The sequence below is a fragment of the Onychomys torridus genome, chromosome 17, assembly GCF_903995425.1.
Source record: "Onychomys torridus chromosome 17, mOncTor1.1, whole genome shotgun sequence".
NCBI classification, from domain to species: Eukaryota; Metazoa; Chordata; class Mammalia; order Rodentia; family Cricetidae; genus Onychomys; species Onychomys torridus.
The window spans coordinates 62,849,253-62,956,072 of NC_050459.1; the positions used below are offsets into that span (position 1 = coordinate 62,849,253).

The 106,820-nt window shown below is 59.2% G+C and overlaps 9 protein-coding genes across 25 annotated transcripts in view; 4 read left to right on the forward strand and 5 right to left on the reverse strand.

The window, feature by feature from the left end:
• Mast3 (microtubule associated serine/threonine kinase 3) overlaps positions 1-16,221 on the forward strand; it is a 26,266-nt gene extending 10,045 nt beyond the window's left edge. For 2 of the 11 annotated variants that reach the window (XM_036209312.1, XM_036209306.1), the window contains exons 3-28: positions 4,665-4,753; positions 4,816-4,888; positions 5,039-5,059; positions 5,416-5,494; positions 5,626-5,783; positions 5,856-5,931; positions 6,042-6,251; positions 6,395-6,496; positions 6,571-6,703; positions 7,026-7,084; positions 7,376-7,461; positions 7,546-7,754; positions 8,051-8,189; positions 9,690-9,822; positions 9,902-10,067; positions 10,181-10,282; positions 10,519-10,641; positions 11,167-11,276; positions 11,442-11,578; positions 12,056-12,282; positions 12,456-12,674; positions 12,830-13,056; positions 13,279-13,401; positions 13,524-13,660; positions 13,749-13,930; positions 14,465-16,221. In XM_036209312.1, coding sequence (XP_036065205.1) covers positions 4,665-4,753; positions 4,816-4,888; positions 5,039-5,059; positions 5,416-5,494; positions 5,626-5,783; positions 5,856-5,931; positions 6,042-6,251; positions 6,395-6,496; positions 6,571-6,703; positions 7,026-7,084; positions 7,376-7,461; positions 7,546-7,754; positions 8,051-8,189; positions 9,690-9,822; positions 9,902-10,067; positions 10,181-10,282; positions 10,519-10,641; positions 11,167-11,276; positions 11,442-11,578; positions 12,056-12,282; positions 12,456-12,674; positions 12,830-13,056; positions 13,279-13,401; positions 13,524-13,660; positions 13,749-13,930; positions 14,465-14,988 — 3,844 coding nt within the window. In that variant the 3' untranslated portion in view covers positions 14,989-16,221. Of the gene's footprint in view, positions 1-2,174; positions 2,457-4,664; positions 4,754-4,815; positions 4,889-5,038; positions 5,060-5,415; positions 5,518-5,625; positions 5,784-5,855; positions 5,932-6,041; positions 6,252-6,394; positions 6,497-6,570; positions 6,704-7,025; positions 7,085-7,375; positions 7,462-7,545; positions 7,755-8,050; positions 8,190-9,689; positions 9,823-9,901; positions 10,068-10,180; positions 10,283-10,518; positions 10,642-11,166; positions 11,277-11,441; positions 11,579-12,055; positions 12,283-12,455; positions 12,675-12,829; positions 13,057-13,278; positions 13,402-13,523; positions 13,661-13,748; positions 13,931-14,464 lie in introns of those variants that run through there. The other 9 variants (XM_036209315.1, XM_036209308.1, XM_036209310.1 and 6 more) reach the window with 8 other exon arrangements.
• Positions 16,222-17,869: 1,648 nt separating this feature from the next.
• Positions 17,870-26,030, forward strand: Pik3r2 (phosphoinositide-3-kinase regulatory subunit 2). The gene is made up of 16 exons (XM_036166409.1): positions 17,870-17,950; positions 19,276-19,985; positions 22,028-22,120; positions 22,264-22,314; positions 22,402-22,533; positions 22,630-22,828; positions 23,323-23,408; positions 23,540-23,648; positions 23,728-23,826; positions 23,915-24,095; positions 24,180-24,305; positions 24,571-24,713; positions 24,797-24,973; positions 25,161-25,232; positions 25,319-25,489; positions 25,761-26,030. The coding sequence occupies exons 2-16, from the start codon at positions 19,664-19,666 to the stop codon at positions 25,963-25,965; spliced, it is 2,166 nt and encodes a 721-aa protein (XP_036022302.1). The 5' UTR covers positions 17,870-17,950; positions 19,276-19,663; the 3' UTR covers positions 25,966-26,030.
• Positions 26,031-27,310: 1,280 nt separating this feature from the next.
• On the forward strand, positions 27,311-31,559 carry Ifi30 (IFI30 lysosomal thiol reductase). Its single transcript, XM_036166489.1, has 7 exons — positions 27,311-28,232; positions 29,360-29,542; positions 29,639-29,713; positions 29,793-29,885; positions 30,376-30,528; positions 31,166-31,219; positions 31,309-31,559. Exons 1-7 carry the CDS (start codon positions 28,107-28,109, stop codon positions 31,372-31,374), a joined length of 750 nt encoding a protein of 249 aa, XP_036022382.1. The 5' UTR covers positions 27,311-28,106; the 3' UTR covers positions 31,375-31,559.
• A 1,260-nt stretch (positions 31,560-32,819) lies between these two features.
• Positions 32,820-35,070, forward strand: Mpv17l2 (MPV17 mitochondrial inner membrane protein like 2). Its single transcript, XM_036166558.1, has 5 exons — positions 32,820-33,082; positions 33,450-33,620; positions 34,144-34,220; positions 34,438-34,566; positions 34,646-35,070. Exons 1-5 carry the CDS (start codon positions 32,896-32,898, stop codon positions 34,682-34,684), a joined length of 603 nt encoding a protein of 200 aa, XP_036022451.1. The 5' UTR covers positions 32,820-32,895; the 3' UTR covers positions 34,685-35,070.
• A 46-nt stretch (positions 35,071-35,116) lies between these two features.
• On the reverse strand, positions 35,117-39,389 carry Rab3a (RAB3A, member RAS oncogene family). 2 transcript variants are annotated; one of them, XM_036166560.1, is made up of 5 exons: positions 39,237-39,389; positions 37,997-38,283; positions 37,169-37,287; positions 36,398-36,522; positions 35,117-35,810 (listed from the first exon to the last, which is right to left on the reverse strand). In XM_036166560.1, exons 2-5 carry the CDS (start codon positions 38,222-38,224, stop codon positions 35,620-35,622), a joined length of 663 nt encoding a protein of 220 aa, XP_036022453.1. In that variant the 5' UTR covers positions 38,225-38,283; positions 39,237-39,389; the 3' UTR covers positions 35,117-35,619. The 2 variants fall into 2 exon arrangements, with proteins under 2 accessions (XP_036022453.1, XP_036022454.1); XM_036166561.1 differs by having other exon boundaries at positions 37,997-38,224; positions 39,237-39,329.
• Positions 39,390-43,484: 4,095 nt separating this feature from the next.
• Positions 43,485-51,558, reverse strand: Pde4c (phosphodiesterase 4C). Of its 6 annotated transcripts, XM_036166625.1 has the most exons (15): positions 51,415-51,558; positions 49,718-49,864; positions 49,286-49,322; positions 49,139-49,203; positions 48,965-49,008; positions 48,714-48,826; positions 47,903-47,996; positions 47,551-47,693; positions 47,380-47,478; positions 46,671-46,835; positions 46,491-46,590; positions 46,125-46,279; positions 45,531-45,653; positions 45,096-45,278; positions 43,485-44,617 (listed from the first exon to the last, which is right to left on the reverse strand). In XM_036166625.1, the coding sequence occupies exons 1-15, from the start codon at positions 51,540-51,542 to the stop codon at positions 44,393-44,395; spliced, it is 1,821 nt and encodes a 606-aa protein (XP_036022518.1). In that variant the 5' UTR covers positions 51,543-51,558; the 3' UTR covers positions 43,485-44,392. The 6 variants fall into 6 exon arrangements, with proteins under 6 accessions (XP_036022518.1, XP_036022516.1, XP_036022515.1 ...); XM_036166623.1 differs by having other exon boundaries at positions 47,380-47,693; XM_036166622.1 differs by having other exon boundaries at positions 48,714-49,008.
• A 12,446-nt stretch (positions 51,559-64,004) lies between these two features.
• Positions 64,005-68,028, reverse strand: LOC118597630 (proline-rich receptor-like protein kinase PERK2). Its single transcript, XM_036209232.1, has 5 exons — positions 67,941-68,028; positions 65,850-65,916; positions 65,434-65,681; positions 64,376-64,536; positions 64,005-64,273 (listed from the first exon to the last, which is right to left on the reverse strand). The coding sequence occupies exons 1-5, from the start codon at positions 68,026-68,028 to the stop codon at positions 64,226-64,228; spliced, it is 612 nt and encodes a 203-aa protein (XP_036065125.1). The 3' UTR covers positions 64,005-64,225.
• A 901-nt stretch (positions 68,029-68,929) lies between these two features.
• On the reverse strand, positions 68,930-78,787 carry Iqcn (IQ motif containing N). The gene is made up of 3 exons (XM_036209347.1): positions 76,367-78,787; positions 75,383-76,327; positions 68,930-69,895 (listed from the first exon to the last, which is right to left on the reverse strand). Exons 1-3 carry the CDS (start codon positions 78,785-78,787, stop codon positions 68,930-68,932), a joined length of 4,332 nt encoding a protein of 1,443 aa, XP_036065240.1.
• An 8,352-nt stretch (positions 78,788-87,139) lies between these two features.
• On the reverse strand, positions 87,140-89,510 carry Jund (JunD proto-oncogene, AP-1 transcription factor subunit). Its single transcript, XM_036166775.1, has one exon. It carries the CDS (start codon positions 88,934-88,936, stop codon positions 87,722-87,724), a length of 1,215 nt encoding a protein of 404 aa, XP_036022668.1. The 5' UTR covers positions 88,937-89,510; the 3' UTR covers positions 87,140-87,721.
• Positions 89,511-106,820: the final 17,310 nt, after the last annotated feature.

Genomic DNA, 106,820 nt, shown 5'->3' on the forward strand with positions numbered 1-106,820 from the left:
AAGCACTGATGGAAAGTAGATTTACCTGTGGATCCAGGATATGGGGCTGGGGACAGTGGCTGCACCCTGTACCATGTGGAAAGAGGTGACCGATGGGTTGGTCAGAGTAAGCCACACCTAGGCTTTTACCATTTAAGCTGCAGCCTCAGGAGAGGCAGTGCCAAAGATCCAGAGCTGGCCACAGGTGGTATTAGACCCTGCCCCAAGAATGTTTCCTACAGGACTGGGGCTTCGCTGGAAAAGTAGTAGGGAGCTGTGGAACAAGTGTGAGCAGGATGTGTACTCAGCCACTCACTCTAGGCAGTCACTCTGGGTTACCATAGCCACGTTCTCCAGAGCTGGAAACTGAGGCCAGGGGGCTGGAAGATGGGGCTGCCAGGGCAGTGGGGGCGTGAAGTGGGCAGGGCTTTGGGACTAAGGTCAGGGGTGAGGAGATAGCTGTGTATGGGGTGTGTGGGGAGGTGAGCTCCCAGGCACAAGGGTGGGTGGATAGCTCTTCCTGGAGGGGAGGCCTATGAGGGCCATCCCCATTTGGGTTCCCAGAGTCAGGAGGCTCTGAGCCTGACACCCAGAGTCACAGCAGACGTTGTGACCCTCTTTGTCACATCTGGCCCCTGCAGGCCCCGTCCTTGGGACTCAAAACATGTGCTCAACCCACCCACTTCTCTCCAAGGCCTACCATGATGTGGTCCTCAGCTTCTGTTCCTGGAAGCCACCCAGCTTCTCACTGGAGTCTCCATCCTCCATCCCAACTTCTAAAGGTCTTTGCTTTCCAGGACAGACATGGGGATCTCAAGCACCATCCGCAGCACCCTATTGCTCTTTCAATAAAACTGAATCCTTAATGCAGCCTGTGTGGAGAGCTGTGAGCAGCACCCCAGTCTGTGATATACCCATGTCCTCATTCTCTCAGGGCCGAAGCCATCATGTGCCTGTCTGCCTGTCTGTCTGCCTTCTTTTCTATTTCTTGAGAAATATAGTCCAGGCAGGCCTTGAGTCTTCCCTCTTATGTCCTGTGATGACAGGTGTATGCCACCAATCCTGAGTGCGATAAGGTGCTGGGGATGGAACCCAGGGCTTCCTCCATGCTAGGCAAGCACTCTCCCAGCTGGGCCTCATCTCCTTTTTCTTTGAAAATTACTTTTCTTTGAAATTACTCTTTGAATTTCTTCATTGTTTCCTGTTTATTCTCTCTCCTATCTGAGACCAAGGACCACAGACCCCTCCCTCAGGTCACCCCTAGGTGTCCCAGAGGCAGGTAAACTGTAGGTGTTCAATAAATGGTTATCGAGTGGATGGATGAATGGATATGGGTTTGTGCTCCAGCCAGCAAGGGTGGAGGACACCAGATGTGGCAGTGTCTGGGTGTAACTTGAGAAGAGGGATGGATTGGGGACACCCTGGGCTTCTGTGCCCCCGGCTCCCTTGGTTATCTTCTTGTCCCAGATATGGGGCCTTGGCTTCAAATCCCAGCAAGGCAGGGATACGAAATGTCTAATGGTCAGAATGACCCCCACTGGCTACCTCGGACCTTTGGTAACTAAGTGTTTGCGGCTTGTCGCCTTTGGTGGCTTTTGTGGCGGCGCACGCAGGGCCTGTTTATTGCCACCACGCCGCCACGTTACAGATGGGAAGGAAAGGGGCAGGGCTGATACCCCAGGGACAGCGACAGACGCGCAGCAGCAGTGCCGCCAACTCCCCAACCCGCCGCCCATGCCCTAGCGACGCCCCGCCCTCACTGCACAGAGCCCTAGCGACGGCCAGATAACCCCGCCTATTTCGCTCGGAACCCTAGCAACGCCCTGGCCATGCTGCTGAGGTCCATAGCAACGTCCCACCCTCATCCTAGAGCCCCTCTCCCGGTGCCTATAGCCCTAGCAACAGCCTGCCTGTGTTGCTGGGGTCCATGGCAACGCCCCGCCCTCGCTATGCAGAGCCCTAGCAACGGCCAGGTAACCACGCCCCCTCGGCTCAGCCGCCTAGCAAAGTCCTGCCCGTGCTGCTGGGGTCCATAGCGACGTCCACGTTCGCTCTAGAGTCCTAGCAACGCCCGCGCCATCCGTCAGGGCCCTCGCGACGCTGGGCGCCAGGCCGGTTCTGACTGCGCTCTATCTCAGCGCTTCCGGCAGAGCCATAGTAACGAAGGCTCCCTAGCGGCAGGCCCTGGCAACGCCCCGCCCCGCCGCCCTCCTCCACAGCGACGCCACGCCCCTCTTGCTCCGCCCCTCGACTGGGCGGGGCTCCCGCAGCGCTTCCTCCTTGCGGCCCGGCGCGCTCCTGGCAGCCCGCGGCCGCCGGGCCGCTCCACGGGGCTCAGGCTGAAACCGGCCGATCGGGCCGGGGCCCCGGCGCGCGGGGGGAGGCAGCATGTCGGACCCCAGCTACTGGACGGCAGTGGCGGCTCCCGGACACCGCAGCCGCTTGGCCAAGGGTGCGCTGCTACAGCGTTCCAAAAGGTAGGGGCGGCTTGGAATGCAGGGTCGAGCTGGGGACGCCTGGGATTCGAACCTGGGACTCGGCTGCGCAAAGCGAGGAATTTGGGAAGAATGAAGCGGTCTGTGCTGGGCGCTCAGCGGAAACGTTGGCGCAGACGCAAATACTCATGGCCCAGGCTGACGACGAGTGGGTGGCAGGTCTGCAGCCAAGGCATGTCTGGCTTCTCCTCGGCTCAGGTCCTTCTCTGCAAGGTACAAGGCCGAGTGAGAGATGGTGCCTCAACTAGACCCAGGTTCAAATTGCAGCGTAGTATTAACATGCTGTGTGACCCCAGGCAGTTCCCCAACCTCTCTGTGCTTGGGCTTCTCTGTTTGGGTTTGTCTAGATAGGCAAAGTCTGAGTTGCAAGGTCCATGAGTGCTGAATCCAAAGCTTCGTTTGTGCCCGAAGACACTATGGTGCCCTGCATGGCCTACAGGCCGATTAGAGCTTGCATACAAGGAGCTGTGTAAGCAGTCAGCATTTACTGTGCGCTCAGGTGGGATGGTTCCAGGTTCTCTGAGGTGTCCAATATGGTTGTTTTCAAGGCCTTGCCTGTAAGCGTGAGGGAGAGGAATCAGCCAATTTCATTGGCCACCGTCGCAGGACGTGGGGGCAGCCGGGGGCAGGGAGAGGGTGTGGCTGCCTGTGTGTGTCGTGTGCAGAGGGGGGGGGGCGCAGGAAGTCCTGCAGGGACCTTTGGGTTCCGCTTCTGCACCCACACCTCAGCCTAGGGGGCAATTCCTCCACTCTTGATATCTGCAGCCCCGACTTGCCTGTCTGGGGAGCAGGCACAGTCCCTGAATCAGGGCTGGTTACTACTGCTGTGTCCCACACCTGTGGCTTAGCGACTCTGGGGGTGTGGCCTCCCGCAGCCCGGCTCTGAGAGCGTATGTCCCCTAAGTCCATTTTCACAGGGCGTGTTGGTTTTGTGGACCCTCTGGGAAACCAAGGCTCCCGCATCAGCACCCGAGCTGGGCCTAGCTCCCGGCCACCCTCTTGCCTATGCCCTTTGTGGCTCTGATGCCTCCCTTCTTGGCCTGCAAGCTGAGCTCCTCATCACCCAAACCCTCCCTCTCTGACACTCTTCTGCAGAGCTGCGTTGGCGGAGGGCTGTGTGGGCCGCTCTCCTTGTCGCCTGTCAGAACCACTGTTGCTGGGTGACTGTCGGGGCTGGGAGGAGGGCAGGAACCTAATGGTAATGGCTTCAGCTCTGCCAAGGTGGAGGCGAGACTCAGGGCCCAGTGGGCAGAAGGGGCCAGAGGCCTGGGCTGGGGCTCAGGGCAAGTGGCCAAAAGGGACATGGGACCAGAGGAGGAAGGGGTGGGAAGTTAGAGCACGGACAGTCTTACCTGAGAGTCACCATGCTGACTTTGGGTATTTTCATTGGGTCAGATTAGCTTTTTGTTGTCTGTATGTATGTAGCCCAGGCTGGCCTCCAATGCACAGAGAATTTGTTATTAAAGGAGTGTGCCACCACACCAGGAACTATTAGCTCTTTGGGATCTTGGGAAGGTGGGGACAGTAGCTTCAGGGACAGGAGAACCTGATCCCCACAGCCATGGGATCAGGGCCATCACCTGTCTCCCCAGCCTGACTTTCAGTGTGCCTGGCAGGGGTCATGGTGTAAGGTCAAGGGCCAGAGGCTGGAAAGGAAGAAGGCTGGAAAGTCTGTCAGTGTGTCCTGGTCATGTACCAGTGTCCCCAGGAGGCTGGATGGGCTTCCTCCAACTGTTTTCTCAGTGGATCAAGGCTGGGAAGGTTGAAACAGGTCATCTCAGGAGACCAGGCAGTGAGAACCACCCTCTAGAATCCCAAGGCCAGCCTGTGCTATATGATATTCATGAGACTCTGGCTCAAAAATAGGAAGAGATGTTTGAGCTGGGTGTGGTGGCACACGCCTTTAATCCCAGCACTCGGGAGGCAGAGCCAGGTGGATCTCTGAGTTCAAGGCCAGCCTGGTCTACAGAGTGAGATCCAGGACAGGCTCCAAAGCTACACAGAGAAACCCTGTCTCAAAAAACTGAAAAGAAAGAAAGAAAGAAAAACAAAAACCGAAAGCGATGTTTGGTTAAACTGAGGGGAGGCAGTGGCCGGTCTGACCAGCTTGCAGCCCGAGTGCTGGGTGCACTGCCCCGTGGTCCCCTGGCCCCTCGGGCTCGCCATCTAACCCTGTCCTTCCCTCCACAGCTGCCGCAGTGGCAACCGAAAGAGCTTAGTTGTGGGGACGCCCTCGCCCACCATCTCCAGGCCGCTGTCACCACTATCTGTCCCAACCGGTGAGTGGGGAGATCCAGGCGGGTGGCTGGGTCCTGGCTCCACCCTGACTCACCCCCCTCAGCAGGTAACAGCCCCTTGGACAGTCCTCGGAACTTCTCCGCTGCTGCAGCCCTCAACTTCCCCTTTGCCCGGAGGTGAGTGTCCTGGCCTCCTTACAGGGGTAGTGCCCTCACAGGGCCAGGCCTGCGCCCTCACTGACCTTCCCCTCCCTTGTCCCCTTCCTGCCTGGCTCTGGTGGTCTCTCCTTGTGGCTTCTGCCCTGGCAAACACGTCACCCTCCACAGCCACCTCTCTCATGGTGACAGGTAATTCGGAGTCCTGTGAAGGAAAGGGGGGCTGCCCCTGTACTCAGAAATCACTGACTCACTCACTAATGGCCTCACTCCCTCACTAACCAAGAACTGACATGGTGTGCCCAGGGCCTTCAATTTCCTTGGGTTGTTGGGCTGTGATCCCCCTGAAACAGCTGACAGGTCAAAGCTTGTGTGGCACACGCATCAGGGAGGGCTTCCTGGAGGCAGTGTCTGAAGAACACGTGCACTGGACCTGGCTGCCTGCGGGTCCTTGATCCAGAAAACGGGAATCTGCCGGCACAGCCTGCTGCAGTCTGCCAGTGCCGGCCAGGCTGCCTTTCCATCTGTCTGTCCCTGTCCCTCCCCAGGGCTGACGGCAGAAGATGGTCGCTCGCCTCTCTCCCGTCCTCCGGCTATGGGACCAACACTCCCAGCTCCACCGTGTCGGTACTGACAGCTGCCCCGGGCAGGTGGATGGGGTGGACTGGGGTGGCGTCTGGGGCTCCGGGGAGGGCTCTCAGCGGGGTGCGGAGCCCTGCGGTGACCCCGGCCTTCTCCCTGCCCATCTCCCTGCCCAGTCGAGCTCCTCTTCCCGGGAACGTCTACACCAGCTTCCCTTCCAGCCCACTGCGGACGAGCTGCGCTTCCTGTCCAAGCACTTCCGCAGCTCAGAGAGCGTGGTGGACGAGGACGGAGGCCGCTCCCCGCGGCTGCGCCCACGCTCACGCAGCCTCAGGTAGGCCCGGGCTGGGACCTCGCCGCCCGTCCGGGCCCTTCGGTGTCCCTCACCCGCCTGTCACGTTTTCAGCCCTGGACGCACATCGGGAACCTTCGACAACGAGATTGTGATGATGAACCACGTGTACCGGGAGCGCTTCCCCAAGGTGCGCTGCACCACTCCCTGCCAGCGGGTCCCCTGCCAGCCCCACATCCCACACTGCTTCCCCCGCCGGCCGCCCCACCCGGCCCGCCTCTCACCCCCGCCCTCCCGCAGGCCACGGCGCAGATGGAGGGCCGGCTGCAGGACTTCCTGGCAGCATTCGCCCCTGGCGACCGCCTGGCCCTGGCTGACGGTGTCCTGGGCTTCATCCACCACCAGATAGTGGAGCTGGCACGGGACTGCCTGGCCAAGTCGGGCGAGGCCCTGGTCACCTCCCGCTATTTCCTGGAGATGCAGGACAAGCTGGAGCGGCTGCTGCAGGACGTGCGTGGGGGCGGGGCCCGGCGGGGTCACGCCCACAAGGGCGGGGCGTGTTGGGTGACGCCTTCGCGGGCGGGGTTTGCAGCGCTCCCTCTCGGCGTGGGGGCGGGGCTGGGGGCGGGCCTCACCGGCGCACCCGCCCGCAGGCGCACGAGCGGTCGGACAGCGCGGAGGTGGGCTTCATCGTGCAGCTGGTCCGCAAGCTGCTCATCATCATCTCCAGGCCCGCGCGGCTGCTCGAGTGCCTGGTGAGCCGCCCCCGGGGGTGCTGGGGCTCGGGGACCCGGCGGCGGTGCAGGGGCTCACGGCCTCTCCTGCGCAGGAGTTCGACCCCGAGGAGTTCTACCGTCTGCTGGAGGCTGCGGAGGGCCAGGCCCGTGAGGACCGGGGTGTGAAGACTGACCTGCCGCGCTACATCATCCGCCAGCTGGGCCTGGCCAAGGACCCGCTGGAAGGTGAGGGGCGCCCAGAGCAGACAGGATCTGGATTCGAACCCAGGGCTCCCTGTGCCTCCGGGTCTCGCTCAGCCTCATTCTGCTTCCCCAAGACACTGACCCTGCCACCAAGGGGTGACGCTCACTGACCACTAGAGCCTGCTGTCTGCCAGTCCCTGGGGCAGGGAAGGAAGTTCGGGGCCTACTCTAGTTGAGGGACGCCTGGAGCGCTCAGGTCCCGAGTCGTGGCTTTGCTAGAAGACTCTAACTCTTGCTATTGGACTGTATAGTGAAATCCCATTTAAAACGAAAAAGGGAAAAAGAAATATTACCTGTTTGACAGAGATCCCGCCTCTGAACGACCTACATGAAGACCAGTCCCCAGCTCCTGGACACCCTGAGGTGAGCTAAAAGCTGGGGTAGGCATGTTTTACCCTTTCCTGAGTGGCTGGAAGAGGGGTAAGTACTGAAGCAGATGCTGAAACAGGTGTGATTTGGGGGGTGTAGCTGCACTGTGACTGCCCCTTCATAGAGGTCTCCCACGCATGGGCTCAGCTGGAAAGGGCACTGAAAATGTGGGTCTTGAAGGATGTATAGGAGTTTACCAGGAAGCAGGCTTTGTTAAAAACAACAACAGCTTAACTTGGGAGCGGCTTTGCAGTGGGGGACCCTGAGCTCCCCTCCTGTGTGTAGAGCCAAGGCCTGGGCGGTCCGTCCCGAAGGAAGCCGTGTGAGAGCGACTTTGAGACCATCAAGCTCATCAGCAATGGAGCCTATGGGTGAGTCCCGGGTCCCCCGGTGCGGCCTGGGCTCGGTACGGGTATCGGCACCGGTACCGCTCAGCTTTCCACTCCTGTGCACAGGGCCGTCTACCTGGTGCGCCACCGGGACACGCGGCAGCGCTTCGCCATCAAGAAGATCAACAAACAAAACCTGATCCTGCGCAACCAGATCCAGCAGGTGTTCGTGGAGCGCGACATCCTCACCTTCGCCGAGAACCCCTTCGTGGTCGGCATGTTCTGCTCCTTCGAGACCCGCCGCCACCTCTGCATGGTCATGGAGTATGTGGAAGGTGCGGCCCAGGCTGCCACGTCCCCCACACACGTCCCCACCCCCGGGCACAACTGTGGAGGTTCAGAGTGAGGCGTGTGGTCCCTGGAGAGCGCAGGATGGTGGCCAGGCAGGGAGGGGAGCTTCAGCAGGTAAGGAGGCCGCTGGGCAAGGGAAAGCTTGCAAGTAGTTGGCACCTACTGTGTGCCGAGGGCCTCACTAGAGCTCAGCCTTGCTGGGCGGAGCCTGGGGAGCCTGCCCCATCCTGACCTCAGCAGCCTGGGCGGAGCCCAAGCCTGACCCAGGTCCCCGGTGCAGGAGGCGACTGCGCGACACTGCTGAAGAACATGGGCCCGCTGCCTGTGGACATGGCGCGCATGTACTTCGCAGAGACGGTGCTGGCGCTGGAATATCTGCACAACTACGGTATCGTGCACCGCGACCTCAAGCCTGACAAGTGAGCGGCCAGAGCGGGGCGGGGCTGCTGGGGCGGGGCTCTGAGCGGCCTGGGGCGGGGCTCTGAGCGGCCTGGGGCGGGGCTCTGAGCGGCTAGAGCAGGGCGGGGCTGCTGGGGCGGGGCTCTGAGCGGCCTGGGGCGGGGCTCTGAGCGGCCTGGGGCGGGGCTCTGAGCGCTCTGGGGCGGAGCTCTGAGCGGCCTGGGGCGGGGCTGCTGGGGCGGGGCTCTGAGCGATCTGGGGCGGAGCTCTGAGCGGCCTGGGGCGGGGCTGCTGGGGCGGGGCTCTGAGCGGCCTGGGGCGGGGCTCTGAGCGGCCAGAGCAGGGCGGGGCTGCTGGGGCGGGGCTCTGAGCGCTCTGGGGCGGGGCTGCTGGGGCGGGGCTCTGAGCGCTCTGGGGCGGGGCTCTGAGCGGCCAGAGCAGGGCGGGGCTGCTGGGGCGGGGCTCTGAGCGGCCTGGGGCGGGGCTCTGAGCGGCCAGAGCAGGGCGGGGCTGCTGGGGCGGGGCTCTGAGCGGCCTGGGGCGGGGCTCTGAGCCCTCTGGGGCGGAGCTCTGAGCGCTCTGGGGCGGGGCTCTGAGCGCTCTGGGGCGGGGCTGCTGGGGCGGGGCTCTGAGCGATCTGGGGCGGGGCTGCTGGGGCGGGGCTCTGAGCGATCTGGGGCGGAGCTCTGTGCGGCCTGGGGCGGGGCTCTGAGCGGACCGGGGCGGGGCGTAGCTCTGAGCTGGGTTGGGGCGGGGCCGAGGGGCTCTGGTGGGGCCTCAAGGGCTGCCTGAATATCCCAGTGTAACTACTTCAGCATCACAGAGACCCTGCAGACAGAAAGGCAGGGCAGATGCACACATTGAGCACTACTCTGTGCGGAGGTAAGGGTCGTTCATTTGTTTAGTACCATCTGTATGTGAAGCAGGAATTGCTGGTGTCTCAGCTGTTTACCATGTGGAGGTGTGAGCAGGAGAGCTCAGAACCTTGTGCTGTTTGCACTCGGCTCAGCTGATATATTTGGCACCTGCTGTTTATCTCGGTGCTTGGTGTTCTGTACAGCTGAAATTGCACATACACAGTAGTCACACATACGTGCTTCTTCACGTAGCCCAGACATACAGGAGGAGCCACATGAATGAAAAGCAATGTATACAGGAAGTGAACTTCGGGGGGGGGGTATTTTTAAGCAGTAGATGTATTTACAAGGTGCATAAAAATATAAGGTCATAGTAGGACATGGCACACGTCTGTTATCCTAGTACTCAGAAGACCGAGGCGGGGGTTCAGGAGTCTAAGGCTAGCCTGAACTACCTGGTGAGTTTGAGGCCACCCTGGGCCACATGGGGGGAAAAATTTTTTTAAAAAAGGCCGTGCATGCCGACATGGGCTACCTACCTAGTGAGAACTGGTCTCAAAACAAAACAAGAACAATTCATCCAGTGGGGGCTTCAGCCAGTCTTGGCACCATGCTGGGCTCTGGCCTCCCCATCCCGCCTGAGTGTCCTGGCCCTGCCCACAGCCTGCTCATCACCTCCCTTGGCCACATCAAACTGACGGACTTCGGCCTGTCCAAGATTGGCCTCATGAGCATGGCCACCAACCTGTACGAGGGTCACATCGAGAAGGATGCCCGAGAGTTTGTGGACAAGCAGGTGCGACCCATCCCAGGGGCAAGGCTGAAAAGCCTCCCTCCCAGTTTCCCCCAGGCCGACCTCATTCCCTGTTCAACAGGTGTGTGGGACGCCCGAGTACATTGCACCCGAGGTGATCTTCCGCCAGGGCTACGGGAAGCCGGTGGACTGGTGGGCCATGGGTGTCATCCTGTATGAGTTCCTGGTGGGCTGTGTGCCGTTTTTCGGGGACACGCCTGAGGAGCTGTTTGGACAGGTGGTCAGTGGTATGTCTTATGCAAAGGCTGTGATAACTCGAGGAGGGCGGGCCGCAGTGCTAAAAGGAGGGACTTTGTTGGAAGGTGCTAGAAAGGGCATCTTGTTCCTCCTCCTCCCACAGATGAGATCATGTGGCCAGAGGGAGATGAAGCACTTCCCGCTGATGCCCAGGATCTCATCACTAGGCTTCTGCGCCAGAGCCCAATGGACAGGCTGGGAACTGGTAAGTCAGTGGGCGGCTTCACTCATGGCCCTGTTAACCAGGCTGTGTGGAGGAGGGAGTTTGGAGTAGGGTTCTGAAGAGTATGTAGGAGTTAACTGTCTAAGACTCTGAAGACAGTAGCTGGGTCTGGTGCTCACCATTTTCTTGACCACATTCCTGGGTCTGTTCTGGCCCCATCCAGTAGAGAGGGAGGCAGCCAGTGGGGGTCACACAGGGCTCAGCCTGCATGTCTACAGGGGGCACTCACGAGGTAAAGCAGCACCCCTTCTTCCTGGCCTTGGACTGGGCGGGGCTTCTGAGACACAAGGCGGAGTTTGTCCCCCAGCTCGAAGCTGAAGATGACACCAGTTACTTTGATAGTAAGTGGGGCCTCGGGATGCGACCAGCCCCACCCCACCCCAGTGGGCCACACCCACCCCAGTGGGCCCTCATACCCCAGTGGGCCCCCACACCCACCCCAGTGGGCCCCCACACCCACCCCAGTGGGCCCCCACACCCACCCCAGTGGGCCCCACACCCACCCCAGTGGGCCCCCACACCCACCCCAGTGGGCCCCCACACCCCACCCCAGTGGGGCCCCACCCCAGGACTCACTGCTTGTGGGGGGGGGGGTCCTCCTGTTTCTCTCCTCTTATGTAAAACGGGAATGTAGCTCAGCATTGAGACACCTCATTTTAGATACACAAAGCCTTAGCTGTGGCCACACAGCTTTTGGGGACAGAGAGGGATCTGCTCTGAGGCTGGAAATGCCTGGCAGGTTCCAGCTCAGGTTCCTGTGCTGGCTGGGCCATCCTCCTCCTGTCCCCGCCTCACAGCACAGGCCTGGGCCCCTCAGGGTGGCCCCAGCTGCCCCAGCTGCTCCAGCTGCTCCCTCATTCCTACAGCTCGCTCTGAACGTTACCGCCACTTGGGCTCTGAGGACGACGAGACCAATGACGAGGAATCTTCTACGGAGATTCCCCAGTTTTCCTCCTGTTCCCACCGCTTCAGCAAGGTGGGCTGGCCGGCAGCCTAGGCTCCGGAGTCCGTTGACGTGTGTTTGGCTTGTGTTCTGAGACAGGGTCTTGTTCCGCGGTCTGCCCTCCTGCTGCGGCCTGCCCGGTGCTGGGATGACGGCGTGTGTCACAGTTCCCCCGTACTGACACTAAAAACCTCACAGGTTTACAGCAGTTCCGAGTTCCTAGCCGTTCAGCCCACCCCCACCTTTGCTGAGAGGAGCTTCAGTGAGGACCGAGAGGAAGTGTGGGAGCGAGGCACGGAAGGGGACGGTGGCCGCCGGCTGAGCACCGACCTCCGGTAGGTGGGCTGAGGAGTTAGGGAGAGTCAGATTACAAAATCTGAGGCCGGGCGGTGGTGGTGTACGCCTTTAATCCCAGCACTCGGGAGGCAGAGGCAGGAGGATCTCTGTGAGTTCGAGGCCAGCCTGGTCTACAGAGCGAGTTCCAGGAAAGGCGCAAAGCTACACAGAGAAACCCTGTCTCGAAAAACCAAAAAATAAAACAAAACAAAACAAAACCAAAAAAAACCAAAATCCAATGCTGAAGGAGCTTCCCATTGGCCAAGTAGAAAAGAATGAAATGTCAGAGGTCTCTGACAGAATGTCTCCCACAGCCCCTTCTATCCAGAATGGACTTTGCTAGCCAAGTCCATTCACCCTTCAAGTTCAGACTCAATAGAAACAGTGTTGGCTAGAGAGTCGGGATTGGAAGCTGGGATGTTCGGGTTCAGTGGTTCTCCAGTGTGGCTGAGTGGCAGGGCTCTTCCCGTCCTCAGGCTGCGGTCCTGGACAGGTGCCTCCTCCTCTCTACCTGACCGGGGTCCCAGCCCGTCCCTCCTAAGCACCATCAGCTTGGACACGATGCCCAAATTTGCCTTCTCTTCTGAAGATGAGGGAGCAGGTCCAGGGCCTGCTGACCCCAAGAAGCCTGTCTTCATCCTGGGGGAGCCTGACCCCGCACCCCCAACCACCCCAGTGACGCCCAAGCCTTGCAACCTTTCTGGTAGGTGGGCCTAAGGGAAAGTTTTCCAGAGTTGGCTATCTGAGATGGGTTTTGAAACAGGAATCATAGACTTTTAGTAAGATAGGTCCTGCACTCCCAGGACCTGCAGCCTAGCCTCATACAGTTGGGGGGTGAGATGGAGAGGTGCCAAGCTCACCCCACTGTGCCCTCAGCTGACACAGCTGTCCTCAGCCACGCTCGCCTTCGAAGTAACAGTACGGGCGCCCGGCACTCGACTCCGCGGCCCCTGGATGCTGGCAGAGGTCGCCGCCTGGGAGGCCCAAGAGACCCTGGGGGGCCTGAGAAGCCCCGGGCCTCCCCTGGCGGCGGCGGCGGGGGCCGAGTGCCCAAGTCGGCCTCCGTATCCGCCCTGTCGCTCATCATCACAGCAGGTAATGGTCTGTCCAACACCGGGGGGTGGGGGGGGGTGGGGGGGTGGGGGGGGTGGGGGGGGGGGAGATGCTTCCGGAACTGGTCTTGTGCACTGAGCTCCTAGGTGGAGGAGGACAGAGACCACTTGCAGTGTGCCTGCTGCCCTCCCCCACAGACGATGGCAGCGGGGGTCCCCTCATGAGCCCCCTGTCCCCGCGGTCGCTGCCCTCCAACCCCTCCTCCCGAGACTCCTCGCCCAGCCGGGACCCATCACCTGTGTGTGGCAGCCTGCGGCCCCCCATCGTCATCCACAGCTCAGGCAAGAAGTACGGCTTCAGCCTGCGCGCCATTCGCGTCTACATGGGCGACAGCGACGTGTACACGGTGCACCACGTGGTCTGGGTGAGTCCGCATCCCGCCGACTTGGCTTGATCCCTGACAAACCCCTCCGGAACCCCACGGTTGGCCCGAGCCGTGGGAACCAGCATGCTCTCCATCCCCGAGTGGACCCCGCTGCTCCACACTAGGGGAAACTGAGGCTGTGGCTTAGCAGCACTGGGCTCAGGTTCCACACGGGCCTGCGGGTGCGGCCCGGGCCTCTGACCAGCTGTACCGTGCCCGCAGAGCGTGGAGGAGGGGAGCCCTGCGCAGGAGGCGGGACTGCGCGCCGGGGACCTCATCACGCACATCAACGGGGAGTCGGTCCTGGGCCTGGTACACATGGACGTGGTGGAGCTGCTGCTAAAGGTGTGACCCGCGGCCCCCGGCCGGCCGGCCGCAGCGTGTGCCCACTGTGCACCTGGGCAGCAGCCCCGACCCACGGTGCGGGTCTCAGGGAGGCCCTGAGTGACTGGTGTCCCCTCCCGCAGAGCGGCAACAAGGTCTCCTTGCGCACCACGGCCCTGGAGAACACCTCCATCAAGGTGGGGCCCGCGCGGAAGAACGTGGCCAAGGGCCGCATGGCCCGCAGAAGCAAGCGCAGCCGCCGGCGCGAGACCCAGGATCGGTGAGCAAGGCGGGCGGCGGGGCGGGCGGCGGGGCCCGGCTCCCCCAGCCGGCTCAGCCTCCCTCACGGTCACCGTGCATGTCCCCAGGCGGAAGTCTCTGTTTAAGAGGGTCTCCAAGCCGTCTTCTGTGCTCCACACCAGCCGCAGCTTCTCCTCAGGCCTCCACCAGCCCCTGTCCTCCAGCGAGAGCCTCCCTGGGTCACCCACGCACAGCCTGTCCCCCAGCCCCACCACGCCCTGCCGCAGCCCTGCGCCCGACGCCCCCACAGGTGGGTGTGCTCACAGCCAGGGTGGCAGTTCGCACAGCAGATGGTAACGGTGGCCTGGTAGCTGGTGCCCTCCATCTCGGCACGTAGGGAGACAGGCAGGCAAATGAAGAGTTCCAGGCCAGCCTGGTCTACAGAGCAGATCTCAGCCTAGCCTCGGCTTCATGAGTCTGCATCGGAATATGAACATGTGTGCCTATATGTGATAGGAATCAGTAGGGAGCCCACGTGTGTGCTTGAGCCGAGGGATGGCAAATGACCTCATGTTGATGGTCCACCGTGTCTAAGGGTCAGACCCAGCTTTGAGGAAGGGACAGGGTTAGGGTTAAGAGGAGGCAGAGAAGGCTTCTGGAAGGAGGGGGTAAATGCTATCTGGTTTTGATGGATGAGGAGGAGTTCACTACATCTAGGCCAAGGGCACGTCCCTGTGGGGATGCAGGGTAGGTGGTAATAGTGGAGGGCATGGGCTGTCAGCAGTTTGGTCAGTCCAGGCCCCACCACCAGGGGGAGACACTAACCAGTTCCTGTTGTCCACAGACACCTCGTCCCCACCCAGTGTATCCCCAAGCTCCAGCAGTCCCGCCTCCCCTGCTACTGGCCACACCCGTCCCAGCTCACTGCACGGCCTGGCGGCCAAGCTCGGGCCGCCTCGGCACAAGAGCGGCCGCCGCAAGTCCACCAGCAGTATCCCACCATCCCCGCTGGCCTGCCCGCCAGTGCCCACGCCCCCGCCACGCTCGCCATCGCCCCTACCGGGGCACATCCCTATACCTGCGCGGTCCCCTAGGCTACGCAGGGGCCAGTCGGCCGACAAGCTGGGCCTGGGCACCAGTGAGCGGCTGGACGGCGAAGGAGGCCGGCGTGGCCGGGGAACAGAGGCCGAGCTGGTTGTCATGAGGAGGCTGCACCTGTCTGAGCGCCGGGACTCCTTCAAAAAGCAGGAGGCGGTGCAGGAGGTGAGCTTCGATGAGGAGCCTGGACCGTCTCGGGCAGTGCCCAAGATCGCTGTGCAGGGTGCAGAGGCCACTCCTGGAACCCCCGGGCCAGCCACAAAGGACTGACCGCCATCCCTGACCACATCTCCTCACGGAGCTGTCATTCCCACAAGGCCACACCTGGATGGGCTTCAGCGTCAGTCTGGGACACTTGGCTAGAGGGTGCTCCCCCACCCGGGAAGAACTGGGGCAGGGGTGCCTGTGACTTGTAAATAGCAAGCACTCACGACTAATTTATTACTTTTTATAAGCAATAGCCAGACTGGCGCCCTGGTGGAGGCAGCTGTCTGTCTGTCCAGGCCTTGGGCCCTGCCGTGCAGCCTGCAGACCCTGTTCTCTGGGCCAAGGCAGAGCACTCTGGGCAACTTGTGTTTTCTAGTTTGTTCCGTCCTTTCCATGTATGTGTGTGGATTGTGTGTGTCCCCTTCCCAGTTCCAACCCAAGACCCACCAGGGCACACAAACTCTGTTTGGACAGAGTTTGGAAGCTGGGTGTGTTAGCGCATGCTTGTGATCCCAGAACTAGAGGCTGGAAGAGGGGACAACCAGTTCAACGGTGGGATGCACACCGTGTGAACAGCCTTCTCAGGCTGACCCTACATTTTGCCTCTGATCCTGCGTGCTTCAGCTTAGAGGAGGTGTGGGAACCAGGGGTTCTCCAGATTGAGGTGGAACAGCCCATGACCCAGTACAGGAAGTAGCTAACAACCCCGAGGGCGCTATTACAGTGGGAGAGCAGTCCCCTGCAGGGCTGGAACTGACACCCCACACCCCAAAACCATGTCCATGTGGGCAGAGTCCCACCAGGGCCAGCCAGGACCATGTGATCTCCCTGACTTCAGCTTTGCTGTGTGGTTCTGGGGGAATGTCTTGCTTGTCCACTCTGTGCCTGGGCTGCTGTGTTTACCAGACTAACCCCAGTGACTTGAGAGCCTCCCAAGCACTGAGCACTCCCGGACAACCCCCCCCCCCCCACCCCGCTTTGTGTGATCCAAGCAAATGAGGCTCCAGAGGCTGGTCCCACAACGGCCCAGTGAGATTCCAGCCTCAAGACAGGTCATGAGGGAGCCCAGGTTATCCCCCATGATGCTGTGTGATCCAGCATTCATCTAGCAGGGTTGCCGGTGATGCAGCACTGCCCACTCCGTCAGGGGTGAGGGGGATTTCCAGGCACTGAAACCCGCTCTGCACCCTCCCTGACTCCCAGCCAGCATTGCCTGCTGGAGGGAGACCAAGGCTGTGCATGACTAGCCCTCCGCCCATCCTGGAGCTGGCATTGAATAAAAGCTCATGACATCAAGTCCTGGTGTGTGCATTTGTGAGTGGCTGGGGAGCTGGTAGGGGATAGGGAACAACTGTTGGCTCAGTGTCTGAGGTGGGTTTTGCAGGCTGTATTGGAGCTTGCCTAAGCACTTCAATCAGGCTGCATTCCAGCTACCTAAAAGGCTGGATTCCATACTAGGCAGAGCAATGGGGCAAAAATCCCACCTCTAACCTGGCATGACAGCATGCACCCATAATCCTGACATGGTGGACGAAGCAGGAGGATCATGAGCCCAAATGCAGCCTGGGCTCGTAACAACACTGCCTCTCAAAGAGAGCTGGAGAGATGGCCGAGTGGTTAAAGACGCGGCTGCTCTTCCAGAGGACCTGGTTGGATTCCCATCACCCACAAGGTAGCTCACAGCTAGCCATCTGTAACTCCAGTTCCTGGGGGTCTGATGCCCTCCTGACTTCCACTGGCACCAGGTACTCACATTGTGCAGACATACATGCAACACACCCAGGCACAAAACAAAACTAGAAACAAAAAAAAAAAAACAAAGCCAGGCGGCGCTGGCACACACCTTTAACTCGGGAGGCAGAGGCAGGCGGATGTCCGTGAGTTCGAGGCCAGCCTGGGCTACAGATCAAGTTGGTCTACAGGTCAGGCGGGGCTACAACAGAGAAACCCTGTCTCGAAAAACAAAACAATAACAAACTAAAAGGCAGAGTGTGTGGTAGCACTTGCCTCTAATTCCAGCACAGTCCACACAGCGAGAGACCTGTCTCAAAAGTCATTTAGGTCTTGGACTAGCCAGTGCGTGTGCCTCCCTGTTCCCTCGTGAGCACGTTTCATGCGCAGGCAGGCCCCAGGAGAGGGCGCTGGCTGCGCCTAGAGGCGGCTGCAACCTCTCGTTCTCTGTTTTCTACCCAGGTCTCCGCGCTGAGCTAGGAAATAGTAACGCCCTCCGAAATGAGCCGAACAACCTCGGCTATTTCCGGTGCTCCCCACACCGACTGCCAGCGCCTGTCGCTATTTCCGGAAACAATCGTGCTTCCGGGCTTCGGTTCTCCTCGTTCTCGAGCGTGTTGGGCCGGGGACGCTTCGGCTGTTTCCGGACGCCGAGGGTTGCCATGGCAGCGCCTTCTCCTCCTTCACCCGCGGCCTCACTACCGAGCTTGCGGCCGCCTAAGCGGACGTGCTTCGGCAAGTTCCGGAAGCTGTCGGCGGCCGCCGATGTCAACTCCCAAGAGCTGTAATTGAGACCGTTCGGTTCTTCCCGGACACGCTCCTCGGTGGTGCGGGTTCACAGCTTCGTAAAAACAAACCCGCTGTGCTGTTCGGCTCTTCGGGACGGCTCGGGTGTTCTCCGAGTCTAGTTCCGGAGCGAAGGCGTTCCCCACCCTGTTCTTCCGACTGTTTCCGTATCCTCTCCACCGCCTCCTCGCTGGCGCAGTAGCCCCTCGAGCGCTCTCCCGACTCGGTTACCCTCGGCTGTTTCCGGCCACCCTCGGCTGTCTCGTGGCAAACGGCAGCCGACCATTCCCGCGGGAGTACGTTCGGCTGTTTCCGGAAGCACACCCGCGTGCTTCGGTCTTCGAGCTCCATCTCGGTATGGGGCGGGAGAAGGACCGCCCTCCAGGCCCGAATGCGTTCGGCTATTTCCGCCCGGGGGCGGGCCCGGCGGCTTGGAACCGCGGCGGCGGCGGCTGACGCAGGGATCCCGCGGCGGCGGCGGCGGCGGGGCGACGGCGCCCGCGACTGGGTGAGTCGGTGGCGGCGGTGGGGGCGTGGGGGGCGTGGGGGGCGCGGAGCCCGTCTCCGAGGCGAGCGTGGAGCGGTGTAGCCTGCGGAGCGCAGACGGGGTCTCCAAGGCCGGGAGGTCCCCGCCCGCACCGGGGCGGGGAGCGGGGAGCTTGGGGCACGACCCGGGTCCGGCCACTTCCGGTGTCCGGGGGGACTTCGGGTGCACGAGGGTCTAGCAGTCCTTGTGCGTGAGCACAGAGACTATGCGTGCCTCCTGGGCCCCACCTTCTGCACTGGGGGTTCCGCCGTGCACCCCTCCTCCCGCGTGTGCAGACGTGCACGGCGCGGGGGCGGACCGGAGGCTCCCTTAGGGGAGCGGCCTCTCCGATCCTCAGTTTCCCTACCTACAGCATGCAGGCCACAAGACGGTGAATCACGCCAGGTACCCGAGACCATGAAGCCCCAAACCCCAGTAGGACACCTGCCCCTGGTCCCAAGATTTGGGGATGAAGCCTAGACCCTCCCCTTGGCACGATAAGCACCTATTGGATGGCGCTTTTCTGAAAGCCACTGTGCATCCTAGGCGGGCAGTTCCACCATCAGGCCTTTGCCAGGGCCAGTCTGCCTGTCCATGTACCGCTCTGTCCCCAAACAAGGACCTGTCACTCTCAGTCCCCCAGGAGGATGCACAGAGGACCGAACTGCAGGCTGGAATGGGGACCCAGGCTAGGACAGCTGGAGAGCGTCACCACCTTGCACCTGCCCTGGTGGTGTCCAACTCCTGTCCCCATCCTTCTGTGGCACTAAGGTGCCCACGGTTCTTCCTGACACCTCCCCTCTCTCTCACATCACCAGAGGGCCCCAGACAAGGCAAGCTGAGACACCCCTGCACCCTGCAATCCCTCCCCTGCAGCGAGCCGAGGCTTCTGCTTCTGTGGATTCCCACCCAGGCCTCAGCTCCTGCTAGGCCATGTCCACTGCTCAGCGGGCTCAACCCCTCCTCGGTGTCCCCCGAATTTCCCCGTTAGTCCCAGGGCACCATTCCTACACCGAGTCTAATAGGTCTTATGATCGCTGCCTTTGTCCCTACCTTGATCTTGAGCTTGGGTGTGTCTGTGGTGGAACCTTAGCTTCCTTGTGGTCAGTGGGGTCCTGCAGAGAGCTCCAGACCTGTTCCCTGTCCCTAGTGCAGACGGTGAAGCATTTAGCTCCAGGCAACCCTGAAGGAAGCCTACTAGTGTGCCCTCTGCATATGGGTAACTGGTACTCAGATGGGACAGGGACCAGCCCCAAGGTTACTGGGGGTTCTGGCAGGGCTCACTCTGCCTTGTCCATGTCCTCTAGGCTGGTGTCCCTGGCTGAGCATGGTAGCAGCCTGTGGTCTGGGTTTCCTCATCTGGTGTCAGGCACACCCTGAAGAGCCAGCAAGCTTGGGCACCCACGGCCCAGCTCATGACAGCGTGATCTACCTGCCCCAGCCTGGCCATCTGATGGGGACACAAGCTGAGTGATTTGAGAAAACACCAGAGACATCCTCGCACAGGTGACTAAATGGTGGACTCTGTGACAAGTGGCTTTTAGTAATGGCCAGCTAGGCATGAGCGGCCCCCGAGGTCGCCTGTGACTTCTGGAAGTAGAGGTCTGCAAGTCTGTCACACCGGCTGCCCCTGCTCATGGGGCCTCAGGAGCCCCCGGGAGCCACGTGACTGTCCAGACCCCACCAGACCCAGCCATGGCTGGCGCTGAGGGATTCCAGTACAGGGCTGTGTATCCATTCCGCCGGGAGCGGCCTGAGGACCTGGAGCTGCTGCCTGGAGACCTACTGGTGGTGAGCCGGGTGGCCCTGCAGGCCCTGGGCGTGGCAGATGGAGGGGAGCGTTGTCCACACAACGTGGGCTGGATGCCCGGCTTCAATGAGCGCACTCGGCAGCGAGGGGACTTCCCTGGAACGTATGTGGAGTTCCTGGGGCCCGTGGCTCTGGCTCGACCAGGACCTCGCCCACGAGGCCCCCGTCCATTGCCTGCCAGGCCCTTGGATGGGCCTTCCGAGTCAGGTGAGCAGACACCTTGGAAAAGGAACCTGTCCCTTCAGACCTTCAGTCAGGTCTCCAGGTCTCTTCTCTCTGGTGAATTGGTGGGAAGGCTGTGTGGTTATTTATGGAGTGCCTCTGTTAGGACACTGCCGTCAGTCAGTTCAGCCCTGGAGACAGGTCCTGGTCAGGCTTCTTGTTCAGGAAGTGAGAATGTGTCACCCTGGTGACAAGTGTGGTGGGCTGCTAAGTGTGCACAGCTTGTGCAAAGGCCCTGAGGCAGGCTCAGGAGGCAGCTAGCAGGGCGTGAAGAAGGGTGTGTGTGTTCTGTAGGACACAGAGGTCTCCTGCAAGCTGCAGACAGTGTTCCCCATGGGGCCTCTGACCCTGCTTTCTCGCAGCCTCAAAGGCAGCCATAATCGCAGAGAAGGCGGGAAGTCTGGTGATGGTGTGCAGCATGTTGGGAAGCAGGGACCCAGCAAGCCTGTTGCCAGACAAGGTGGCACATGCCAGTAATCCCAGCCTTTGGGAGGCTGAGACAGGAGGGTTACAGAGAAGTCTGGGGCTACCTGTCAAGAACTTGTGTCCAGTGCAAACCGCGTGGCTGGAGCCCCTCACATGGGTGGATCGGCGGTGCAGCTGAGGCCTGGGAGGTTGGCTCAGGCCACGCAGCATCTGGTGTCCCCAGAGCCCAGGCCTGGCCCTGTGAGCCGCAGGGCCCCAGCCCATCCGGGCTCTCAGCCAGAGCCTGTGGCTGCCCCAGTAACAGCCGCCTGCCTCCCCAGGCTGGCCGGGGTCCAGCCACCTCACATGCCCCGCCTCACGCTCCAACCTTCAGGTCGGCTCTCTGCAGCCTCAGTTTCCCTGCCGGCAAAGGTCCCACCTCCAAATGCTCAGCCAGCTCCCTCAGCACTTCCCTGCATCTCCCAAATGGGGGTGAGGCCTTTACCCCTTTGGCATTGGGGTCCTGAGCCGTCGTACCCCTCCTCCCCCACGGGCAGGGTGCTGTCCACCTACTCTCGCCTCCTGCCTGCTGGTTTTGGGGGGGGTTGTTCTTTCTTCATTTTCCATGCAGCTGGGCCAGCTCCACTCAGAGAGGCCCCACAGGCCCTGGCTTGCCTCTGCTGCGTGCCAGGGCGTCCCTGCCGAGGGCCAGAGCCAACCCAGATGGGCGGGGCATGCAGAGCCTTGCTGAGGCGGGACACCTGTGCACAAAAGGCCCTGCCCGGGAACCAGGCGCTGCCGGGAGGGGGCTGGGCTGGGGACCAGCTTAGTTGGGGTGGAGGAGAGTAGGAAGCCAGGTTGGGGAGCTTGCTGTACCAGCACTGGGGAAACCAGGCGAGAGAATTGCTGTGGGTTTGAGACCCGTGTGGGCTGCATAGTAGGACCCTCCTTTAAAACGGGGAAAAAAGAAAGTCAGAGGAGGTGGCCCAGGCCTTTATGTCCAGCACTGTAGGAGGCACGGTGGGCATATCTCTGAGTTCCAGGCCAACCTGGTCTATATATTGAGACCCTGTCTCGAAAACAAACCCTAAAACAAAAAAGATACTACCGTCTGGCTATCTTCCTGGAAGTTGAACCCAGAGAGGGTTAGCCCTGGGCTCAGGGTTGCAGAGCAGGCCACAGTGGAGTTTCGGTGGCTGTCAAGATCACTGTGAACCGCACACGTCCAGCCGTAGAAGTTCTTAGAGAGCAGGCATTGAAGGTTGGCAAAGGCTGGCTTTAGTCCTCCGCCTGCTCCAGCCTAGTACAGAAACTGCACTGCCACCTTCTTGGTTTGGGAGAAAGGTTGTGTGTAGCCCAGGCTGGTTTAGAACTGGCCGTCCTGCCTCCTACCTGAGTGCTAGAGTGTTACATGTCTACTCCCACGCCTTGCTCTCATCTTTTTGTGGGCCACTGTTGCTGGTCTTCTGTTTTCCTTGTGGTAACTTGAGAAATCATTCCCCTCTAATTCAGCCTCCTTGTGGCCCCAGGTTCCCCAGCCAGGCCTCCACCAGCTGCAGCCAGCACGCTCAGTCCAGCAGGCATAGAGGGTGGGGGCTCATGTGCTGTCTGCGTCCTTACAGGCTTCACGCTGGCAGAGCTGGCAGAGCTGTTCTCTCCACCTGACCCTGCTCCACCCGTCCTGGTGAAGCTGGTGGAGGCCATTGAGCAAGCAGGTGAGGTCCAGGTTGACTGGGGTGGGAGCTCATGCCCACCCAGGGCCATCCTGGTCTCTGCACGGGAAGGGGTGACACCCAGTGGGTAGGTGGCCTGGGCCCCATGTGACTTGGGTAATCAGTCTCGTGAGTCTTTCCCCCAGGACTGGACAGTGAATGCTACAGTAGGCCGGAGCTGCCCGCACCTCGGACAGGTCAGGGGTTCTGCTTGCTCTCCTGTGGTGATGGGAAGGGTGGGCACATGCACCAAGCTGGACCACGACGCCTGTCCTTGCCTGCAGACTGGTCCCTGAGTGACGTGGAGCAGTGGGACCACACCGCCTTGTGTGATGCTGTTAAGGGCTTCCTGCTGGCGTTACCTACAGCCGTGGTGACTCCTGGGGCTGCAGCAGAGGCACACCGGGCACTGCGGGGTAAACCCTGGGAGGGATGAGCAGGGAAACCAGGTGGTGGGTCAGTAGGTGGTCACTGGCCTGGCTGACCGGCCCTGGCCCGCTCTCTCCCTGCAGAGGCTGCAGGACCCGTGGGACCCGTGCTGGAACCCCCAACACTGCCACTGCACCAGGCGCTCACACTGCGGTTTCTGCTGCAGCACCTGGGCCGTGTGGCCCGCAGGGCGCCTGCACAGGCTGCAGCTGTCCACTCGCTGGCCAGCACCTTTGGGCCACTGCTGCTTCGCACGCCTCCTCCAGGGGGTGACACTGATGGGTGAGTAGGCAGCACCCTTGACAGCAAGGGGCTTGGTGGGTGTGGCTCCAGTTGGGTGGGCAGGGCTGGGAAAAGCCCCTTTGTAGGGACAGAAGGCTGGGGCTGAGCCAAAGGGGGGCTGGGGCCTCTGTGTAGGCAGAGTAGTCCCAGCAAAGGGGTGCGGTTCTCTAGCTGGGTGGTACTTTCTCTGTGGGTGGGACCCTGCTGGTTGGGGAGGAGGCTGGGACCAGAGCTCCAGTATCTGGGGGCTAGAGTGAGGGGCCGCGAGCAGAGAGCATCAAGTCCAGCCTGCGCCTTCCGCTGCGATGTTGCTTCCTCGTTGTTTCTCATGGTGAGCATGTATAGACCACCTATTGCACATGCCTCACGACACCTGTCTTTCCACTGCCAACTGTTACCCTCCGCACCTGCTGCCCCGAGTCTGTGCACACATGGGATGGAGTACATGGCACACAGCTGTCACTCCCAGACCTGACGCCCCCACTTGCCCCTAGGAGTGAGCCTGGGCCCGACTTCCCAGTGCTGCTGTTGGAGAGGCTGCTGCAGGAACACGTGGATGAGCAGGACGCCGCCCCCCCAGGTGACAGCCCTCTCACCTGACCTCTGTTCCTGGGGGTGGGCAGTCTGTCCTGTTCAGTTAGTACTTGCATGCTTTCTGCAGGTTCAGTATGCACTTGGTGCATAATGCATGCATGTTTTCCCGTCTCCCAGCACTACCACCCAAACCCGCTAAGGCAAAGCCAGCCCCCACAGCCCTGGCCAACGGAGGGACCCCGCCCTCACTTCAGGATGCGGAGTGGTACTGGGGAGACATCTCCAGGTAGTGTCTGCGGTGAAAGGTGGGCGGGGCTGGGCTGGGGTGGACAGGCCGGTCAGTGGCTCCTTGCCTGTGTTCTCAGGGAAGAGGTGAATGAGAGGCTCCGAGACACGCCTGATGGCACCTTCCTGGTCCGAGATGCATCCAGCAAGATCCAAGGAGAGTACACGCTCACCCTCAGGTGGGGCTGATGCCCAGGCGGGGGGGGGGGGGGGGGGGGGGGGAGGGTGTTGGGGCCTTCTGTGATGCTGACCCCGCCCCCAATACAGGAAAGGTGGGAACAACAAGCTGATCAAGGTTTTCCACCGGGATGGCCACTATGGCTTCTCAGAACCTCTCACCTTCTGCTCCGTGGTAGAGCTCATCTCCCACTACCGCCATGAGTCGCTGGCCCAGTATAATGCCAAGCTGGACACGCGCCTGCTCTACCCCGTGTCCAAGTACCAGCAGGTGCCTTCCGCTCTGGGGGCAGCATGAGCGCTGGGCTGGGCCTGGGTTTGGAGTGAAATCACTGATGTGTGGGGTGGGTCCCAGGACCAGGTGGTGAAGGAGGACAGCGTGGAGGCTGTGGGCGCCCAGCTCAAAGTTTACCACCAGCAGTACCAGGACAAGAGCCGAGAGTATGACCAGCTATATGAGGAGTACACGCGGACCTCCCAGGTACGGGCTCTGCACATGGGGACTGAGGTGCAGAGGGGTGACCCAGACCGGTTCTCCTGTGCACACTGCTAGACGCTGTTCCCACACAGCGGTGCTCAGGGTTCGCAGCAGAGGACTTGAAGTTAGGACGGGTTTGCAGAGTGGAGCTTTGAAGCCAGGTAGCCAGCACTGGAAGGAGACAGGCAGTTGGAGTAAAATCATCCTTCAAGACTGCTGAGGGCCTTCCAGGGAGTGCGGGGAGTTACTGAGGTCACCCCATCCCCAGGAGCTCCAGATGAAGCGCACAGCCATAGAGGCCTTCAATGAGACCATCAAGATCTTCGAGGAGCAGGGGCAGACGCAGGAGAAGTGCAGCAAGGAGTATTTGGAGCGCTTCCGGCGGGAGGGCAACGAGAAGGAGATGCAGAGGTGCGTGGGTCCTGAAGGAGCTCGGTGGAAAGCGGGCCTGGGCTTTGGCGAGGGAGTAGGCCTTTACCACGCCCCTCCCTCAGGATCTTGCTGAACTCTGAGCGGCTGAAGTCTCGCATCGCGGAGATCCACGAGAGCCGCACGAAGCTGGAGCAGGACCTGAGGGCGCAGGCCTCGGACAACCGCGAGATCGACAAGCGCATGAACAGCCTCAAACCCGACCTCATGCAGCTGCGCAAGATCCGGGACCAGTACCTCGTGTGAGTGGCGCCGCGCTTCCGCTCCTGCGCACCAGGGGGCGCCCGCGCGCGTCGCTGGTCTCCCTCCTGCGTGGGGAACCGCGGGTTCCTGCTGCCCCCTGCGGCCGCCGGAGGTAGTGCGCTCAGAACGCGCGCGAGCTGTCCTCAGTTTCCCTGCGCACGAGCTCACCTGCTTCCCTCCTGTCAGGTGGCTGACCCAGAAAGGTGCCCGACAGAGGAAGATCAACGAGTGGCTGGGAATCAAGAACGAGACAGAGGAGTGAGTGGCGCCCCGCGGGCCGGGGAGGGGGTGCCGGTGCGGGCCAGCCGAGGGCGGGCGGGAGAGTGACCGGGCCGCGCCCGCAGCCAGTATTCCCTGATGGAGGACGAGGACGCCCTGCCCCACCACGAGGAGCGCACGTGGTACGTGGGCAAGATCAACCGCACGCAGGCCGAGGAGATGCTGAGCGGCAAACGGGACGGGACCTTCCTCATCCGGGAGAGCAGCCAGCGCGGCTGCTACGCCTGCTCCGTGGTGTGAGTCGGCGGCGGGGGCGGGGGTGGGCGGGGCCGGCCGCGGGGTGGGCGGGGCGGGGGCGGGGCCGGCCGCGGGGTGGGCGGGGCGGGGCCGGGCCGCGGGGGTGGGCGGGGCGGGGCCGGCCGCAGGGGTGGGCGGGACAGGGCGGGGCGGCCCGCGGCGGGGGCGGCCCGCGGCGGGGGCGGGGCGGGGGTGGGCGGGGCCGGCCCGCGGGGTGGGCGGGGCGGCGAGCCCGCGCCGCCCCTAGAGCCCGGTCTGCGCCCTCCGCAGGGTGGACGGCGACACCAAGCACTGCGTCATCTACCGCACGGCCACGGGCTTCGGCTTCGCGGAGCCCTACAACCTGTACGCCTCCCTGAAGGAGCTGGTGCTGCACTACCAGCACGCCTCGCTGGTGCAGCACAACGACTCGCTCACCGTCACGCTGGCGCACCCCGTGCGCGCCCCCGGGCCCGGCCCGCCCGCCGCCCGCTGAGCCCGGCCCTGCCCGCTGAGCCCGGCCCTGCCCGGGCGCTCCGAGATTTTCAAGCCATAGCCCGGCCGGGGCAGGAAGGAACTGCGCCGGGCTGTTTCCAGGAACTTAGCCTGGACACTCGGGGCCGGGCGGGACCCGCCCCGCAGACCCCAACTTCCCCTCTAAAGGCCGAAGTGAAACCAGGCTTGCGCAGCTGCCCAGCCCTCCAGAAGGCAGACTGGAACTCCAGCCGCCGCCGGGCCCGCCCAGGCCCCGCGGTTCCTCGACTGTGCAGTCGCCTCTGGACACGACCTGGGCCAGGTCACTGCCCTTGGACCCAGGCCTGCCTAGGGCTGATGGGCAGCGGGTTTTGTACGGTACGTCTGTTGATACGAATATGAAACACTGTACCTGGCGGCTGAGTGTCTTTGGGGACGGGGACTCTCGGCCCCTGGAGAGCTGCAGCCTCTGGCCTGCCTGGGGTCGGCGCTGCGCACAACGCTGCGCCCTTGTCTCCATTCCAACCCTCGGCACCAGAGAGGTCAAGACCTCCTCCGGGGTCACACAGCACAGCACTCAGAGCCCCCGCCCCTCGCCCCGTCTGGGGATCCCAGGCCCAAGAACAGCCCCTCCCCGAGTGCCCTGTTGCGGGCTGCTGGCCTCAGAGGTCTGACTGCCCAGGCAGGCACCCGCTGTGTCTGGTCGCACCCACCCACACGACCCAATCCACAACTTGCTGGTCAGCCGCCTCTCAGGCCATGACCCTCTGCACACCTGTTGAACAAGTCCCCAGGGCTGGCCTGTGCTCATTAGCAAAACACACCCTCAGAGCCCACCCTGGGGCGGAACACATCAGCACTCCCGCCCAGGAGTGCTTTGCGAGTGCTCCCCCATCCCAGCCTGCCCCAGCCCGGGGCCTGTTACCCCGTTGACAAGAGCGCCTTGGGGGCATCGCGGACCAGGGAGCAGATAGGTCCACCTCTGGCCTATCACAGTGCCTGTGGGTTCCTTTGACTCAGCGTCCCGGAGACGTCCAGGCCGCATCCTGGGGCGCCTTAAAGGGACACTCCACCTTGTGATGCCGGAGCCAGGGAAGCTGAGGCAGGAGAATCACAAGCTTGCTTAAGACCAAACAAATGTCAGTCACCTGTGCTTCCAGTGTGGCTCCGGTGCAGCCCCGCCTAGAATCCCAGTGAGGGGCTGGGGGCGTGGTCAGGGTGGAGCCCCGCCTAGAATCCCAGTGAGGGGCTGGGGGCGTGGTCAGGGTGGAGTCCCGCCTAGAATCCCAGTGAGGGGCTGGGGGCGTGGTCAGGGCGGAGCCCCGCCTAGAATCCCAGTGAGGGGCTGGGGGCGTGGCTGGGGCGGGGCCTCTCCCAGACTTTGGGAGGTCCGGAAGGCCCAGGCCTGGTTAGAGCAGACCGCTCAGTATATAGCGATTCTTGAGCTGTGGAACTGGGACTCCCATGCAGTCAGCAGCCTGCTGCTTGGGCACAGAAACCGGAGTCACCCAGCAGTCCCCAGCAGTCCCCTGCCTCAGCCTAGAGCTTCAGTGACCAGCCGGGCTGGAATAGTTCCTGCTTGACCTGGTGCAGAGGGTCCATCTCAACCTAGTTGGCTCTGAGCCCTTCCTGGTGGCTCCGTGGCCAGCCATGCGCCGCTCGTGACCATTTTACAGGTGGGGAACTGCAGAGTCGAGGCGCATTCCCGCCTCTCCTTTCCCGTGAGGCTCTGCAGTGCCAGGGGTCTTGGCCACAGTTGCTGGAAGAGTGCTCCGGCTGTGTCTCCCACCCCAAGCCCAGGCCTAGGGCCTTAGAGATGGGAAGTTGCGCTGCCCGGGTTGGCTTCTGTGCTGCGGTCTAGCCTGAGTCAGCGGAGGCGGGGGCTGTGCGGCGGCTGGTTTGCCTGGCCTGGGGTGCTGGGCTCTGTCCGTCACTCCCTGGAGCCCTCCTGCCCCGGACCCAGAGCCTCGCGGAGCGGGACGCTGGACAGCACCGAGTGGCCTCGTGACTGGGGCGCAACACCTGGCGGGGTGGAGCTACAGGAAAGGAGGCCCCGGGGAAGAAGGGCCTGGGGGCGGCGTCTCGGGGGCGGGGCCTGCGCCCGCTTAAAGCCTCCCGCCCCGAGGCCCCGCCAGCAGTCCCGCCGGCCTGTGCTCCGCCGTCATGCCCCGGTCTCTGCTCCTGCCACTGCTGTCATTGCCGCTGCTGCTGCTGCTCCCACTCGAGGCCCCCGGGGCAGCCAGGGCGTCTCCACTGCAAGCGTCCTCCAGGGCTGCGGCCACATGCAAGGTAGGTACCGACGGACGGCCCGGAGGCCGGGCGTCGGCTGGCGCAGCGGCTCCCCGCGAACTCATCGGGGAACTCCGAGGTCCCGGGGAACTCGCGCCCGGAGAAGTCCCCCGCCCCCGTCCGGGACTGGCCGAGGCCAGGTCGTTTCGCTTCCCCATGGCAGGCGTGCGACACGCAGCTGTGCCCTTCCCGCCTTGCCTGAGCATTTATCAGCCACCTACGGTGTACGTCTGAGCCAAGCGCTGGGGTAGGCGGGAGTGGGCTGGTTCTGCTGCAGACCTGTTGAGCCACTGGCCCGTCTCCACCCTCACGCAATTCTCGTCGCTGAGTGTGTGCGTTCCAACCGAGGAAGGGAGGCCCGGCGTGCTTCTGACACGGAGCAAACACATGCCCCGCACGCCAAGCGCCTTGCTCAGACTCAGGCTCGCTCCTGCCCGCCCGGGAACCGGAAGTCTGCATGCATTAGGCGCCTCCTGTGTCTAGTCGAGCGTCGGACCGGGTGAAGTTTCCCTGGGTCACTGGAGAGGAAGAATAGAGTCTGCGTGGGCTCAGCTCTGGTGCGCAAAATTACAAAAGAAAAAAAATGAGCGTGCATTTGGCTTCAGGTGTGCGCCGCCAAACAGGACTGAGCAGTAACTAGAAATATGCATGTCTTTATTTTCTTTTTTGTTTTCTTCTCCTCCTCCTCCTCCTCCTCCTCCTCCTCCTCCTCCTCCTCCTTTTTGAGGGCCACGGTTTCACTGTGTAGCCCTGGCTGTCCTGCAACTCACTTTGTAGACCAGGCTGGCCTCGAACTCCTGCCTCTGCCTCCCTAGTGCTGTGATTAAGGGCATGCATGCACCACCGTGCACAGCTAGAAATACGCATGACTTAGCGTTTGCCGATGTTGTGCACCTACTGAACGCTTACTGTTTGCGAGCCTGCCAGTTTCCGTTTTGCAGATAAACTGTGATTGCGGAACGCGAGGTAGACTCCAGCAAGCCTCAGGGGCCCTGGGCGTGGCCCAGCGGGAGACCGCACGCCGACAAAGACAGCCCTGGGTCCAGTCCAGAGCCACCAGACTGAACAAACCATGAGCGGGCCGACGGGGCCCGGGGCTGCACCTCACCAGGGGCTTCTCCCCCCAGGCCCACGGTCTGTGCCTGCTCGGGCCACGCCCGTCGCCCCCTGCACCTCAAGTCAACGTCAGCCTCTATTATGAGTCCTTGTGCGGAGCTTGTCGATACTTCCTGGTCCGAGATCTGTTCCCGACCTGGTTAATGGTTATGGAAATCATCAACGTCACCCTGGTGCCCTATGGGAACGCACAGGTGCGCGGGAAGCGGGGAAACTGAGGCAGGAGGGGGTGCCGCGGGACGGAGACGCCTAGTCACCTGAGCTCACCAAGATCCATCGGTGCCTTGCAGGAAAAAAATGTCAGCGGCACGTGGGAGTTCACGTGTCAGCACGGGGAGCTGGAGTGCAGACTGAACAAGGTGGAGGTGAGCTGCGGTTCCTGGTGGAGGGGACGGGTGGGGGGAGTGGCCACACTGCCCCGACCACCCCCGCCTACCTCTCCAGGCCTGCCTGCTGGATAAGCTGGAAATGCCAGCGGCCTTGCTAACCATCGTCTGTGTGGAGGAGATGGAGGACATGGAGAAGAAACTCGGGCCGGTGAGCCGCAGTGGGGAAGGAGGCGAGCAGGGGTAGGGGGTAGGGAGTGGAAGCCAGTCGCAGGGCCTCTACCCCAGCTACACCTCCCGCCCTGGGACCTCCCCTATGCATAGATAACATGACCGGAGAAAAGCCAGAGGCGCTCCTGCTTCCCAGGGCATTGTGGGAAACAACTCTCAAAGAGGTGATCAGGCCAAACAGCCCCCAGGCTTCCCGGCCTCCTGGAGCTTCAAGCAGCGGGGTTGGTGGGCCTGGGGGGTGAGACACTGGGAAGGAATAGGGTGTCTCCAGCAGAGGAACAGCGAGTACCAAGGCTCCCAGGTAATGGGATACCAGGGCAGAGCCGGTGTCACCCTGGGCATCAGCTTGAGGAACCCCAGGCGGACGTCAGTGCCTGTGCAACTGGGCAGTGAGGAAGCTGCTTGTCTGGGGCCACTAGGGCCGTTGGCCAGATAACAGGGAGGGAACTGAGCAAAGCCCCTCCGCACAGTGCCTGCAGGTGTATGCTCCCGAGGTGCCACCAGACAGCATCATGGAGTGTGCCACCGGGGAGCGTGGCACGCAGCTCATGCATGCCAACGCCCAGCTCACCGAGGCCCTGCAGCCACCCCATGAGTATGTGCCCTGGGTCCTGGTCAATGAGGTAAGTAAGAGCCTCCGCTGTGTAGTCAGTAAAGTGTCCCCCAAGCTCAAGGCTCTGAGTTCAAATCCCCAGGCTGCAGGTGGTGTAATCCCAGCACAGGGGACCGGTGCCGTGCAGCTGTGACATGAGCTGTTCTTCCTGGCACTCACACATACAGACTTCCTCCATTAAAAACAAATGCTTCTTTAAAATCCAGATGAAAAGGGACTGGAAGATACCACATGAGGGACTGGAGAGACAGCTCAGTGGTTAAAAGCACAGGCTGCTCTTGGAGAGGATCCTGGTTTTATTCCCAGCACCATAAAGTGGCTCGCATCTATAACTCTAGTTCTGGGGGATCTAGCGCCCTTTTGTGGCCTCTATGAGTAACTGCCCAAACATGGCGCACAGACACCACCAGGCAAAACACCCCACCCTCCCTACACATGAAATAAAATGATAAATAAGCTGGTGGTGGCGCACACCTTTAATCCCGGCACTCGGGAGGCAGAGGCAGAGGCAGGCGGATCTCTGTGAGTTCGAGGCCAGCCTGGGCTACAGAGTGAGATCCAGGAAAGGCGCGAAGCTACACAGAGAAACCCTGTCTTAGAAAACAAACAAACAAAAAGATGATAACCATATCTTCTCTGGCTTACAGAAACCTCTGAAGGACCCCAGCCAGCTCCTGAGCACTGTCTGTCAGTTGTACCAGGTGAGCTTAGTATAAATCAGTGGGGTTCAGCTGTGGGGGTTGCAGTCTCCCTGAAGGGTCCCAACTCCTAGCCTTTTATCCCCCTCCAGGGAGTGGAGAAGCCAGACATCTGCTCCTCCATGGCCGACCCTCCCAGGGAGGTTTGCTACAAGTGAAGGTCATTGTCACAAGAAAAACAAGAGCCAGCTGCTCAGCTTTTTCAGAGCCAGAGCCCTCGAGATACAACGAGAAAACCCATACATGTTTCACAAAACACAGACTCAAAACTTCAAGAATCTTGCCTTGTTTTCAAATGGTGCTAAATTTAAATTCATTGAATAAATAATTTAGATTGCTGTGATTCATTTTTCCTGGAGTTATAGTTCATTTTTTTGTTGTTTTGAGACATGGTTTCTCTGTGTAACCCTGGCTGTCCTGGAACTCGATTTGTAGACCAGGATGGCCTTGAACTCACAGAGATCCACCTGCCTCTGCCTCTCCAGTGCTGGGATTAAAGGTGTGTGCCACACCACCGATACTTTGTGTTTTTGTTTTTAATGTGGGTGTGTAACTCAAGGCTCCACAGGTGCTCAGCACACACTCTGACCCTGAGCTGTGCCCTGGAACCTGGAGTTCATGCTTCATCTGAAAGGCCTGAAAATACCAGTCTGTATGAGTTGCTTTTTCACTGTGTGAGAAAATACAAGCTACTTAAGGAAGGGCCTGTGCTGGCTCACCTCGTGTAGAACTCCATGGGGGTAAGTTGAGGCCGGAGCTTGATGTCACACCGCACCCAAAGTTGGGAAGCAGGTGAATGCTGGGGCTCCGTCCATGATCCCTTTCTAATCTTACAGAACTCCAGCGCACAGGATGATGCTACCCACACTCGGTTATCATTTCACCTCGAATATCCGTCCAGCCGAGTGGTTCTCAACCCACGGGGTATGGGGTGGGGGTATCCACTGTTCCAGGAAAGGCGACAGTGAACAGGCGGGCGGGATAATCAGGAGCTGGAATCCCAGCCTGAGCATCTGAGAACAGTATGACTGTGGAGCAGTTGAGAGCAAAGAATAAAAGAGGTTTGTTTCTGAAGCGACACAGCCGCGCTGCTGCCTAGAGAATACACGAACCGCCTAATGAACTAGTCAGTCTTCAAACCCAGGCATGTGGCTCGGCGATCGAGGCAGGGGTAGTTCATGGCCAGCCTGGGCTACATGCAAAGCGGTGTCCATGTTCTGTGCCCCGGCCCCTTCTTCAGGACGACCACACCGGCACCCGGGAGGGTCACGCCAAGGTCAAGCTCCGCACAGCTGAGCAAACGCGCAGCCCGCCCAGTCCCAGGAGGCTTTGTGGATCAGCAGCAAGCTGCGTTGCCGGAGACCTCCGTCCGCCCCCGCCCCGCCGGAGACGCAAGACACACGATTGGCCAGTTCGGCTCAGGGGGCGGGGCACTGCGGGCTATTGGTCCGCTGAGAGCCGGTAAAGCCGAGGACTTCCGTGTTCGTGGTGACGTAGCGCAACGCTTTCTGTCGATTGGTGGATGCCCCCGAGAGGCGGGGCTTGTGGTTTCTGATTGGTCCGTGCCGCGCAGGGCCGGCGCCGAGGCGTATGATTGGCCCGCGCCGAGGGCGTGGCCGGAACGCCGGCGCCGGAGGCTCCCGCGGGTGGGCGGCCGAGGCTCGGGGGTGTGCGCGGCCATGGCTTCGGGCGGCTGGCGCTGGGCTCGGAAGGCGCTGGCTGCCGGGCGTCCGCTGTTCCAGGGCCGCGCGCTGCTCGTCACCAACACGCTGGGCTGCGGCACGCTCATGGCCGCGGGCGACGGCGCGCGGCAGGCCTGGGAGGTGCGCGCGCGGCCCGGACAGAGCTTCAGCGCGCGGCGCTCAGGTGAGCGGGGGCGGTCGGCCGCGGGGGCGCGGGGCTCCGGGGGCGCGGGGCTCCGGGGGCGCGGGGCTGCGGGGGCGCGGGGCTCCGGGGGCGCGGGGCTCCGGGGGCGCGGGGCTCCGGGGGCGCGGGGGCGCGGGGCTGCGGGGGCGCGGGGCTCCGGGGGCGGTCGGCCGCGGGGGCGCGGGGCGCGGGGCTCCGGGGGCGCGGGGCTCCGGGGGCGCGGGGCTCCGGGGGCGCGGGGCTCCGGGGGCGCGGGGCTCCGGGGGCGCGGGGCTCCGGGGGCGCGGGGCTCCGGGGGCGCGGGGCGCGGGGCTCCGGGGGCGCGGCGCCCGGCGCGGAGGGCGTGCCCTGATCCCCCTGCCCCCAGCCAGCATGTTCGCGGTGGGCTGCAGCATGGGCCCCTTCCTGCACTTCTGGTACCTGTGGCTGGACCGCCTCGTGCCCGCCGCGGGCCTCCGAAGCCTCCCGAGCGTGCTGAAGAAGGTCCTGGTGGACCAGGTGGTGGCATCTCCCGTACTGGGCGTCTGGTACTTCCTGGGTAAGAGGCGCGGGGACTGTGGCCCCAGAGCCTAGACACGTGTGTACAGGCGCAGCACAGGCCCGTAGGTGTCCCGGGGGCGCTCGGCTGACCCTCGGCTGAGTGAGGTTGACAGGTAGAGAGGCCACAGACTTGACCATCCTTCCTCCGCCTCCCAAGGGCTGAGATCACAAACCGTATTGCATTTTTTGTGTACCTCTTGGGAGAGTGTCCCTGGAACAGGGACAGCCCCCCGGGAGGTAAGGAGGCCAGGGAACCACTGCGCAGAGTTGGCGTGGCAAGGGCAGTGTGGGGGGCTGTGGGGTAGCTGGGTGTAAAGCTGCGGTCAGACAAGGTGTGGAGGGGACCTGAGGGGTGGGCGAGGACCAGGCTGGCTGGCTGTGTGGGAGGGCCCCGGGGAGAGTGGGAACGCAGGCCACTCTTCCCGACGCGCCCTGGAGCTCGCCCGGTCCCGGAGCCATGCAGTCCACCCCCGCACCCCACCGCCTCAGCCCTTCACTCATTCACCTCCTGGTCTTTCCAGGCCTTGGCAGCCTGGAGGGCCAGACGCTGGAGGAGAGCTGCCAGGAGCTGCGGGCCAAGTTCTGGGACTTCTACAAGGCGAGCTGCCCGCCCCCCCCCCCGCCCTACCCCCCAGCCCAGCCCCCCCCGCCCTACCCCCCCAGCCCTGCCTCCCCAGTCCTGCCCCTTGTCCTACCCCCCCAGCCCTGACCCCCCCGTCCTGACCCCCCCAGCCCTGCCTCCCCAGTCCTGCCCCTTGTCCTACCCCCCCAGCCCTGCCCCCTCCGGGCTCTCTCACTGACTCTGCCTTCCGCAGGCGGACTGGTGTGTCTGGCCAGCTGCTCAGCTGGTGAACTTCCTCTTCATCCCGTCACAGTTCCGAGTCACCTACATCAACGGGCTGACCCTGGGCTGGGACACCTATCTCTCCTACCTGAAGTACTGGGTGAGCTCAGCCCCTGGGTGGGAGGCCCCGCGGTCAGCTCCGCCCTGTGCCCAGCGTGACCGCCCTCTGCCGCACACAGGCCCCTGAACCCCTTGCAACTCCAGGCTGTGCAGACTGAGCATGGATGAGCAGGTGGATGGACGCACTCCCATAGGAGGTTCCGGAGCAGGTCCGAGCTCTGGGCCTGTCCGAAACCCAGGCTGATTGAGCCTGGCAAGCCGCCCCTTCAGAGTCCACATGGAGAGTTTCCCCTCGTGGAACACCTCTAGCAGCAACTGGGGCCGCCAGGCTTTCCAGTCGGACCAAGAAGTCCTCTGTCAGCCTGCAGTTATGACTCTGGCTCAATTGCGGCCCAAGCAGTCCCCCTGAGGTTCCCTGGACCCCAGGTGACAGAGTCAGAGACCTGCCCCACAGCCTTGGAATGGGGTATGGTTTGGCCCCAAAAAATTTCATGCGAGGCTGGGCAGCCGTGTGAAAATGTCATTAAATTCTCTTTAATCACAAGGCTGGCTGCCGGTGGTTGGGGTGGGGTGGAGCGGGGCCGGCAGAGACTCAGCAAGGTCCATTCGCTTTATTGAACGGTGTGTAGTGCTCATAACTTGTAGGTAATTGGGGGACACGTTTGACACTCATGACGTCAGAACTAGTTTGGGGCATCCCAGAGCAGTGAGAGTGAGTATATTCCCCGCATACTATCTATCCCAAAGATAAAGTAGCACGGGGCAGAGGCCCAGGCAAGCTGGATGCCACATGGCAGTCCCCCAGCCTCAGCTGGCAGGCCCCGACATCTCCCATCAGCCTACCAGCCTGTTTTGCAGTGACATCTGGTCCCCTGTTCACGACCAACAGCTGTGGATGGGCGGCTTACAAAACCAAAAGGGGGGTGTCTCAAAGGGTGGGAGCAGGGACTACAGCACACCACAGCAGAGCGGGGTGGGGATATGTACAGGGGGATGGGGGACGCGCCCAGGGAGCATCCTCAATAAATAAATAAATAGCTACGATAATAAATAGGGTGATGGGATGGGGGACTGGCCCCTGGTGTGGGGGTGCTCAGCAGGCACAATCCTGATGAGGAGGTGCCTGCTGGTCGGTGAGCTGCGGGCCCTGCTTGGCGCCTGTGACTGCGGGGTCAGCAGTATCCAGCGACTCCGACATCTTCTCACAGATCACATCCACCAGACGTTCAAAGGTCTGCTTGACATTGATGTTGTCCTTGGCGCTAGCCTCGAAAAACTCAAACCCTGCATTGGGAGAATGCAGACGTGTCAGCAGGGCGGGAGGGCGGCCACGGCAGGTGAGTCTGCGTGACCCTTCCCTCTGGAGAAGATGGACCACCCTGCACACACCCCTGCCTGCCACCCTGCCAGACTCCTCAGCCCCATTCCAAGGCTCCAACACCGGACCTGTTCCCCTCGGCATCCGTGGCCCTGTTCTTTGGTAGCTCAGGACGTAGTGGGACACGTTTCCTCTAGGGGGCAGTCGGGCGCCAGTCACAGTGCATAGGTTTGGCTGTCCTTTAATCTGCACCTTGAGCAGTTTGCCTGCACCAATCCTTCCACACTCGGCAGGCTGTGCCTGCTCTGTAGCGTGGCTTGGCTCCCAGCATGCACTCCTCTGCCCAGGTTTTGCTTTCCAGACCAAAAACTTAGACTCTTCCGAGGCCATGTCCATCAGAACCATTGCCAAAGCCTCCTGGGTAGTGGCTAGTTTTCACAAGTGTGAACCACCTGGGTTCACGCTCATGCCCCGATCTCAAGGGTGTGTGGGTGTCGGAGGTCAGGGTCCCTGGTCCAGCCTGATGAGGGCTGCAGTCCTGTTGGGTACTCACCCAGGTGGTCAGCAAGCTGCCGACCACGTTCCGACGACACCACTCGCTCATCCTCCATGTCACACTTGTTGCCCACCAGCAGCACCTGGGCATTGTCCCATGAGTAAGTTTTAATCTGAGTTGACCTGCGGGAGGAGGCCAGAGGCTGAGGAGAAGCCCGAGGAGCCGGTCCTGCCCTAAGTCCCTTGCCCCTTGGTAACTGAGATAGGCTTTCCTCATGAGCTCAGGTTGTCCTGGACCTCTCCATCCCCCTGCCTCGGCCTCCCACATGCTGGGATGATGTCTGGTGCTCTGCTACTTGGAATGAAGAGACTTGACAACTGGTTTATATGGAATCCGGGTTCTCACATGTGCTAGCCAAGTGCTCAGCCAGTGGCAAGTGAGCTCAGGTGATGCTCCTGCCTCTGCCTCCCAAGTAACTGGTACCACAGAGCCGCCCTACCAGTCCCTGGTGCACAGAACATTTAAATACTGCAGATCTAGCTTATTGGTCGGCTGTGTTCCACAACCCCAAGCCTTGTGAGCAGCCCACATGGTTGTCCCACCCGACTCCTGTTCAGTTGTTTTGCAGGAACTCAAGGCTTCACCCAAGCCAGGCAGGCACTCCACCAACTGAGCCACACACACTCCACCCTCTGAGCCATAAGCACTCCACCAACTGAGCTATAAGCACTCCATCAACTGAGCTATAAGCACTCCACCCTCTGAGCTACTAGCTACCTCCAATCCCACTGTTCTGAGATCCTTTTATTTTCTGAGTGAGCTGCTCACCAGTCCTGCACTGCATTGAAGGATTCCTCGTTGGTGATGTCATACATTAAGATGAAACCCATGGCGCCCCGGTAATAGGCTGTGGTGATGGTGCGGTACCGCTCTTGCCCTGCCGTGTCCTGAGGAAAGAGGAGGTGGTCAAAAGGGACCTAGAGCAGCCCCTCTGAGGGGGTGTGCCGGAGTAATCCAGGCAGCCCCTCAGGTCCAGGGACAGTGGATCAGGAAGAGTGGGCTGGGTGGCCTTTGTGCCCAGATGGGGCATGTAAAATCTCATTCATTCAGCAAATGTGCCAGGTGCTGCCCAATGCCCTGTGCCACACCCTATGCCAGAAATGGGGACTCATGGCACTGTTAAGAAAACACTCTTGCCAGGCTGTGGTGGTGCACGCCTTTAATCCCAGCACTCGGGAGGCAGAGCCAGGTGGGTCTCTGTGAGTATGAGGCCAGCCTGGTCTACAGAGCGAGATCCATGAAAGCCAGAGCTACACAGAGGAACCCTGTCTCCAAACCCTCTTCCCCCCAAAAGAAAGAAAACGAGGAGCTCCATGTTCTTGTGGACAAGGCTAGCCTGTCTACATAGTGAGTTCCAGGAATACATACAGAGACCCTGTCTCAAAGAAACAAAAACGTCAAAAAATTAAACCTTGATGTGAAGCCCGGTCCTCCTGGCACTGGGGAGGTGGAAGCAGGAGGATCTGGAGTCCACCGGCATCCTCGACTACCCAGCTGCCTGCTCACACTGGACCACAAAGCAGGACTTGAGAACACTCAGGTGTGTGACCCGCCAGCTGCGTGCAGGCAGGAAGACTTCCCCCTCAGCCCACGCACCCAGATCTGCAGTTTGATCCTCTTGTCGTTGCGGTAGATAGTTTTGACCTTGAAGTCGATGCCCACGGTGCTGACAAAGGCCGGGGTGAAGGTGTCGTCAGCATAGCGGAAGAGGAAGGAGGTCTTACCAACGCTGCTGTTGCCAATGATCAGGATCTTGAACATATAGTCGAAGTTCTGGTCGGAGGACTCTTTCTGCCCATAGCGCGAGTCTGTGGCCGATGCCATCTGCAGGGCGGGGCGCAGAGGGCCTGAGGCGTGCAGCAGGACACAGCACGGGGTGGGCACTGCACAAGGGTGCCAGACAGGGCACACTCATTCCACCAGGACCCCCAATGTCACATGGGCCCCACAGCACAGGCCGGCTGCGACCTTGGCAGGCCCAACATTCCAAGGAGGCTGTGAAGGGAACACCTCTGCAGATCCCTGGCACCCCAAATCTCCCTGCGCCCTGAGAGGAGACTGAGGCGGGCCCCACCTTCCCATCAGTCTTTCATTACCCTAAAGAGACCCACGCGGGAATACCTGAGGACCCCAGTTCTCCCTCATCCTTACTCCTGGAAGAACTGGGACCCTGAGATAGCCGTATCACGTGATAGAAACGGGGCGAACACAGGGGCTGACATGCACAAATCGCTCGCACGCATGCACACACAATGAAGCATCCAAGGCAGTCTGACCCAAACTCCTGCTCTGCGTGCAAAAGAGCGGGGCTAGCAGCAGGAAAAAGCACGTGATGTTTGCAAGGCCATGCATGTGCACAGCTCACTGCACCCATGCACGATTGCACACGCAGATTCCTCTACATCAGCCAGTGTATGCGTGTGCACCTGGCCACTGACGAAGACACCGCACGCGCTCATGGCTCCACACGCGTGTCAGCGCATTCTTGAACTCGGACCCACGCACACCGCGCACGCGCACCATGCACGCACAAGGTTCCACAACCGTGCATGGTGCGCGTCCTGAGGTCACGCGAGCCTATCCATGACCAGCGGGCGCGCACACGCGTGTTCACCTCACGAGCACGCGCACGCATCAGCCTCCCGCAAGGCCTGGCCTTCCCCTCCCCCTCTGTCGCAGAGCCCGGGACCCAGTGCCGGGAAAGGGCGAAGATTGCGGGGTGCGGGATGCCGACCGCGAGACCCATAGCCACCACGCCCGAGTCGCGCACCCCGCTTCTTCCCCAGCTGTCAATCAAAGGCGGGCTCCGCGGTGTGTGGCCCCGGGCCGCGCTCACCTTGCCCGCTCCGAGCTGAGACGACGCTGACGGCGGCGACCCTGGCGACTGCACTGGCGACCGGGCCCCAGGAGCGGCTGCGGGGCTGCAGGCGGCGGCGGAGGCTCAGGCCCCTGCAGTCTTCGCTGACGTCCTGCAAAGCCAGGGGCGGCACTGCCTATGCAAACGAGACCGTGACGTCAGAGGGCGGGGCCAGCAGGCAGCCGCGGGGCCCCACTGGCCAGCGCGGCCCGGGAGGGGCGGGGCACGGTGACGCGCTGGGGGCGGGACTCTGAGGAGACGTGAAGGTCTTATTGACTGCCGCTCCCGAGCGACGGACTCCACATCCAATCAGCATTCTCTGACGTCTTGGGCGGCCCAATGGCGGCTGCCAGGTGTTTGAAGGGCGGAGAGGCTGAGGCCGGGATCCAGCCCCCGTCGCGAACTTGTCCCTAGCCCCCGCCCCAACTCTTTAGAAACGTGCGGGACCCCTTCGAGGCGGCACCAGGAGCTCGGTTTTGGCTTGAGCAAGGGTCTCATGTAGCAGGCTGGCAGCGAAATTGCCAAGTAGCAGAGGCTGACCTTGAACTTCTGCACCTCGCTTACCACATTTTAGGGCTCCAAAGACCCAGTGGAGGCCGGGCGGTGGTGGCGCACGCCTGTAATCCCAGCACTCAGGCGGATCTCCGTGAGTTCGAGGCCAGCTGGGCTACAGAGCGAGTTCCAGGCGCAAAGCTACACAGAGAAACTCTGTCTCGAAAAACCAAAAAGAAAACAAAAGGAAAAAAAAAAGACCCATTGGAGAAGAAAAGACAGTTTTTAATCCCAGTTCTCATAAGGCAGAGGCAGGCGAACCTTTGGAGTCCCAGCCAGGGATTCACAGTCAGACCTTGTCTCCAAAACAAAACAGAGCAGGGGAGTGGAGGGCAGGGGTGAGAAACGTCTGTCCATTTTCGGTGTGCGGGAGCTCCCTGCATTCTCCCAGCAGGGCCAAGCTTGGAGCCCCGCCCCGTCCTCGGGTGTCCGTAGTTGTAATAAAAAATAGTGGTCAAGAGGGACACCACCAAATTCCTGTCACACGCATATTGGCATGTCCAGAGGGAGAATTAGGAATTTACAGTCCTCCTTGCTTATAAAGTGAGTTCCAGGCCAACCCGAGCTACACAAGATCCTCTCTAGATATAAATAAACAAACAAACAAATAAATAAGTAAATAAATAAATAAATAAAATAAAAAATTTTTAAATGGGCTGGGGGCTGGAGAGATGGTTTCAGGTGAGCATGTGTGCACACACATGCATGCAAGGCGAACACCCATACGCATAAAAATCAATCTCTCTCTCTCTCTCTCTCTCTCTCTCTCTCTCTCTCTCTCTCTCTCTCTCTCTCTCTCGATTTTCAACACAGGGTTTCTCTGTGTAGCTCTGGCTGTCCTGGATCTCTCTCTGTAGACCAGGCTGGCCTCCTCTGCCTCCGGCTTGCTGGGATTAAAGGTGTGTGCTTACCACTGCCCGGCGTAGCTCTTTTTAATGGGCCTAGGGTATTTCTCAGTTTGGTGAGGAGACGGCATAACTGCATAAAGCCCTGGGTTCCATCCCAAGCGCAGCAAGACAGAGTGGTGTCCGCCTGTTGTCTCACACTGGGAAGAGAGAGGCAGGAAGACCAGATTTCCAAGGTCATCCCCAGCTAAATAGTGTCTTGAGGCCAGCCTGGGCTACATAAAAGCCTGTCTCAAAGAAATAAGAGAGTCCAGTTCTGCGCAAAGAAAAGGGGACTGATGGGTGCCCTGGCTGCCCTGTGCATTTAGGGCTCAGAAGTGTCCTGACCACTGAGTCCCAGAATTGCAGTAAAGACCCAGGAAGCACAGGCAGTCCGGAGAGGCCACCCCACGCGCTTCACGGTGTGGACACTGGGGCCCAGGCGATCCTGTGTCCCCGGAAACTGCGCAGAAATGCAGACTTCCGGGCTCTGGTGTAACAACGCATTCCTGCAAATCTTCCCGCCAAGGTGGGAACCTGGGGCGGAGAAGCAGCGGACCCAGCCTGGCTGACTTGTCCCTCCGCGTTGGTCCTGGGAGGGTCCCCATCGCCTCCATCCCGCAAGGAAGCAGAACCGGCCCCGTTTATAGACCACACCGCCGGTTGCGGAGGCGCCGAGGGACCAGAATAGCTTGTCGCCTGGATGCTCAGCCGCCCCCGCGAGGAGCCTGCGAAGCTCCGCCCTGCGGGGCCGCGGGGGAAGCTTGTTTGTCTGCTCCCCCACCCGCACCAGGGAGCAGGGGAATGCAGAGCCAGACACAAAATGACCATCAATCCTTGTGTCGCGAGCGCCCCGCCCACGCGGAGGCTAGGCTGGGGACCAGGAACCGGTTTGAGGACAGGAGGGTGCAGGAAGGAGCTCGAGGCGCCCCTAGCCGGGCTTGGATTTATTCCCAAAGGATAAACTCTGGGGAGGAGCCGTGGGCCGCCTCCGGGGCCTTTTTATTTCAAAATAAAAATAGGGGCTGAGGCCCCGTGAGCAGAGCGCGTGTAGCTCAGTCGGTGGCAAGGTGACACCATTTGCCATCTGAGCACTTGGTAGGCTGAGGATCGTGAGTTCGTCATCACCCTGGGCCGCTAAGCGAGACTCTGTCTCATAATATAAATATATTCAAAACAGCCAGGCATGGTGGCAGAAACCTTAAACCCCAGCAGCGCTTGGGAGGCAGAGGTGGCAGATCTCTGAGTGCAGGTCACCTTGTGAGCTCCAGGACAGCAGGGATACACAGAGACCGTCTCAGAAACTAGCTGTGTGTGCGCGCGTGTGTGCGTGTGCGCGTGTGTGTGCGCATGTGTGTGTGTGCACGTGTTTGTGTGTGTGTGTGTGTGTGTGCGCATGTGTGTGTGTGCGCGTGTTTGTGTGTGTGTGCGCGCGTGTGTGTGCGCGCGCGCGTGTGTGTGTGTGCGCATGTGTGTGCGCGTGTTTGTGTGTGTGCGCGCGCGCGTGTGTGTGTGTGCGCATGTGTGTGTGCGCATGTGTGTGTGTGCGCGTGTTTGTGTGTGTGTGCGCGTGTGTGTGTGTGTGTGCGCGCGCGCGTGTGTGCATGTGTGAAAGCCTCGGAGAATAAAGGACAGGCAGAGGGACAGCGTGAGTATTTGTCACATCTCTTTTGTTTCGAGACAGGGTTTCTCTATGTAGTTTTGCACCTTTCCTGGATCTCATTCTGTAGCCCAGGCTGGCCCCCAACTCACAGAGATCCGCCTGCCTCTGCCTCCTGAGTGCTGGGATTAAAGGCGTTCGCCACCACCGCCCGGCCACATTTTTTAAGTTATATTCATTTATTTATGTGAGAGACGGGGGTCAGAGGACAGCCCGTGGGAGTTGGTTCTCTCCTTCCACAAGAGTCCTAGGGAGTGAACTCATGTCATCAAGCTAAGAGGCAAGCGCGTTGGCTTGCTGAGCCATCTTGCTGGCCCGGTAGTTTATTTTCTTTATCCTTTTGTGTGACTTCCAAATTCTCCCACAGTGAGCACACATTACTTTGTTTAACAGGAAATCTCTAAGGTTGTCCTTAAAACATCTGGAAGGAAGAAGGAAACATTCCATGCGTGACCCTAAGATGGCTTTTGTGCCTCCCGGGAATGAATATCTGGAACCATAATATTTACAGAGGAAGTCGCCTGCCATCCTGCGCTGCTCTGGCTCCCTGGCTCTTGGACACCCTGTCAGATGCTGAGTTACAGACCCAGAGGGAAGAGGGAAGGGAGGAGAAGGCCTTATGAGACGCATGCCTGTCACCCCAGCCAAGCACTGGGGGTGGGGGGGCAAGAAAATCAGTTCGGTGTGATCCTCCGCTACACAGTGAGTTGGACTCAGAACAGGCAACAAGAGATCCTGTCTCAACCAGCCAGAAAATAATGATAAACAGGGAATCAGTCATCTGGTACGCAGAGGTCACCAGAACCCAGTGCCCACTGTCTGTGTGGAAGTTTTGAGAAGGCATGAGGGATGGCTGATGCCGCAGTTTCCCCACAAGTGAATGATGGGCCTGACAAGGTCTATTCTATTTTTGCAGTGCTGGAAAAGGAATTAAAGACTTCCCACAAGCTAAAGCTCCACTAAGCCAGAGCCACGCCCCCAGCCCCTCACTGGGACTCCGGGCGGGGCTCCACCCTGACCACGCTCCCAGCCCCCCACTGGGATTCTAGGCGGGGCTCCACCCCTGACCCACGCCCCCAGCCCCTCACTGGGATTCTAGGCGGGGCTCCACCCTGACCACGCCCCCAGCCCCTCACTGGGGATTCTAGGCGGGGCTCCACCCTGACCACGCCCCCAACCTCTCTTTTACCTGCATAGCACCTCACCCCGGCCCTCCGGAATCCCACAGCTGAGTATGCTGAGGCCCCACACACTGGTTTGATCTTATCCATGAAGCTTGTACCGCAGGACTGCCTGGCACCCCTCATCTCCAGGTTACTACAGGGAGAATCTGCATGGGTCCCTGCCAGCAGTGTTTAGTGAATGTGTGAGCAGATCGTAGGGAGACAGAGGCCTGTGGGGGCCTTCTAAGAGGGCCATCTGCATCTCGGTATCTGTGAGGGGTCTGTGCAGTCTCGGGTCAGGAGACACTAGACCTCAGCAGGGGTGGTCCCTGTCACTATTTACAAAAGGGATTCTCCCTGGGGACGCAGTAAAGGTCTGTGGCTGGATGGCCGAAGGCAGGACATCTAGTGACGTCAAAGACATAGTGACTTGGGGGCTGGCGTCACTCTGCTCACAGGGCATGTGGGAATCCGGGCTTCCCTCTTCTGCATCAAAAAGAAACAAAAGAAGGAACGAAAGGCAGAGAGCACAGGCCTAGCCCGTGTGCAGGCTGAAGCAGAGTCAGGAGGAGGCACCGCCAGACCCCTGCGCCTTCCCAGCAAGCCTGTGGTCAGAGCGGACCCCGGCTGCAGGCTTCCAAGTGGACCCCAAGCCTTGTCTATGCGTAAATCTCGGCTGTCCACGTGGACGGGCTGGTACCACAGGATCACTGCAGAGGTCACCAGCGCCCACAGGTGTCCAGAGCCTGACGGCGACTTCATGGTCCATGCTAGGCTGGCCCAAAATCTTGTTGTTGGATAAGGCAGACCTTGCACTCTGGGCTGGTCTTGGAGGACAGGCGCTAAGTGCCGGGTGACTCTGGGGACTGTCCTTCATTATCCCTCCTCCTCCTCTTCTGCCTCCTCCAGGGTTAGCTCAAACTGGAACCTGTCAGGGCTGGAGCGCTCGTGGCCCGTGGTGTGGGTGGGGCTGCAGGGTACCCTGCTCCGATACCACTCTCTGTTGTCTTCCAAGGTATCCAACAGCTCCTGAGCATCGGGGTGCACCAGGTCAGCCCATGTTTCCCACAGTGGGTGGGCAATGTAGTCAATGAATCCCACCTTAAGGTGACCGCAGAAGGGGCAAGTGAGTCACAGTGAAGCCCAGACTCAGCCCGATCCCCCTGCATGGTGTCCTAAGCCTGGGATGCTCATTTCCCAACTCCTATTCAGCCTTCAAAACCCTCTCAACCTGGTCCAACACTCAGGAAACCAAGGCAGGCTGATCTCAAGCCAGTGAGTTCTATACCAGACTTCAGACAAAATGAGACTGTCTTCAAAACAACAAATCAAGAATCTGCCCTAGCAAGTCGGTGGTGGTGCACCCTATCCCAGCTCTCGGGAGGCAGAGGCAGGTCTGGAGGCCAGCCTGGGCTACAGAGTGAGTTCCAAGCAGTCAGGGCTACACAGGAAACCCTGTCTGGAAAAACAAAGAGCCCCCAGTGTCGGAGCAGGGCCCGTCCCGGCAAGGACGGTCCCGGGGTGAGTCACACGGGGCTCCCCGTCTCCCATCCTCCCACAGAGCACGGCCCACACACACCTGGGATTTCTCCACCGAGGCCGTGTGCTTGTCACACATGGGGCTGATGTCCAGGCCCAACTCCCGTTCGCGGTCACCCTGCTGGAAGAACTCGGCCATGATGCGGTCGGTCCACTGGCGGTAGAGCGGCAGAGGCTTGGTGGGGTTGCTCAGGTCAGCGCAGTGCACCAGGCTCTGTAGGACCTGCGGGGTGGGCTGGGGCCTCAGGAGGGCCGGGCCACACCCACCTCACCACATCCCTAGAAAGCTCAGTGCCCAGGGCACCTCATCTTCCAGGTGGGGAAACTGAGGCCTGTGGTGTGTGCGCCTTTAATAGCAGCACACGGGAGTCTGGCACGCGAGGATGATGAGTTCCCGGGCAGCCTAGGCTACGGAGTGACAATCTGTCCCAGAAAATTAAAGTGGGAAACGGAGGCTCTGGGCCCGCTGGCGCACCTGGATGCGGTCAGAGTAATTGTCCAGGAGCAGGACCCCGAGGCAGGTCACCTTCTTCGTCTCCACCATGGTCTTGAGATCGGCCAGGAGGCTCATGTGTTTGGACATGTCTGTGGCCAGCACCTGCGGAGGGGCACGAAGTCCTGGTTGCCTCACTTCTGAGACCTTCTGTGCCTCAGTGTCCCCAGTCGTGAGAGGGAGGCAAAGGCCCTGGGGCACAGCTGAGCGCAGGGAGCTTCGGCAGGATCCAACCTGGAGCTCTAAAACTCCGGGGCCACCGGGGTGTGCCCACGGACAACCTGGGCATGTCACCCCGCCCGAGGGCACTCGCCCTCGGCTGAAGCCGCCCGCCTGTGGGCACAGGAGTGGAGGCGGGGCATCAAGAATTCCCAAATATAAATAATAACAAAGGAAAACCCAAAGGGCCCGGGCCAAGTACACAACAGGCGCCTAATAACGCCTGTTGAGTTTACAGATGGAACCGGAGAGCCGAACCCCGACAGCCCACCGAGTAGGACAAAATCAAGTGGGCGAATGGGAAACCCGTGATTGCGGCCAGTCTGAAAGGGGCCCCGCCCCGCGCCGTGACTTCACCATGTCTATGACCATCCTGCGCAGACTCAGTCTCTGCTTGGCGCTGAGGTTCCGGAAGAAGTCACAGTTTTCTGCCTGCAGGAGCTTGAAGCCCACCGCGAGGTGATGGTTCTCCAACACCGACAGGTCATTGTACATCAGCGCCAGCTCCGAGTCTGTGGGGACAGCCGGGGCCTCGAGACCCCACTCCTCCCCAAAGACAGCTGGGGAGGGGACGTCACTGGCCAACTCCTAAGTATGCGGTGAAGCCCAAACTCTGATGCCCCTTCATGCAGAAAGCCATCCAAGCCCCGGGCACGCCTCTGAGTCTGCGCGCTAGAGTGATTCGAGACCTACTGGGCCGCTGTCTACGGTCCCCTCACTCACTGGTGTTGATGAGAAACTGATTGGAGACCCCCGGGTGGTCCACGTCGTGGATAGCGCATGCAAAGACAGCTGCCAAGACTTCCAGATCTGTGAACACGGCCTGGGCGGGTCCTGGGCGTCAGGGCCGAGGGTGCCCACTCCACCCCGCGCCCACCCACTGTCCTCAGCTGGGCGTGGTACCTCCAGGGCCGGGGTGCCCAGCAGCACGTGCGCAGACTGCACCACGTCCGCAGCATGCACACTGTTGTGGTACGCCACGTCGGCGTGGTAGTGACCCTCCAGCGTCAGCAGGTACGTCATCAGCGTGTCCGCGGGGATCTGGAACGTCTTGAGCAGGTCCCGTTCCTGGTGTATCACAGGCCCCCGGCTCAGGCCTCGGCTTTGGGCTCCCGTTCACCCCACCCAACTCCTATCCATCCTCCAGTGCCCCGTCCCCCAGGATGCCCTGGTGCCGTTGCCCCCTGAATTCCTTCCATCTCTGCCCGCCTCCCCCACACGTGCAGGGACGGCTGTTCAATCCGGGTCTTTTCAAGGCCAGCGCAGCGGGGGCCTGGTCTAAAACAGCTATTAAGGGGCTGGAGAGGGGGCTGGGTGGCTGAGAGCCCTGACTGCTCTTCCAGAGGACCTGGGTTCGGTTCCCAGCGACCGCATGGCGGCTCACAGCTAACGCTCGGGTTTCAGGGGACCTGACACCCACGGCAAAACACCAATGTCCATAAAACAGAAACTGGTAAATCTATGAAACAGCTGCTGAGCCCGTACATTCCTATTCGAACTTGGATGCCCGTTTACACGGCCCCACCCGTGCTTCAGGGAGGCACTGAGGCCTGAGCCCGGGGTCCGCCCGCGGGGAGGCCGGGTGGAGGACCCCGCAAGGCGGGAGAGGAACCTGGAGGACGCTGAACACCACGGCCGTGAGCGGCCGGCTCCCGCTCAGCTCGGCCACTCTGAACACGTCCAGGCCCCACTTGTTGGTGTCTTCCAGTTCCTGCGAGGGGCCAGTCAGGTCAGCGGCTGCGGGGAGCCGGGGCGGGAGCCCGGCCCGCAGCCCGGGACGCACCTTGGCCAGCTGCCCCTCCCGGTCAGTCTGGACCCCGAAGCGGGGCACGGCGGCGGGGAGGCTGGCGGGGCGCAGCGCGCTGATCCGGGACATGGGCTCGTCCCCCGTGGGCAGCGCGGGGGGCTCCACGCGCGCCGGCTGGTCTGCAGGGGCGCGCGGCTCGCACTCCAGCCCCACGCGGGGAGCCTGCCGCGCTCAGGGTCCGGTTCTAGCCGGATCCCAGGTCCCCTCCGTCACCAGGCCCCGTCCGCTGCTCCTCCGTGGGCTTCGCTCCGTGACTCCCAGGCTCCGGTGAGACCCCCACCCCACGGCTGTCACGGCCTCGCCCGCCCCCGGGTCGCCCGGCGCTCACCCAGGAAGGTCTGCGCGATGTACTCCGACACCTGGTTCCCCGAGCGGCTGGTTTCCGACAGGTGGGTCAGCTCGCGGTTGAGCATGCGCCTGAACTGTGGGGCGGAGGGGGCGGGAGGAGGGGGCGGGAGGGAGGAGGGGGCGGGAGGAGGGTGAGCAGGGAGGGTGAGCAGGAGGAGGGTGAGCAGGAGGAGGGTGAGCAGGAGGAGGGTGAGCAGGGAGGGTGAGCAGGAGGAGGGTGAGCAGGAGGAGGGTGAGCAGGAGGAGGGTGAGGAGGGAGGGTGAGCAGGAGGAGGGTGAGCAGGAGGAGGGTGAGCAGGGAGGGTGAGCAGGAGGAGGGGGCGGGAGGAGGGGGCGGGAGGGAGGAGGGGGCGGGAGGAGGGGGCGGGAGGAGGGGGCGGGAGGGAGGAGGGGGCGGGAGGAGGGTGAGCAGGAGGAGGGTGAGCAGGAGGAGGGTGAGCAGGAGGAGGGTGAGCAGGAGGAGGGTGAGCAGGAGGAGGGTGAGCAGGGAGGGTGAGCAGGAGGAGGGGGCGGGAGGAGGGGGCGGGAGGGAGGAGGGGGCGGGAGGAGGGGGCGGGAGGAGGGGCGGGAGGGAGGAGGGTGAGCAGGAGGAGGGTGAGCAGGAGGAGGGTGAGCAGGAGGAGGGTGAGCAGGAGGAGGGTGAGCAGGAGGAGGGCGAGCGGGAGGAGGGTGAGCAGGAGGAGGGGGCGGGAGGAGGGTGAGCGGGAGGAGGGTGAGCAGGAGGAGGGGGACAGGGCGGAGGGTGAGCAGGGGAGGAGCAGGGCGGAGCACCACAGGCGCTGTGTCCTCACCTTGTTGGACGCCATCTCGCCCACCGAGCGCCGCGTCTGCAGCGTCCCCAGCTGCTCCAGGCACCAGTCCAGCTCCTCCAGCGCCTCCTGCGCCAGCTGCGGCCCGGCGTCCTCTGCGGGCGGGCGGGTCAGGGGGGCCGGGGCGCCCGCGCCTGCTGCGGTGTGGCCAGGCAGGCCCCCGGCCCTCTCTGGCGGGTGCGAAGGGGGCGGGGCGCGGGGCGGGCTGGGCGCGGGGCGGCGCAGGGGCGTACCTGTGTGTGCCGGCCGGCTGCTGCGCGGAGGGGTCCCCAGGAGCCTGCGGACGGACGCGGGGTTCAGAGGGGCCCGCCCCCCGCCCCGCCCCCGGCCCCGCCCCGCCCCCGCCCCCGCCCCGCCCCCGCCCCCCCCCCCCCGCCCCCCCCCGCCCGCCGCCAACCCCCCAGTACCTGCTGCCCGGGCCTCGGGCGAGGGCGGCCACGTTGCCGCGGACAGTCCGGAGACTGGCCAGGACCTGTGGCGAGGGCGGTGCTCAGCTGTAAGGGGAGCCCGCTCCCCCGCGCGTTCGCGTCCCGAGGGCGGCGGGGGACACCCACCTGGGCGAAGGGCGTGACAATCATGTCTTCTCCGTGTCTGCGGGGAGGCCACCACTGAGGGCATCTGCTGGCTTCAGAGGGCCCTCCCCCCGTGGACAATCTACAGCCTCTCTAACCAGTCCCCACCGTACCCATATCTAAAATGGGGAAACTGAGTCCTAAGGACGGGCTGTCTTAGGGTCTTAGAGTCAGGACCGAAGTGAAGTTTCCCTTTTCATCACAGCTGCTAGGGAGCTCAAATGCTCATTTGTTCAGCTGCCGCTAACTGGCCTCACTGCTCACGAATGGCGATGCCACTGTCCCGACACTCGCTTGGTACTTGCTGCGGTCGGGACTCTACCCGCCACGCTCTGGGAAGCGCCGCGGTACCCCGGACCCTCACTAAAGCGCTGCCGGGAGCCGGCCAGGGGTCCAGAAGGAGGGGCGCCTCACGGTTCGCCGGCCGCCGAGGAGCTCCGGGACGCGGCCTTGGGCGAAGGCTCGCGGTCGCTGTCCGAGCGGTACAGGAAGGACCCGCGCCGCTGGCCGTGGGGGCCCGGGGGCCCCCTGCCGCTCGCCGGCCCATCCTCCAGGTCAGAGCTGAGGGCAGGAGCAGAGAGGAGGACGTCGGCGGCCACCTGTCCGGCGTCGCCCGCGCCCACCTGGGGTCGGAGGTCAGAGGCCCGGAGCGGGCTCCCCGCGAAGACACGGGCCTGGGGGGCGCGCCCCGTGGGGGCTCACGACTGCGCCTCCTCCGCCGGGGCCCACGCACGCGGCGCTCACACACGCCAGCCAAGCACTCACACGTGCAGCAGGCGCGGGGCGGCGCGGGGCAGAAACGGGGCAGAAACGGGACGGCGCGGGGCGGACGCGGGGCGGCGCGGGGCAGGCGCGGGGCGGCGCGGGGCAGACGCGGGGCGCGGCACCGGCTTCCCAGGCCGAGCTCGGCTCCGTTCGGCTGTTTCCGACGAGGCTTGGCCAAGTTCGGCCTCACTCGGGGTTCCGGGGGGGGCACCTTAGTCGTGACGTCACGCTGGGCGGGGCTTCGTCAGCCTTCCCTGTGCTCAGGCCCGGGGCGCCCTGGGGTTCCCGGGAGCATCCCAAACTCTCCATCCCAATGCCTGCGGGTGGAGGGCCCCTTGCCGTCCCCGCTGGAGACGACTGAAAAAACTGAGGCAGGGGCAACTGCGGGGTGCTGGGTTCGAATCCAGCCCTCGGCGTGGAGGGTTAAGGACTGACTAGCGATTCCTTGGGGCCAGGAAGCTGCTTTTCTTTCTGCTCTAAACTTAGCCGGGGTTGGCGGGGTCAGGCGGTCGTTCCTTCCATGACGCGAACAGCAGCGGGCGAGGTCCGCGTTCTGGCTGTGGGAACGGTGCGTGGGCCAGACGGGTAAACTGAGGCCGAGCCACAGAGGGACCTCTGAGGTCCAACCTGCTGAGGACCTGCCATCCGTCTTCAGGCTCACTTTTGGGTTCCGGATGGGGCACTCCGTTCACATCCTGGAGCCGCCGCCCGAGGTCCTGATGAGGCTCTCCAGATCGGCACCGCCCCTCCCTAGGGTCGCCCGCCCCCCAGCCGCCACTAAACTGCTGTGTGACCTGGGTGAGGGACCGCCCGTCTCTGGTGCTACACTCAGCCGGCACGCAGTCCCCGCCAAATGCATGCCCGAGGCCGGTGCCAGTGCGCCCACAAGTGCGTAAAGGCACAGCCCGCGAGGTCACAGCTTCTTAGCGCAGGCCGGGATTCGAACCCGGAAAAGAACCTGGGATCTCCAGCCCTGCCTCAGAAGCCCCCATCCGACCCCACAGCCCCGATCCCCACGATCCCGTGTGGCCGCCGAGGGCGTGGGACGTCGGTCGGTCGCCCCACCACACACCGCCCACAAGCGCCCTAGGTTGGCCGGGTCAGGACAAGGCGTGCACAGCTGCACAGCTGCACAGCTGCATGGAGACCGTGGACGGTGGGTTGGTCCCCTCCGCATGCGTCGAAGCGGTGAGTGGAAGGGACAGATGGACAGAGACAGACAGACAGTCACCAACTGAGAGAAAGACAGAGGCAGGGCGGAGAGGAAAGAGGCGGGCGGACCCCAGCGTGGCTGCGGCCGCTCCTGCCTGTCCACCCAGCCCCCCGTCCCGGACCGCTCGCCTCACCAAAGCGCGTGGGCCACCGTGAAGCGGCGCTGCAGCCGGATGCTCTGGTTCATCAGCAGCTTCCTGAAGAGCGCGGGGGAGCCGCGCGGGGACCCCCGAGGGGAGCCAGGCGCCGCGGGGCCCTGCATGGCTGCGCTGCCAGGACCCGGGAATCAGGGCCCTTTAGACGCTCGGGGCGGGGCCAAGGTCAGAGAGGAGGGCCAGGCTCCGCCCATCGCTGTGCTTCTCCCACCCTGGCGCCTGGGGGAAACTGAGGCACAGCACACTTACGATTCTATTCTCTAACTCTATTTTAATTATATATTTATTTACTGATTTATTTTTAAGACGGCCTCAGGTAGCCCAGGCTGACTGCAAACTCGTGGTAATCCTCCTGCTTCAGCCTCCCAAGTGCTGGAAAGATACATGTACGCCACCAAGCCTGGTTAAGGGTTGGTGCCGGTGTCTGGGCTGAGAACTGCCTCAGTCACACCTGCCGTTCCATCTCTGGGGCACCCACGGAATTCAAGGACACCCCGACTTCAAAGTGCCTCAAACAGAGGCATGTGGGCCAGGAGGTGGTGGCGCACCCTTTAATCCCAGCACTCGGGAGGCAGAGGCAGGTGGATCTCTGTGAGTTCGAGGCCAGCCTGGTCTACAGAGTGAGATCCAGGAAAGGCTCAAAGCTACACAGAGAAACCCTGTCTCGAAAGACCAAAACCAACCAACCGAACAAAAAAAGGCATGTGGGGCTGGGGATTTGGCTCAGTGGTAGAGCAAGCGCAAGACCCTGGGTTCGATCCTCAGCTCCACCAAAAAAAAAAAAAAAAAAAAAAAAGATGTGTGGGAGATGGGGGCAAAATGGATGTCCCCTCATAGGGACAGAAATCCCTGAGGAAGGGGGCTGCCACAGCCCACAGTGATTCAGATCCATTCTCGGGTGAGGACGCTACTGAGATCGGACCAGGAATGACAAACCCTTTGACAGGTGGGGGAAACTGAGGCACCGCACAAGGCACTGGGCTTGGGCAGCAGCGCTGGAGTCCAGCTCCAGCCCCCAGGTCCCTGCATGACCCCATCCACTCTGACATTCCCCAGGCCCTGCATCTGGACCATTTCAATAGCCAGGCTGTGTCTCCCCAACAAACATCCGCCTGCAAAAGCCTTCCGCTGGGCTGCTCCAGATGTCCGCACCCCGCCAGCAGAAGGACCCCACGGCTTGGGAAATAGGGTCTGTGAAATCTCCAGGAGCCATAGGATTTAGTCACATTTAACAAAAGCGGAACTCACATGTCACAGGCAAAGGAAAGACCCAGAATGCCCAATGGACAGGCTGGGGCGGTACAGAAGGTGGGGGTGGGGGGCAGGACACACACCTCCAGTCCAGCTCCTGCCCTGCATGTCCCCAGGAAGGCGACACCCAGGTTTCCGTCACCTTGGGGATCCAAGGTGCATGGCTACTTCAGTGGGGACCTGAGTGACGGTACAGCTGTAGCTGTCCTACGGCCCGTGTCGGGAGGCTCGGACCCGGGCAGGAAGTCCTCCCAACCCAATCTGACACCGGCTGGGAACAGACTTCACTGAGCCCAAGATGAAAACACCATCTGTGGCTGCTGGGCCGCAGCTAATTATAGCCATTCCCCAGGGAGCAGAGGTCCCAGCCAGGGTCCAGGGAGTCCTGAAATCACTCCAGGCCTGAGGGAAAGTCACTGTGGTCCCAGGGGTATTCAGTTCCACCCTCAAGATCGTGGAAAATAGAAAGTGAAGACAACCATGAGATCTGTGTGGCACACACACACACACACACATACAACAAACAAACAAAAAAACCACTAGCAGGAACAGAGAGGTTGGGCCACTTGCCTGAGGTCACACAGCCGAATGACAGAGTGGGTTCACAGGATCCCAGGTCAGTGAACTCCCGTGTGTGAGCCTCTTCCACTTAATTCATTAACTGTCCATCCCTCTGCTGCCCCGGCACCGGCCCAGCATTAGCATTTTATTAATGGCTGCACTATGACTGTTTTATTCAGAGTCAAATTTGTGTTTTGGTAATGGCTCCAGCCGTCACGTGTTGTGACTTGTTGTACAGAGAAATGGCCACAGAGTAGAAGCCATTCAAAGCCTGGCCCCTGTGAGCTTCAAGAGCCACAGTCCTGCTAGGCCACACTGGGAGTGAGGGGCTCGGACAGCCTCATCCCGGCCTGTACAACACTGCTGTGTGACTTCTGGGAGTGCCAGAGACAGAGAAGCTGAACAGAGCAGAGCGGCGCTCCTCCAGGCCCTCCTACGGCTCTCCATCCAGCTCAGCTTGAATTCACATCTATGCAACCCGCCCCTGCCGGGTCCTCAGCCGCCTGGGCTCCAGCCTCTCCTCCACTTGCCCTTCCAGGATCCAGCCAGCACGCAGTCTGACGAGGGCAGGGCCAGGTCGGCCTCGCTCCCAGCCACACCCAGGCAGTGAACAGGCCTGACCAAGGCACGTGAGGTAAGCAGAAAGCCCCCGCTTCTGCCTTCCAGGTACACCCTCTGTTCCCCTGCAGAACACAGCTTCCCCTCCGCTCAGCCGGGTTCCCTTCTCTGCTGCTCCACAGGCCGCACTTACATCTTCCAGCTGGGCCTGCCTGACCCCACCCTAGGACCCCCCAAGCAACCCTCTTTGTAGGATCTCAATCCACACCTGGTAAACAGTAGGTGCTTCATTAATGCATTCTGAACAAGGTGTCCCGACCTTCCTACACCTGTGCCATCCACTGCTTGGGTGAGGAAGCTCAAACTAGGGACCAGAGCATCCATCTCCCAGCCTTGGTCTCCTTCCACCGTGAGCCCCGCCCCTCCCATGTGGCTATGAGAAGCTCATTAGCAGCCGAGCCACGTGGGATCCCCCCCACACCAGAGGAGGCCCAAAGGAAATGTTTGTTCTTTCTTGAAAATGGAAAATCAAATCGTGAGTCATTGGAAAGGGCGGGGCAGACCCTACTGGGTCACCTGGGAATGCAGACCGGGCCCTCTGGGCTGAGGGAACCCATCTGTGCCCAGGGCTCTCCAGGGTGCTGGAAGCAGGGTTTCAGGTTGTGGTGCTGGGTGGTCCGTGAGTACAACCATGCTCAGAGAGGGAAGTCATGAGGTCTAGCTCCCCTAGGCTGGACTTCACTCTGGGAGTTGTTCTGTCCAAGGGCCTCTTCTCAGACCCACCAAGGGCTCCCATGACTGTGTCTGGCCCTGGGACACAGCCACAACTGGAGACCCACCCCCCCACCACACTGACCTCCAGGGACACTGCCTCACCCCACTGGGGTCTTCTCATCTCTTACCCCATACGCCTGTTCTAGAGGCAGGAGCTCATGAGCCCCACTGCTTTCTTCCTTCTTAGGCACACCCCAGGCCAGCCTCAAACTGGCTATGCAGCTGCGGATGTCCATGATGGTCCTCCAGCCCCAGGGAGCAGGAGGACCCATGTGTGATCTACCTACACAGGCACACTCAGCCCCTCCTCCTTTCTTGTTTATAATATATTCTTGTTTTGTTTTGCTTTTCAAAACAGAGTTTCTCTGTGTAGTCCTGACCGTCCTGGAGCTTTCTCTGTAGACCTCGAACTCAGAGATCCACCTGCCTCTGCCCCCAAGTGCTAGGATCAAAGGTGTGCACCACCACACCTGACTATAATTTATTCATAATACTTTCAAAATTAGATGTGTGAGGTTAGGCTATCAGATCGCCACGGAGTTCACATCCTCTTCGAGAGCAAACTGCTGAGCCATCTCTCCAGGCCCACCCTCTCCTCTTCCTTCTTTTCTAAAACAAGCTCTTCCCATGTAGACCAGGCTGCCCTGGAACTCTGTAGCCCAGGCTGGCCTCGAACTCACAGAGATCCGCCTGGCTCTGCCTCCCGAGTGCTGGGACTAAAGGTGTGCGCCCCCACTGCATGCCTGTAACACTCAATCATCACCTCCTCAAACAGGCCCCGCCCATGCCCCGCCTTCTCAGCCAGGCCCCGCCCCACCACCTACCGGCGGTGGAAGGAGCTGGGCCAAGAACGCCGAGACTTCAGGAGCGCAGGCCGCTCGCGGGGCTCCGGGTCCGGGTCCGAGTGGAAGCGCCGCTGGATGCGGATGGGGCGCCGTGGCTGCCCCCACAGGTGCTTCCGGGGCCGGGGAGCCCCTGAGCGGCTGACACCCGGGGTCTCCATGCGCGGCCCCCCGAAGCCAAGGAAGGGAAAGAGAGACTGTGGGTGTCCCCAGGAGGGGGTGTGCAGCAGAGCCGGGGTCCACCCCACGGAGCTCTCTCCGCGGTGCTGAAGCCAGGCGGGGAAGATCGCAAGACTCAGACGTGAGGCTGTGCCCACTGGTCACCGACGCTGCCTGGCACTTGAGCGAGAAGCCTAGATTCAGGGTCTGGTTCCCAGAGACACACGGCAGGCTTTTCAGCACGCTCAGAGATGCAGGCTTTAGGTCCAGGCCAGCAGAGGAGGGGTCCCAGAAAGACGGGGAAATTGGGAGTACCCCCCGCCCAGACATGTGCACACAAAGTCACAGGCCAGCGATCCCAAGAGACAAAAGCAGGGCACAGAGGGGAAGCCAGTCACTTCTCCGGAGCATCCCTGCTGTGCTAAGACCTCACTGCGTCCCCACCCCTTGGGGTTAAAGAGTGACCCACCTTGCCTGTGAGCTCAGGGCAGCCAGCAGGACACTGCAGACACCCCAGGTCTTTATAGCCCCACAGCGCTCAGACCCTCAGCAGGACGCGAGATCTCATTGGCCCCAAGACACCCCAGGGCTCCACCTTGCAACCACAGATCCTGCCTCAAACCTCCAGCTTGTCCGTCCCTCCCAGTTCTAGAAAACTCAGGTCCCCACCCCTCACCACCCCTCAGTCTCGGGGGATCTCTCGGGGAGTGGCAGAGAGCTGCAAGGACATTTTCCATCTTAATTAGCAGAAGTGTTGGCCAGAGAGCAGCCGAGGCGGAGGAGACGGCCATGATAGTGCCGTGCCTCAGGCCTAGTAGAAGTCCCCTGAGGGCACTGTGCTGGGATGGAACTGGCAAGAACAGCCTCAGGGGCTGTTATGAGGGTATGTGACATGGAAGAGGCTCCACACTGTGCTTGTCCCCAGGCTGAAGACGTAGGGGGCCAACCAGGGACTTAGTCTATGCAGGCACTCGCCACCAAGCCTGAGGACCTCAGCTTGGTCCCAGGAACCCACATGGTGAAAGAAAGAAAATCTCTCTGTCCCTCTGTGTGCTCTCTGTCTCTGTCTGTCTCTGTCTCTGTCCCTCTGTGTGCTCTCTGTCTCTGTGTCTCTGTCTCTGTCCCTCTGTGTGTTCTCTGTCTCTGTCTGTCTCTGTCTCTGTCTCTCTCTCTGGTTGGGTTTTGGTTTTGAGACAGAGCCTGTGGTGGTTTGAAGGAGAATGCCTCATAGGCTTGAGTGCTTGCTTGGTTCCCAACAGTGGAACAGCTTGGGAAGGATCAGGAGGTGTGGCCTTGGAGGAGGTAAATCACTGAGGTGGACTTTGAGGTTTCAAAAGCCCAGCCCAGCCTGGCATGGTGTCGAACACCTTTAATCCCAGCATTTGGGAAGCAGAGGCAGGCGGATTTCTGTGAGTTTGAGGCCAGTCTGGTCTGTGAGTTCCAGGACAGCCAGGGCTACATAGTGAGTGAGACGTTGTCTCACAAGACAAAACAAGCAAACAAACAAAACGCCCAGGCCAGGCCCACTCTGTCTGCCTCCTCCTTGAGGATCAGATGTGAGCTCTCAGCTACTGCTCCACGCCATGCCTGCCCACTGCCAGCTGCCCCGCTCCACACCATGCCTGCCCACTGCCCGCTCCATGCCATGCCTGCCCGCTGCCCGCTGCCCCGCTCCACGCCATGATGATCATGGACTACCCCAGACTGTGAGCCATACATTAAACCCTTTCTTTTCCAAGTTGCCTCGGTCATGTGTCTCTTCACAGAAGTAGAACAGGGACTGAGACAGGGTCTCACTTTGTAACTCAAGCTGGTCTGGATTTCACTCTGTAGACCAGGCTGACCTCAACTCACAGCCATCCTCCTGCCTCTGCCTCCTGAGTGCTGGGATTAAAGGTGTGCACCACCCTGACTCTCCACTTCGTTGCCCAGTCCTGCCTTCCACCCCATCCCAAACTGACAGTGCTAAGTTGCTCCCAGCCCTGTTTCCTCTCTTGGGAAGCAGGGGCAGGGTGGGGGTGTTAAAGCATGGTTCCCATGCCTCTTGGCCTCACTGCAAATATCAAAACAGATATTACACAAGACACTTCCACCTTCATTGGTGTCCACCATGAAAAGCCAAGCTCCCATCCTGCTCCACACACCAGTGCCCCCCACCCACACTCTGTTGAGCCCCTCCTGGGTCTGTCAACACCCCAGCCTCTGTCAGCTCCACCCGGCTGCCTCTGAGATGAGGCTGATCTTGAACTCTTGACCCTTCTGACTTCATCTCTCCAAGTGTCACGCCCCTGGTTTATATGGTGCTGGCTTCAGAGAGGCTGAACAAGCCCTTTACCACCCAGAGTCTAGTCCCAGCCCCACAGCCCTGTGTCCTGGCTAGTCTCCTGTCAACTTGACACAAGCTAAAGTCAGCAGAGAGGAGGGGCCTCAACTGAGAAGACGCCTCCATGAGATCCGGCTGTGGGCAAGCCTGGAGGGCATTTTCCTAGTTAGTGATCAATGGGGAAGGTCCAGCCCACTGTGAGTGATGTCATCCCTGGGCTGGTGGTCCTGGGTTCCATAAGAAAGCAGCTGAGCAAGCCAGGGGAAGCAAGCCAGCGAGCAGCACCCCTCCATGGCCTCTGCATCAGCTCCTGCCTCCAGGTTCCTGCCATGTTTGACTTCTTGTCCTGACTTCCTTTGCTGATGCAAAGGCCCCAAGCAACACACAAATTCTGCCTCCTCTGGCACACCTGGCTGCTCACCTGCTCTGAGTTGGGTCCTGGCTTCTCTCTGTTCCGATGGTGAAAACCACATGGGCACCAGACTCTGCCTCCCCTGAGGACCTGAGGCTGCTGAGCAGTGGAGGCAGCAGGAGGGGCCCTGAGAAATGTCTCCAGATCACACCCCCACCTAGAGGCCTGGTAGGGACCGCTCAGAGTCCACCGGCTCCTGGACTCGCTGGGAAGACAGCAAGAAGTCATGAGCAAGCTCCTTGTGCAAGGATATCGCCAAGGGACCCTGAGCTCCACAGATTTCTCACCAGAGCCAACGCTGAGAACTGTGCCTCAGCCCAGCTTCCCTGAGTGCATTAACCCTTGGGGAGCAGGCCGTGTGTGTGTGTGTGTGTGTGTGTGTGTGTGTGTGTGTGTGTGTGTGTGTGTAGAGGTCCGAGGACCACTATCAAAAGTTGGTTCTATCCCCCAGCCTGTGGACCCCGGCACCGAGGCATTTGCTGAGCCATCTCCTCAGCTCTACACTTAAAAAACTTCTGTGGTGCCAGGACCTGTCCCTCACTCCTAGTCACTGGTGCTGAGATTTGAACACAGGGCCCTGGGAGCCATGAGCTGGGCACACCCGACTTCTAGGCTGTTGACTGGATGGGAATGAGGATGGCAGGGAGCTGTCCAGTGCTGACCGCAGCGGGCCACACGAAATGGAACCTTCCGGGAAGGGTGCGGTCAGTGGGGACCAGAGGGCGGCGGCTCAACCCTCTGCCGCTCTGTCCTGAGCTTCGCAAAGGTCTGTCTCCAGCATCAGGCAGAAGAGTAATTGGGGAAACGGAGGCCTGAGAACACGGCCACAGGGCCAGAGCGGGTCCACGGTGTGGAAGGGCGAGAACAGACAGCGGCTGAGCTTCGATGTGGACCAGGCACAGGACAAGGCTCCTCCCTGCTCTCCTTCGGCCGGACCACACGGGCCAAATTGATCCTCTCTCTGCTTTATGCCCCGGTCTGATCCTTGTAGGACTCACTATAATAGTCACCATTCTAGAAAACCTCCCCAATTCCCAGCAGAGGGCCTGGGGTGGGGTGGGGCGCCAGGGAAAAGTCGGGGGCGGGGCCCAGAGGAGAGCCTGGGGGCGGGGCTTCGGGGCGGGCCTGGGAGCCCAGGGAAAGTATAGGGCGGGTCTCAGAGAAAAGTCGGGGGAAGGGCTCAGGGGAGGGCCTGGGGCGGGACTCAGGTTCTGTATTTTATTCTGTAAATATTATTTGGGGATTTTTGTGTGTCAGAGCCTTGTACAGGCTAGGTGCATAACACCCGTTAAGACGCTCCTGGGAGCATGTGGCCGCCTTTGGGTTGCTTACTTTCTGTTTTGCAGGGAATGGAGCCCAGGCCAGGAGCATGCTCACCAGGGCTACCCGCAGAGATCTGTGGTTTGGAGACAGAGACAGCAGTGGGTGAGGAACAGGCTGGGGTGGGAACAGACTGGGGTGGGCTTGTCATCAGAGTCCCTGTGTGCTGGTCCTTTCTAGGAATGGAGACCCTACCCTAAGATCCACCCTGAACCCGTTGCTTGCCTGTCCTAACCTTCCCACGGAGCAGAAAACCCACACCCTCCCCATGGCTCCCAAAGCCTGTGTCACCACCTCCGGCCCATGGTGAGCTCCTGCCTCCCCAGCCCTCTGGCTCACTGTCTCCCAGCCTCACCAGCCTCCTCCAGGAAGCCCTCCCAGTCTCCCAGTGGCTGCCTCCTGTTGCCAGGTCACAGTCCCCTCCTTAAGGCATGCTTCTTTCCCTCCCTCCCTCCCTCCCTCCTTTCTTTCCTTTTTTCTTTCTTGGGCAGAGTCTCAAGAAAGCAGTGTACACCTGTTATCCCAGCACTTGAAAGACTGAGGCAGGAGCATTACCATGAGTTCCCAGACAGCCTGGGCTACACAGTGAGGTCATGTCCAAAAGAAAAGAGTTTAAGCCATATTCACACATCCTTTTTTTTGGGGAGGGGGGTTGTTGTTTGTTTGTTTGTTTTTCCGAGACAGGGTTTCTCTATCCTAGAACTCGCTCTGTAGACCAGGCTGGCCTTGAACTCACAGAGATCCTCCTGCCCCTGCCTCCAGAGTGCTGGGACTAAAAGCCTGGGCCACCACCGCCCGGCACAAACACCTTTAATCCCAACATTACAGAGGCAGAAGCATGTGGATCTCTGAGTTTGAGGCTAGCCTGGTCTACATAATGAGACCCTAATTCAAATTGTTTTATTTTTAATTTTAAGAATGTTTTGGGTTGGGGATTTAGCTCAGTGGTAGAGCACTTGCCTAGCAAGCGCAAGGCCCTGGGTTCAATCCTCAGCTCAAAAAAAAAAAAAAAAAAAAAAAGAATGTTTCAGTGTAGAAAATATGGGTCTTTGAGATGGCTTAGCAGGTAAAGAGACTTGCCACCAATCCTGATGATCTATCTGAGTTCAATCCCTGTACCCACATACTAAAAGGAGCAATTCCCCAGATGGCTGCGCTGTGGTATGGACACCCAAAGACACTAATGCAGGTGTGTTGTGAACACACACATAAGGTACACAAGCAAAATATCATTTAAAAGCTGAAGTAAAGGACAGGAAAGGTCTGTGGAGAAGGCTCAGTGGGGCAGGTGCTGGCACTGAGCCTGACGAGCTGAGCTGACTTCCATCCTGGGGCCCACACAGTGAAAGGAGAGAGCCAACTCACATAAGCCGTCCTCTGACCTCCACAGTGCACACCATGGCACCCCACGACCACACACTAACTCAATAAATGTAACTTTCTAAAGAGGCTGAGCATGGTAGCATAAGGCTCTATTCCCCCAGTGAAGCAGAGGCAGGCGAATGTTGGTGAATTTGAGGTCAGCCTGGTCTACACAGCAAGTTCAGGGCCAGCCAGGCCTACATAGGGAGAGCCTGTCTCAAAAATAAATAGATAATTAACTAACAGCCAAGGCTGTCCCGCAGCTCCCGGCCAGCCTGTGAGCCTCGTGGGGCTGCCTGCCCTTCTGAGCGCCACAGAAAACCCTCCCCTCCCCCGCTGGCTCTCTCAGACACCGGCTGCAGCCTGGGTGTGTCCCACACACTTCCCTCACCTTTCTTCTCTCCCTGCAGCCCCTCCCTGACTCCCACCCTCTGTCACTTCTCGTTCCCTGTTCCCAGCCTCCAGGAGGCTCGCAGCTCAGTGGACAGAGCCCCACCTAGCATGCATGCAGCCCTGGGCTCCGCCTGTAGCAAAGGAAGCATGAGCCCTCAGCTTGTGGTCCCAGCACTCAGGAAGTAGAGGCACAGGGGTCAGGAGGTCAAGGTCATCTTGGGTTACACTGAAAGTTTGAGACTAGCCTGTCTTAATGGGGGGGGGGGAAGTATGCACACACAAAAATGAACAATAAATCTAAAACAAATGAAGGGGATTCTGGAGAGATCACTCACTGGTTAAGAGCACTGGCTGTTCTTCTGTAGAACTGGATCTGTTCCCAGCACTAATATGGAGGCTCACAACCATCTGTAACTCCAGTTTCAGGAGATCTGATGCCCTCTCCTGGCCTCAGTAGGCACTGCACCCATATGGTACACAGACACATTCCAGCAGAACCCCTATATACATGAAATTAATTTGTTTATGAATGAAAACTATCTTGCATTCAGGTCGTGGGCTTGGTTCCCCGGAACCCTGGGTAGCCTCTCTGTACCCAAGTTTCCCCTGTGAGCTCATGTGAGGCAACTCGGATCCTTTCAGAACAGGGACTTAGGCCCTGCCTCCACCACTGAGCCCAGATCAATGCTGCTCACCTCACTCAGCAGGAAGGACAGTGCCGCGCTGCTCCGCCTCATGATGCAGGCTTCTCTAGATGAGGAAGGGGATAGTGAGACCCTGAGTGCCTGGCAGCCAGCTTCCCCCGGAGCCTAGAGCTACATCAGCAAGAGCAGCCGCCTGGAGAGATTGCTGCACACGTCTGGCCAGCCCGAGGGGCTAGAACCCTGCTGCCAGGTCAGCTGGGACATCCCTTCAGCTCCCAGCAGAACTCTGGTGCTTGGGGGGCTCCTGAGACCCCCCACCCCCCAAATGCAGGACCCTGTCACACTGACACAGACCTGGTATGTGACTGCTTCAGGAGCAGAAGATAACCCATTCCCAGCGGGGTCCGTTAACTCAGCACCAGACCCAGCTGAGCCCAGAGGCACCCTCAGGGTTGGAGGAGGGGGTGGGGCAGGGTGACTACAAGGGCCGGAAGGTGTGTGAGTGCCCATGTGTGACCAAGTGTGTGACCCTGTGTGTGAATGCAGGAACGTGGAGACAGAGTGGGGGGTAGTGGGGAATAGTGGTGCATGGCCAGGCAGAAGGCTTAATTGTTAATGTGTTTGCATGACACAGGACAGAAATAGCCTGATTGAGATGACATTACCTTGGTATTTTGGGGGCACCAATCAAGGTACCTCAAGGCTCTAGGAAAGCTATCCCACTGTGCTGTGCTGCTCCAGGCGGTTAATGATCTTCTCTGGTCAAATTTTACCCACAAGTTAGAGCTGCAGTCAGAAGTGGGGACCCCAGGGAGCTGGGGCTGGAAGAGGACTGTGGTCACTCTCGTCTGTGGCTCTGCAACAAGTTAATACTTCACCCTACCCTCCCACAGACTGGCCACAGGGCTCACCGCCTACTCCAGCGGTCATGACCTGCCTGGTGGGGGTGTTTTCCTCACTGACAAAGGACCTCACAGCAGCCAGGCAGACCCCCCACCACAGTGAAAGGGTGGGTCCTCTCAGTCACCCTCTGCTGGAGACACCAGTGGTGTCTCAGAAAAGCTGGCTATCTGGAGGGTCCCCAGCCACAAGCCTAAGCCACCGCAGGAGGGGATGGGCAGAGGATCTGAGGCAGCCTGACCATCTGCCCCCTGACCTTTGCCCAGGCCATTGGCACCTCCTGCCCCAAGAAGGTTTTGAGCCTTGCTGGAAAAATCCATCTCCTTCCCTTCACACCCATTTAGGCCTTGCCCTCTTCCATGTTCAACAAGTCCATGCCTCTCTGCCACAGGGCCTTTGTACGTATTGTGTGGCCTCTCCTGGCACAGGGTTTCTGCTCACACAGTGTGAGCTTCCTACAGTGATTTGGGTTTGTGGCTTTCCCCAGGTGCTTCCCATTAGGTTTGGGTCATCCTTAGAAAGTGGCCTCTGTCCTGCCAGGACACTGGGTCACACAAGCCCTTGGGGTGAGGAGGACGCCCTGCCTTCTGCCCCGTGGCTCCCTCTGAAGTGCACGCCCATCTCCAGCTGTCACTCCCGAGAGCAGACACAGGGTCACCAGTGACTCTGGCATAAGGTGTATAGGTGCTGAACTGTTCACATGAATCAGCTCAGGAAGCATCTATGCATACCAAGGACTTCATTTATTTAGTTTTTATTTATTCAATTTTTTATGTGTTTTGCCTGCAAGTATGTCTGTGTATCTGTCACCTGCAAGTCTCGTGACTGTAGAGGCCGAAAGGGGGCGTCAGATCCCGGGGAATTGGTGTCCCACATGGTTGTGAGCTGCCATGCGGATGCTGAGAACCAAACTCTGCTCTGGAAGAGCAAGCAGCCAGTGCTCTTAACTGCTGAGCCACCTCTCCAGCCCCCTCAATTATTTTCCTTTTTTAAGACAGAGTCTCATGTAGCCCAGGCTGGCTCAAACCCCCTATGTAGCCCAGGGTGGACTTGAACACCTGGTCCTCCTGTCTTTACCTCCCAAGTTCTGGGATGACAGGCATGCTCTATCACCCCTGGATTGACTTGATTTTTTGAGTTGAGTACTAGATGTGTGGGCCAAACTGGCCTGAAACTCCTGGGCTCAAGCCATTCTCCTGCCGCAGGCTTATCCCAGGTCAGCACAGCGGGACCTTCCCAGCAACTGTTTTCTCCAGGTGTCCCCCCCAACTCATCTCTAGGTCTCTGAGAGTCAGGATTGCAGGCGGTCTGCAAACGGCAGCCTCTGGCTCACACTGCCCTAGAAGAGGAACATGTACGGGTTAGCATTAAGCAGGGCTTTACCGCAGGGGAATGTCTAACGTGAAGACAGCTGCCCCAACCCCGAGGACACCCTTCTCACCATGGATACTGTATCCAGATTATGAAAAGCTGGCGCATCTCGGTTACAGCGTCTGACAGCAGTGAACACAGAACCAATGAGCAAGACAGACACAAGCAGACACACGGCAATCACCACGCCCGGGTTCCTGTGTGATGTGGGGATCCACAGGCTGCCTGCATCTGGGGAGAGGAAGGGGTCAGCCCTGGCCAGAGCCACGCCCCAGCCCCTCACTGGGATTCTAGGCGGGGTTCCACCCTGACCACGCCCCCGGCCCTCACTGGGATTCTAGGCGGGACTCCACCCTGACCACGCCCCCAGCCCCTCACTGGGGGTTCTAGGCGGGGCTCCACCCTGACCACGCCCCCGGCCCTCACTGGGATTCTAGGCGGGGCTCCACCCTGACCACGCCCCCAGCCCCTCACTGGGATTCTAGGCGGGGCTCCACCCTGACCACGCCCCCAACCCCTCACTGGGATTCTAGACAGGGCTCCACCCCTGACCACGCCCCCAGCCCCTCACTGGGGATTCTAGACAGGGCTCCACCCTGACCACGCCCCCGGCCCTCACTGGGATTCTAGGCGGGGCTCCACCCTGACCACGCCCCCAGCCCCTCACTGGGATTCTAGGCGGGGCTCCACCCTGACCACGCCCCCAGCCCCTCACTGGGGGTTCTAGGCGGGGCCCCACCCCTGAGCCACACTCCAGGGCCTATGTTGTTATTTTATAAGCAAGTATATAACTTCATGTGGATTTTTTTTTATTTGCTTTTCTTTGTTTTATATGGGACCCACCATGTGGCCCAGGTAATCCTCCTGCTACCTCCTCCTGGTATCAGGAATACAGCACTGGGCCCCTGCACACAGCTACAACTAGATAATGCAACCTGTCTTTCTTGCACATAACTCCTGTGTCCTCAGGAGCCAGCACACGCCAGCAAGTTAATAAGGGCACAACAGTAGGGTAAGGTGGCTTGTGGGTTGAAGCTGGCGCACACACCCACAGGGCTGTGTCGCCCCCTGCTGACTGGTACCAGAACTGCAGTCAGGTTCCAGCCGACACCCCCAATCCTTACTTACCCTGGCCAGGACTGGACACAGTGGGTGACCCTTGCAGAACCGAGCTCGTGGACTGGGACACGGTGCTCAGCTCAGAACCTGGAGAGCCGGAGCTGGGGAGAGAGGCTGTTTCCGGCTCTGGGGAGACTGAGCCTGGGTTTGCACCCGTGGAACTGGAGTCTGGAGTGGGGGATGTGAGGGATGTGGGGGAGGATGTGGGGGATGTGGGGGATGATGTGGGGGATGTGAGGACAGACGTTGGGTCTGGAGTTGAGAAGGAGGCAGACGTTGGCTCTGGAGTTGAGAAGGAGGCAGACGTTGGCTCTGGAGTTGAGAAGGAGGCAGACGTTGGCTCTGGAGTTGAGAAGGAGGCAGACGTTGGCTCTGGAGCTGAGGAGGAGGCAGGCGTTGGCTCTGGAGTTGAGAAGGAGGCAGATGTTGGCTCTGGAGCTGAGGAGGAGGCAGCTGCTACCATGCTCTCCCAGAACACTGTAAAAGCAACACCTGAATAAAAGATGGGTGTGTGCCTGTGAAGCTCGGGCAGTGAGCAGGAGGGAGATCTCAGCCCGGCCCAGCATGTCAAGGACTTGCTTTCTTACCTTTGGCTAAACAAGAGTGCTCTGAGCTGAGCTTTGCAAGCGCTCTGGACACCTAAGACAACCTTGTCTGACACTCAGATCTGGGCTAGAGTGCTACCTGTTACAACTCAGGGGCTGACTATCTGTCACACTTCACAGAAGAGGGAAACTGAATCTCAGAAAGGTTTTGTTTGTTTGTTTTTGTTTTTTGAGACAGGGTTTCTCTGTGTAGCTTTGCGCCTTTCCTGGATCTCACTCTGTAGCCCAGGCTGGCCTCGAACTCACAGAGATCCACCTGCCTCTGCCTCCCGAGTGCTGGGATTAAAGGCGTGCGCCACCACCGCCTGGCGAGTCTCAGAAAGTTGAAGCACTACTCAACTCTGCCCCCCCCCCCCCCGAGCAGGTACCACCCCTGTCCAGAGGTTTCTAGAGCCCTGAGAACCGGGGAGCCCTGAATTAGACTAAGGTTTGAACTCTGCCCCAAACGCTGGCCACATGCTCTATCATTGAGCCACACCCCAGCCTCTGCCAATCCCAGGATTCAGGTGTCTGAGTCACACACTGCCCCTTGGGGCTCCCTGGTTTCACGCCCCATCCCTAGAGGAGTTCAGAGGCTGTGGAAAAGTTCCTGGTCCACCTCCTGCCACGACTTCCTTCCCAGATCCCGGTGGCTCCAGCCAGGTGTGCGGAGCACAAGGTCACTCATTAGCTGCTTTGCCCCTCCCTTGTCCTTTCTGCACAGGGGTGAGTGCTCTGCTTCCTCCTAGCCTCACCCCACTCAGCAGATATGAGGAAAGAACATCTAGGTGCTGACCCTGTGCAGGGAGGGTATGCCCAGCCGCCCTCCCACACCTCAGTCTCCCAGGCCCTTCAGCAAAGGAATCTAGGAATGTGAGTCCACACTGAGAAATTTCTGGGGAGGTGGAGTTGGCTCAGCTACCATAGTGGACCCCAAGCCAAACCAGAACCTGGGAGTAAATAAAGGTTCTAGGTGAGCTGACGAGACAAGAGAGTCTTGAAAGACGAGCTGATGGCAAACACAGCCCTACTAAGAACGTGGCACTGAGTAGGTCCTCGTGAGTTACCGGAAACTTACAAAGGAGAGCAGAGCTGTTTCTGGCAGTGTGCCTGGCACTGGCTTTCCCTCGATCTCCAAGATGGAAGGCTGGAGGAGCCAAGCCGTGTCAGCCAGCCCTGAGGTGGTCATTCACAGGCTGCAGCCAGCCCGGGCTTCCAGGGATAAACGTGGACTTTGGGAACGGACCGTCCTCTACAATAAACTCAACTGTCCTCAGGAATGCACGGAGGGAACTGAGTCGGGCACCGCAAACTTCTCCACCCCTGGCCTTCCCACCATCAGGGAAGTGTGTGTGTGTGTGTGTGTGTGTGTGTGTGTGTATTGTGAGTGTGTGTGTGTGTGTGTTGTGAGTGTGTGTGCTGTGAGTGTGTGTGTATGTGTGTATTGTGAGTGTGTGTGAGTGTGTGTGTGTGTGTGTTGAGTGTGTGTGAGTGTGTGTGTATGTGTGTATTGAGTGTGTGTGAGTGTGTGTATTGTGAGTGTGTGTTGTGAGTGAGTGTGTATGTATGTGAGTGTGTATGTGTGTGTGAGAGTGTATGTGTGTGTGTGAGTGTGTATGTGTGTGTGAGAGTGTATATGTGTGTGTGTATGTGTGTGAGTGTGTATGTGTGCGAATGTGTATGTGTGAGTGTGTGTACTGTGTGTGTGTATGTGTGTGAGTGTGTGTGTGTGTCCTCTCCACTTTCTGGAGGGGCGGGCCGCGCTTGGAGCCTCTGAAGTGTCGGGGAGGTCGCTGGCCTCTGCCCCAGCTCGGGGCCTGGGGGTGGTACCACCCCTGCTGGTGTCTGGGAGGAAGGGGAGAGAAGGGTCTGAGCTCGGGGCCCCAGCCCCGCTGTCCCCCGGAGCCACGCCATTTCCCTCCTCCAGCTTACCTGAGAGTACCAGGACGGCAGAGGAGTCGCCGGGTCTCACTAGCAGCAGCAGGGCCAGCGCCAGCGGCAGCAGTCGGGAACCCGCCATGCCTGCGGACCGCGCAGGCTGCAGGTGCCGCCCGCTGCCGGCCCGCTGCCCGCCCGCCCGCGCGCGCCCCTGCCGGCGAGCGCGGGGAGCGCAGGGCGCCGGATTCCGTTCCCACGCTGCCCTGGGGACCCCGTGTGGCCGCTGGGGACACCCCTGTATGTCTGCCCCCGGCGGGGCCTCCGTCTCCCGTGGGCTCGCCCCACCCGCGGGTGCAGCTGGAACCTCCCAGCGGTTTTGGAAGGAGGTTCTCGCACACTCCAGCTCTCATTTTGTTGTTCATCTTTGGTTTGGAGATAAGGTCTCACCATGTAGCTCAGGCTGGCCAAAAACTCCTGGTGAGTCTCCTGCCTCAGCCACCCAATGCTGAGATGACAGATGCCACCACACCCAGCCAGACACAGATGTGTGTGCGCACGTGTGTGTGTGTGTGTGTGTGTGTGTGTGTATGAATGCTTGCTATGTGTATGTGTGTGTTTGTGTGCATGTGTGCTTTGTGTGTGTGTATGCATGTGTGTGTGTGTGTGTGCTTGGGGAAGTCAGAAGACAAATTGTGGTAGGTTTCTTCATTATGTGGGTCCCAATGAGCAAACACACAGGCCGAGGAGCAGGCACCTTTCCCAGCTGTGTCATCTCACAAGCCCCAGTTACTTCACGTCATTAGCCATGTGACACACAAGATTCCATGCCAGTGACCTGTGGTCCCTGAAAAATAAGGCTCTCCAACCCTGGCTACAGATCCCACATGGGCTGGAGCCACTGGGACTCACTACCTCTGGCGTGATCTAGACTTCCCCTTGTCTCCTAACTCAAGACATGACCAGAGACGGGCTGTAGTGCTCTTTATTCACGAGACCCATGGGACCACACGGCCACCATGGTGTCTCTGCCCACAGCCAGGGGCCTAGACGCCGGGCCAGTGCAAAGAGTAAGCTCTTGAGGTACGGCGTGAAGTGTCCCTGGAGATGGCCCACGGGCTTCCTGTTCCCAAGAGTGCATCCGTGGTGAGGCAGCTGCGGGTATAATGTCCCCTCCACGTGGCCTGGACCATCTTGGCTGCGGATTGTTGCTGGCTGATCTGGCGGCGGGTCCTGTAGCCCTTCCAGGCCGCCTGGATGAGGGTAGCTGCTCTGTGCTGCTGGCTGAGCAGGGGACACTGCCGGGGCACCGATGCCCAACAAGAGCCAGACTGGGCTGAGATGCCCTGGCCAAAGCCTTGCACCACGCGAGTAGACAGTGTGTGGCCACACACGTGGCAGGTGCGTGGCTGGGACCCCACAAGCATCACAACACTGGGCGGACTCTCTGCCCGGGGACCCAGGGCCTGGCAGAGGTTGCAGACATCGGGCTGGCAGGACAGAAAGCAGCGGTGCTCGGAGCTGTTCCTGGTGTCAGAGTTCCCCTGGGCTCTGCCACTGTGCCTTGGCCACAGGGTAGGGAGCAACACCTGGTGGGCCCGGGCCCGGCGAGTGCAGTAGCCACGCCAGGCAGCCTGGATGATGGTGGTGGCCCTGAGCAGCCTTGCCAAGTTCCGTCGCACACGGTAGCCACGCCATGTCGCTTGGATGATGGTGGCCCACTGATGCCACACCTTCACAGTGCGACGCACCAAATAACCACGTGCACATGCCTGGATGGTGATGATGGCCCGGACGACAACTTTCTCCATGGCACGCACGGATACCAGCAGCTCAGTCGAGGGCTTGTGGTCCAGCGTTGCCTCTGCCCCTGAGGGGTCCCATGGTCTGTGGCCCCTGCTGGGATGCCATGTACCTTGGGGTGGCCCAGCATGTGCTGTGGCTCTGACCGATACGTTGGGGACTTTGGAATTCCATGACTGGCCAGCAGCCGGGCTGGCATCCACAGGGCCCTGGGGTACAGTGGGGGATGGGGATATCTTATTATGGCCAGTTTTAGGGTGTATAACAAGATGGGGTGTGGTGGGGGCCTGGGAACTCCCATCAAGGCTTGTTTTAGGCATTGTGATATATTGAAGTCTGTGGCCATAAAGCATGGGGGGGACTCTCTGGGGACCCTCTTCAAAACTAGTTTTAGGAACTGTGACATGCTGATGTTCGTGGCTGTGAGGTGCAGTGGGGATTTGGGAGCTCCCAGCATATCCAGTCCCAGGGCTGGTGACATACTGAACATTTTGGTCCTGGGTTGTGGTGGGGACCAGGGGTCTTCCATCATAGCTAACTCCAGGTCCTATGACACAAGGTGGCCCCTGGCTTGGGTGTGTGGTGAGGGTCAGCATTGTTCTTGGCTGGCCAGTGTGTCTGGTGTCGTGGGCAGCCTCATCAAGAAGGGGTGTCTGGGAGCCATTTGGTGATGACTCATGGGCCAGACACACCCCTTGAACTCCTGAGGCTGCTTTCTGTCCCCTCCCATCTCCCAAGTGGATGATGGGAGTGACGCCCACCATGGGTGCACCTGAGGACCACTTGTAACTGTCCGATGAGACCTGAGACATCTTCTTCAGTGGACTACTGAAAGGTAGCAGTCTGTCCATGGAACCTTCTAGAAGTTCTGAGACAAGGCTACCACGAATGGAGCGGTAGGAATTTTTAGCAGTGAGGGGTTCTCGGTGGTTAATCTTGGTGTGTTTCTGAGGTTCTCCCATTTGGGAGAAGCTGGAAGCCCTATTTTTAGTTAGAGGTGCTGAATCAGTCCCCACCGAGCTCTGGAGAATGATGGGGTTTCCTGTGCCGACCTCTGACCCTGGAGGCAGCTTGGCTGTCCCATCAGTGTTGGCACTCAGCCCCATGACTGCATTAGAAGCTGGAGATTGGCTTGAACTGTCAGCCACGGGGGCCGCCTGCAGGCTTGGGGTCCCGGAAGCAGGGCAGAGGCTGGGGGGGGCACTGCTGCTTTCTGAGGATAAAGGCTGAACAGGGGTGATGCTATTGGCTGTGGGGTGCTCACCTAGACTTGGGGCCTGTACAGGGACAAGGGTGATACCTCTGGCTCGGCTGGAAGCCTCCTCTGCCAACAAGGCCACTCGGTCTCTGAGAATATTTTCAGCTGCAAGGGTCTCATGCTCATGACACTCACCTCCCGTGGCACCAAGGCCCGTCCACGAGATGACTTCGAGACCTTCAGATCTGACAGGGTCTATGCCAGGCTCCAGTGTTGAGGGCACTGTGCTGTGGCTTTGTCTCGGCTTCAGCAAGGTGGGATTATCAACGCCGACAAGCTTTGTCAGCCCAGGGTCTGGACTAAACTGAGAGGAGCTTGACAAAAGCGTAGGCAAACGTTGCTGGTCCTGGGACACTCTCTGGACTGCTGGGGCTGGCGAGTGGGCACTGGCCAGGCTGGTGACATGGGGTGCCAGGAAGGAGACCCGGGAGTGCTCCCCAGCCTGTGCTGCCTGATAGGGACGTGGACTGATTCCTACCAGCATGGACCCTGGAGCCACGCTACTTGCCACAGTGCCCAGAGGCATACTTGGAACTGTCCCACTGGCCACAAAACCCAAGCGTGGGCCTAGGGAATGGGAGCTCAGCAAGGATGCCACAGCTGGCCTCAGCTTCTCCCTCCCACCATCGATCTCTTGAGGGTGACAGGAGGCCATACCGCTGGCCACAGAACATCGAGGGAGGCTGAGGGCCATGTCACTGGCCACAGAATCTTGGTGGGAGCTCTGAACCTCACCACTAACCACTGATTCTGGAGGTAGGTTCTGGGCCTTGACACCTACTATGGACTCTGTGGGGACACTCTGGGCCACACCATCCACCATGGACTCTGGGGGGACACTCTGGGCCACACTATCCACCATGGACTCTGGGGGGACACTCTGAGCCACGCCATCCACCATGGACCCTGGGGGGACACTCTGAGCCACGCCATCCACTATGGACTCTGGGGGGACACTCTGAGCCACGCCATCCACCATGGACCCTGGGGGGACACTCTGAGCCACGCCATCCACTATGGACTCTGGGGAGACACTCTGAGCCACGCCATCCACCATGGACTCTGGGGAGACACTCTGAGCCACGCCATCCACCATGGACTCTGGGGAGACACTCTGAGCCACGCCATCCACCATGGACTCTGGGGAGACACTCTGAGCCACGCCATCCACCATGGACTCTTGGGGGACACTCTGAGCCACGCCATCCACCATGGACTCTTGGGGGACACTCTGAGCCACGCCATCCACCATGGACTCTTGGGGGACACTCTTTCCTACACCCCTGACCACAGATCCTTGAAAAAGGTTGAGATTCTCGATTTCAACCACAGGGTTGGGGACCAGTACCCAGGGCACTTCTCCGTTTACAGAATCCTGGGCCAAACTCCCACCTCCAGCACCCACTGCTGCATCTGGAATGACCATACCCGCATATCGGCAACTGGGTGGGACCATAGTGGCCATAGAGAGGAGCTGGGAGTCTAATGTGACAGGAAGAGGGGCACAGGTCTGGGGGAAGCTGGTGCCAAGCTGGTTTGGGAAGAATTCAGATGGGACCTGCATACTGGGCATCACAGCTGGGCATGGGCCCTGGCCCACACCTGTAGTCACAACAGCCTGTTCTCGAGTCCAGGGGGCATCTGCTGGCAAGGCCCAGGCAGCCGTGGAGGGTGGATTGTCCCCCTGGCACATACTTAGGAATAGTCTAGTAGCCACAGGCCCCTGGGACATCCCTGGAGCTATGCCTCTGAACCAAGTCTGACATGGGACATTGGCCCCTAAGGTCAAGCCACCACCTTCTGCAGGTGCCATGGGCTGAGCTACGGGCCCTGGGGGCCCCTTGTTGGCCTGTGTCAGCTCAGAGTAGACAGTGGGGTCCTGAGGGCTGGGCTGGCTCCTGGTGCCTGTCGTGCATCTGTTCCCTGGGCTGCCACCGACTCCTAGAGACGGCTGGCCTAGCCTACTCATGGCACACGGACAGGACCCACCTAGGTTGAGCATGTAGGGCTGGCTCTGAGCTGTACCGCTGACCTTGTGAGCATGCTGCTGTGGGTCCAAGGCTGGCTTGCTGACCCCTCGACCCACACCACACACCACAGTGGGCGGCAACAGGCTCAGGGTGCCCAAGGTGGCCACAGATGCCTGGGCAAGATTAGAGCAGACCCTGGGAGCCAGAAGTGGGGATCTCAGACTGGGGGACAGGGGCACCTGGAGCACTCCAGGGACCACACCATTGGCTATGGTTGGCTGATGGAGGCTTGGGGGTGCCCTGTTGGCCACAGATGCATGGGCCAGAGTTGGGGACATAACCCCGACCACAAAGGGCTGGGCTAGGCTTGGTGGCATGCTGTGGGACATGGGTGATTGCACAAAGTTTGAGGTTACAATCGTGGCCATACAAGGTTGGGTGAAATCTGACGGCATGCTGTAAGGCACAAATGGTGGAGAAAAGTTTGAGGACACCCCAGTGGCTACAGATGTCTGAACTGAGTCTGGATGCCCTGTACCATGTGGGGACATGGAAGAGGAGCCAGGTGGTGGCCAGCTGTGCACAGGTGACTGAGTGGCCCTGGGAGCTACGTGGGTAGTGGTACACAGCTGGGGCTGGCTTGAAGCTACCCCAGTGCTCACGGCCTGGTTGCCTAAGGCCACCACATTAGTACCAGAGGTCTGGGTAAAGTTTGAGGGTACCTCAGAGGCCATATGTGGCTGGGTATAGATTGGGGACCCTCTATAGTACAGAAATGGCTGACTAAAATTTGTAGGTAACCCATAATACATCAATGGTTCCATCGGTGTTGGGGATACCACAGTATCCATAGATGGCTGGGCCACCGTTGGGAATACCCTAGTGGCCACAGATGGATGGGCCAGGCTTGGGGCTACCCCAGTGTCCATGGATGGCTGGGTCAGGCTTGGGGACACAGTACTGGACCCTGCTGCAGGCTGAGATGAGATTGGACACAGCCCTGTGGCCTCTAATGGTTGACTTAGGCATGGTGATACCTCCCTGGCTTTAGGTGCCTGGCCAGGGACTGAGGCTCTCCCATCAGCCAGTATGTCCTGGGGCAAGGTAGGGTCCAGCCGAGTGACCCCATTTAGCTGCAGGTCTCCAGTGTGGAGCTGATGACTCCTCCTATGCCAGGGTGCAGTGGTGTCCTGGGACAGTCCCTCTGTTAGGTCTCCAGTACTGTAGTCAGACCCACTATCCGAGTCCCAGGGAATATTCACAGCCAGGCTGGTGCTATGGAAGAGGAGGGGCCCAAGATCCAGGGGTGGCCGTTGGAACTGGGGGACCGTGTGCTGAGAACCAGCTGGCCATATTCTTTTCAGCTGCCCCTGGGGCCTGTGCCTCACCTCCCTGGACTCTTTCAACACTGGCTGGGAGTCCTGCAAGTCACCCTCCCTGCAACCTTCCAGAACTTCTGAAGGCGTCAGGCTGGATGATGTGGAGGCGCTGGCTGAGGTGCCGCTCTGCAAGGGGCTGTGAGAGCCCCTGTTCTGGCTATGGACAGCAGAAGCCCTGGGATAGCTCTTGGCTAACACGACCTTTGGGTGTTGCGGGAAGGTGGCTAGTAACTCATCCAGAAGGGACATGTGGTGGCCAGTGGCCTGACCCTGGGGATGGGATGGGGTCAAGGGTACTTGGGGATGCCTCTTCTGTTTGGGGGTGGATGTACTGGAGACATTTTGCAGCTTAGGATTTAGGTACGCTGATGATGATGACTGGCCACTGTGTTGTTCATCCACTATATTCCTCACTACGGTGACTATTTCCTTATCGGCCAGTCTGTGACCCAACGGCAGCACCTGCCTAACATTCTGCTTCAGTGATGGGCTTCGACTCTTGACTACGGAAGAGCAATGGCCACAGGGAGACATCTTGTGTGCCCCCAGGTTCGGACACTGACACACACTGCCCTGGCAGGTGGTGGGTTGCTGGGACACAGGGTGCTTCCCACCACCCATGCCACTCGAATGTTTGCTGGCCTCCATGTTGCCCTCTCGGGATGACGCCCATGGGTGGGGCACCCTGCTGGCCAGGGGTTGCTGGTGGGAGCTCGGGGCTGTGCTGCTGGTCACCGATGGCTGGGTACTGCTTGGGCCCACACCATTGGCAACAAGTGGCTGCCACGGACAGGGAGGTGGCTGATGGGAAGATCGCTTGGGGACATGGGGACCCTCACCACATGCCATGGGGTCGAAATCCAATGGCTTCAGGTACAGACCAGGACAGAGTCCTGAACCCCTCTCCCAGGACAGTGTGGAGACGATGAGTGGGGGACACTGGTAAGTGCTGGTAACCACCCCTCCAGAAAAGGAGCCTATGGAGGACTCTGGCAAGCAGGGTGGCCCCTCCAAGGCGGCCCCATCCCCTTTACCCCACAGGATCCCATCAGGCCGTCCCCAGGGCAAGCCCTTCCCTGGTAGCCTGACCTTGCTACAGCATGCTCGTACGGGACCCAGCGCAGGTCCCCATGCCACCGACAGGCTCCCGCTGCAAGTCACCTCCACTGGGGCAGGTGCCGTGGTCATCCGGCTTCCCACCATTTTCGAGGTGGCCTTGGGGAGGAAGGCGCCTGTTCTCTGGGCCATCTGGGCCAAGGACTGAGTGAAAACAGCACCCAGCTCACCCTGGCACAGAGCCTGGCTGAGTGTGGCCCTCTCGTCTTCTGTCAAGACCTTGCACAGGACCTCAGCCAGCTTGCCCTGTGTGGCTTTGCTGAGTTCTGGACGCAGCTCACCACGGGACAGGGCTCGGGACAAGGTGATGCCCAGTTCACCCCATGACAACGCCTTCATCAATGCCATTCCCAGCATGCCTTGAGGCAGGGCCTTGACCACAGAGGGCCCTAATACTTCCCGGGACAGAGCCTGGCTCAGCGCTGTCCTTACTTCCCCCTGAGAAAGTGTCTTGGCCAGGAGTGTCCGCAGGTCCTCAGGGGAGCCCAGCATGGCCACCAGGTCTGCACACAGGGACGCAATGGACGCTGCCAGGTCTTCATGGCAGGGCACTGCCTGGCTGGGCACAGGGGGTGGCGGTGGAGTCTGTGCCTGTCCACTGTCACCCCAGGATTCCGCATTGCATACAGGGTGACCAGTGGGAGTGAGCAGAGGTACCAGCATGCCTTGGATATCTGTAGCCACTGAGCGTGGGTTCTGCGAGGCCTTGTTTTGTGCATGGCTATGGAGCTGGGGCTGGGTCATGTTCCTGTCATCTGGCTTGGCACGGGGTCCGGTGTTAAGTGTCCCAAAATGTTGCCAGAACTGGACAGGTGCCTTGGTCGTGCCTAGGAGCGGCTGCGACTGAGTCTTGCTAGCAAGGTCAGTGGCAGGGGGGGCAGCCAAGAGGCACTTGACCGTTTCGGAGGCCAGCTGGGCCTGAGGCTGGGTCTTCGCCAACCCCATGGGCAGATGGGCCTGGGATGGAACCTTGGCCAGACATGTGATGAGATGCGCCAGGGATGGGGCCTTGCTGAGTTTAGTGGGTGGACAGACCTGGCATGTGGCCTTGGGTTTGGTGTTCATGGTCTTCAAAGGCTCAGCAGGTAGACGCAGCTGCGGTGAGCTTTTGGTCGGGTGAGAGACCATGTGGTGCTGGGTGAGTGGACATGTGTTTGGGTGTCCTTCAGGACGGACAAAGGTCATCCCCAGAGAGCGTGCTTTCGGCGAGGCTGTGGCTGAACATGACGCAGCCGGATGAGCTCTTGACACAGATCTGGTCTGTTCACTAGCAGGTTGGAGCTGGGCTGTGAGTGACATCAGGTTTGTGGCCAGTGGCGAGGAGGACAGGGTGGCAGAGGGGCCTACAGGTGGACGTCGTCCCTCAAGGAGGCCCGTGGCCAGCCCGGACATCGTGTGGGACTGTGACACAGCTTTTGACACCGGTGAGGATGGCGGGGCTCGGGGATGGCTAGTGGGTGGCTGGACTTGAGAGGAGGCCTTGGTCAGGGGGGCAGCCAGCTGGGCCTGGGACAGGGTCACAGTCATCTCTTCAGGCATGTACACCCTGGAGTGGACCTTCACAACCTCCGCCTTCTGCTGGATCTGAGTCAGAGGCTTGCTCCTATCCTGTGTCACTTTTGTCCACGACAGAGCCCGGCCGACAATGGCCGCATTAGTCTTGGGAGCTGCGTCCTTCTTGGGCACCCTCGGGGGCCCAGGCTTCATCTTTTCTGCTTCCAATGGAGACTTGGCTGGAAGTTTAGGAGCCACAATGTCTAGGTGTCCATGGGGTCCACACCTGCCCTTCTCCTCACCCACGTATGACTGAGAGGCCACCTTGACCACAGCGGTGGTCTGCTTGGTGCTCACGGTGACCTTGCCATTTTGGCTGTTCAGGTGGACCTGGGATGGGGTGTTGGGAATGCCAGCAACCACTGGAGTTTGGGGTGAACCCCTGGGACTTGAGGCTGCCACTGTAGGAACCAGACACAGGGTCCTGAGCACAGCAGCCACAGAACGTATCTGAGCTGGAGTCTTGGTTATCATCGCCGCTAGGCGAGTCTGAGGTGAGGACTTGACTGTGGAGCTCGCCTGAGTGGAGGTTTTGGACGAAGTTGATGCTGCACATGTCTGAGGTTGGCTTCTGGTCACTGGACGCATCTGGGGTGAAGTCTTTGCCATCGTGGGACCAAGGCCAGTCTGTAGTGGGCACTTACTGATGGGAACCCTCGGGCGTGGTGAGGCCTTGATTGTGGAGGTCACAGCACACCCTGGGGGCTGTATCCTGGCCGTGGGGACCACAGGCCGCATATGCGGTACGGTGCTAGAGACTGAGGGGTTAGGCCGCACGTGAGCCATGGGCCTGGTCACCTGGGAAGCCGGGCAGGTCACTGGTTGCATCTTCATGACTGTTGCTGGGGATGTGGGGCACGACTGCAGCACACTCTTCGGTGCCGTGGCCACTGTGGCTGGGGACTTTGGGGCAGAAGCCACCGGACACACCTTGGTAGGGGTCTTGTTGACTGGATAGGTATATGGTGGGGCCTTAGGGACACATGCTTCAGTGTGGACATGGGTCTGGGTCTTCATGGATCCATGGATGGCCTGGACGTATCTCCCCGCTGCTGCTGACTCTGGGGTCCCCAGTCTGATGGTCTTGGAAGCCACATGCCTGCTCTTCACACTGTCCCCTTCCAAGTGTCTGATGAGACAGGAGCTCCTGACGGTCTTGGTCAACATGCAGGGTGGATACTTGGGACCTGTGGGTCTGCCAGTCACAGTCTGCTGTGGCAGGAGGCCACCCCTGTAGACTCTGCTGATACAGGGGCCTGGGGCTGCTGTGGTGTGTGAAGGGACCAGGTTGTCGTTGGACGGGAACTGAGTCTCCTTGCTCACCATGACTGGCGGCTGGTCCTCCGGGGCATGAAAGCGCACCTGCTGTGGAGGGTGATAGGGGATGTCACTCTCCTCTTCCCTCTTGGCTTTCTTTAAGGTCAGCTTGTTGGAACGCATCAACCGGCGTGTGCTGAAGCGACGCCAGGCCTCCTGGATGGCCTTGGCCGCTGTCATCTGCGAGATAAGCTTCTGGCGCAGCCGGTAACCCTTCCAGTTGGCTTGGATGACAGTGGCTGCCCTCGAGACCATCATGTCCATTTCGTCCACCAGGATGTTCCTGAAGGCCTGACTCTCCACCACAGCCCGAAGGCGGGGCACCTGCTGGGACGGCGGCGGTGCCGCTGGCTCCTTGGGTGGGCAAGACTCACTCTGGGTCTGAGGAGATGGCTTGGCTGCTTTCTCTTGATGAACAGAGGTTTGCTGGGGCTGGGAGAGGCAGGGCCCACTCGGTGACGCCAGGTGTGGGAGCTGGAGTGGGGTTACCGGCTGCATCGCTGCCATCCCTGCGCTGGGTGGCAGAGCCTGGGGGATGACAGGATGGGGTTTGATGGGTAGGGGCATGGACAGACAGACAGGTGGGTCGGTGGAGAGTGGGTGCACAGTGGAAGGGTAATAGAAGGAAGGATGGGTGAGCAGCTGGGGTGATGGTGACACACGGGGTGACACACGGGGGTGACACACGGGGGGTCCCTGTGAGGGGAAGACGGAAGAGCTTACAGTCCAGAGATCTCTGGTTTCTGCAGGACAACATGTGCAGAGTGGGGACAAAACCCAGCAGCCCTCGGCCCTGTTACGTGTAGCTGACTGCTCTTCAGGGCAGGCCCAAACATCTCCTTACCTTGGAAGGTCATAGAGTTGGAAAAGGAGCAGAAGGTGTAATCTTGGAAGTCAGCCTGTAAGAGGAGGCTGTCTTCAGTTCTTCATTCCAAGAAATGTGCACTGCAGCGCTCTGGGCTGGTTCTGTTAGAAATACCATCGGGATGGGGAATATGGACTCAGGCCATGGGAGGATGGAGCAGGAAGGGGGGAGGGGACCATGGGTGATAGAAGAGGAGGCGGGTTTGGGGGTGCCTGGGGAGGATGGGAAATGTACCTGGACATTTATATATCAAAGATTAGGAGGGTCCAAGGACACAGGTGGGGTTGGGGGAGGGGCCCATGTCTTTGTTGTCTAGAAGGGTGAGGGCCACACGTCCAGGGCACACACACTCAGCCAGAAGTGTCGTCTACAGCAGCGAGATGGCTCAGCGTGGGAGTAACTGGCTAAGCTGGACCCAAGTTCAACCCCCAGAACCTCCAGAGTGCGGGGAGGTAAGCGGCTCCTGCAAGTTATCTTCTGCGTCTGCATGTACTCCTGGCACACGCACCCCCACCCCCACACACACAAATTAATACTCATCAGTTTAAAAGAATTAGGTCAGGGGCTGGAGGGATGGCTCAGTGGTTAACAGCACTTGTGGCTCTTGTAGATGACTTGGGTTTCAGCTCCCAGCACCTGCATGACAATTCACAACTATCTGAAACTCCAGTCTCAGCAGCTATGACGCCTTCTGGCCTCAACAGGCACCAGACACACGCATGGTACACAGACATACATGCAGGTAAAGCACCTATACACATAAAAAGGGAAAACAGAACAACAATAAAAAACTAGACTAAGCCGGGCATTGGTGGCACACGCCTGTAATCCCAGCACTCGGGAGGCGGAGGCAGGCAGATCTCTGTGAGTTCGAGGCCAGCCTGGTCTACAGAGTGAGTTCCAGGAAAGGCGCAAAGCTACACAAAGAAACCCTGTCTCGAAAAACCAAACCAAAACAAAACAAACAAAACAAAAAGAAACCCAAAACAACAATCTAGACTAGTCCTGGGAAGCACACCCTAATCCACAACCAGGAGGCCTGGGCTACAGAATACGGCCCTGTCTACAGAGATAAATGATAGTCAAATGACCCTAATTTAATTTTACTACCAAATATGCATTTTTTTTTTTTTTTGGTTTGTTGAGACAGGGTTTCTCCGTGTAGTTTTGGTGCTTGTCTTGGATCTGCACCACATGGCTAAAATGTATTTATTTTTATTTTATGTGCATTGGTGCTTTGCCTGCATGTATGTTTGTGTAATGTCAGATCTTGGAGTTATAGACAGTTGTGAGACACCATGTGGGTGCTGAGAATTGAACCTGGGTCCTCTGGAAGAATAGTAAGTGCTCTTAACCACTGAGCCCTCTCTCCAGCCCTCCAAATATGCACTTAAAACACAAAGACTTGGACATGTTGAATGTAACTAAGTAGAGACAAATACACCAGGCAAAGGGCTGAGAGTTCTCAGGTTGTCATGGCTGTGTCCTCAGAAGAGACACAATCAGAAGATAAAGGACAACAGACACACCCACACCTGTAGCAGGAATCTTAACAGGTCTTATTAACAAAATCAAACCTGAGGCCAGTTATTGGGGTGAATGCTGGAAGATCAGAGAAGCAGAACAAGCCACAGCTACCTCACCTCACCAGTTCCTCAGCTGATCCTGTTTCCTCAGACTGGAAGTCTCTGAGTCCTCATTCAAATGGATCTCAGTTGAACTGCTGCTCCAAAGCCTAAAAGCTTAACCAGCCAAAAGCTTCTAGTTTCTGGTCTTCACACCTTATATACCTCTCTGCTTTCTGCCATCACTTCCTGGGATTAAAGGTTCACTTTCTAGGGTTAAAGGCGGGAGTCACCAAGCTTGGCTGTATCCTTGAACAGATGGATTTCTGCCTCTGGAATGCTAGGATTAAAGGCGTGTGCTATCACTGCCTATCCTCATGTTTAATATTGTGGCTGTTCTATCTCTGACCCCAGATAAGTTTATTAGGGTGCACAATATTTTAGGCAACACAATACCATCATACACACCTGACAGCAAAACCCAGTAGCACTGAAGACACAAGCAACCTGATCCATAGTCACAGCTGGAGATTGTCTAACTCATTTTCCTTTGTGACACAGGTGTCTCTGTGTGGCCCTGACTGTCCTGGAACTCGCTCTGTAGCCCAGGCTGGCCTCAAACTCACAGAGACCCGCCTGCCCCTGCCTCCCAAGTGCTGGGATTAAAGGTGTGCGCCACCACCACCTGGCTGGCTATAATCTTTTTAAAATATTGTTTTATATGTGTATCTGTGAGTGTACGTGTGTGACGTGTGTGCATGCTTCAGTTACAGGCATGTGCACTTGCTCAGGCTGTTCTCTGGGCACTGGGATCCAAGCTGGTTTTCATGACTGAGGAGCACTTGCTCTTAACAAGAGCCATCCCCACATACCACTCTGTTGTCTTTAGTTTTTACAATTTATTTCAAGTATATGAATGTTTTCTCTGTGTGTATGTCTGTGCATTATGTGTATGCAATGCCCGTGGATGCCAGAGAGCATTGGATCCCCAGGGTGGGAGTTAGCAGTGACTGTGAACCCCTATGGGGATGCTTGGAATCAAAGTGGATTCTCCAGGAAAGCAGTCAGTGCTCTTTGGTCCCAAGTTCTCTCTCCAGCCCGTTTTATCATCTGATTTCATTAAAAATTATTTTTAGTGTTATTTATATATGTATCTGGATAGTTTATGTCAACTTGACCCAAGCTTGAGTCATCAGAGAGGCGGGGGGCCTCAACTGAGAAAATGTCCCATGAGGTCAGTCTGTGGGCATTTTCTTAATTAGTGATTGATGGCGGAGTGGGGACACACCTGGGCTGGTGGTCCTGGGAGCTGTAAGCAAGCCATGGGAAGCAGTGAGCAGCACCCTCCATGGCCTCTGCATCAGCTCTGCCTCCAGGCTCCCGCCCTGCGTGAGTTCCTATCCTGACTTCCTTTGATGATGAACAGAGATGTGGAAGCCTAAGCCAAATAGACCTTTCCTTCCCCATTTGCTTTGGGCGTGGTGTTTTATCTCAGCATAGAAACACTAAGACGATGCTCTGTGCACACAGGTGCCCTTGGAAGGCTGAAGAGAGCCCCTGGAGCTGATGTCACGGCAGTGTGAGCCACCTGCTGTGGGTGCTGGGAACAGCAGACTGAGCCCCATGTGCTCTCCCATGAGCACCACCATGCCAGCTGCAGAGGGGGCTTTAAAAGGTCTCTTCATGATTATTAGGACAGACAGACAGGGCTAGGGAACAGCAGAGTTCCAGCACCATGCCCACCACACAAGCACCTGATCTCATCAGAACATGTGTAAATATTGGGTGTGTGGAGGCAAGCTGATCTCTGTGAGTCTGAGGCCAGCCTGGGCCACAGAGCAAGTTCAAAGACAGCCCTGTCTCAAAAAACAAACAGGTGTTGAGGCTTATGTTTATAACCCAGTGCTGTGAGGCACAGGCAGGGTCCCAAGGGCTCTCTGGCCACCCTGCCTTGATGACTCAGTGAGCCACGGGCCAGTGAAACAGTAAGTTATAGCACATGCCTTTGATCCTTGAACTGGGGAGGCAGAGGCAGGCAGCTTCCTGTGAGTTCGAGGCCAGCCTGACTGCTGACATAACGGTACCCTGTCTGGAGAAAGCAAGAGAAAAGAAACCGAGTCAAAAAACTGGGGTTACCTGTCCACGGTCACTACAGGGTCCACAGCAGAACCTGGCTCACTGAGCCCAGTCAGCAAGGGTGACCACCAGCCCTCCCCTTCGGGACAGGTTCCAGGGGTGTCCTCAGTCCTGGAGTGGTCACGGTGCCCCCCAGGCCCTCAAGACACCCCTGGCTTCAACACTGAGCCAGCATGGGGTCAGCAACTGAGCCCCCATTCTGTGCCCTCTGCAACCCAAACTGCCCTCTTTATCCAAACGAACACTCATCTGTGGGAGACACCTGTGACACCCCCAGCATGCTGGGAGGGGCTGTCAGCAGGCTCACAATCAGTCACTGTCACAGCCGGTGACAGGCATGCCACTGCCCAGGGAAATGGGATCAGACTCTGAGAACTGGGGAGCAGGAGCTAGCATGTGGACTGGTGCTTAGGTAGCAGACCCGTGATGAATGTGAGAGTTACATGTTCCATCTCTAGCACCCCATAAAATCAGGTATGTGGGTATCTGAGGCAGGAGGATTGTTGTCAGTTCCAGGACAGATTGGGCTACAAAGCTGGGTATTGGTGGTAATGCATGATTGTCAGCCTAGCACACAGGAGGTGGAGGCAGGAGAATAAAAAACTCATGCTCATACTCACCTCATGAGTTTGAGGCTAGCCTGAGCTACACGAGACCCTATTTAAAAACAAAAACAACAACAAATAAAACCTCCATTCGCTGGGCAGTAGTGGCGTATGCCTTTAATCCCAGCACTCGGGAGGCAGAGCCAGACAGATCTCTGTGAGTTCGAGGCCAGCCTGGTCTCTAAAGCGAGTTCCAGGAAAGGCACAAAGCTACAGAGAAACCCTGCCTCGAAAAACAAAACAAAACAAAACAAAAACCAACCAACCAACCAACAAAAAACCCTCCATTTGACCCAAGAGCTGGTAAGAGTGCAGAAGGAGGAAGTTGGGAACAGGACTGCCGGGTTGAAGGAATGGAGGGCACCTTGGCAGGCTGGGGACAGTTGTGAGCCTATCTGAGAGCCAGTGTTTCCCTGTTAGTACACAGGGCAAGCACATCTCAGCTCACCAGGGTTGGTGCCCAAGAGACAAAGTACCATCAAGGCTGGGGGACCCCAAAATGCCTCTGAGGGGCTGAGCTACCACAGCCCAGAGGACCCAGACGTCCTTGGCAAGAGCAGGTGACAGATGAGTGGCACCCCACCAACCCACTCACCTGTCCCCAGAGCTGAAGCCACCAGCCCCACTGGCCAGCCTCGGGACCCTGGTACCCAAATGTCTTTATGACTCATGGCTGAGTTCCGACCAATCCCCAGCAGAGTGGAGGGGAGAGGGTTCTAGAACACGGAATTGCACCCCTGGCAGGTACAGGAGGGTCTGAGCTGTCATGGTGGCTATAACCTATACCAAAACTTAGGGCTCTGAGCACACAGGTGACTCCCAAACTCTCCCCTTGTCATATCCTGACAGAGGTCTATCACCCCCTGAGGTATCTCTGGGCCCACAAAATATTCCAGAGGCTGGAGAGATGGCTCAGAGGTTAAGAGCACTGACTGCTCTTCCAGAGGTCCTGAGTTCAATTCCCAGCACCCACATGGTGGCTCACAACCATCTATCACAGGATCTGAGGCCCTCTTCTGCTGGGCAGGCATACATGCTGACAGAACACCGTATACATAAATAAATCTTAAAAAAACCAAATCTATATCTAATCTATATATACCCTAGAGGCATCCGAGGGGCATGAAAAGACACACAGGCAGCCTTAGAGTTCACAGAAGTCATCACACCTCCTGGGGGTTTATGGGAGGGTGCCAGTGATTTTCAGGCCAGGACTCTACAGTTGCCGGCCAGCCTGGGCTACATAGGAGACGCTGTGTAGAGGCAAACAAAAACACAAAACAAAACAAAACAGAAAAATGTAGGCATGGACTGTGAGCCATGTCTCTGGGAGGCAGTAGGTGGAGTGAGGCCAAGGTTCTGGGCCACCTCCCCAGTCTGGGCTAGCACCCAACATGAGTCACAGCTACACTGGCCAAGGCTGACACACACCTTGGCCTGTGCACAGCACACTTAAGCCAGAACCACTTAGCCCGGCCACGGGGCTGTCAGAGCAAGGACTGCAGGGCTGTCCAGCCTCCAGGAAAGCAGCAGACCCTGTGCCCCGCCCCCACCTCTCTGACCTTTAGCTATTCTGAGCACTTCTGGTGAGCCTATTCTGTCCCCTTGGGAGCTTGGGTATGGCAACCTTAGCCTGTGTGACAGATCAGGAAACTGAGGCTCAGAGAGAGAGAGAGAGAGAGAGAGATGGACTTGAATTGCAGACCCAGCCTCTCAGTGCTTGAGAATAGAAGCCAGAGGCCAGGCACCCTTGGCACATTCTCTGGCACTAAGTCCTTGGTGTTTTGAGATAGGGGTTCCCTATGCAGCCCAGGCTGGCCTGGAACTCATGACCCTCTTGCTGACTGCTTAACCACTGGCTGCGGTACCCAGCCTGGCTCAGATCAGCTGACTAGAAAACACTCCCAACATCAACACCACTTCAGTTGCATGGTGGTGGTGCACACCTTTATTCCCAGCACTGGGGAGGCAGAGACAGGTGGATCTCTGTGAGTTCCAGGCCAGCCTGGCTACATGGTGGCACCTTGTCTCACAACAGGACAAATCTTTATAAAGACCCGAGTTCCATCCAGCACTACAAAAGCAGGGAAACAGTCAACTTGGTGTGGGCACAGACATCCCAGCATTCCAAAGGCCAAGGGAGAGTTCAGATTCCTACTGAGTCGTGTGAGACAGGGCTCCAAGCCTCGATTGGTCCATTCTGAAAGGGAAGGCCAAACCTAGACCTGGACACTCCCATTCCATGGCATTAAGCTAGAGGCCCACAAAGAGAGCATGTGACCGTTACAAACGGTCCCCAAGCTAGACTCCAGTGTTTGGAGCTCAGGAGAATGGCTGCCCAGCACGGGCGAAGCCCTGGGCTCCATCCCACACTGCAGAAACCTAGCTTGTCATTGCTGCACTCAGGAAACCTCTGCTCAGTTTCCTTTATTGTTTACTAGCCTTTGTCATTCTAGACAGGGTCTTGCTCTGTAGCCCAGGCTGAAGAACCCCTGCCTTAGCCTGGAAAATGCTGGGGTGACCAGCATCACCAAGCTGGGCTAAAAAACAGTGCTGTTCAGGGTGGGCAGGTGGGTTGGAGCAGAGAACAGCAGGAGAGAAAGCCCGCTCTTCTGTAGACAAGGGGGCCGGTACCCACTTGGCTTATGGGTGATCCTGGACACATGCCCCACAACTAGGACTTACCCTGTGACCTTAGCACCCATGCTGACATCCTGAGGGGACCCCAAGACACAGTGTCTCAGCAGCAATGGCCAGGGCTGACAGGAAAGTGCACAACTTGGCAGGTGGAGCCCGGGGGTCCAATCTCCCTGCTTGGCAGTGTGACTCTCCAAGGCAGAAGGCCGTGGCTGACTTGAAGGAGGGCCTTGCCTAATGTGCCCTAGGTCTGAGGCGTTCATCTCCAGCATCGCAAGTAAAGATTCCCTGGGAATGCTGGCATGCCTTTAACCCCAGCCTTCAGGAGGCAGAGGCAGGACTCTCTGGCAGTCCCAGGCCTGCTTGGTCTACAAAGCAAGTTCCAGGGCAGCCAGGACTATATAGAATGATCCTGTCTCAAAAAACGAAACAAAGATGTTGAGTGACCTCAAGCCAAGAGCTCAACATCGCTGAACATTGTTTCCTCAAACAGGAGAACAGGTGTCGGGAGAGGGGGGCGTGTCGGGGAGATATTTAAATGCACTCCTTGACTCTAGGCCGCCACCTTCCCCTCCTGGTCTTGGACAGAAGGCTCCTGGCCTGAGGTACCCCTGAAACCAACAAAGGCGAATAAAAGCTCCTACTGAGCGCAGACTGCGACCCCAGCACCACTCTGTAAGGATGATGCCAGCCTCCCAAACACCAGATGGAGGCTGAAGATCGGGAGAACCGAGGCCCAAGGGTGAGGCAGTCGTGAGTGCGCGCCTTCCTCCCTCTTCGACTTCGTCACCCTCTTCCCAAAGGATGGACCAGCTATGTTGCACAGGCTAGCCCAGGAGCCCAGAGTCCCGGTGCCACCTAGGCCAGAGCCCACAGCCTGCACCTAGGTGGCGCTCGCCCCGCAGATGTGCAGTTTCGGCCCGCGCCCACGCCCCGCTGGGGAGTTGGGGAGGGTAAGAGACTGGGGGGGGGGATGGGAGCGGGCCAGGCCCCGCCCACCACCGGCCCCGGCTGGTGGGGGGATGGGGAAGAAGGAGGCGGACAGCCAAGCTGGCGTAACGAAGACTTTACTGAAAACACAAAACCGGCGAACCAAGAATTACGGAACAGGAATGTGGACTCGCAGCAAAACAAAACCAAACAAAAAGAGAGGGATAGTGTCGGGAGGAGGGAGGGGAGAGAGAGCGGAGGGGGGGGGGAAGGGGAGAGGGCGGAGGGGGAGGGTTTTTTTTTTTTCTTCCCGTTTCTTTAAAAAACCAACACAAGGAAACACACACGCAACACGCAACCAACGTTTGTTCCCGAGTAGAAACATAAATAGGGCGGAATCGGACACTCCCGTTCTCTCTTCCAAAAGGCAAAAAAAAAAACGAAAAAGGAAAGGCAGAGCGGAGGCTGCGCGCCTCTAGGAGCCCCTCCTCGGCGGCACAAAGGGGCTGCCGGGGCGCGGGCTTGTGCAACACGCGCGAGGCTGGGGAGACAGAAGTGGCGCGAGGGCGGGGGTCGTGCGCTCGGGGTCCCCACCCGGAGTTAAGGGGGGTCCAGCTTGTCGAGTCCGGGGGCACCGAGTCTCGAAGGAGTCCGGGGTGCCCCCCCACCGCAGCGAGTCCGCGCATGCGCCCCGCGCTCAGGCTCAGTACGCGGGGACCTGGTGCTGGGGCAGCAGCTGGCAGCCGCTGTTGACGTGGCTGAGGACTTTCTGTTTGAGCTGCGCCACCTGCTCGCGCAGCAGGCTGGCGGTGGACGCCAGCTCGGTGTTCTGGCTTTTGAGGGTCTTGACTTTCTCCTCCAGGCGCGAGATCCGTTCCAGCTTGCGCTTGCGGCACTTGGAGGCGGCGATGCGGTTGCGCAGCCTCTTGCGCTCCGCCTTGATGCGTTCCTGCGTGTCCATGTCGATGGGCGACAGCGGAGGGCTGTCGCCGAAGCTCGGGACGTCCGGCACGGTCTGCGGCTCGTCCTTGAGAGCGGCCAGGCGCGGTGGATGCGGAGGTGGCGGCGGCCCGAGCGCGCCTGGGGGCGGCGGGAAGGGCACTGGCTCCGCGGCGAAGGCCACGGTGGCCGCGCCCCCAGGGGGCCCGGCGCCACCCGCGAAGCTGCTCAGGTTGGCGTAGACGGGGGTCTCGGTGGCTCCGGGAGTGGCCGCCAGGTCCCCGGGCGCGGGGGGCGCGGGGGCCCCTGATGTGGCCGCGGTGGCCGCGCCCAGCTGGCTCTGCTTGTGTAGGTCCTCCAGCGCCTTGACGAAGCCCTCGGCGAACTCCTGCTCCTCGCTGGCCGCCACCTTCGGGTAGAGGAACTGTGTGCTGGTCGGGGTGGTGGTTACCAGCCCGTTGGATTGGATGATCAGCCTCTCCAGCTCCGGCGACGCGAGCTTGAGCAGCCCCAGGTCCGGCGACGCCAGCAGCCCGTCGGGGGCGCCGTCGGGGCGCAGCGCGGAAGGTGCAGTGGCCGACCCGGGCTTCAATCCTGCCGCTCCCTGCTCCGCCAGGCTGAGCGTCAGCGCGTCTTTCTTCAGCATGCTGCTCGTCGGGGGCGCCCCGGGGAACGCGCGGCCCGGGGGCGCGAAGCCACCACCGCCGGGGGCCCCAGCAGTACCGGCGACGCTCGACGCACCCGCAGCCAGGCCGCTCAGCGCCTCCTCGCCGTAGAAGGGCGTTTCCATCCCCGCCTCCCCCGCCGCGCTCGGCCCGGGGCGGGGGGAGTGGCCGCGGCCTCCCCGGGGGGCCCCGTGCGCCCCCCCGTCCGCTGCCCGTGCTGCCCGGCTCCGCTGCCGGCCGCTCTGGCCCGCGACGCCCGCGCGCACCCTTATAGCCTCGGCCCCCGCGATGAGCTCACCGCCCCCGTTCGCCATTGGCCCGAGGTGACGTCGTAGATTTGCATAAAGAGGCGGGGCCCGGGACGCCCTCGCTCCGTGGCTGCTGCGGCCGCTGTTGCCACGGGCGACGCTCGCTACATGGCACAACAACGCGGGGCATTGTGGGTTGACGTCATGGGGGTGGGGCTGAACGCGGCCTGGCCGGGTCACCACGCCCGGCGTGGAGTGCTGGGCTCAGTCTCTGTCCTCTCTCTCCCTCCCCCATTCCGTCCCTTTCCTCCCGCTCCGTCCTATCTCTTTCTCTCGCCTCCCTCTCCCTCCTCTCTCTGTCTTCCCTGTATCTCTCTGACCCATCGTCCGTGGTCGGTCTCTCCCCTCGTCTCAGTGCGGGCACTCATCCTGTGGCGTGATGGGCCGGACCTCAAGAAGCCACGCCCTCTGTGGGCACGCCCACCAGAGACCACGCCCCGCGCAGGGGGCCAGGCTCGGGGCTGGCAGGTGCGGGCGGGGCAGGATGACGGTGGGCAGAGGGGTCCCTTGGGCAGCCCCGGAAGCTGCTGGGGTGCTTCCTGCCCTGTCGGTCTCTGAGTGGAGTTAAACCTGCCTTCCCGCCTTTGCACCCAGCCAGGGCTCCAGGCAGCCGCCCGTGTTAGTGTGAAAAAAGGTTTAATCTTCGTTTTGGGTTGTTATAAGACAGGGTCTCCTCCTTTCTCCTAACCATGAACTCACTTTAATTCCCCTGCCTCACCTTCCCCAGTGTTTGAATAGCAGGCCTGAGCCGCTTCACCTAGGTATGAAGTTTTTGGTTTTGCTCGTTTTACATTTGACTGTGTGTGTGTGCGCGCGCGCGCGCGTGCACCTGTGGAGGTCAGAGGACAGCTCGGGGGATTCCTGGGATGGCACTCAGTTGTCAGACCACCCACTCCCACCCCGCGTCCCTGGTTTTGGATATTCTGAGACGGATCTCGCTCTGTAGCCCAGACTGACTTCTGAGCCCCCGCAATCTACCTCAGCCTCCCAGGTCCTGGATGGTGATGTTGCTTCCAGGACGCATTTGATTTTAACTCTTTCTTGGTTTTTGTTTGTTTGTTGTTTGTTTTTTGGTTTTTCGAGACAGGGTTTCTCTGTGTAGCTTTGCACCTTTCCTGGAACTCGCTCTGTAGCCCAGGCTGGCCTCGAACTCACAGAGATCCACCTGCCTCTGCCTCCCAAGTGCTGGGATTAAAGTCGTGTGCCACCACCGCCCGGCAAGTTTTATATTTTGAGAGATGGTCTAACTTTACAACCCTGGCTGGCTTGGGATTTACAGAGATAGGGACCTGGCAATGCTGGGCTTAAAGACCATCATGCAATGGGTGTAACCCAAGCTGGCCTCGTACTGGCAATCACCTGCCTCAGTTTATCAAGTACTGGAGTGACAACCCAGGCGGGCACCTTACCATGGTGTGAAAGTTTGGGGGTGAGCTTGTGGGTTTTGTTCTTGAGTTTATTTCGAGCCAGAATTTCCTGTAGCTCAGGCTAGACTTCGGAACTGATCCCCTGCCTCCACTTTCTGAGTGGGCAGACAGGTGTGCCCCAAAGCCAGTCTCAACCTGAGTGCCCAGCAAGCTTCTGGGCAGCCATGGTGGCACACATTCTTACCCCTGACTGCCAGGGCCTGGGGTGGGTCCCAAGTGGAGCTGGCGAAAAGATCCTGGCTGGTAATTACCCCTAATTAGTACCGTATGCCCGCCAGGCCCGGCTGGGATGGGGGAGGGCCAGGCCCACCACCTCAAGGGCCGCCTCTGCCTCCCACCCCTCACCATGGCCCGTCTGACCTGGTGCCCCGCACGCCCAGCCCTTACTCCCCGTGGTAGCCGAGGAATCGTCCAGGACGAAGGTGGCCTCCCGGCACACGTGGGCTTTCGCCGGCCGGATCCCAGGCTGGGCCCCCGGAGGCTGGGCCTGCTGTGCTGGCCTGCAGCCAGCCGCCCCGGGCGCCAGTCCCGCCTCTCCCCGGGGCCGGTGCGCAGCTGGGGACGCCCGAGGCTCCGCCCTGACCTTGGGCCTCGGCCTTGGCCGTGGGGGATGGGCTGGCCCTCTGGAGGCGGCGCCGGTTTGAGCTGGCTGAGGACCTTTCTCTGAGCCCGTTTCCTATCAGCCTCCGGAGCATTTTTGTAGTTACATGGAGGCTGAGGAATGGTAACAGCTGGATATTTCCTTGTTTTTCGAGACAGGGTTTCCCTGGGTCGGCCTGGCTGTCCTGGCTCTGTAGACCGGGCTGGCCTCGAACTCCGACATCCGCCTGTCTCCTGCAGGCTGGGAGTACAGACGCGGGTCACTGCTGCCCGGCTGAGTGTTCCCGATTGCATTTCTGTGGGAGCGAGCATGCGGAGGCCCGTGAAGGACTACAGCTTGAGGAATCTGTTCTCTCCCACCATGTGGGCCTTGTGAACTGAACTCAGGCTCTCCGACTTGGCAGCAAGCGCCTTTACCAACAGGGCCGCCTCGCCACCCCTTCAGTCACTGTTCAATTTTGTTATTTGGAGAAATGTAAACGGCGAGTCTTGGGTGCTCAGCCTCCCTAAAATAATCCCACTCAAAACCTCAGTAAGGACAGGAGGGGTCAGGAAGTCTCGGGGCGCCGGGTTGGCCCGGAGCCGGTGCCTGGTGCCTGTCACTGGAACTGGGCTGAGCAGGAACAGAGTCCTTTTTCGGTTCTGCCTTCCCTGGGCAGTGTCTGGGGAGGGAAATGACCTGCCCAGGGTGCCACAGCCCAGGCTGGAGACGGTGCGGCCCCCACACGGAACCTGGTGTCTTGTGAGCCTGAGTTCGAATCCCCAGGCTCTCAGTCCCTGTCCACAGTGCGAAGATAAATTTGAGTTTCCTGGTTTACGTTTTCAGTCTTCACTTGAACCGGCAGAAACTGATCATCAGCTTCATAAAACGGGAAGACCCAAAGGCGGCCCCTGGGAGGAGCGGCGGCAGGGGACTGCCCCCGGCCGGCGTGGGGCAGACTGTGGGCACCCCCCGGGTGGCTGGGCCCGGCCGCATTCCTGAGGGTCGGGTTACCGGGAAGGAAGGCCGCCCTCCCGCCCTCCGCTGCTTCCCCGGCCCGGCCGACCGCAGGTGTTTGCGCAGCCTCTGCGAAGGGCCCACGTCCTGTTTCTGGGGCGCCGCCAGCTCCTTCCAGCCTCATAAAACCTGTAAAATGAGGAAATGAAGCGCAGCCTCAGCTTCCTCGCCGGCCGGTGTCTGTCGGGTTTGCTGATGGCTGGCGCCCGCCCGGGCTAGCCACAGGCCCAGGGAAGCCCTCCCACGGCCCTCAGCGCAGGCCAGCGTCGGGACGCACCTGCCGCCGTGGGCCTGTCCACGGTCCACCTGCGCTGTTTGTTTCTCGCCCATCCCACCTCCCACAAGGCCTTTCCGAGTGGGGCGGGTGGGTGGAGGGGTTTAAGCCACCTTGCTCTAGGCTCTTTCACAGAAGACAAGTTTTTGGTTTTGGTTTTTCTCTTTAAGACAGGGTTTTTCTGTGTAGCTTTGCGCCTTTCCTGGAACTCACTCTGTAGACCAGGCTGGCCTCGAACTCACAGAGATCCACCTGCCTCTGCCTCCCGAGTGCTGGGATTAAAGGAGTGCGCCACCACCGTCCAAAGACCGATTCTTAAACATTGCATTTATCTATTTGGTCGGCGGGTGTGTGTGTGTGTGTGTGTGTGTGTGTGTGTACATATGCTACAGCCACATGTGGGTCAGGGGACAGCTGTGGCAGCCAGTGGATTCTGCCTTCTATCATGTGGGTCCTGGAGACAGAACTCAGGCTCGGTGGCAAGTGCCTTTACCTCTGAGCCATCTCACCAGCTGGCACAGAACAAGTCTTACTGAGGCACTTTCTAAGCCTAGTGTGGGGCACACCTGTCTTGAGGCATTGAGAGGCAGTCTCAACTAGACAAAGTTTGAGGGCAGCCTGGGACACAGGATCAGTCTCAAAATACAAACGAAAACAAGAATAAACGAATAAATAAGCAAAAGGAATGAACTGTTCTATAGTAAGCCATTTTCTTTCTTTTTTAAAGTCAGGGTTTCTCTATATAGCCCTGGCTGCCTGGAACTGGCTCTACAGCCCAGGCAGCCAGAGACCCGCCTGCCTCTGCCTCCAGAGTGCTGGGATTACAGGCGTGCGCCACAGCTGGCTCTCACTAAGCCCCATCTCTTTTCTGATTTTGCTCCAAAGCACCCTTTGGATCACAGGGATGGACGGCCTAGAGACAGATACAGAGCTCAGGGACCAGGGCTAGGGTGGGACCTCACAGAGAGTGGTATTCAAGACAGGGAGACCCCAAGCCAGGTGTATGGGACCCAGCACCCACTAGGCACCAGTGACTGCTTGTTCTGAGAGTCCCAGCCTCCGGGGTGATGTTGGACCCTGTGTGAGGAAGGGGTTTGCCTCCATCTGACACCAGCCCCACCTCCAGGTAACGGGGTCTGGGGCTAAGGACCCCACTGGAGAGAAGTTCCTCCTCCGCCTGGAGGCCCGGACTGTCCGCACCCCCGGTCCTGCGGTGACAGCCTTCCTGTGGTGAGGGAGTGAATGGCACAGGTTGTCCAGCGGGCAGCGAGCTGGGAACAGGCAGCCCCGCACACAAGCCTCCTGTCTTGGAGAACTGGGAAGAGGCACTCGGGGACCCAGCTCTGGGGTCCCTCGGTGAAGAGGAGAACCAGGGCCTGCCCCCCACCCAGGGCAGCCGGCGGGGCAGGAACCTGGAGGGAGGCGGTGAGGAGGGATGGAGAGTCTGGTCCTGTGGTGCACCTCACGACTGTCTTCCCCGAGCCCGAGGGTGCGCACAGGGAAACCCGAAGGGGCCCAGCACGGAGCAGAATGCGGACCCAGGGGCTGAGGGACCAGGGTGGCAGCCGCGCGGGCTGGGAGCAGGCCTGGCCAGGCCAACTTCAGAGGATGGCAGCGGCAGTGGGGTTCGGCCTCCGCGCCCTGGGGACACCGAGGCACAGGGCCCCACACTGTCCCCTCCCCTGCCCCCGGTCCCGGGTCCTCGGCTGGAACGAAATGATTTGGGGTACATTTGGGGGCTTTTTGGTGTGTTCAGAACGCAGATGGCGTCCTTACGCAGTTCTCGCGTAGCCCGTACCTCAGTTTCCCTTGCGCGCACTGGCACGGGTGCGCCGTGCAGCCCGGAAAGGGGGAAGAGAACGAGCCTACGGTAGGCGACAGCCCCCTGCCTCCGCTGTGCCTCCTCCCGTCCTCCGCCCAGCCCGCTGCGCATCAGACCCAGCGCTGGGGGAGGGGCGATGCGGAGGGCGGGAGGGCTGTGCGGGAGCACCCACGGTGGGTGCGAGGACCCCGGTCCGTCCGGCCTGCGACCCACGTGAGCCAGAACGTGACCGCGACCCCGCCACCGGCCCGCAGCCCTCCTCCCCGCCAGCTGCAGCCCGGGGCTCCCCCCCCCCCCCTGCACCGTCCTTTGTGCTCTTTCCCGCCTTTGCTCAGAGCCGCCCATCCCGTACTGCAGGTCTTGAGGCCGCATCGGGGACCTGGAGTAGCCTGAGCCGTCCTAGGGTCCAGCTCCCCGGTCCAGACCCCGCCAGAAGCTGCCCACGGCCACAGTGCACGAGCAGGGAAGGTGGCCGGGCTCCTCTGAGCCTGGTGTGCAGGAGAGGACGGAGAGGCCACAGCACCTTCTGACGTCCCCTTCTTCCCGTCTCCCTCGAGGACCAGCATGGCGATGTGTGCCTTTCCTTCCTTCCTATTGCTGGAAACACCCAACACACCGGCTGCTCGTGGAGAGGACCCAGGTTCAGTTCCCAGCACACACATGGCAGCTCACACAAACACACACACATATGTGCACGTGCATGTAATTTAAAGTAATAAAAATCGTAGCCGGGCGGTGGTGGCGCGCCTTTAATCCCAGCACTCAAGGGAGGCAGAGGCAGGTGGCTCTCTGAGTTCGAGGCCAGCCTGGGCTACAGAGTGAGTTCCAGGACAGTCAGGGCTACACAGAGAAATCCTGTCTTCAAAACAAAACAGAAGTAAATCTTAACCATGAAGGTAGACTGAGTGGCTGACACCCAACTCAACCCAGCCAAGGTCCCAGACCCTCCTCTTGTCCTCAGACCCTCACTGAACTCTAGACACAACAGTGGGGAAGCACAATTGAGAACTCCCACATAAGGTGCTCAAAGAAAGTAGCCACCAGAATGGAGGTCCCTGTCTCACCCATGCTCCTGCCTGGGGCTGCCAGGAGTGGAGTGGGTTTTCGAATGGGCTTCCTTCTGAACTTAGAAAGGTTGGACCTTCAGCTTCTCTGCAGGGATCCCCTTGAAGTCAGCAGGCACAGCCCTATTCGGGGACCTAAGAACAGGAACAACGGGACAGCCTGTAATACAGTGCCCAGTTGACGAGTGCCCCCCCCCCTCCGCACGCCGCGCTGTCCAGAATGTGTCCGGTCTAGCCTCTACACTTAGCAAAAGAAACGAGAAACTAACCTGTAGGCTGTACTGGCAGCACTCTGGGTGGGGAGGAGGCTCGGGACACCGTGAGGTGTCAGGTCACAGGTCAACTGAGTGTGAACAGTGACCAGTCTCTGGAGTTTTGGAGGACAGAGTATTTAGCCCGGGCTGACCTGGCTCACTCTCTTTATGGACACCAGGCTAGCCCCACAGAGATTATCCTGCCTCCCAAGTACTGGGACTAAAGGCTTGTTCCGCCACATCCAGCCTTCAGTTTAACTCTTTCTTGTTTGTTTGCTTGTTGAATGCTGAGATTAAAGCCCTTCAGTTTAATTTTTAAATTGGAGGCCTTAAGACTTTAAAGAAAGCTAGGCACTCTGGCGGCAGAGGCAGGCCGATCTCTGTGAGTTCGAGGCCAGCCTGGTCTACAGAGTGAGTTCCAGGACAGCCAGGGTTACACAGAGAAACCCTGTCTCAAAAAAAAAAAAAACAAAAACAAACAAACAAACAAACAAAAAACTTTAAATAAAATTGAACTCTGTGTTTGAACTTCGTAGAATATTAAACAAAGATCTCATGGGACCAAAGAGAAATCTCTGTAGAGATGGCCCTTTAGGACTGAAGGTGGGAGCCAGAACAGAGGTGCTACTCAGCTGGCTAGAGCCGGCCCAGGCTTCGAGGTACCAGAAAGACCCAGACGGGTCTGGGTCTGTTTCAAAAGTACCTTTGTCCTGGTGCACACCTTTGGTGAGATCTGGGGAGGAGCTAACAGTAAGGGCCAGTCCCTGTTCCTGGAGAGAGGGCAGCAGTACACATCCTTTGGCACCAAAGGGTACCCTGTGACAGCCCCCTGGACAGAGGGAAGCGGCATGGCGTGTGGCTGCATGACTGCCACGGCCCCGGGGCACAGAGCACCAGGGTGTCGACCTGCAGGGGAGGCAATGGGAGTGTCATGTCAAGGGGCACTGAGGAGAATAGGTATAGCTGTCCATCCCTTGACGCTCCGGCTTGGCCTTTGGGTGTGAATAAACACTGCCACCCGGCACCTCTGGTCTCACAGCCCTGCAGTGCTTCCTGGCTGCTCACGTCTGGGAAACAGACTGCGAGTTAACCTCCACTGTCACTAGGGTCTGAACCCTGGGAAGTCGGGAGAGGTAACCTCCCCTGGCACCATCAGACCAAACCAATGGATCTCCTGGTGAGCAGAGCAAGGAGCCCAGGGAGGCCCAGGAACCAGCCAAGAGTAACTGGTGAGAGCCGTGGGCACTGGTAAGCCTGTCCTGATCACACTCTGGGAGCTGTTGCCTGTCTCACAGGAGAAACCACGGCTGTGCATCCATGGCAGTGTGTGTGAGTGTGTGTGTGTGTGTGTGTGTGTGTGTGTGTGTGTGTGTGTAATAAAGGTGGGCCGGCCCTAGCCTGACCAAGGATGGGTGCTGAGGCTCATACAGCTTAGAGGGGCCTCTTGGGAGCAGTTCTGAAATTGGGATCCCAGCAGATGCTAAGACCAGGACCCAGAAGAGTGGCTGGTTCCTTCCCTGTCCCTCTGCATGTGTGACACCCCAGGGGGTGTGAACGGCGCCAGGAAAGGCTGGAGAGGACACGGGTCACCTGAGTGTGAACAGTGACCAGTCTCTGGAGTTTGGGAGGGTTAGGACAGGCATCTCTGGCCTCTGTCAGGGTCCAGGGCTCTCAGCGGCTCCATGAGGGCTGTGGGTGGCCTCTGGATGGTGCAGAGAACACAGTGGGAAATCTCCCCTTCCCCAGACAGGGAGCCTGTTTTGTCTACATCTTGATGAGGGTGTCCTCAGGGTCACCACGATTCTACAGTTCTCCTTCAGGCAGTCCTGGGTCCCCGGGACTCTAAAAACTCTAAACTAGCTCTCTATCTAGAGGCTCCCTGGGGGCCAACCCACCCTGAAGTAGTCAACAACATAAGTCCCTGAACATACATTTAAGAGACTTGGCATTTTTAATTTTTATTTTATGTGTTTTACTTATATACATGTCTGTGTGCCATGTGTGTGCAGGGCTTGTTGAGGCCAGAAGAGTCGTTGGATTGCCTGGAATTGGAGTTACAGATGGTGTGAGCAGCCATGTAGGTGCTGGGCACTGAACCCACCTCCTCTGGAAGAGCAAGTGACCTTTAACCAATGCGGAAGACTGAGAAATGTACAGGAAGGCAGATCAGCCACCGCCCCCGGACTGGCCAGACACTCCCAGGGAGGTTCCTGGCGGCACTGGGGCTGGGCAGACCAGGACCTGACCAGAAGGGCTGCCTGCCTTGTTCAGAAGTGGGGTTACAGTGGCCAAGTGCTGCTGGCTGCCGCTGAAGCCACCACAATCGTGAGGTCCCTGATGGTCAGAGAATTACCAGACCCGGGACAGCAGGGGTGCGGCTAGGTGATTCAGGGTGCTACAAGGCTTCTGCATATGAAGTTGGTTTGGCCACTGTGGGAAACTGTGTAGACTACAGCAGCCTAACCCCAGGAGCCCACAACCAGGATGACTGCTGGGGACCAGCTTGTTGATATCATGGCATATGCCAGGGCAGAATATTCTGTGGTAAAGTGACCCACGGGTCCCCTTTCACAGAGACAAGTCCTGGGTGACTAGGCTTGTGTCCATTTCTTACTGTGTCCATAAGGCACATAAGGTGGCCAGGAAGTCCCTCCCGAATGACTGTAACCCTGGCTACTGTGGCGCTTCGTGGGTCAGGACTGTGGGAACACTGGATGACCAGGTAGCTTTTGACCCCTGCAAACAAGCTACCCTGACCTGGGGAAGCCAGAAGCGGGAATCACGACCCTATGGCCCTCCAAGAAGAATGATGTTTCCAGAGCTTCAGGGAGAGGCCACGTGGAGATCTGAGCTTCCCTCAGGCTGCCCTGAGATGTGGCCAACAGTATAGAAGTCCTAAAGCTAGGGCCAATGGGAGGGAGGCTACGAGGTATTGAGAAAAAGAAGACAAATCTGTCACGAAAATGACAGTCCTTGTTTCTGCCATCCCAAGGACAGTGTCAACTTGGCTTGGAGGGAAAGCAGGTTGTTGGCCAGAAACTGGTTCCTTCAGCCCAAGGCCAGGTCATCAACGCCCAGCCTGGCACATGCCCAAGCCCTGCTCCCCATACATATGTGAGTTTGCCAGCGTCACAGTGGGGGTCTTGACCCAAATGTTGGGGTTATGGGTCTATCTCGTACATGCCAAGGCTTGTCTTTTGGCTTTGTCACCCAAGGCCGGCCACCCTACCTGTGAGCATTTGCGATGGTGGCCCCTCAGTGTCACAGGCTGACAGATAAGCAAGATGCAATAAACCAGGCGGTGGTGGCACATGCCTTTAATCCCAGCAGTGGGTGGGGCACAGAGGCAGGTGGATCTCTGTGAGTTCAAGGCCAGCCTGGTCTACATAGAGAAACCCTGTCTTGAGAAAATTGAACTCATGGACAGCCAGACTTAACAGACCCGCCTCTTGAGGCCAGGATGCCAAGCATTTTACCCACACTGGCAATTTCACCAAAGAGGGGGACACCTTGCAGTGTGGCCCTAAATTCCAACACCACTAAAACGAACCTCAGAACATGGGGCCTTTGGGTGTGAGTCCTGACCTGAGGAATAAATGGGGTTTCCTGGCAGATAACCTTAGTGTCCTCTATTTTTCTGTGCCCCCCAAAAAATCCTGCCAGGAACTGGCCAAACACTAACCCAGTGATCATGTGAGCAGCTTTCTGGTGGTACCTGAGGCACCTGCGGGTATACTGTAGGACATGAGTCCACTTCATATCCCTTCCACTGTGGTACTCAGACGCCCCTTAGTGCCCTCAAGCCCCTCCCACACAAGGAAGGAGCCCTTAACTCTAGGTGGCTTGTTGTCTGACCCCCACATTTAGGTAGGTGCTAGAGGAGCATCTTGGGGAGCCCCAAACGCACCCAAAGCTCGAAGCCTAACCACGGCCCTGTTGGAGCCAGGCTGGTTCTGACATCAGCACTACTGTAGACAGGAACAACTGCATTTCTTACAGCCAGAGACAGTCTGTGGGGTGTGGAGACACTGTCATGGCCACCAGCTCGGGGCCAAAGATCAGCATCACATGATTTTAGCTGGAAACAGTGGAGCCCATGTCAGGTTGGAGAGAGCTCCAGTCACGAGTGTTTCCAGGGCCCCCAGGATCTCAGGAGCCTCACTTAGGAAGAAGCTCAGGGCTGAACAGCCGGCTCTCAGCTCAACAGAAGAATGGTCCACACAGCAAGGAGGAGCCTCTCCCACACACTTAGTCCTAGCTGGAGCGCTGACTCGGTTTGTCATTAGAGACCCAGTCCAGAGCCCTCCAGCAACTGCCAAGCAAAGAATGTGAATAAATCTGGGGTGTGTGAGGACTCTAGTCTCTGTCAGGTGTGACATGGGTGTGCCTGTTTGAAGCTCCTCTGGAATCCTGGCTGTCGGTGGCCACTGTCTCCTGGACCCTTTCTTTGTCCTTTTGTGCCCACTGTCAGCCAATGAGAAGAGTTAGGATGGAAGGCAGTGGCTGCGGCCCGTGCCGGCTCACCAGCCCCCGGGACACTGAACACTTGTGTGCAGAGGTGAAGTTTGCCTTGCTCAAAACCTGAAACCATCTGTCTGGTGGATCTGTGACCCTGATCTTTTAAAAAAATTTTTATTATATAAATATATAAATATAAATATATATGTGTGTGTGTGTGTGTGTGTGTGTGTGTGTATGTGTGTGTGTGTGTGTGTGTGATTTGCCTGCATGCATGCCTGTGTACCTTGTGTGCCTGGTGTCCTTGGAGGCCAGAAGAAGGTGCTGGATCGCCTGGAACTGGAGTTACAGATGGTTGTGAGCTGCCATGTGGGTGCTGGGAATCGAACCTGGGTCCTCTGAGAGAGCAGTCGGTTCTCTTAGCTGCCAAGCTGTCTCTCCACTCCCCCACGTTGTCTCTAAAAGACAGACAGATGGACATGTATGGGTGTGTGGGGTGGGCGGGGACCCCGCTTGCCTGAGATGCTTGGTGTGTTGTGGCCTTCTGTTCTTATAGGTCATCTCCAGAGCTGGACACACTCTGCAGGAGGCCTCGGCAAAGTTCTGCCCAGGGAGTGACTTCTCACCCATGTGCTTGTCCTGTCCCTAAAGCGCTGGCCGAGGCCAGGGACCTCCGGCACTCCTAGCTGTAACAAAAATTGCTAAACGGTCTTATTAATAAAAAACCCAGAGCCAGATATTGGGGTGAAAGCTGAAAGACCAGAGAAACAGAACAAGCCAGCCATGTTCTTACCTCTACGAAATCTCAGCCTCAAGAGAGAGACTTCCTGTTTACTCACACCTTGTGTACCTTTCTGTGCCCTGACGTCTTACTTCCTTCCCAGTGCGTGCGCCACCATGCCTGGCTCTGTTCCCAGTGTGGCCTTGAACTCACAGAGGTCCAGATGGATCTCTGCCTCCTGAATGCTAGGATTAAAGGTGTGCGCCACCACTGCCTGACCTCTATGTCTAATCTAGTGACTGGCTCCGTCCTCTGATCCCCAGGCAAGCTTTATTGGGGTACACAATATCCCACCACACCTGCCTCCTCTCCCAGCCTTGGCATGCTTGGCTGAGTGGTCAAAGCTCCCAGGGAACAAGGGCAGGCAGGATGCTGGCCAGGCTGGAGCTTGGCCAGGGGCCTCACATCCTGGGGGTAGAAATAGTTAACATGACACCAATCACAGCAGAAAAGAAGACAGAACTTCCGGTTCATAGCATTCATTGGTGGATCGATGGTTCCAGAAGGCTCAGGGAGAGGTCCTGGGGTCAGAATGTGAGGAATGAAGGGAGGGGTGACCCTTGGGGGTCCCCAGAACGTCATCGGCCGGGGTGTGAGGTCAATTCATTACTAGTCTATAACTTCCCTTCTTTCCTTAGTTTCCCCAAGTGTGCGTCCCCCAGGAAAAGCCTGGGCTCAGTTCTGGCCATCACCCCACCAGTGCCAGCTGTGCTGTCCTGTGATATATGGTCACCCAGCCCTTGAAACATGCCACCTGCTCCAGGAGACTGAGGGCCTTCAGCTGGACGCAGTTCAGAAGTTAGACTTCCTGTCTCCAGTGATGCCTGAAATCTGCTAAAAATATCCGTGCCCCCTGCCAGGGAGGCAGCTATGACGGTGGCTGGGCTGCAGTGACGATGTTGAGCCCAAGGAGCATCCGGCAGAGCCGGTTGCCATGGTGATGCTGAGTCAGAGGCAGAGGCAGGTAGCAGCATCTGGTACCCGGCTGCCCGCCTCTGCCTGGCCAGCACTGAGCATCCTGCCCAGCACCCACCCTGCAGCCTCTGCTGGGGACCAGGGTCGCTGGTGGCTGTGGGGGTGGGAAGATGTGGAGACAGGAGAATGCACAGGCTGGAGAACCTTCTCCACAGACACTGCAGACAAAGCAGGAGGATGTGGTTTCTAATACCCTTGACTGAGGGCCCATGGGGTGTACACACATACAACCATCCACCTGACCTTCCACCAACCCACTCACCCACCATGCTCCCATCTGCCCTTCTGTCTGTCCATCTCTTCATCCCACATTTGCAGAGCATGTCCTGTGCACTAATGTCTGGTCACTGTGAGGATGAGGGTCTGGGCTTGGTGATCTTATGGTCACTCCAACCCATACCTGGAGCTGGCTAAGACACCACCTGCTCCTCATATTCCTGTCGGCCCCCTCCCCCGACCTGTTCCCACAGCCACAGAACCACAGCTCATACCCTTCTCCAGCACCCTCCCAATCTCAGCCATGGCACTGGTCCCTGCCCCAGGGCCTTTGCTTCTCCAGTTGCTCCAAGGACCCTTCTTCTTCAGCTGGCCTCTGGGGTGTTATTCTTGGCTTCTTTGTTTATCTTCTCCCAACTTCAGAGCATAAAGTCCTAGGAGCTGGTGTCTAACAGGCTGAGGCCAAGCACCCTGGGCTACGCAGTGACAACAGAGTAAACCACCAAAGACTGTGCCTAAAAATGTGAGCAGAGCATGGTGGGGCACCCCATCAATCCCAGCTCTCAGGAGGTGGAGGCAGGGGGGATCTGTGAGTTTAAGGCCAGCCAGGGCTACAAGAAGACCCTGTCTTAACCTGCATACATGAGGTCTTGGATTTGATCCCTAACACATTGGGTCACCCCAGCACTGGGAGGAGACGACCCCAGGACTTTGGCCAGGCTACCCTACTTGGCAAACCGTAGAGCTGTGAGAGACCTTACATCAAAGAAAAACAAGCTGGTGTGTGTGTGTGTGTGTGTGTGTGTGTGTGTGTGTGTGTGTGTGGTGGGGGATGGGTCAATTAAATGCAATTGCCATGAAGCCAGACAACCCAGGTTCAGTCCCCTGGTACTCACAGGGTAGAGGAGAGAACAGGCTCCCACAAGGTGTCACCTACACACACACACACACACACACACACACACACACACACACCACGCTTGCACACACAAACCCCATAAATAAATAAGTAGATAGAGAAGTAAACGTTTGAAAAACCAAAGCGGATGCCTCCTGAGGAATGAACCAGACACTCCTGTGACTTCTACATGCGCATGTGCACAAGAGAGATTACACAGAAATAAGGCATATCAAGAATAAAATCCACTCAGTAAACACAAAGCAAGACAAAGCCAACCCTGCGCTTGCTGAGAACCTGAGGTCAGGGAGGCCGGCTCCCTGAACTAGACTGTCTGGGGTGACTCACCCTCCCTCAGGGAGAAGCAGGTGGGGCAGCGTTCTGCCTTGACCCAGCTGGCGTGTGCTGGCCCCGGGCCTTTGCACGTGCTGCTCTGCCTGGCAGGGGAGCCTGGGTCTGTGCCTGCCAGGATCCCACCATGGAGCGGAGGGCATAGTCCCCATCCTCCCCCACCTTGTGCACCTTTCTTAGGCCTGCAGAAAAGATTCATGCCTTAGCTAATGAGGACAGACAGGCCCATTTGGGGGAACTTGGCACTGCAGAGTGACCCGAGGAGGCTGAGAACTCACTCCTGAGTCTCCTGCCTCAGCTGGCTCTGAGAGGTCTCCATGAACAAGGTCACAGGCTTCAGAAAAGGACCCCCTCACAGGGGGCTGCTCCAGGGGTGACAAGGCCCTGCAGCAGGGGGTGTGTGTGATGGAGAGGCTGCAGGACGCTGGTATTTTTAGGCACTGAACAAAGCCCTGAAGTATGTCCATGGCCCCTCCCGAGAGCAGGCTGGGTGACTGTTTTGGAGCCTGGTTCCAGCAGAGGCGGGATAGGATGGAGGGCATGAGTCACTGCCTGGTGGCTTCAAGGAGGAGGCCGGGCCAAGGGAGGGAGCTTGCTGGGTGGGGTCTCACGTGGGTGCGGTGGTCTTGGTGCTGCCCACAGTGAGGCCTAGTGGGAAAATTGCCTGGGTCCCCAGTGGGACACAAGTCAGTCTTCACCAACTCCAGGGCTTGTAAAAAGTAAGGTGTAGGCCGGACAGTGTGGTACCGAACGCCTTTAATCCCAGCACTTGGGAGGCAGAGCCAGGCAGATCTCTGTGAGTTCCAGGCCAGCCTGGGCTACAGAGCCAGTTCCTGGACAGCCAAGGGCTTAAAAAAAAAAAAAAAAAAAAAAAAGAGTAAGGTCTGGACAGCATGAGTATTCCCAAAGATGCCACTCCATACATTTATTGACTTATACATTATATACATTTATTGCGTTATACCAGGCTGGACCTAGGGTAATCACCATGCTGCGCATTTATTGAGCACTTGCTGTATACCAGGCTGGCCCTAGGGTGATTGGAACATCATGTGTATGTTTACTGAGCACTTACTGAAGTGGAGGTGTAGTTCTTACACAGCAGGGAAACTGAGGCACAGTTGGGCTGAAGCGGTCCAGGCACCTTGCCTAGCACCTTACCTCTATGGCTGCAGTTGCTAGGCCAAGGGCCTTGTTTTGTTGTGTCGTGTTGGGGAGGGAACCCCAGGCCTCCCCACAGGCTGAGGGAGCCGCACCCCTTCCCAGGGGAGGATTTTTTATTTTTTGCAAGTGTATCACTGAGAAGCCCAGCAGCCCCCGCAAGGCGGAGCCCAGAGAAATGGCAGCTTTGGCCTCACCGCCCTAGGCCTCACCAGCTCCTGGCTCCTTGTTTGGCCCTTGAAGCTGAGCCCAGAGGTCACAGGCAACGTCAAGTTCTGGGAGGCGATAGAGGGAAGCTGGGTCACCACCCACTCTGGGTTTCGTTATTGTTGTGTTCTGTTATTTTTCTTGAGACAGGGTCTCCCTGTGTAGCCCAGGCTAGGCTTGCACTCACAGAAATCCACCTGCCTCTGGTGCTGGGATTAAAAGCGTGTGCCTGACCATCCACTGCTGTCTATTGCTGGGCAGTAAACAAGGACACCCTCCTGGGGGTGGTCTCAGGAGCCTTGGCAATGTGCTGGGGACACATGCCGTCACCTGTCACCCAGGAGTGGAGGTGGGATTAGCTACAGAGCTGAGCAGGCCTGGAGCACAGGCAGGATGGGGTTAGGGTGGCCAAGGAGGAGCCCTTGGTCTCCCAGCAGCAGGCTTGAGTGCCCACTTCTCTGGCTCCCATCCTCAGACAGGCCAACAGGCCCAAGGGAGGCCGTTCTTCCTATGGGAAGGGGGAGGGGCTCCTGAGTCTCTACCCTAGCAGAGCCCCAACACCTCCCCCTGGTCCCAGCTCAAGTCTGCTGGCCACAGGGCCTTTGCATCAGTCTGGAACGCTAACTCTCCAGGAGGCCTGCAATCTTGTCTCACACAACCCCAACTTCTAATGCTCAGGACCAAACCCAGGGCTTTATGCACCCTAAGTATGCTAGGGTTCTCCCTGGTACCTGGGGTCAGAGTTCTCCCTTCCACCATGTAGGTCCTGGATATCAAACTCAGGCAGTCAGGCTTTGCAGGAAGCACCTCCACCCACTGAGCCATCTCATTGGCCCCATTTTCCAGCCTTGAATGTCACCTGACCTCTTCCCTGGTGGCCTCAACTGGCTGGCCTCTTGTCCTTGCTTCCCCCAGGGAAGGACAGAGTTGCAGGGCAAGGGCTCCACCATGTTGCCTGGTACCAGTCCCCACACACTCGGCTAGGGCCACTGTGGATGGCCAGGCACCTCTGTGCATGGCCAGGCACCTGGTGTCCCTCAAACTGTAGTGACTGAGGCCTCCTGCAAGGGGTCAGGAGAGGACGAAGGGAACACAGACACGGTGGCAGCCACCGTCATGAAGCTGGCCCCTCTTCCGTCCGCAGGCAGTCCTGTGGGAGGGACCGCCCACAGGAGAGCAGTGGAGGTCAGGTGATGGGTGTGGACTCCAGCCCAGCAGGCCTGGCTTAGACATAAAGATCTGGAAGCCAGACTTCAGGAACTAGGTCTGGCTTCTGGTTTCCTTTTTTCTGCAGAGGGGCTGAGGCCGGGTTCCTGGAACTCACTGGGAAGAACACAGAAACCCCATTCGACTCAGAGGCTTCTAGAAGCCAATGCACCTAAGCCAGGGTGCATGATCCAGGATGCAAAGGCAGCTGAGGTGATTGTCTTGTGTCCTGTGGGACAGAAATGGGGAGGGACACAGGGGAGGACTGTAAACAGAGGCAGGGGACCTGGAGGGGCCTTGAGGAGAGGGCCAGGGTACTGATCTAGATTGCTGCCCTGCAGAGTGGAGCACATCTTTAATTCCAGCACTCAGGAGGCAGGAGCATGTGGATCTGAGTGAACTCTAGGCCAGCCTGGTCTACACAGTGAGACCCTGTCTCAAAAACAACAAACCCCAACACTAGATTTTCTTCATTTATAGTGTCTGAGGTATGGCCTTACTCTGCAGCTAAGGATGGCCTGGAATTCACAGCAATCCTCCTGCCCCCAGCATACCAGGCCAGGCTCATAGATCTGAAGTGTGGGCATAGTGAAGACAGGGTGGAGTCCATGGGCTGAGTGGCTATACCAGCCACAGTCCTTACCCTGGGGCAGGTCTCAACATGGTGCTGACCTGCCTGCCACAATGTGTTCCCTCAAAGTGCTGTCCAGGCAGGGTGTCACATGGGACTCAGATGTGGGAGGGGGTGCCCTGTGGTAGACTGCATCAAGACCAGGCCACAATGCCAGGGCCACCCTGCAGCCTGGCACTAGGCTCTAGCTGGGAGGGGACACAGACCTTCTGAGCCAGTTGGCTTGAACTCTTTTTGAGACAGGGCTTCTCTGTGTAGCCCTGGCTGTCCTGGAACTCAGATCCACCTGTCTCTGCCTCCTGAGTGCTGTCTGGCCAAGTGTTCTTGAAGCCCTAGGTTCCAGCTCCATTTCCTGGGTGTGTGTGTGTGTGTGTGTGTGTGTGTGTGTGTGTGTGTGTGTGTTTAAGATCACCCGGCACCCCCTGGCTGTAACTTCATTTCCTGGGGGTGTCTAAGATCACCTAGTCTTTGTGGGCACCAGGCACACATGTGGTACACACACACAAATAGCCACACACAGAAAAGTGAATGTATGTAAGAAAAAAAAGTTCAACCCATGTTCTGGTCA

Bases quoted from the DNA above. Each gene is read 5' to 3' on its own strand.
- Pik3r2 (XM_036166409.1), top strand. From the start codon at position 19,664: ATGGCTGGCGCTGAGGGATTCCAGTACAGGGCTGTGTATCCATTCCGC. The intron at 22,315-22,401 runs GTCAGGGGTTCT...CCTTGCCTGCAG, and splicing joins GCTGCCCGCACCTCGGACAG to ACTGGTCCCTGAGTGACGTG. The intron at 23,827-23,914 runs GTGGGGCTGATG...CCCCCAATACAG, and splicing joins GAGTACACGCTCACCCTCAG to GAAAGGTGGGAACAACAAGC.
- LOC118597630 (XM_036209232.1), bottom strand. From the start codon at position 68,028: ATGGCGGGTTCCCGACTGCTGCCGCTGGCGCTGGCCCTGCTGCTGCTA. The intron at 65,917-67,940 runs GTAAGCTGGAGG...TCTTTTATTCAG, and splicing joins TGCCGTCCTGGTACTCTCAG to GTGTTGCTTTTACAGTGTTC. The intron at 64,537-65,433 runs GTAAGTAAGGAT...TCCTCTCCCCAG, and splicing joins TGTGTCCAGTCCTGGCCAGG to ATGCAGGCAGCCTGTGGATC.
- Mpv17l2 (XM_036166558.1), top strand. From the start codon at position 32,896: ATGGCTTCGGGCGGCTGGCGCTGGGCTCGGAAGGCGCTGGCTGCCGGG. The intron at 33,083-33,449 runs GTGAGCGGGGGC...CCCTGCCCCCAG, and splicing joins CTTCAGCGCGCGGCGCTCAG to CCAGCATGTTCGCGGTGGGC. The intron at 34,221-34,437 runs GCGAGCTGCCCG...TGCCTTCCGCAG, and splicing joins AGTTCTGGGACTTCTACAAG to GCGGACTGGTGTGTCTGGCC.
- Iqcn (XM_036209347.1), bottom strand. From the start codon at position 78,787: ATGGCAGCGATGCAGCCGGTAACCCCACTCCAGCTCCCACACCTGGCG. The intron at 76,328-76,366 runs GCCCATCTGCCC...ACCCAGCCTCAG, and splicing joins TGGCCAAGGTTCCATCCCAG to GCCCAGCTGGCCTCCGAAAC. The intron at 69,896-75,382 runs GTCAGGCTACCA...ACTGTACCCCAG, and splicing joins TACGAGCATGCTGTAGCAAG to GGCCCTGTGGATGCCAGCCC.
- Rab3a (XM_036166560.1), bottom strand. From the start codon at position 38,224: ATGGCATCGGCCACAGACTCGCGCTATGGGCAGAAAGAGTCCTCCGAC. The intron at 36,523-37,168 runs GTGAGCAGCTCA...CTCCTCCCGCAG, and splicing joins TTCAATGCAGTGCAGGACTG to GTCAACTCAGATTAAAACTT. The intron at 35,811-36,397 runs GTGAGTACCCAA...CTCCCAATGCAG, and splicing joins GCAGCTTGCTGACCACCTGG to GGTTTGAGTTTTTCGAGGCT.
- Jund (XM_036166775.1), bottom strand. From the start codon at position 88,936: ATGGCGAACGGGGGCGGTGAGCTCATCGCGGGGGCCGAGGCTATAAGG.
- Pde4c (XM_036166620.1), bottom strand. From the start codon at position 51,542: ATGCAGGGCCCCGCGGCGCCTGGCTCCCCTCGGGGGTCCCCGCGCGGC. The intron at 49,865-51,414 runs GTGAGGCGAGCG...TCCTGCCCTCAG, and splicing joins ACGGTGGCCCACGCGCTTTG to CTCTGACCTGGAGGATGGGC. The intron at 47,997-48,713 runs GTGAGGACACAG...TCCGCCCCACAG, and splicing joins GCGAGATGGCGTCCAACAAG to TTCAGGCGCATGCTCAACCG.
- Ifi30 (XM_036166489.1), top strand. From the start codon at position 28,107: ATGCCCCGGTCTCTGCTCCTGCCACTGCTGTCATTGCCGCTGCTGCTG. The intron at 28,233-29,359 runs GTAGGTACCGAC...TTCTCCCCCCAG, and splicing joins GGGCTGCGGCCACATGCAAG to GCCCACGGTCTGTGCCTGCT. The intron at 29,543-29,638 runs GTGCGCGGGAAG...GGTGCCTTGCAG, and splicing joins TGCCCTATGGGAACGCACAG to GAAAAAAATGTCAGCGGCAC.